This window comes from Dendrobates tinctorius, unplaced genomic scaffold (assembly GCF_039654945.1).
Source record: "Dendrobates tinctorius isolate UK_male_01 unplaced genomic scaffold, ASM3965494v1 ptg000162l, whole genome shotgun sequence".
NCBI classification, from domain to species: Eukaryota; Metazoa; Chordata; class Amphibia; order Anura; family Dendrobatidae; genus Dendrobates; species Dendrobates tinctorius.
In genome coordinates this window covers 43,162,681-43,306,859 of record NW_027361829.1, presented here as the reverse complement: position 1 = coordinate 43,306,859, position 144,179 = coordinate 43,162,681, and the positions used below count along the sequence as shown (strand labels likewise).

The 144,179-nt window shown below is 45.8% G+C and overlaps 1 protein-coding gene across 1 annotated transcript; it reads left to right on the top strand.

Moving 5' to 3' along the window:
* The first annotated feature begins 28,625 nt into the window (after positions 1–28,625).
* LOC141052583 (probable G-protein coupled receptor 141) lies at positions 28,626–86,079 on the top strand. Its single transcript, XM_073549820.1, has 2 exons — positions 28,626–28,684; positions 84,493–86,079. The coding sequence occupies exons 1-2, from the start codon at positions 28,660–28,662 to the stop codon at positions 85,401–85,403; spliced, it is 936 nt and encodes a 311-aa protein (XP_073405921.1). The 5' UTR covers positions 28,626–28,659; the 3' UTR covers positions 85,404–86,079.
* Positions 86,080–144,179: the final 58,100 nt, after the last annotated feature.

Here is a 144,179-nt window from a genome sequence, read left to right as displayed (position 1 = left end):
CATGATGAGTTGTGGTATGTGTTAAAGGGGCGCTCTTTCGCCCAGGGCACATGAAAACCTGGAGCCAGCCCTCCCCCCCACAACTGTAGCCAAATAACCCCCATTTTTCAGTGCGTAACTTGTATTAATGAAGTTAATTAAGGTTGACAAGCTTAAGTAAGAAGAATTGATGCTTTTGGCATTCAAATGGGCACTGTTGGTGTGTTTCCTGTCCTCCTCTCACTGCCGACTTTTATTCCCCATTGACTTACATTGGGTTTCGTGTTTCGGGACGACCCCGACTTTTCCCTATAATCGGACGATCTTGCTCGACCCGACTTTTGGAAAAGTCGGGTTTCACGAAACGAAACGCGACCCTAAAAAAACAAAAGTCGCTCAACTCTAGCCAGGGGAATTGTTGATGTTAAAAGGGGCAAGGGTCCCGGTACGTGTTCTGAACTGTGGAGAGGAGGAAGCTCGCTTGCCCCGTTATGCAACCGTAGCCAAACTATTCATAGTCAACAACAATGATTTTCAGGCTGTAGAACCCTTGACTCTGTAAGAAGCGACGGATGGCAATGGCTCTTCTGTTCAGACGGAGGAATGGTTCCAAAAGATACATGTTGGCACCTACTCCACTCCTGTACATCAGAAAAATGGAGTGCAGCTGGTGGTATAAGAATATGAGAGGGTTTTCACTAAGCGTCCCTTGGATTTTGGGCAGGTAAAAGGGTTTCAACATAACATCCCAACTGTAAATCACCCACCTATCAAAGAAAGGTATCGTCCCGTACCTCCAGCTCATTATCAGTGTGCAAAAGTTATGTTAAGAGAAATGAAATAAGCAGGGGTAATCAGGGATAGCTACAGTCCTTGGGCAGCTCCCCTGGTGTTAGTCAAAAAGAAAGATGGTACCATGCGCATGTGTGTAGATTACAGACAACTTAACAAAATTACTCACAAAGATGCATACCCCTTATCGCGTATAGAGGAGTCTCTAGCAGAGTTAAAATCAGCTAGGTACTTCTCCACTTTGGACTTAACCAGCGGATACTGGCAGGTTCCTGTTGCTGAGGCAGACAAATAAAAAACAGCATTCACTTCCCGTATGGGGCTATGTGAATATAATTACATGCCGTTCGGATTGAGCAGTGCTCCTGGGACCTTTCATTGAATTATGGAATGTTGCCTGGGACATATGAACTTTGAGACTGTGCTATTGTACTTGGATGATGTGATTGTATATTCCAGTACCTATGAGGAACATCTGCAACACCTGGCAGAGGTCTTGGAGGCATTGTCCAACTTCGGCTTAAAGGTAAAACCATCTAAGTGCCATCTCCTAAAGAACAAAGTGCAGTATTTAGGCCATGTCGCGAGTACAGAAGGAGTAGCACCTGACCCAGACAAAGTGACTGTCATGAGAGACTGGCAGGTACCCACCAACATCCAAGAGGTCAGACAATTCCTAGGCCTAGTGGGGTACTACAGACGCTTTATTAAAGACTTTACTAAATTGGCAGCCACCCTTCAAGACCTCCTAGTTGGCCAACCCAAAAAGGCCAGAGGCAAGAGTCGCTTGATTGAGTGGAATGCTAGGTTGGATGAGTCATTCAACAGCCTTAAGCAAGGAACTTATCTAGATGTGTGGTGAGCACTTTGAACCCCCAAGTGCTTCACAGAAGTTTATAACGCAAAGCAGTGAAAATAAAATAATCACTTTTTTTCCTCAAAAATGATAATTTAGCCCGTTATGCTTTATTTTCTCAAGGGTAAAGCCCCCGTTACACACTGCGATATCGCTAGCAATATCGCTGTAAATTCACTGATTTTGTGACGTTGCAGCGATATTGCTAGCGATATCGCTGCATGTTATACTTACCTCCGACCGGCTCACCCGCTGCTCATCGTTGGTCGCGCGAGAAGCTCCTGGACCATTTCTCGTCGGGCGCTTCCTGCTGGGCTTCCTGTGGCGCTGACGAGCGAGGCGTGGACGCGGGCGGGAGGACGTCAGGATCGCTGCGTCTGACAGGTAAGTAATAACCCCCATCCCCAGCGATGTCGCTGGTGAGATCTGCCTGTGTGGCAGCTCACTAGCGACCACTTAGCGATGCACCAGCGATCCATATCGTTGTCGGGATCGCTGGTGCATCGCCAAGTGTAACTGTACCCTAACAGGAGAAATTGGACCACAAAAGTTGTGCAATTTGTCCTGAGTACGCTGATACCCCATATGTGGGGGGGAACCACTGTTTGGGCGCATGGGAGAGCTTGGAAGGGAAGGAGTGCCATTTTGGAATTCAGACTTTGATGGAATGGTCTGCGGGCATCATGTTGCATTTGCAGAGCTCATGATGTGCCTAAACAGTATAAACCCCCCACAAGTGACCCCATCTTGGAAACTAGACCCCCGAAGGAGCTTATCTAGATATGTGGTGAGCACTTTGAACCCCCAAGTGCTTCACAGAAGTTTATAAGCGCAGAGCCGTGAAAATAAAAAATCATTTTTTTTCCTCAAAAATGATTTTTTTAGCCCGCTCTTTTTTATTTTTCAAAGGGTAACAGGAGAAAAAGTTGTTGTGCAATTTGTCCTGAATACGCTGATAACCCATTTGGGGGGGGGAACCACCGTTTGGGTGCATGGGAGAACTCGGAAGAGAAGGAGTGCCATTTTGGAATGCAGACTTTGATGGAATGGTCTGCAGGCGTCATGTTGCGTTTGCAGAACCCCTGATGTGCCTAAACAGTATAAACCTCCCCACAAGTGACCCCATTTTGGAAACTAGATCCCCCCAAGGAGCTTATCTAGATGTGTGGTGAGCACTTTGAAGCCCCAAGTGCTTTGCAGAAGTTTATAATGCAGAGCCGTGAAAATAAAAAAGTCTTTTTGTTTTCCACAAAAGTGATTTTTTTAGCCCCCAATTTTTTTATTTTCCCAAGGGTAACAGGAGAAATTACACCCCCAAAGTTGGTAAATAGTGGAAACCCCTCAATTCTTGCTCCAACCCTAATCCCAACACACCCCTAACCCTAATCCCAACCCTAATCCCTAATCCTAATTCTAACCCTAATCCTAATTCGCCCTAACCCTAATACTAACCCTAATCCTAATTCTAACCCTAACCTTAACCGTAGCCCTAGCCTTAATTCCAACCCTAACCCTAATTCCAACTCTAACACTAATTCTAGCCCTAACCCTAGCCCTAGCCCTAACCCTAACTCTAATGGAAAAATGAAAAAAAAATATTTTCTTTATTTCATTATGTTTGCCTAACTAAGGGGGTGATAAATGGGGGGGGTTATTTACTATTTTTTTTATTTTGATCACTATGATAGTTTATCATAGTGATCAAAATGAATTAATGGAATCTGCCCGCCGGCAGATTTGCGGCGGGCGCACTGCGCATGCGCCCACCATTTTCTTTCGGATCCGAGATGGCGGCGCCCAACGGAGGACGCCGGCGGGACATAGGACCACCAGGATGGAATCCAGGACCACCTGGAATTAACGGCGCTGTGGTTTAAGTACCCTTAATTACCGTAGTTAAAAGGCGTATCGGCGGTCGTTAAGGGGTTAATGTAGATAAATGTAGAGTAATGCACCTAGGACAGAGTAATCCTATTGCTGCATATACATTAAAAGGGAGTATACTTGGACTACAGAACAGGAGAAGCTCTTGGGTAAGCTAGGCAACAGTACTCAATGTCAAGCAGCAGTCACAAAAGCAAACAAGAGTTTAGGATGTATAAAAAGAGAGATAAAATGCCACGATCCCAACATATTGTTACCACTTTATAAATCACTGGTGAGGCCAAATCTAGAATATGGGATCCAGTTTTGGGCTCCACATTTTAAAAAGGATATTCAGAAGTTAGAGTCAGTTCAAAGGTGGGCAACGAGAATTTTACAAGGGATGGAAGGCCTCTCATAAGATGTTAAAAAAGTTAGGCTTGTTTAGCTTAGAAAAAAGGCACCTCAGAGGAGATCTCATATACATGTATAAATATATCAGTACAGAGGATTTGCACATAACTTATCCCTTCTAGAGATCACACTAAGGACTAGGAGGCACTCATTACAGGTGGAAGAAAGGTAATTCCGGAATCTAAATAGGAAAGGGTTCTTTATAGTTAGAGCAGTCAGACTGTGGAATGCCCTACCACAAGAAGTAGTAATAGCAGACACTATAACAGCTTTTAAAAAAGGCCTGGATGATTTCTTCGATACATATAACATTGTGGGTTAGGCCGGGGTCACACTTGCTAGTGCGATGAGAGAAACTCTCGCCTCAAAACCTGGGTCTGCCGCCGGCGGCTCGGACCGGAGGGTTCAGCTGCATAGAAAGACATGCAGCTGCATACTCTGATACTGAGTGCCGGCGGCAGTGTCGGGTATTGAGGCGCGAGTTTCTCGCATTCCACTCGCAAGTGTGACCCCGGCCTTATAGCTAAATTAGTGACAAAATGTACACTTGGTGGAGAAAAGTTGAACTTGATGGACCTGGATATTTTTATAACCTATCTACTATGTAACATCTAAATCTCCAAATGGCGTAATTCAGATGAAAGCGCTGAGAGATCAATTCACTCTAAGGCAGCAGAGTTAGGCCGGAGTCACCATAGAGAGAAATACGGATGAGTGCTATGCGAGAAAAAATCGCATAACACTCGGACCAATGGTAATCTATGGGGCAGCTCCCATCATCCTTTTTTTTTTCTCGCCAGTATGAGGCTGTGTGCCCACGTAACCATTTTTTTTACATTTTGTATGCGTTTTTACCGTCAAAAACTCTTCAAAATCGCTTAAAAGAAGCATCCCATTCATTTTAATGCATTTTGCACTTTTTGTACATATTGATGCTTTTTTCCCGCGAAAAAAACGCTTTGAGGTAAAAAATGCAGCATGCTCATTAATTTTGCGGAAAAGTTCGCATTTTTAGCTATTTTCTATGTGTCTGGGGATGCGCGGAAAAAACGCATCAAAAACGTGAAAAAAACGCACGTTTTCTGGGAAGGAGTCCGGTTTTCATGCAGAAATTTTCTGCATACGTGGGCACATAGCCTTATATGTGTGGGTGAAATCGCTGCATGCGATTTGCACCTTATTATGCCTGAGACTCGCAAATGCAAGTCTATGGGTGCGAGGAAAAAATGGATTACACATGGACCAATGCGTGTGACCTGCGAGAAATACGCACTGGTGTCTTTTGGAAAATCAGGCAATTCAGTGCGCTATACTGTAAATTCACACTGACAAGTTAAAATAGGATAGAATACATGTATACACATAGTATAGGTATATATACAGTATAAAAGGAAAAAAAAATAGGCAGCACTCAAATTAAATGTGAAAACAGTGGATACTTTACTGATCCTCAGGTGGCAACGTTTCAACGGTGACCCATCTTTGTCAAGCCAAGTCTTGACAAAGTATTTTTTTTCCTTTTGTTAATTTGGCTGTTTGGACACTGCTGAATAGGTTTTGCACCTACTATATTATTTTGGTAGTGCTGCCCTTTTTTCTTGATTTATATATACAATATATATATATATATAATATATAAAGCTCAATGTTGGTGTGTATGTAGGTATGTACAGTATGTCCGGGATTGGCATCCGCACCATCGCAGCTACAGCCACAAAATTTGGAACAGTCACACGTCTGGACCCCGAGAGCGTCATAGGCTATGTTGTGAGGCAAAATTTTAACCCCATGCGTTCCAATTCACCAAACAATTTTGCCCCTATCTACATAATGGGGAAAAAGTGAAAGGAAAAGTGTTGGAGGCAAATTGACAGCTGCCAGATGTGAACAAGGGGGACTTAAAGAATGAGAGCGATGGCGCCAAAGAGTATATACCGTACAGTTACTAAGGTGGGGCCCTGATATGGGATACTCACCACACACGGGGATATGAACACACACAAAATGCGCCACACACTACCACGTGCTTCAACATATATACCACCCTCAACACACATTTCACCACGCATACACCAACCTTGCCACATAAAAGTTGAAACACAAAAGTCGCCACTCAAAACTCGCCACGCTGTCCCAGAGCTGTTTAAAAGATGAAAAATGAGCTGTGATTGGTTGCTCTCAGCAACAGTTTTCTTTGTAGACAGTTGTGGTAACTGAGGCCTATTATTCTTATCATTTCTATAGTGTTATCGTCCTTCTGTAAAGCTGGAAATAACACAATCTATTACTGTGCCAACACAGACCACCCTCTGACACAGACTGCAGGGGGAGCCCAGTATCACACAGGATAGGATTAGATACATGGCTCAGCAGTCAGTATCACACAGGATAGGAATAGACACACAGCTCAGCAGTCAGTATCACACAGGATAGGATTAGATACGCAGCTCAGCACACAGTATCACACAGAATAGTATTAGATACACGGCTCAGCAGTCAGTATCACACAGGAGAGGATTAGACACACGGCTCAGCAGTCAGTATCACACAGGATACGATTAGATACACGGTTTGTATGTGCAATATATTCATTATAATTTGTTATAACTAACCACAGTTGGTTACTATGCCCAGGCAACGCTGGGCTCTTCAGCTAGTATATATATATCATTGACACACATACAGTATATACAGTATATATATATATTTCATAGAGATATAGATAGCAGAATAGGTGAAAATTCAATTGTCGGCATCTGTAAAATCATTACAGAACCCGACAGGATATGAGACATGGTTTACATACAGTAAACCATTGCATATCCGTTAGATTTATATATGTCCCTCACTAATAATGTTAGTAGTGTGTGTGCTTGTGTGTAAAATTTTGGAGCTCTAGGTGTTAAATTAAAGGATTAATTCACAGAAAAAACTTGCGTGGGCTCTCGCGCAATTTTCTCCAACAGAGAGGGCAAGCCAGTGACTGAGGGCAGAATCTGCCCCCAGCCACTCCAGAAAAGGCACATCTGTAAGATGCGCCAATTCTGGCACTTGACCTCTCTCTTTCCATTGGCCTGTAGCAGGTGGCATAAGGTGTAATAAGGGATTAATGTCACCTTGCTATTGTAAGGTGACATTAAGCCTGGTTAATAATGGAGAGATGTCAATTAGACACCTATCCATTATTAATCCAGTAGTCTGAAAGGGTTAAAAAAAACACACACGCTTTAAGACCAAAGACTTTTAATGAAATATATAAACACACATTTTTCCATGCTTATTTACAGTTGTGGCCAAAAGTATTGACACCCCTGCAATTTCTTCCTGAAAATGATTGCAAACACAAATTCTTTGGTATTATTATGTTCACTTAACTTGTCTTAAATCAAAAAACACAAAAGAGAATGAAGCAAAAAGCAAAACATTGATCATTTCACACAAAACTCCAAAAATGGGCCAGACAAAAGTATTGGCACCCTCAGCCTTATACTTGGTTGCACAACCTTTAGCCAAAATAACTGCGACCAACCGCTTCCGGTAACCATCAATGAGTTTCTTACAATGCTCTGCTGGAATTTTAGACCATTCTTCTTTGGCAAAGTGCTCCAGGTCCCTGATATTAGAAGGGTGCCTTCTCCAAACTGCCATTTTTAGATCTCTCCACAGGTGTTCTATGGGATTCAGGTCTGGACTCATTGCTGGCCACCTTAGAAGTCTCCAGTGCTTTCTCTCAAACCATTTTCTAGTGCTTTTTGAAGTGTGTTTTGGTCATTGTCCTGCTGGAAGACCCATGACCTCTGAGGGAGACCCAGCTTTCTCACACTGGGCCCTACATTATGCTGCAAAATTTGTTGGTAGTCTTCTGACTTCATAATGCCATGCACATGGTCAAGCAGTCCAGTGCCAGAGGCAGCAAAGCAACCCCAAAACATCAGGGAACCTCCACCATGTTTGACTGTAGGGACCGTGTTCTTTTCTTTGAATGCCTCTTTTTTCTCCTGTAAACTCTATGTTGATGCCTTTGCCCATAAAGCTCTACTTTTGTCTCATCTGACCAGAGAACATTCTTCCAAAACGTTTTAGGCTTTTTCAGGTAAGTTTTAGCAAACTCCAGCCTGGCTTTTTTATGTTTCGGGGTAAGAAGTGGGGTCTTCCTGGGTCTCCTACCATACAGTCCCTTTTCATTCAGGCGCCGACGGATAGTACGGGTTGACACTGTTGTACCCTCGGACTGCAGGGCAGCTTGAACTTGTTTGGATGTTAGTCGAGGTTCTTTATCCAACATCCGCACAACCTTGCGTTGAAATCTCTTGTCAATTTTTCTTTTCCATCCACATCTAGGGAGGTTAGCCACAGTGCCATGGGCTTTAAACTTCTTGATGACACTGCGCACGGTAGACACAGGAACATTCAGGTCTTTGGAGATGGACTTGTAGCCTTGAGATTGCTCATGCTTCCTCACAATTTGGTTTCTCAAGTCCTCAGACAGTTCTTTGGTATTCTTTCTTTTCTCCATAATCAATGTGGAAAACACAAGGACACAGGACAGAGGTTGAGTCAACTTTAATCCATGTTTACTGGCTGCAAGTGTAATTTAGTTATTGCCAACACCTGTTAGGTGCCACAGGTAAGTTACAGGTGCTGTTAATTACACAAATTAGAGAAGCATCACATGATTTTTCGAACAGTGCCAATACTTTTGTCCACCCTCTTTTTTATGTTTGGTGTGGAATTATATCCAATTTGGCTTTAGGACAATTCTTTTTGTGTTTTTTCATTTAAGACAAATTAAATGAAGATAATAATACCAAAGAATTTGTGTCTGCAATCATTTTCAGGAAGAAACTGAGTATTATCTGACAGAATTGCAGGGGTGTCAATAATTTTGGCCACAACTGTAACGCCCAATCCAATCGAAGCTATCGTTCTCCTGTAAAAAAATGCAAAATAAAAAAGCAACAATATCCCTTACCTGTCCGCCATACAGTCAAGTCCCACGTCGCAATCCATCTCAATGGTTAACTAGTTCACAACCGGGAGCAGTGCTAATGCGATCGGCCTGGCTGTAAACCACGGAAAAGTTGCCTGCGCAGCTGCCCCGCTTGACCGGAGATAAACTCATTAGTGTGAGAAAGTTTCTGAACATTTTCCCACGCTGTCAGTTCACCACGGGTCAGGCAGGGAGTTTGCGCAGCCTCAGTGACTAAAAAATTGATTTTGCATCTCTATATTCTGAAATGAAAGGCTTACAATTGGAGCCGAAATGTCACCGTTATGAGCTATTAAATAGCACTTTTTTCACTTTTACGAGCTGCCTCAATTTTTTTTACTATATTGAATGTTTGGTATTTGTCTAGGGGGCATGGAACCCGGATACATTGCTGTTGCTTCTTCTTTTCTGTATAGTACACTAATCGAAAATATTTCCTTTTGAGTGAGCTATGAGGCTCAGTTACCTCTGTTTAGCATATACACCAGGATATATATAGGCAAAGTTCACTCATTGAGTTTTTGCTGCATTTCTTTTCTGCAGGTTACCTGCTCTCTTTGTAGTAAAGAAGCTACTTACAAAAAGCAAGCTTTGCTGCGTGTTTTGCTGTGTTTTTGTTGTCTCTTGTACATTCTGATAAAGTTTAGTGCCCCCAAAAAATCATAATGAAACTTCCTTAAGTACAAGTATATGGAAAATACTGTATACGGCACTCCTATTCTTTTTAGTAGTGGCCAAGTAGGGTTTCAACCTATAAATTATGTAGACAAATACTTGGCACTCAGAAGGGCTGCAGTAAGTAAAAGGGTTTGTTTATTCAGTAATCTTTATAATTAATGTTTTGGTCCTAAACTTGCACCTTCATCAGAACTGTACAACATAAAATAACAGTGAATAAACAGAAAATGAATGCATGTTTTTTAACATGCATATAGTTTATCAACAATGTTAAAAAAAATAAAAATTAGATGTATTGTGGCCAAGTAGTTTTTTATACAACTTCTTTAAGGTTGTGGCACCAAAAACCAGTAAAACCTGATACCTGCATTTTTTGCTGCATTTGTGCAGAAAAACATTGAAAAAAATGTTAAAAGAATTGACATGCTGCAGTTTTCAAAAACACAGCAGTTTTCCAAATCAGTCAGGCAAAAACCCTATGTGTATGCATGATATTTCTGAAATTTCATAGCCTTTGCTGGTACTGTAAAACATAGCTTAAAATTTTCATTAAAAAAAGCAGACGTGTGATATGCATATTTCCAGCCAGATTCCGACTACACTGTTTCCAGTGCAGTCGATGCCAGAGGTGTATCTGGGGGGGGCAGCCAGGGCATTTGTCCTGGGCGAGGCCAGTAGGGGGGCGCAGTCGGGCTGCATAATGTGGTGGTCCGCAGTGTCTCCCCTGGCGGCTGCATTCTGCCGCCCTCTAGACTGGGAGTCGGCTGTTCTCTGTGCTGGCTGGCAAGCTGACAGCCGGCGCAGAGAAGCTGCATGCGCTGGCTCCCAGGGATCAATTGTACTGGCGTCTTTACAGACGCCAGTACAATTGAAGCTCTGGCTGCCGGGTCAGAGTGACGTCAATAGCGTGATCAGGTCATGTGATCACGCTGTGACGTCACTCCCCGGCGCCCAGAGCGAACACTGGTGGAAAGTGTGCTCCAATGTGGAGCTGAAGAACCAATGAAGATTAAGCAGGGGTGGAAGGGGGGATACATAATGTGTGGGGGGATTTGGAGGGTGAAATGGGGGGATACTTTGTGTGGGGGATTTTGAGGGTGGAATGGAGGGATACTTTATGTGTGGGGGATTTTGAGGGTGGAATGGGGATATTTTATGTGTGGGGAGATTTTGAGGGTGGATGGGGGAAGCTTTATGTGTGGGGGATTTTGAGGGTGGATGGTCAGGATACTTTATGTGTGGGGAGATTTTGAGGGTGGAATGGGGGGATACTTTATGTGTGGGGAGATTTTGAGGGTGGATACTTTATGTGTGGGGAGATTTTGAGGGTGGATGGGGGATACTTTATGTGTGGGGAGATTTTGAGGGTGGATGGGGATACTTTATGTGTGGGGAGATTTTGAAGGTGGATGGGGGATACTTTATCTGTGGGGAGATTTGGAGTGGGGATGGGGGGATTTAATGTATGTGGGGGGATATGGAGAGGGGATGGGGGAGATTTAATGTATGTGGGGGGATTTGACGACACAATGAAGAGTATGTATACATGAGGGCTTGTATGAGGAAACAGTATGGGGGATGGGTGAAGACAGTATGGGGAGCGAATGGGTAAATGTATGTGGACACAGTATGAGCAGCGATGGAAAAATGTATGTGGACACAGTATGCGGAGTGAGGATGATGGGATGTGTGCAGACACAGTATGGGGAGTCGGGGGTATGTGTGAGCAGACAGTATAGAGAGTGAGGGGGTAAATATATGAGGAGACAGTATGGTGAACAGGTGGGATGTTAGAGGAGACAATATGAGGAGGGAGGGGAATAGTGTGAGGCGACAGTATACTGCAGATATTTTTATTAAGGAGCATTATAATGACATGTCAATCTTTAAGGGCATTGTGTGGAGATTTGCTGCTGAAGACCAGAGAAGATGGAAGTCTGCAGAGACGAGATGTGGATGAGAAAACTCATCATGGGGTCTGGACAAGAATTAAAAACACATGTGACATGCACAAATGTGAACAAGTCGGTCAGACAGTGTTCACACCACCCACTGACTGAAACACAAAAAGAAAGCACAGTATAACAAATGTGCAAAAATACCCTGCAGTAAAAAATATGACAATAATCAGCAAGTGCTGGTAAAAAGATGACAACAAATGCAGGGTATTTAGTCGATACATTTTTTTGCAAAAAAGTTTATACCAAGCCACTCCACCTCGTCAAGGTAACCCTTAATGGAGCAGTCCCTATCTAATGTATTTAAAACCTGAACATATGAACAGTGTCTAAATGAACAGGATTAAGACAGGCGCTTCCTAGTATGGGCACGTGGTGTAAGGCTGGTTTCACATTTGCGTTTTTTAGCGCTGGAAAAAAACGCACATGTGCGCATGCGTTTTTTCCCCTATATTTAACATGGGTGCGCATACCTGCGCGCTTGTAAGCGCATGTATGCGATTTTCATGCGCTGCGTTTTTTTGGGGTGTGCGTTTGTATTTTCCAGACGCAGCATGTTGCATTTTTTGGCCCTGCAAAAAAGCGCATGCGCACATATGCGCACGTTTTGCGCTAAAAATGGCCATTATAGCCTATGGATGCGCATATGTGCGCACTGGCATGCTCATGTATGCGTTTTTTTGCATATGCGTTTTTTTTTTAACCATGGAATTTAGGGGTTTGGGTTAGAGTTAGGGTTAGTTAAGGGGGTTTAGGGTTAGGGTTAGGGTCAGGGTCAGGGTTAGGGTTGGGGTTTGGGTCAGGGTTAGGGTTAAGTATGGTTTGGTTAAGGGTTAGGGTCAGGGTTAGGGTCAGGATTAGGGTTAAGTATGGTTTTGTTAAGGGTTAGGGTCAGGGTTAGGGTTAGGGTTAGGGTTAGGGTCAGGGTTAGGGTTAGGGTTAGGGTCAGGGTTAGGGTTAAGTATGGTTTTGTTAAGGATTAGGGTCAGGGTTAGGGTCAGGATTAGGGTTAAGTATGGTTTGGTTAAGGGTTAGGGTCAGGGTTAGGGTTAGGGTTAGGGTTAGGGTCAGGGTTAGGGTTAGGGTTAGGGTCAGGGTTAGGGTTAGGGTCAGGGTTAGGGTTAAGTATGGTTTTGTTAAGGGTTAGGGTCAGGGTTAGGGTCAGGATTAGGGTTAAGTATGGTTTTGTTAAGGGTTAGGGTCAGGGTTAGGGTTAGGGTTAGGGTCAGGGTTAGGGTCAGGATTAGGGTTAAGTATGGTTTTGTTAAGGGTTAGGGTCAGGGTTAGGGTTAGGGTTAGGGTCAGGGTTAGGGTCAGGATTAGGGTTAAGTATGGTTTGGTTAAGGGTTAGGGTCAGGGTTAGGGTTAGGGTTAGGGTCAGGGTTAGGGTTAAGTATGGTTTTGTTAAGGGTTAGGGTCAGGGTTAGGGTTAGGGTTAGGGTCAGGGTTAGGGTTAGGGTTAGGGTTAGGGTCAGGGTTAGGGTTAGGGTTAGGGTCAGGGTTAGGGTTAGGGTTAGGGTTAGTTAGGGTTTAGGGTTTGGGTTAGGGTTAAGTATGATTTGGTTAAGGGTTAGGGTCAGGGTTAGGGTTAGGGTCAGGGTTAGGGTTAGGGTTAGGGTCAGGGTTAGGGTTAGTAAAGTCATGGTTTGGGTAGTGTGAGGGGCCACCTAAAAATGTTGGAAAAAACGCAAACGCGGTAAAAACGCACTAAAAACGCATACAAACGCATAAAAACGCTGCGTTTTTTTCATGCATGCTCATAAAAATGCTTGAAAAAAACGCAGCAGTTGTATGCTTTTGTATGCGTTTTTTCAATGCGTTTTTTTGCGGGAAAAACGCGCTGCAAAAAAAAGCAAGTGTGAAACTAGCCTAAGACGGCTCTTTATGTGCATGTCACACAAGAGAGGGGTGGGGTCTCTCAAACCATGCAAAAGAAAGGAAAAAAATGGATTAAAAACACATGTGACATGCACAAATGTGAACAAGTCGGTCAGACAGTGTTCACACCACCCACTGACCGAAACACAAAAAGAAAGCACAGAATAACAAATGTGCAAAAATGCCCTGCAGTAAAAAATATGACAATAATCAGCAAGTGCTGGTAAAAAGATGACAACAAATACAGGGTATTTAGTCGATACATTTTTTTGCAAAAAAGTGCATACCAAGCCACTCCACCTCGTCAAGGTAACCCTTATTGGAGCAGTCCCTATCTAATGTATTTAAAACCTGAACATATGAACAGTGTCTAAATGAACAGGATTAAGACAGGCGCTTCCTAGTATGGGCACGAGGTGTAAGATGGCTCTTTATGTGCATGTCACACAAGAGAGGGGTGGGATCTCTCAAACCATGCAAAAGCAAGGAAAAAAATGGATTAAAAACACATGTGACATGCACAAATGTGAGCAAGTCAGTCAGACAGTGTTCACACCACCCACTGACTGAAACACAAAAAGAAAGCACAGAATAACAAATGTGCAAAAATACCCTGCAGTAAAAAATATGACAATAATCAGCAAGTGCTGGTAAAAAGATGACAACAAATACAGGGTATTTAGTCGATACTATTTTAGCAAAAAAGTGTATACCAAGCTACACCACGTGCCCATACTAGGAAGCGCCTGTCTTAATCCTGTTCATTTAGACACTGTTCATATGTTCAGGTTTTAAAAACATTAGATAGGGACTGCTCCATTAAGGGTTAACTTGACGAGGTGGAGTGGCTTGGTATTCACTTTTTTGCAAAAAAATGTATCAACTAAATACCCTGTATTTGTTGTCATCTTTTTACCAGCACTTGCTGATTATTGTCATATTTTTTACTGCAGGGTATTTTTGCACATTTGTTATTCTGTGCTTTCTTTTTGTGTTTCGGTCTGGACAAGAAGAAGAAAAGAAAGAGAATGACTCCAGAGACGACGTCATCTATAAGGTACCTGGATGTAAATATTATTTGTGATGCTGACTTACTCTCATGTTTTTATTTATGTTAGGAATATTAAAGGGGTTGTTCAGGTTTGTGCTGAGTCTGCAGTCATTCTATGTGACTAAAAACAACGAAAACACCGAAAAAATGTCCAAAATTTATTTATTGATAATTATCATACATATGAATAAATAAAAATAAAATATATATATATATATATATATCTAATATATAAAGCTCAAAGTGTGTATGTATGCGTGAATGTATGTGTGTATGTGTGTGTGTGTATGTGTGTATGTCCGGGATAGGCATCCGCACCGTCGCAGCTACAGCCACAAAATTTGGCACAGTCACACGTCTGGACCCCGAGAGCATCCTAAGCTATGTTGTGAGGCGAAATTTTAACCCCGCGCGTTCCAATTCACCAAACTATTTTGCATCTATCTACATACTGGGGGAAAAAGTGTGTGCACGTCAAGCCCCGCCCCTCATTATGATGTTATAATGCCCCTATTTGCATACTGGGGAAGCAGTGTGTGCGTATCAGGCCCCGCCCCTCATTATGATGTCACAATGGTTGCCATGGCGACGCTGATGTCATCATAGGTTGCAAGCCCTGCCGCCGCTCATTATGATGTCATAATGGTTGACTATGGGATGGAGGATATGTGATGAGTATATGGGCACCGGATTATGGGATGGAGGATATGTATGACGGGTATATGGGAACGGGACTATGGGATGGAGGATGTGTGATGGGTATATGGGCACTGGACTATGGGATGGAGGATATGTATGACAGGTATATGGGCACGGAACTATGGGATGGCGGATATGTATATGGCACGGGACTATGGGATGGAGGATGTGTGATGGGTATATGGGCACTGGACTATGGGATGGAGGATATGTTTGACGGGTATATGGGCACGGGACTATGCGATGGCGGATATGTATATGTGCACGGGACTATGGGATGGAGGACGTGTGATGTGTATATGGGCACTGGACTATGGGGTGGAGGATATGTATGACGGGTATATGGGCACGGGACTATGGGATGGCGGATATGTATATGGGCACGGGACTATGGGATGGAGGATGTGTGATGGGTACATGGGCACTGGACTATGGGATGGAGGATATGTTTGATGGGTATATGGGCATGGGACTATGGGATGGCGGATATGTATATGGGCATGGGACTATGGGATGGAGGATGTGTGATGGGTATATGGGCACTGGACTATAGGATGGTGAATATGTATGATGGGTATATGGGCACGGGACTATGGGATGGAGGATATATATGATGAGTATATGGGCATGGGACTATGAGATGAAGGATGTGTGATGGGTATATGGGCACTCGACTATGGGATGGCGAATATGTATGATGGGTACATGGGCACTGGACTATGGGATGGAGGATATGTTTGATGGGTATATGGGCATGGGACTATGGGATGGCGGATATGTATATGGGTACGGGACTATGGGATGGAGGATGTGTGATGGGTATATGGGCACTGGACTATGGGATGGAGGATATGTATGATGGGTATATAGGCACGGGACTATGGGTCACCAAACAATTTTGCCCCTATCTACATAATGGGGAAAAAGTGTGTGTGTATCAAGCCCCACCCCTCATTATGATGTCATAATGGTTGCCATGGTGATGCTGATGTCATCATAGGTTGCAAGCCCCACCGCTCATTATGATGTCATAATGGTTGACTATGGGATGGAGGATGTGTGATGGGTATATGGGCACTGGACTATGGGATGGAGGATATGTATGATGGGTATATGGGCACGGGACTATGGAATGGAGGATATGTATGATGGGCATATGGGCACGGGCCTATGGGATGGAGAATATGTATGATGGATATATGGGCATGGGACTATGAGATGAAAGATGTATGATGGGTATATGGACACTCGACTATGGGATGGAGTATATGTATGATGGGTATATAGGCATGGGACTATGGGATGGAGGATGTGTGATGGGTATATGGGCACGGGCCTATGGGATGGAGGATATGCATGACGGGTATATGGGCACGGGACTATGGGATGGCGGATATGTATGATGGGTATATGGGCATGGGACTATGGGATGGAGGACATGTATGATGGGTATATGGGCACGGGCCTATGGGATCGTGGATATGTATGATGGGTATATGGGCACGGGACTATGGGATGGAGGATAATTATAATTTGTTATAACTAACCACAGTTAGTTACTATGCCCGGGCAGCGCCGGGCTCTTCAGCTAGTAATATATATCTATACATATACATGTCATTGAGGCACACATATATATATATATTTATATTTCACAGAGTTCTTCATAGCAGAATAGCTGCTAATTCAATTGCCGGCTTCTGTCAAATCATTCCCCAACCCGACATGAAATGATAGATGGTTTACATACAGTAAACCATTTAATTTCATGTTTTTTTTTATATGTCCCTGACTAATAATTAGATGAGGGTTTGTGTGCAAAATTTGGGAGGTGTAGGTGTTAATTTAAGGGGTTAATTCGTTGTCAAAAAATGTGTGGGCTCCCGCTGTAATTTGTCGACCAGAGAGGTAAAGCAGGTGAGTGAGGGCAGATTTTAATAGCCATGAGAGAGACCATTGTTTTTGGCCCCCCCCCGGCTACAAAAATCTGCTCCCTGACTCCCCAGAAATGGCGCATCTATAAGATGTGCCAATTCTGGCACTTATCCTCTCTATTCCCATAGCCCTGTAGAGGTGGCGAATGGGTTAATATAACAAAGGGTTAATGTCACCATTCGATTGTAAGGTGACATTAAGCCGATTAATAATGGAGAGGTGTCAATAAGACACTGATCCATTATTAACCCTATACTAAGAAAGGGTTACAAACCACACACAGACATTAATTAAAAAGTCTTTTAATGAAATAAATACACCAAGGTTTTGACAATTTTTTATTAGTCTGGTAATCCAAAATAAAACCATGACCTGCAACAAAAATAAATTAAAAAATCACCAATATCCTTACCTCTCCGCTGTTCAGTCATTTCCCACACTGGAATCCATCAGAAGGGGTTAAATAGTTTACAATGAGGACCGGTGCTAATGCAACCAGCCTCACTGTAATCTGCTACAAAATGAATTGATTCAGCTCTGCGCAGCTTCAATGGCTGCCTGTAGATGATCTAATTACCGTGGGAAAGTTTCTGACTTTTTTCCCACGGTCATTAGTTCATTCACAGATCAGCCGAGGACTCCTGCTGATGTCACTGAGGCTGCGGGGAGTCCCCGGCTGATCTGTGAATGAACTAATGACCGTGGGAAAAAAGTCAGAAACTTTAGGGGCTGGCACATCCCGGGGACCCTTGCAGCATAGAGGTACAGCACTTAGCTTTTATTGATTATTTTTTTCACAGCTTATTTTAGGCAGTTTTTTACACTTTGAGTCACCTCTATTGTGTTTAGTTGAGCTTCAGGTTGCTCTCTTATTTACCACACATATATATTTTTTTGCTGCACTATATATATAATTTTTTGCTGCACAATTTTTTTAGCTGCACTGTTTTTGCATCAAGCACTTTAAATTACTAATTTGGAAGTACATTTTTGCATGGTCACTTTATATATGTATTCATTTATTTATCCATTCATATAATGTACCCTTGCACGTATATTTGCATTTTATTGTAAAATTTTTGTCCCCGGTAGTGCCTTATCCATGGCATTGGCCCTTTCCCTTTTTTTTTTTATATATATATATATATATATATATATACAGTATATATATATATATATATACTAGCTGAAGTTTCTCTCTCAAACCATTTTCTAGTGCAGTCCAGTGTCAGAGGCAGCAAAGCAACCCCAAAACATCAGGGAACCTCCGCCATGTTTGACTGTAGGGACCGTGTTCTTTTCTTTGAATGCCTCTTTTTTTCTCCTGTAAACTCTATGTTGATGCCTTTGCCCATAAAGCTCTACTTTTGTCTCATCTGATCAGAGAACATTCTTCCAAAACGTTTTAGGCTTTTTCAGGTAAGTTTTGTCAGACTCCAGCCTGGCTTTTTTATGTCTCGGGGTAAGAAGTGAGGTCTTCCTGGGTCTCCTACCATGCAGTCCCTTTTCATTCAGATGCCGACGGATAGTACGGGTTGACACTGTTGTACCCTCGGACTGCAGGGCAACTTGAACTTGTTAGGATGTTAGTTGAGGTTCTTTATCCAACATCCACACAATCTTGCGTTGAAATCTCTTGTCAATTTTTCTTTTCCATCCACATCTAGGGAGGTTAGCCACAGTGCTTTCCTGATGACACTGCGCACGGTATACACAGGAACATTCAGGTCTTTGGAGATAGACTTGTAGCCTTGAGATTGCGCATGCTTCCTCACAATTTGGTTTCTCAAGTCCTCAGACAGTTCTTTGGTCTTCTTTCTTTTCTCCATGCTCAATGTGGTACACACAAGGACACAGGACAGAGGTTGAGTCAACTTTAATCCATGTCAACTGGCTGCAAGTATGATTTAGTTATTGCCAACACCTGTTAGGTGCCACAGGTAAGTTACAGGTGCTGTTAATTACACAAATTAGAGAAGCATCACATGATTTTTCGAACAGCGCCAATACTTTTGTCCACCCTCTTTTTTATGTTTGGTGTGGAATTATATCCAATTTGGCTTTAGGACAATTCTTTTTGTGTTTTTTTCATTTAAGACAAATTAAATGAAGATAATAATAGCAAAGAATTTGTGTTTGCAATCATTTTCAGGAAGAAACTGAGTATTATCTGACAGAATTGCAGGGGTGTCAACACTTTTGGCCACAACTGTATAACTAATCATATATTCAAATAAAGAATATATAATCATAGTGTAAGCCCACTTTACAGGTGGGTTGCATGCTTTTGTAGTTGGAAATGGAAGGGGGGCCGCCATTTGGCTATTTGGCCTAGGGCACCAAAATACCTCGTCTCGGACCTGTTTACAATGTTGATGGTGAGGAGTGTGTAAACTTTGTGTCCTTTCAAGGCAATAATAAATTGTGGCTTTTATTTGGCATTCTTGTTAAAAATGAAAGGAAATACACAAATAAAGCTGCAGCAGTGTGCTCTGTGTATACTCCAAATATAGCACTACAAGCATAGAGCATGTGCATCCAGATTGTCAGATGTCGTGGCACCCACTCATGTCTGCAAATAAGATCTTTACACTGTACATGTGGGTCGCCCTCCCAGGGCTGTGAGGTACTCGGTACCGGCCGGTCTCTCAGAGAGGAATATCACAGCAGTGGTGACCCGGTCCGTGTAAAAGGGATTAAGTGATGGAATAAAGTTTATGAGTGAATGATTTGTGACGCCACCTGTGGTGTTCGGCAATGAAGATGTTAAGCCGACGCTGCAGACAGATCCCCTGGGACAGATGGTGTGGTGCAGCTATGATGTTGTGGCCCTCCACAGGTAGGGCAGTAATCCCAGGGCAGTGAGGATATGTGTTGAGGAAGAGGGTGCAGTGCCTGGCACAGGGATGAAGCAGTGCTGACGGGGTTGCAGGAAGAAGGCAAGGACACAACAGGGTGCAGTTTCTTTACCTTTACTTTGCTTAGCAAATGCAGTCAAGGATCCAGATTACAGATGGCACAGGAGCTGGCTAGCCTGGAAGCAACTTAGGAATCTCTCTATGCAGATGGGTTGTGTAGTCTCCTTCCTAGCGCTTATGTTTAGGTACTTGCAGTACGGTGTTACACTGAAGTTCCACTTGCTTATTCTCTTTAGAACTCCCTCGTATGGGAGCCAGATGTAGCCTTCCTCTTCTGGCTCACACGTCGCTGTTGTGCCTCCGAGTCTTATGTGGGAATAGAGCATTTACAGCTTCCTATTCCTCCGGTTTCTGTTGCAGGACCATCAGTGTCCTACAGCCTTGGAGACCGGGCTCCAGATCATGCGCTATAGCTGAGAATGAGCCTGAGCTCTCTGCTCAATCTCCCAGCTCTTCTCCTCCACGTTCACACACATTGCCCTCCTTACACGAACTCCTCATTTCCCCTTCCTGGCCCCCAGAGAGCAGCTCTTCCCCCAGTTTTGGGTTCAGAGCTCCCTCTGCTGGCCTGGAGTGGGAGCTGTGTTGTGTGTTGTGGTTAACTGCCAGAGAGATCCTTTATTGCTTCCAAGCATGACCTCACACTCCCTAGGAGGAAGGCAATGTGTTATGAGCTCATTTTCTGCTCCACCAGTTGAGAGTTCCCTTCTGTTCTACCTCTGGTGGTGACAGGAAGTAGTGAGGTTGGTTTGAGTGGTAGTGATCAGCCACCTGGTGAGAAAGATAATGATTGGATCTCTGGAATATCAGACTGGATATAAGACAGCCGACACCCTATCCAGGTGCTGGTGATTCAGTCTTCTTCTCAGGGCTAGGACTCAGCTCTGTTCCAGTCTTCTCAAAGATAAGTTTGTTTTTTGCTAATGTTCACACTTTCTCTTGTTTGTCTTTTCAGTTTTTTTGTGTGGTCAGCCAGCCAGGCTGGGCTGTGCTGAATTTCCACTCTTATTTGCCAAATTACCTTTTTTTTGTCCCTTATTAGATTGGCCTCTTTTTGCTCTGTCTCAGAATATTTCAGAGTGCTGATATAGTGGGAGAAGTCTAGTGACTTCAGGGTTAATTTTGCTATCAGTTGTGTTGGACATTTTGTAGGGTTTTTTGGCTGACTGCAGACAGTGTCTTTCCTTTCCTGTCCTTTCTAGTTAGTCGGGCCCCATCGTTTGCTCAGCCTATTTTCCTGCCTTTGTTTGTGTTTTCATCTTTTTTCACCGTCAATACATGTGGGGGGCTGTCTCTCCTTTGGGGTCTGCTCTGGGGTGGTTAGTTTTCCTCTTTTCCTGCTTTAGGCTTATCTAGTTCTCCGGTTGTGACAAGGTGTCTAGGACCACCATAGGAACGCTCCACGACTGCTGCTAGCTGCGTGTTAGGATCAGGGGTCTGCATAGTTACCAACCTCTTTGGTTTTCTGAGACTTAGCTTGTATTGTTTTTTATTTCCTCCTCGGCTACCTGTTCATAACAGCAATGCCACTGTGGAGACCATATTCCTGGGGGCACCACATTCCCCCTAGTGCAATTCAGTACTCCCGGACTGAAGAAAAAACATGTAAACATATAAACAATTATAAATATAACAAGATTTAAAAAAAAATGAAAAATACAAAAACCAAAGCTCAAAAATAGTCCTGATGATGATTAGTCCAAGCGTCAATGTCCATGGTCCAATTCCAGAGCAAGTTGGTAAACTATTTACAAGTACAGTTTTGACCACACATAGTCCTGTGGTCCAACTGTCCATTGAAACAAAAGAAAATATCCAAAAAGTCTTACAGAGTCTCTGTAGGCACAAAACTTGAAACGTTGCATATTTACAGATTAACATTTACAAAACTTATCTATATGCGGAACCTTAGGGGTGGAATACCTTGGGTACTATGGACAGACCTACGTAGCACTGTTGTGGGTAAACTGGTTAGTAACCGTCTGTGAACTCTTAGACTCACCATGGGCATGACAGATTCACCACTGGCAGGGCAAAGGTTCTCTGGCTCCACTGCTGGTGTAACATCCGCTGCCTGAACTTCCAGATTTTCAGAGTTGTCTTGAGTCTCTGCTACTTCAGTCACAGTAGGCTGAGGAAAGATTAGGACAGGGAATATGATGGCTTGATCCATTCTTGTCCAGTTTGCAGGAAATTCTCCAAGTACAGTGCTGACCTTTTCTTCTTCTTCTTCTATGGGTGGAAGGTTGTTTTGTTCTTCCATCCTTTCCTTTAGCTGGTCAGGGCACAGTTTCAGATGATCTCTCGACACTGCTGATGAGGTTTCTCCTCCATCCTTACTGATAAGGCACACTTTGGTGTTGTCGAAGTTTGATGGTAAGACGGTGTAGGGTTCAGCTTCCCATTGGTCATCCAATTTATGCATCCTTCTTTTCCTCTTTAGGACTTGTTCTCCTGGCGACAAGGGAACTGCAGGTGCATGTTGATTGTAGTTCTCCTGCTTTTGTCTCGCTTGAGCTAGACTCTTTTCTACGCACTCTTGTACTCTACGGTATTGTTGCTGCCGCTCCGTATCCCAGTCAGCATCTGGTGATGTTACCTCAGGTGTCAGGACTCCCATATCCAAATAGGCAGCTTGCCAGGCCTCACTGTCATTAGGTAGGCTGGAGCGCAGTTGGTGGAATTCACAAGAATGTGATTGTAGATGTCAACCAGATCTGGCAACTTCTCTGGCCACAGATTCCTCTCTTCCAAAGGCAAGGTCTTCAGTAGATCGATTACCACCTGATTCATCTTTTCACACATGCCATTGGTCTGTGGATGGTATGGTGTTGTTCTGAACTTCTTGCAACCGTACAAGTTACAGAATTCCTGGAACCCTTCTGCCTCAAAGGCTGGACCTTGATCTGTAAGCACTCGCTCGAGATATCAGTGTGTTCTACAAAAGTGCTGTTGGAATGCTCTGGCTGCTGTCCTGGCTGTTTGATCCTTGACAGGCACGACTACCAGGAATCTCGAGTAGTGGTCAATGATGGTAAGAGCATATAAGTAGCCTGAACAGCTTGGAACCAGCTTCACATGGTCCTGGGCGACCAAGTCAAGTGGTTGTTTGGTTATTATTGGCTGCAAAGGAGCTCGTTGGCTGTTACGGTCCTTCCTGCGCACGTTACATTGTCCACACTCGTGACACCAATTTTCAATGGCCTTCCTGATACCAGCCCAGTAGAATCTCTCCCGGAGCCAAGCCTCCAACTTCTTCCATCCGAAGTGTCCAGCTCGTGGTATGCTTCCAAGACCATTGATGCCTCCCTCTTTGCAACTACCACTTGCCAGACCAACTCATGAGTACGGGCATTGATACTCCTCCGGCACAGCTTTCCCTCATAGATGAACAGCCGGCCTCTTTCCTTCCACAACTGCTGGGTTTCTTCAGGAGCATCTGGATCTGGGCGTGAGTCAGCTTGTGACAGTAGCTCCTTTACCAGGTGGACTGCGGGATCGCTATCCTGTGTTTCTGCCCAGTCATGATGAGGCAATGGATTTAGAGTGGCTTCTTTCACGATAGGTCGTTTCTCACTCCTTGGGCACGTTGGGCCGCAATTGGCCGGTGGAAGGTAACTCTATTTCTTCGAGTGCCTCAGGGTTTTCTCCTGCATCTGGCAGTTTGGGCATTCTGGACAGCGCATCAGCATTTGCATTCTTGTGCCCTGCTTGGTACTTGATAGTAAATTCATAGTTAGACAGCCGGGCCATCCATCGCTGCTCCAGTGCACCTAGTTTTGCAGTTTTCAAGTGAGTCAACGGGTTGTTGTCCGTGAAGATGTTAAACTTGACTGAAGCTAGGTAATGCTTGAATCGTTCAGTCACAGCCCAGACTATGGCGAGGAACTCCAGTTTGAAGGAATTGTAGTTGTCAGGGTTCCTTTCAGTGGGACGAAGTTTCCTGCTGGCATAGGAGATCACTCTTTCTTTGCCATTCTGTACCTGTGACAGTACTGCTCCCAGTCCCACGTTGCTGGCATCAGTATACAGAACAAATGGTTGGTCATAATCTGGGTAGGCCAGAACTTCATCTCCTGTGAGAGCCATCTTCAGTTTCTTCCTGGCTTTCTTGGGCTGGCCCACCAGAAGATTTTGCATAGGCATGGTTATTTCAGTGAAGCCTTTGATGAACCTTCGGTAGTAGCCTACCAACCCGAGGAATTGACGTACTTCATGGAGGTTGCTGGGCTTCTGCCAGTCTCGGATGACAGTGACTTTGTCTGGATCCGGTGCCACACCTTCTGCACTCACTACATGACCGAGGTACTGTACCTTGGGCTTCAGGAGGTGGCATTTGGAAGGCTTCACTTTCAGGCCAAAGTTGGACAAGGCTTCAAACACCTCAGCCGGGTGCTTCAGATGGTCTTCATAAGTCTTGGAGAAAACAATGACATCATCAAGGTATAACAGAACTGTCTCAAAGTTCTTGTGTCCAAGACAGCACTCCATTAGCCGTTGAAATGTCCCAGGGGTGTTGCAGAGCCCAAACGGCATGTAGTTGAACTCGCAGAGACCCATTGGTGTGGTAAATTCTGTTTTCTCCTTGTCTGCCTCTGCCACGGGAACCTGCCAATACCCACCAGTGAGATCTAAGGTGGAAAATAGTTAGCAGTTTTAAGTGCGGCTAATGACTCTTCAATTCTGGGCAATGGGTAGGCAGCCTTATGTGTAATGCTGTTAATTTTTCTGTAATCAACACACATTCTCATGGTACCATCTTTCTTTTTCACAAAGACTATTGGGGCTGCCCAGGGGCTACAACTGTCTCTGATCACCCCAGCTTCCTTCATTTCCCGCAACATACTTTTGGCACATTGATATTACGTTGGGGGTATAGGCCGGTACCTTTCTTTAATGGGTGGATGATCTCCAGTGTGGATATGGTGTTGAACCCCTTTTGCCTTCCCAAAGTCTAGAGGTTGTTTACAGAGTACACTGGCTCTGCCAATGCTTGGTAATCTTTTCCTCTGAGGCCGATGGCTGCCCGACACCAAATTAACAGTTCACATCTGGGGGGTATCGCAATGGGGAAAGAATCACTCACTCTGACGCTGCCAATTTCTCTGCCAGACAGTTCTACCTGCTGTCTTTGCATCAGGGCCTTGATCGCCTTCTGCAGGACTCGTTCACTGGAACCAGCAGTCTCGGCTACCTGTTGCAACAAAACAATAACCTCGGCAAGACACTTTTCAATCACATTAGTACCAAGGGTACTTGCTTGTAAAGGATATATGGCATAGTTGTCACCTGAGAGCCAGTGTCTAGCAAAGCGTTCATGGGGATGCCGTCAATCACCACTGGGAGGACCGGTCGCCCTCCAACATACTTGGCTCGCCAGTTCCTTGGGCCTTGTCGTCCTACTCCTGGGGGTTGGCCTTCTGCCCCAGGGGTTGCTCGTTTAAATAACAGAACCTTGCAATGTGGCCTGCCTTGTGGCAGTGACGACAGATGGGACGTCCATCCAGGTCATAGCGATCGTCGTCTCTCCCTCGGCGTGGCGGGATTCTCTTCTTCCATAGCCATGGGACATCCTCTGGACTGGAGGCCAGCTGGATCTTCTCCTTTGATGACACCTGCAGGGACTGCACAGTTTTGGCAAGTGCTGCCATATTTTTGGTCAGCTCCTGGACCTGAAGACGCAGTTCGGCAGAAGGGTCTTTGTCCAGAGTCTGTGCATCAGCCTCCACCAGGCTGAGAGGGAAAGATGCTGCTTCTTGATGGTATGTGATCGCTGGGTGCCTAGGGGGCGCTGGATGGCTAACATTTGGTTCATGCAGCACCCGAATAGCCCTGTCTTTGAAGTCTGCAAAGTCTAGGTGAGGGTTTTGTAGTGCTATGATGCGCAGCTATGCTCTGTGGGTACTGGATAGGAGGCCCGCAATAAATTGCTCCTTTAACAGTCTGTCTCCATCTTTCACACTGTCTGGATCAATCTGCTTGATGGCTCGCAGCGCCTCCTGCAGGTTAAGAGCATAGTCCTGTTTACTGTCCTGCGCTCTTTGCTTACACCCAAAGAATCTCATGTTTATTTCAGCTGCAGGGCGGGTGTCAAAGGTGCTTCTTAGCTTAGCCAGGATCTTTTTAACAGTCTCTTTATCAGTGTCCTGCCAGGCTTTTACTTCCCTTTGTGCTGCACCAGTTAGCTGCCCAATAAGGATGTTCACTTTCTGGCTTTCAGACAGAGGGTATACTTTAAGCAAACTGCACAGTCTCTCTTTAAATTCACTCAGGGTATGCGACTCCCCTGAGTACTGCGGTAGCCAGGCCGCTCCCGGTATATAGGGCATGGACAGCGGCATTAAGGGGACTGCTGCGGTGGGCGCTGATTCTTGCGGTGCTCTGGAGGCAGTGCTGGCTGCTGGATGCAGCGGTGCTATTGGAGCTGCAGCTGCGCTGAGCCCTGCAGCTTGTGGCACTGTGGGGTTTGCAGTGGCGTCTGCCGCTGCGTTTGCTCTTGCTTCAGACATTCTCTTCCCCCCCTTGTTAACTCCAAAGACATACTGATAGGGAATTCAGATTGTGAGCCCCATTGGGGACAGTGATGAAAAATGTGTGCAAACTGTAAAGCGCTGCGGAATATGTTAGCGCTATATAAAAATAAAGATTATTATTATTATTAACGTTTAGCCAGGCCCTGGGTTGCGCTGGCTTACGGGCTGCCGCTCTGCAGGCTGGATGATCGGGGACGCCGGGACTGCAGGTCTCTGCTTCTCACTTCCCGCGCGCTGACTTCTTCCCGTGGCCAGCACTTTACTTTTTCCGTGCTTTTTAGCTGGTTCCGCCCACGACAGCCCGCCCCTTTAGTTTCCCATGCGCGCCAAGCAGCGGGGTAATGGCGGCGATGGCACCGACAGTCTGTGGCACACAACACAGACTCTGGCACACAGGACCCGGGGACACCGGGCTCCGTTTATCCTGTTCGTGACGCCAAAATGGGTCACCCTCCCAGGGCTGTGGGGTACTCAGTACCGGGCCGGTCTCTCAGATGGGAATGTCACAGCAGCGGTGACCCGGTCCATGGCTCTGGGCGCCCATGTAAAAGGGATTAAGTGATGGAATAAAGTTTATGAGTGAATGATTCGTGACGCCACCTGTGGTGTTCGGCAATGAAGATGTTAAGCCGACGCTGTGGACAGATCCCCTTGGACAGATGGTGTGGTGCAGCTGTGATGTTGTGGCCCTCCACAGGTAGGGCAGTAATCCCAGGGCAGTGAGGATAGGTGTTGAGGAAGAGGGTGCAGTGCCTGGCACAGGGATGAAGCAGTGCTGACGGGGTTGCAGGAAGAAGGCAAGGACACAACAGGGTGTAGTTTCTTTACCTTTACTTTGCTTGGCAAATGCAGTCCAGGGTCCAGATTACAGATGGCACAGGAGCTGGCTAGCCTGGAAGCAACTTAGGAATCTCTCTATGCAGATGGGTTGTGTAGTCTCCTTCCTAGCGCTTATTTTTAGGTACTTGCAGTACTGTGTTACACTGAAATTCCACTTGCTTATTCTCTTTAGAACTCCCTCGTATGGCAGACAGCTGTAGCCTTCCTCTTCTGGCTCACACATCGCTGTTGTGCCGCCGAGTCTTATGTGGGAATAGAGCATTTACAGCTTCCTATTCCTCTGGTTTCTCGTGCAGGACCATCAGTGTCTGTACAGCCTTGGAGACCGGGCTCCAGATCATGCGCGATAGCTGGGAATTAGCCTGAACTCTCTGCTCAATCTCACAGCTCTTCTCCTCCACGTCCACACACGTTGCCCTCCTCACACGAACTCCTCATTTCCCCTTCCTGGCCCCCAGAGAGCAGCTCTTCCCCCAGTTTTGGGTTCAGAACTCCCTCTGCTGGCCTGGAGGGGGAGCTGTGTTGTGTGTTGTGGTTAACTGCCAGAGAGATCCTTTATTGCTTCCAAGCATGACATCACACTCCCTAGGAGGAAGGCAATGCCACTGTGGCGACCATACTCCTAGGGGCGCCACACATGCTTAACGCATCCATTGCAGTCAGGGGCAGCAAGATCTGTCGTTTTTAAAGTAAGGATGGCAAAATGATTTTAGCATTAACTCCATCACAGATACATCAGTAGACTAATGGCATGCCTCCCAATATTTCTAACTCTTATTGTAGGACTCTTTTACTCCCATCCACTATCCACCCACAAAAGATCTCAGGAGTGCCAAATGTCATGGAAATTCTATAATCTGCGCCTGCCTTGTGACTATCTTAAATGGGCGATAAGGCGACTGTGACTAACAGTACAATCCTGTGCCATAGCCTGTTCAATTCATTCTATCTACAGCATGTGAACAGGATAGAATGAATCAGTAAAAGCCTTTTCAAAAAAAGTTTGGGAAATAATATAATATTTCAGGCAATGTAATAAAACCCGTACACAGAAAATATAAATAAAGTGGTCACAGAAAATGGTTTTCCTCTGAAAATGTCCTCATTAAGCTTGCAGTCACGCAATAGTTTTTGGAGAAGTAAAGCAGCGTGTTCTCATTTGTGTTCCATCTTCACACGTAATTACAGGAGTGGTCATCGTGGTAAATTGAAAGTTTTAAGGAAGTAGCAGAAACAGTTCATGAAAACTTTGCTGTTGTCTGCCTGTTCTTGTGAATGGCTGGGACCATTGATCAAAAGAGTGAGTATTTTTCATTGCTTTTACTGGTCTTTTATCATTACACTTCTTTGGCATCTATTGGTACGCCTTTACAAATATTCCAGGCAATTTCTGTAAGACAAATCTTAGTCTGTGTATGGTTATTAGATCACATAACTTAAGGCTACAACACAGGATAAGTGGCATATGCCTCAGCAAAGCAGCTGATTTCAGAAGAGGGAATGATGAAAGGGGCACATGGCCAGCAAAGGAAGACTGGGTTATCTAGTCACTAGTGCCATTACAGGACCCACAATGCAAAGGGAGGCATTATGATTTCCTCATAACTCCCATGAGTCAGGTAGGAGAAATGCATGTACACAATGTACATATACTTTGCTATGGTAAAATACTGTATAACTGCTGTATTCTGAGAAATTGAGATTATTCCAGACTGACAGCATGAGGGATGAAATTTTTTTTAGCTAGTTATGTGCATAAATCCTTTTTGTTTGCTGCATGGCCTTCTGTAGGCTTCGATTTGCTTCAGATCCTAATTTGGTTTTGGGGTTACTAATTTTTCAAGTGGAGAACATAAAAAAGATTTTTGTGGGTGCATGTTGCTCATTTATTACTATTTTACATTATTTTACACAATGTTCTTCAATAACAACATACATAGTTGTGGGGAAGGTGACTTGACGGACAGACTTGACTGGGAGTAGGAGGGGACGATTTGTGCACTATAGACGGAAATGGGCAATGACAGAAAGGTAACAGCAGGGAAAGACAGAAAAGGGAGTGAGAGTACCGAAATTTGACCACATGATGGCAGGGGGAGTGTAGTTCAGGACTTGACATCAGCTTACGGCTATAGAAACTGCTTAGTCATTGGGACGGGGAGATAGGAACCCAGGAGGGAAATTCCCAGTGAGAGAGGGGATAAATAGGACAGGTTGGGGTTCCAGGAGAGGTTAGTCCCGGGAGGAGCTCAGGTGGAGAGACTCACTATACAAGACCTAAGACGGTGGAGAGCTCAACCAAGGGACTGATAGGAGAAGACAGTCAGGGGGGTGGTCCTGACACAACATACCGCAGGACAGACGAGGCCCCGGGGGTACCGATTGGACGACGTTGTTGGGCAGGTGAAGCACTGTCTAGGACAGCCCCAGCGAAAGATCCGCGAGGAACGTCACCATGACTGAAGGAAAGGTGAAGGTACCCGGGCCTGGATACGGAGAGCTGTAAAGGTGCTGCGGTGTGTGGCTACGGTCATCAGGAGGACGGCTAATAAACTCGGACCTGTTACAATTGTAATCTGCCTCCGTCTTGCCTTTGCATTGTCTGGTCGCGGTAAGCAGTGGACCACCCCCTAATCCAGCCCCCTACCAAATTGTCTAAAGTCTGAATTAGCAATGAAGAGACTAAGCGTACCATATATAAAAGTGTATACATTCTCTCTCTCTCTATATATATATATATGCAGTATATATATTTATATACAGTATATAAAGTAAAAGAGCAGGAGGTAAGGTCCTGAATGGCAGATATGTGTCACCAAGGTGGCTGGCCTTGGTGATGTAAGTCCCGGTAGAAAGTACCCCAGTAACAATAAGTTTATTTCGACTGGATTCTGGGTCCAGGGTTTAGGAGCGAAGAAAAGAGACTAGGTGGGATAGATTGCTCCCATTCTCCAGTCCGGGTCTGGGTATAGCTCAGCAGATGGTGCTGTGCTGGAGCTGGAAAAAGACAGTTCATGGTGAATGTTAGAGACTGAGAACTGCCTGTGACAGCATGTTGATGAGACCGTTATTTGTTTTGCCTTACCCAAAAGAAAGGACTGTTTTTTTATTCATTTGTGCTAAAGAAAGGTTGTTTTCCTTTAGGCGCTACAAAGTTTATGAAGGACAATAATCTTTATTTTAATATTAAACCCTGTGCCTTTGCGTGTCTAAGTGGCTACTAGAGAGCTGAAACTCCTACAATATATGTAGGTTTGGACTAACCCACAGGGAAATAGGTGAATTTCTCAGTGAACCCCCTTGCAGAAGTGGGCCCACCACATAATATAAGCAGTGGTTGGAACATTATACTTGATTCACTATGTACAAAGGCAGCATCTCATCATTCATTAAACAAACTGCCAGGTTTATTATTATATAGAAACATAGGTAAATTTGTGAATGAGTGTAATATAATATTTGCAAGTACAGATGTAGCCAAATTTAAAGGGAACCTACCATGTCCCCAAACACTAATGACCGAGTTAATCTGCAGGTTAGCAGCATTCTAAAACCGTGTAGCCGACACACTGAAAGCCCAGCTGCCATGAGGAAATGAACTTTATTCCTCTCATCAGTTTCTGGCTTTCAATCATAGAGGTGCAGCTGGAATAGCCACAGTCACTGCTCAGTATATAGTGAACAGTGGCTGTAAACTCACCTTGACACATTGACTGAAAGTTATCTCTGCAGTATTTCAGTTTAGTCAGCTGTCAATGTGAATGCTCACAGCTGCTGCTCACTGTATACTGAGCAATGACTGTAGCTGCGCCTCTAGACTGTCAGGAGAAATAAAGTACACTTCCTCCCAGTAGCCAGGCCCTGAGTGCCATGGACGGACATATCATTGTTGCAACATGTACAGCCACACGGGGATCCAAGAGGTAAAGGGGACCACTTCCAGCTCCAAAGCTGGTCGAATTGTGCATTATGATGAGCTATTGCACTGCAAAAGGCTCATATATTGTTCTTGAACAGGTGCCCTTTTCTGTGTCTGCAAATGCCAGTATCTCAGGGGCGGACATACTGCCGATGCAGCTGCACTGGGGCCCGGATGTAGAGGGCGACCCTTGCAGGGTGTTGGGGAGAGATCATTCCTGTGGCTCTGCCGCCTACGGTCAAAAATGGCAGCAGAGATGCAAGAACATGTTCTAGGCTTCCTACCCGTCCCTTTCTTTGTGACACAAGTGTGTGCAGAGTGTCAGTTAGAAAGTTCCCGGTAAGAAGAAGGAAACAATGCTGTGGCTGGAGAACGGACGATGAGGTGAGTAAGTGAGTGAATGAATGTCTATGTTTTGCTTTTTTACTATACAGTGGGGAGCAATAAACTGGGGAGGCAGTATATTGGGGAGTAATAAACTGGGGTCAATACACTGGGGTAGCAATAAACTGGGGAGGCAATAAATTGGGGGAGCAATAAACTGGGGAGGCAATACACTGGGGGAGCAATACACCAGGAGGCAATACACTAGAGGGAGCAATACAGTGTGGAGGTGATACATTAGCAGGCACAATGAAGTGAAGAGGCAATACACTGGGGGGAGCAATAGACTAGAGGGAGCAATACACTTGGGGAGCAATACAGTGGAGAGGCAATATATTGGTGGATCAATACACTGGGGAAAGGATGATGAGAGGGGGTTTGTGGAGCGTAGGGTGGGAGTAAGACACTGATTCATTTATATTTATTGGGTGCTGGAAATTATAGTTAATGAGAGACAGAGCTAGGTCATCACTTTACATTTTTAATGGTGTGTGGTTGATTGTATATAAATCGTGGGTTACATATCTGTAGTCAGGGGTGCAATATGGGGGAGACAAATGTATATACACAATACAGTATATGTGACTATGTTATTTTCAGGGCTGTGGTGACCATTGTGATAAGACGAGTCGTGGCTGGGAGATGTTGACATGAAGGTCTGACCGATGTAGAAGAAACAAAAGAAAATAGCTAACCAGACGAGACATCAGTGGTCACTGGATGTAAGTATTTATTCTGTATTTGCACTATATGACTTGGAGTAAGTTGTGTTATTTGTAAAATCCATTCAGCCACATTCTCACATTCACGTGAAATATCCATAGGTCCACTCACATATCTGTGAAGATCACGCATCCAAGAATTACTGTATATACTCGTGTATAAGCAGAGATTTTCAGCACTTTTTTTGTGCTGAAAATGCCCCCTCGGCTTATACATGAATCATTGTGCAGGAACCAGCGGGGGAGGGGAGCAGCGGCAGGAGCCGTTGGCTGGGACATCATACTCACCCTCCTGTGCAATTGCTGAACGTCCCCTGCATCCTCCATTGTCTCAGGGCTGCAGCTTCTTCCTGTGTTGAGCGGTCACATGGTACTGCTCATTAAGGTCATGAATATGGACGCAACTCCACTCCCATAGGCGTTGCGTCAATATTCTTGACCTTAATGAGCGGTACCACACGACCGCTCAGCACAGGAGAGCTGCTGCAGGAAGCCGGAACAACGGAGGATGCAGGGGACGTTCAGCAATTGCACAGGAGGGTCAGTATGACAGAGGAGGATGGGGTAAGCACGGAGGAGGATGGGGAAAGCACAGAGGAGGACGGGGGAGCACAGAGTGGGATGGGGGAGCACAGAGTGGGATGGGGAGCACAGAGTGGGATGGGGGAACACAGAGGAGGAGGGGGAAGCATGGAGCAGGACGGAGGAGCACAGAGCAGGATGGAGGAGCACGGAACAGGATGGGGAGCACTGAGGAGGACAGGGGAGCACAGAGCAGGATGGGGGCGCACGGAGCAGGATGGGGGAGCACTGAGGAGGATGGGGGAGCACAGAGCAGGATGGGGGAGCACAGAGGAGGATGGGGGAGCACAGAATAGGATGGGGGAGCACTGAGGAGGACAGGGGTGCACTGAGGAGCTTGGAGGAGGACAGGGGAGCAAGGGGGAGGACAGGGAGCTGAGCCATACATAGAAGGATGGGACGGGGCTAGCCGAGCCATGCATACTGGGAGGGGGGAGAGCCACACAGAGCAGGATAGGGATGAGGGGACAATGCATACCCAGCTTATACTCAAGTCAATAAGTTTACCCAGTTTTCCATGACAAAATTAGGGGCTTCTCTTATACTCGAGTCAGCTTATACTCGAGTATATACGGTACATGTGCGAGACTCATAGCCTGTCCTGTTCTAATCTGATTTTGAAGATCATAATAGGACTTACTTAGTGGGCCTGTGCACTGTCTGAGAGAAAAAATCAAGCGGCACATGGATACAGAAATGTAACCTTATTATACTGTATGTAGGGCCGTCCCTTACATAGTGCATTCTCATTATTTTTGTTATTCACAGCGCCTTCTCTCTACCACAGTCCTCTCTTGTTACATATAAAATTACTGTTGATGGAACTGCATCTGACCAGAAGACCAGTCCATCAGCTCCTCCATCAGAAAAGAAGCTTTCCCATGCTCCATAAGAAGTCACTGCATTATATCTCTAACAAGAGAGGCCGGTATGTAATAAAGAATAGGGCACTTTTAACAACAAAAATAACAAGAGAATCCAATATGCATAGGACAAGAGAGCTCGCTATGTAAAATTATATTACATATATAGTTGAAACGAGAAATTTGCATACACCAAATAAAAATTCACATCTGCATGTTTTTCTCAATATCTAGCATGAAATCAGAATAAACCATTCCCATTTTAGGTCATTTAGGATTACCATAATTATTAATATTTGCCAAATGCCAGAATAAAGAGAGAGAAAGAATGTTTTAAGGCTAGTTTCACACTTGCTTTTTTTTGCAGCGCGTTTTTCCCGCAAAAAAACGCATTAAAAAAACGCATACAAATGCATACAAACGCTGCGTTTTTTTCCAGCATTTTAATGCGCATGCAGGAAAAAAACGCAGCGTTTTTGCGCGTTTGTATGCGTTTTTTGTGCGTTTGCGTTTTTTTACAGATTTTGGAAAAACCCCACAAAAAAGAAAAAACAACCATTCAACAACACACAAGACCAATGGGACTTCATTGTGGGTGTGGTATGTTAATATATATAGACCCTGTCTACAGTATTCTTCACATTTGCTTGATTCTTCTCGTGACCATGGATCTGCGCTGGAAGAGTTTTCACTTCAACTTGGATTTGGACATCGCGATGGCTCAGGCGTATGCAGTTGCTTGCCATGAACAAAGGAAGAGAGAGAGGCAGCGAAGACGGCGGCGTATGTGGATACATCCGATTGTTGAACTCCGGGAGAGCCGTGGGGCATACCACACCCTCTACAGCGAGCTACAGGCAAACCCGGAGAAATTTACAGATTATATCCGGATGTCCCACGAAAGTTTCTTGGATTTGCTTGCTCATGTCCAACAATCCATCCGGAGACAGGACACACAGCTCCGTCGTGCGATTCCTCCTGAGGAACGGCTACTGGTGACATTACGGTATGTTTTAAAATCCAAGGGGTGCGGTCTGATGGGTTTTTTTTAAATTTAGTATTCAAAACCTTGGGTAATTAGTTTTCGTGAATGTACTAATATTTTATTTTATAGTTTTTTAAAATAATATACATAAATATTAATTTTACTTCTTTGTCTGTTCACAGATTCCTGGCGACTGGAGAAACCCTATCTTCACTACACTTCCAGTACCGTATTGGAATCTCTACCTTGTCTGGAATTGTTGCTGACACCTGCCGGGCTCTCTGGAATGTTCTTTGCCCAGAATTTATGCCCCTGCCCACCGCTGAAAAGTGGATGGAAATTGCTGACAAATTCTGGACAGTATGCAATTTTCCCAACTGTTTGGGAGCTGTTGATGGGAAACACATACGGATCATCAAACCCCAAAGAACGGGATCTGAGTACTATAATTACAAAAAGTACTTTTCAATAGTACTCATTGCGATTGCGGATGCCGGATGTATGTTTGTAGCAGTGGACATTGGAGCATTTGGCCGTGGTAATGACTCACAGGCTTTTAAAAACTCAGACATGGGCCGGAGGTTGTATGGCAACCAATTTAATTTCCCTATGCCACGGCCTCTTTCTCACACCGAAGCTCCGCCACTGCCCTTTGTAATGGTTGGCGATGAGGCTTTTCAAATGTGCGGAAACTTACTGAAACCCTACTCCAGCCGGGACTTGGACCACACCAAAAAAATATTTAATTACAGGCTGACCAGGGCCAGAAGAACTGTCGAGTGTGCTTTTGGGATTCTTGTTTCCAGATGGCGAATTCTGGGCACGGCCATTAATCTTAAACTTGAAACAGTCGATGAGGTGGTGAAGGCCTGTGTGGTTCTACATAACTTTGTGATGGCTAAAGAGCACCCGACCTTTGAACTGGACGATGATGCTCCTAACCCATTGCCTGAATTCACTCAGCACACTCTCAGGTCATCCGTTGAAGTTGGCCAAATGAGGGACCAATTTGCAGCCTACTTTATTTCTGATGTAGGACGGGTGCACTGGCAAGATGAAATGGTGTAATGTTTTTGTTTGTTTATGGTAATAAAAAACCTTATTTGATACCATTACTGAGTGCACTATATTTTTTAAACTCAAATTTAATAAAAAACTTCCCATGTATAACTGAATTTTTTGATGTTCACACACCTGGGCAGGTAAATACACATATGAGTTAAAATGCAGCATTGCTAGTCTGCGTGAAATATATTGGAACGAGCAAAGCTGCAGGCCATGAATCAGGAAACCATTTTTTTTCAAGAGAAAGTTGTGCAACTAGTTGAAAACAAAGTATGTGATTTTCTCAAAACACAACCCTCAAAACCCAACCCCAATGAAAGTCCATGGGGAATACAAGTCAGCATTGAGTGGATGAATGTAATCTGCTCCATTCCAACTTACAAGTTATTACACTAGGCCTTGGAATGACTATACTAGTCCGTGGTATTTCAAATATGAGTATAGTAGGCCTTGGGCCTACTAGTATAGTCATATGTGAAATACCACGGCCTAGTATAGTCATAACAAGGCCTACTCGATTTTTACCAACTAGGATCTTGTTTCACAAAAAACAAACGGGTGAAACTTGACAAGTTTCAACAGTTTGTTTTTCATGAAACCAGATTCTAGTTGGTAAAACTAGAGTTATTACACTAGGCCTTGGAATGACTATACTAGGCCGTGGTATTTCAAATATGAGTATAGTAGGCCTTGGGGCTAGTAGTATAGTAATATGTGAAATGCCACGGCCTAGTATAGTCATACCAAGGCCTACTGTAATAACTCGATTTTTAACAATCTTGTTTCACAAAAAACAAACTGGTGAAACTAGAAAGATAATTATTTTTAAGACAAGTTTCAACAGTTTGTTTTTCATGAAACCAGATTCTAGTTGGTAAAACTAGAGTTATTACACTAGGCCTTGGAATGACTATACTAGGCCGTGGTATTTCAAATATGAGTATAGTAGGCCTTGGGGCTAGTAGTATAGTAATATGTGAAATGCCACGGCCTAGTATAGTCATACCAAGGCCTACTGTAATAACTCGATTTTTAACAATCTTGTTTCACAAAAAACAAACTGGTGAAACTAGAAAGATAATTATTTTTAAGACAAGTTTCAACAGTTTGTTTTTCATGAAACCAGATTCTAGTTGGTAAAACTAGAGTTATTACACTAGGCCTTGGAATGACTATACTAGGCCGTGGTATTTCAAATATGAGTATAGTAGGCCTTGGGGCTAGTAGTATAGTAATATGTGAAATACCACGGCCTAGTATAGTCATACCAAGGCCTACTGTAATAACTCGATTTTTAACAACTAGCATCTTGTTTCACAAAAAACAAACTTGTGAAACGAGAAAGAAACTTATTTTTTAGACAAGTTTCAACAGTTTGTTTTTCATGAAACCAGATTCTAGTTGGTAAAACTAGAGTTATTACACTAGGCCTTGGAATGACTATACTAGTCCATGTTATTTCACATATGACTATACTAGGCCTTGGGTTGGTTTTTAACATGTATTTACCCATCAGTGTGTGTGAGCGGCGCAAACAACATTAATGAAACTTAGTAATGGTGAACCACAAATGTAAATTTATTTTTTATCACAAAAATAAACCTAAAAATTATTTTTTACGGCGTTTGGGGGCAGATGGTTTCAATTTGGGGGTGTGCAGGGAATATGCAACACTTGCAGTTGAAGACGGTGTTTGAGGGGAAGGGGCAACAAAACTTGTGGGGGAAGGTAGTCCAGTTAAGGGAATTAAACTAGGAACACTTGTAGGAGAGGAAATCTGTTCAGGTACATTAGTTGTAATGGCATGTCGCCGTAGGCTTGTGTGCCTGGACCGACTTTGGCCCAATGCCCGCCTTGATTGATTTCGCCTTGAACTAGGGGCAAATATGGAATGTAGGTCCCCCGTCTGCTGGTATGGCTGCTGCTGCTGAGGTGGCGGCTGCTGCTGCTGAGGTGGCGGCTGCTGCTGAGGTGGCGGCTGCTGCTGAGGTGGCTGCTGCTGCTGAGGTGGCGGCTGCTGCTGAGGTGGCTGCTGCTGAGGTGGTTGCTGCTGCTGCTGAGGTGGCGGCTGCTGCTGAGGTGGCTGCTGCTGAGGTGGCTGCTGCTGCTGAGGTGGCTGCTGCTGCTCTTCGTTGTCAGTGCTCGTCCTTGCAGGAGGACTGGTGGCGGCAGTGATGGTCCAGGTTTGCAGAGTGGTGGTGGCAGGGCTACTACATGTTGTTGTAGCGGCAGGGCTGTTCCATGTTTGCCTAGTGGTGGCTGAGCTCCACGCATGCATGGGATTGGCGGTGGTGCTCCAGACAGGAGCAGCGCTTGCCATGGTGGTGTCGGTGAAGTGACCAGCTGCACTCAGACTTGTGGTGGTGTAACGGTGGGTGTCCTGGCTTTGAATAGAGGTGTCCGTGCAGTGGTATGCAGCACAAGTAGGTAGTGAGGTGAAGCGAGTCAATGGTGGCACAGGTGGAAAGGACACCACTGACTGCTGACCGTACCGATTATGCTGCATAGCCTGCAAGAAAGCATTGTTGCAGGCCTGCAGCACATTCAGCTGTTGATCAGGACTAAGGTGTTCCGCCATGCCCTTTTCAATCTTACTAAAAAAATGGTGTGCTGGTCTGTTGAGGTCGGCCTCCAGACGATCAAGGCGCTGTTCTACAGAATTGAAGCGGTGTTCAAAGTGGTTAAAACCACGTTCCATGAGTGCAAAACCGCTTTCAACTTTGTCGGACAGTGACTTGAGGCTGGAATTAAATGTCTCGCTCAAATGCATAAACTCGGGCAAGACATTCCTGTCCAAGGCCCTCTGCCGCTGGCGGGTAGTGCCCGCATAACCAGTGGCAGAGACCTGGGACAGGGGAACACCTGATGGCCCAGCTTCCTGGTCACCAGCTGTGTGTGTGGTTGACCTGCAAGGTGCTTCCTGGCTGTCGGATGGCTGGGACGGGTCAGAGGACGTCCGAGGAAGGACCGCTCCAGGGCCAGGTTGCAGGGTGCTGCTCCAGGTGCTGTGGAAGAAAGGAAAATCATTACTACCATGCCTTTACAAGAAGCATCAGCTGTGGATTAGAAAAACACAGATTAATAAAAATAAAAACCCAAAATGTATAATACTTACGATCTTGTGGCAAGGACCGGTCTTAGGAACTGCAACGCGTGATAGTGACGGTATCTAGTTCTGGTCCTTGACGCAGATCCACTGCGAACCTGGCCCTCAGCACGAACATCACTGTTGAAGCGGTCCTTGATCGAACGCCAACGTGTTCGGACTTTGTCCACTGTTGAAAAAAAAAAACAGTGCCGTCAAGGACAACAGTCACTGCGGCACAATGTAGCAATACAATACTCAAAGCAGTCACTGTAGACCCCGATGACACTGTTGGGTTTCCTGCTAGAATACACCTAGCACGAAACCCAACAGTGCCGTCAAGGACAACAGTCACTGCGGCACAATGTAGCAATACAATACTCAAAGCAGTCACTGTAGACCCCGATGACACTGTTGGGTTTCCTGCTAGAATACACCTAGCACGAAACCCAACAGTGCCGTCAAGGACAACAGTCACTGCGGCACAATGTAGCAATACAATACTCAAAGCAGTCACTGTAGACCCCAATGACACTGTTGGGTTTCCTGCTAGAATACACCTAGCACGAAACCCAACAGTGCCGTCAAGGACAACAGTCACTGCGGCACAATGTAGCAATACAATACTCAAAGCAGTCACTGTAGACCCCGATGACACTGTTGGGTTTCCTGCTAGAATACACCTAGCACGAAACCCAACAGTGCCGTCAAGGACAACAGTCACTGCGGCACAATGTAGCAATACAATACTCAAAGCAGTCACTGTAGACCCCGATGACACTGTTGGGTTTCCTGCTAGAATACACCTAGCACGAAACCCAACAGTGCCGTCAAGGACAACAGTCACTGCGGCACAATGTAGCAATACAATACTCAAAGCAGTCACTGTAGACCCCGATGACACTGTTGGGTTTCCTGCTAGAATACGCCTAGCACGAAACCCAACAGTGCCGTCAAGGACAACAGTCACTGCGGCACAATGTAGCAATACAATACTCAAAGCAGTCACTGTAGACCCCGATGACACTGTTGGGTTTCCTGCTAGAATACACCTAGCACGAAACCCAACAGTGCCATCAAGGACAACAGTCACTGCGGCACAATGTAGCAATACAATACTCAAAGCAGTCACTGTAGACCCCGATGACACTGTTGGGTTTCCTGCTAGAATACGCCTAGCACGAAACCCAACAGTGCCGTCAAGGACAACAGTCACTGCGGCACAATACAGAGCAGGGAAATACTCACTAAACGCCTTTTTGGAGGATGCTGTGGCGCTGTCCCAGCCATCCATCAACGCTGCGGCCACCTCATTCCATAGCCGCCGGGTCACCACATTGTCCTTGTACAGCCGGTCACGGCTGTCCCACAACGGCGAACGCTCCTGGACCAGGCTGATGAGCTGCTCATTATCCAGGTAGACGTCTTCATCCCGTTGTGGAACCTAGACAAAACACATTCATTAGAATAATCAAATTTAAATTGAATAAAAAGTTACAAAAAAAGAAACAAAAAAAAGAGTAAAAATAGAAGATAAAAAATAAAGAACATTACAAATCATTTGATACTTACATTCCGTATCACCACCGGGACTTGGCTTCGCTGCTCCTGCTCTTCGCCCTCACTAGTCCCGTCCGCAGATGATGATGACGATGTCTTAAGAAAGTTGAAAAAAACGTAAGAGATTTGGAGAAGCAGCAGATATACTTACCAGATGCACGAAAATAATCACCTCACGGTCTGCTTGCGCCAATTCCTGCCGCGATGGGGAATACTCGGATTCTGAAGACATACTGCATGTAAAAATAATAAAAATCATTAGTACATACATAATTTAAAAGGACAGGCATATAATGTAATATACTCACATTCTTCGCTGATATAATGGGTTCTTGGTTGACTGTCTGCTCTTCAATCTGTCAGTGTAGTAGTGGCAGAGTTTTGGCAGGCACCTCCTTTATATAGACTTTTTTTTTTTGACTTTAGAAGATTCTAACTAGGATAAAAAGTGGACACCACCCAAAAAACGCAGCGCTAAAAAAACGCATACCTGCGCATGCCAGTGCGCACGTATGCGCATCCATAGGCTATAATGGCCATTTTTAGCGCAAAACGTGCGCATACGTGTGCATGCGATTTTTTCCAGGGCCAAAAAATGCAACATGCTGCGTCTGGAAAATACCAACGCACACCCCAAAAAAACGCAGCGCATGAAAATCGCATACATGCGCTTACAAGCGCGCAGGTATGCGCACCCATGTTAAATATAGGGGAAAAATCGCATGCGCACGTATGCGTTTTTTTCCAGCGCTAAAAAACGCAAATGTGAAACCAGCCTAAGGCATATTTATTTCTGCAAAGTCAAAAATTTACATCAATTTCATTAGTATTTGGTACCATTTCCTTAAACTGAATGACTTGGGTCAAACGTTTGGGATATCCTTCCACAAGCTTCTCACATAGTTGGTGGGAATTTGGGCCCATTTCTCTTGACAAAACTGGTGTAATTGATCAGCATTATTTCAGCATTGAACATAAATTTTCAATAGGATTGAGATCATGGCTTTTATGATGACTACTCCAAAACATTGATTTTGTTATCCTTAAGCCACTTTGCTACCATTTTGGCAGTATGTTTTGGGTCATTGTCCATTTGGAAGAGTCATTTCCGCCCAAACTTTAACTTCCTAGCTGATATCTTGAGATGTTGCTTCATTATTGCCACATAATCTTCTAGTCTCATGATGCCATCTATTTTGTGCAGTGCACCAGTCCCTCCTACAGCAAAACAATCCAACAACATGATGCTGCCACCCCTGTGTTTCACAGTTAGGATGGTGTTCTTAGGCTTCCAAGCTTCTTCCTTTTTCCTCCAAACGTAACAATGGTCATTATGCCCAAAAAGTTCAATTTTAGTTTCATCAGACCACAGGATATGTCTTCAAAAATTAAGGTCTTTGTTCCTGTGTGCATTTGCAAACATTAATCTGACTTTTTATGTTTCTTTTGGAGCAATGGCTTCTTTCTGACAGAGTGGCCTGTCAGCATATGTTGATACAGTGCTCATTTCACTGTGGATATTGACACAAACGTACCAGCTTCTGCCATCATCTTCACAAGGTCTTTTGCTTTTGTCCTTGGGTTGATATGCACATGTCAGACCAAAGCACATTCATCTCTGGGACACAGAACCCGCCTCCTTCCTGAGCGGTATGATGGCTGGACATTCCCATCTTGTATGTACTTGTGTATAATTGCTTATACAGCAGAACCAGGCACCTTCAGGTATCTTGAAATTGTACCCAAGGATGAGCCAGACTTGTGCAAATCCATAGTTCTCTTCCTGATATCTTGGCTGATTTTTTTAAACTTTCCCATGAAGCTACACAAAGAAGCAGTGTGTTTCAGGTGTGCATTAAAATACATTCACAGGTGTGTCTCTTATTAATTCAGATGTTGCAAAAAAAACCTATTAGAAGTTTCCAAACACATGTCATCATCATATGGGCAGTCCAGAATTGTTTAAAGGCATAGTAATCTTAGTGTATGTAAAGTTAAGACTTTGCAGTAAGTAATAAAAATGCCTTAAAACATTCTCTCTCATTATTCTGGCATTTGACAAATATTAATAATTATGGTAATCCTAACTGACCTGAAATGGGAAAGGTTTATGCTCATTTCATGTCAGATATTGGTAAAAACATGCATATTTGTCTTTTTATATAGTGTACGCAAACTTCTGGTTTCAACTGTATATAGCTTTGTCTCCAAAAATGAAGAGCAGAAAAATGTAATCTATCATCTAACCATCAGAGGTCATTTGCGCAATGCATCCCTGGGAACGGAAGTTGCCGCCAGCGCCAATGAGGACCGGAAGGACTCCGGGTGCCGACAGAGGGTAAGTATATCCCCATTTTTTATTTTAATTCTATTTTTTACATGAATATGGTACCCAGGGTATGGAGGAGAGTCACATGCATAAACTGAGTGTTTCAATGCAATCCTATGGCGGCGGAATCGCCGCGATTCAGCAGAATTATTGGCCATGCTGCGGATTTTACCGCTATGCGATTCCGCAGCAGAAAAATCTGCAGCATTGGCACAGCAACTGCAGAATCCCATAGGATTGCATGGGAATGTGATTTTTAAGAGTTTTTTAAGTGTTTCCGCTGCTGCAAAAACACGGCGGATATGCTTAAAAATGCAACGTGGGCACATAGCCTTACTTGTTTAATATGTACAGGGATAACCTCGCAAGGAGCCACAGGGGATAAACTCGGTGTAGGCTGAGGGGTGTAAAGGGAAAATAACTCAAGGCGACAATTTATAATGTCAAGTTCACTTAGCGTAACTCAGATGTCTTTCTCTATTCCTGGTTTGGATGGCTGGCTGCCGGCTGAGGCCAGTGCTGAGTTTTTCTGGCTTCCCCGCCTAACAAGTCAGTCTCTCTCCTGGCGGCAGCAGGCAGTCACCAGTCTGACCCGCTGAGCCCCTAGTCCGTTATGCTGCAGTGCAGCAAAGAGTAACCCGCTGCGATCCTCCACTCGGCGTACATTCCTCAGCATGCCCAATGAGGTTTGAGAGTCTCTGCTGCACCCAACCATAATCGCTGCTGTGCAGCCTATCTCTGCCCACGGCCCAGTGCCGGTCCTCCCTGACTCCTCTCTCTGGCGGGAAGCCCCTCTCTTTTCCTGTGCAAACCCTCTTATACCTCCCTGACTCACCACATCCCCTCTACACAGGTCAACAGTGTGCTCAATCCTCAATCTCCTTCCCCTCTGTAACACTAGACCCGGCCCCAGCAGTTCCGGACCTGTTGCCTTGTCAGCACCCACAGCCCGGTCTTCTCCTCTACAATATCACAGCAGTGTGTTATCTGCATTCTTTTCGTCATGACTACAACTGTAGCTGAACAATGGACCCTCAGTTTCAGTGTTACTGGTAGGCTCTGGGCACCCCTGTCCAACACTAAACCAAATACTACCACTATGCCATCTTTGAGTGATACTTCTATATAGTGTTAAATAATATCTATTTCCCAGTGCCTCAATGATGCTACCATATGTACGTGGATAATCTCATTATTGAGTGACTTATTTTTCCTACTTTATAGGGATTGCAGAAAAATCGCTATATAATGAATCATGCCACTGTAGAATTAAGGGAAATGGTGTCATGTAAAACAATGTAAAAACAATACTCCTATAGAGTGACTGATAAATACTGCCGTAGAGTTACTGAATAGTAGTACTGTAAAGTGGCAAGGGTGGTAGTCGTGGCAACCGGCTGGTCTGTTCCCACCCGCTGGCGTCCCACAGATGAAATGAAAAGTCCTTTCTGCTGCATGTACGGCCTGCGCCACAGCACACGTACAGGTTCTGTCAAATTCCCCTCAGCTGCTGTCATATCAGATCCGCATCCACGAGCTCTACAAATCACTTCAGAGACGAGGTCTTTTTCAAACAACTTAACTTTACTAGACAGCAGCATATTCATCACTTGGGCTGCACAATTCACACAGAGCCACGTATTCTGTACTTTTCCTGCCTTCCAGGCAGACTCTATTCTTTTTGTAATCTCTTTCTCTCTTTCCTCCCGGCATTGGATGCCATACCTCTAGTCAAACTCTGTTCTGTCTATGCCTTCCTTTTCCTGGCAATGCGTGCCGCATCTCTGGACAGTCCGCGTCCCATCTGTGCCTTTCACGTCACCAGCTCCCTGTCAGCCTCTTGTCCGGTTCCAAATGCAGAAATGTGCTGGGAACGTCATTTCAGCTGCTCCCGCCCCAGTCTTAGACCCCGGATCCTTCTTGGGGATGTTCCTGTTGAGATGGTGCCTGACTGCACTATTCTTCAACTGGGGCCCCTTACTGCCATCGCAACTCTATCCCTATGGCCAGAAATCCATCAGGACTCACTACTGTATGCACCCTGCCTTGGACAAGGCTGCCTGGGCTTTGTTGCCTTATCAGTAAGTGCCCGTTCTATACCTCCCTGCTCTGTGCTGCTCTGTTCTGTGATCCCCCCAATTTGCTTAACCCCTATGCTGCCTGTATCCAAATAACACTCCTGACTATTCTAGTCTCTATCTGTAATGTGCCCCCTTTATTCTATTCCCCCTAGGGTTCTCATATTATCTAAGATGCTATCCTAGCCCTAAGCCTATACAAAATATCTGACAGACACATGTCGTTACAGTACATAAACATTAGTAACACACTAGATACAAAGAAATCTGGACTGCTGTAGCACCTAAGGCAAAATATCCAACTTGCGGGGGCCACTTCGCTGCAGGCATTTATACAAGGACCTCCGGGTGCCAGCCCACAGAAAATAGCAACATCAGTAGTCCATATGAAGATAAAGAAATGGATGGCACCTCCTGTAGAAGCGCAAGTTCTTTCACTCCACTTGTTACCCTCCCTGCTGAAGATGTTTTAATTTTTGCAATAAACTCTGGATTTTAGGAATGGCGAGTGCCAACGATTTCTTTATCTTCATATGGACAATAAACATTAGTAAACTGCACAGTAGATCAACATTAATGAAAAATCAGGGTGCCGCATGTGAACAGCATTCAGGAGAGAGAAGGCTTTTGAGGGTCCCCGACATCTCCTTACACTCCTCCCTCCTAAAATATTGTTCGTCCCCGACTATGGTGGCAATGTAAAAACGTTAGAAATTTTTTACAAAAACATGTGTACAATTTAAGACAGTCTTTATCTGGCACTTTTTGTGGGCCAATTGTGACCCCGGCTCCACTTGGTAGGAACCCTAGAACAAAAGAGTTCAAATTCCTTTTGTGTGGGTCTGACTGACCCCGGTCCTCTGGCTCCTGTTACCCATACACATACTTTGTGAAACAACAGCAGTTTAGGCCTATGGGCCAGTGTTTTCCTGCTCCAGGTAGCCAAACACAGGAAGTCACTTTAAACACATGGCCCGACAGCCAACTTATCAACAGTCCATTTAGTCCATTCAGGCCTGACCCAGCTCGCTTCTCGGGTTCTCCTGCACAGGCTTTCCTCCCTCCTCAAGTGGAGTGTGGTCCCTTAAACACAAGTACACTGCTTTTATCAGGGGACAGTTCAGGGTTAAAACCTGTAAAGCTCAGGGTAAAAACAGTTCAATAGTTAAAGCAGTTGCACACAGTCCTTTTTCAAGAGTGATTATGATTAACCCTTTCGGGGTTTCAGTCCCGTAATTCAGCAGGGGGTGTGCAAACGTGCGCATATAAAACTTGGATAGGGGAAACAAAAGTCACTCAACTGTGACCATACTGGCCATCACTGGCACCCAGTCCTGGTGCCGTCCAAGGTCCCTTGCCCTTCCAGAGACGCGGAACAGTTTCTCTCTCTTACTGTAATTCCGTGCAACTAGCACATCACAGTAAAAGGGGTCACTCTATTCAATGCACAGCCGTAGACCAGTGTAGTGGACCGCATTCTGGCCCTGAACAATAATAAAAGTATGGTCTGAAGACCCGCTGGAGGAGGACTCTCCACTGTTTCTTCTGCACCTCTCCTCCTTCAGCGGCAAATTCAGTGTACCTGGAGCATCCTGCTCCCGTGACCCGACTGCAGCCACCATGTCCATTAATGGTGCCTCTGCCCCCTGGCTGACTGCAGGGGCTGTGACCATTGCAGGCGGCCGTACACAATACTGCTCTCGCACCTGTCTCTCCTCAATGCTGGAGACCATCTTTACTGCCATTGCATATGGTCCCCGGGGCCCTTGCTCCTTTATGAATGTCACTCGGTCCCACTCCTGAAACGGACTGTTAAAATGAATGGACCCGATGTTCACATATGTTCCTGGTCTTGGCCTCGTGAATGAATCCATACCCCCGGGTGGGATTAAAGTACTTGATGAAGCCGCGTGTCATCCGGCCAGACATGCAACTGGGCAAGGCTGCCTGGGCTCTGCTGCCTAATCAGGAAGTGCCCATCCTATACCTCCCTGCTCTGTGCTGCTCTGTTCTGTGATCCCTCCCATTTGCTTAACCCCTATGCTGCCTGTATCCAACTAGCACTTCTGTCTATTCTAGTCTCTATCTCTAATGTGCCCTCCTTTATTCTAATCCCCCTACTGTCCTTATCAGTCCTTATACTATCTAAGATCCTATCCTATCCCTAAGCCTATACATAGTACGTGACAGACACATGACATTACAGTGCATAAACATTAGTAAACCGCACAGTAGATCAACATTAAGGCTATGTGCCCACGTAGCAATTCTGAAGCAGAATAAACCTGAGCAGAATCGCACACCCTGCTCCCGGGAAAACGCATGCGTTTTGACGCGCTTTTGTAAGTGTTTGTCAAGCGTTTTTGCATGTGTTTTCCTAAGCATTTTTGCCCATATAATTGATGGTATGCGGAATCGCGTGCGATTCAGCAAAGTTAATGAACATGCTGCGTTTTTAATCGCTAAGCGTTTCCGCAGCGGTTAAAAACGCACCATTGGCACAACATGTGCGTTTTTCATTAAAAATCAATTGGATTCTTAAGAGTTTCTGCAGCAGAATCGCTTGTCTAAAAGCGCTGCAGAAACGCTTAAAAAACGCTACGTGGGCACACAGCCTAATAAAACATCAGGGTGCCACACGTGACTTATGTGAACAGCGTTCAGGAGAGAGAAGGCATGTGAGGGTCCCCACCACCTCTATACAGTACCATAGTGTAAACAAATCATGAAACTTAATAGTGACTAAATACATTTACAATACTTCCATAAAGTGATGACTTTAAAGTGTTTGATTTGTGAAACTGAAACCTTGCACAGTTCCTATTTAAAAATCTGCTTGTAAAAAATAAAATACACAGATTTCATCGGTCCAGAGAAAGAGATGATAGCTGCTCTCCACTTAAGATTGCAGATGAAGATTAAAGTTGAGCAAAAATATCAGTAGAATCCTGGTCCAGCGGCCACATCTGATTAATAGTCCCGGCTTGATGTCATGCATGTGTCACGCTACAATGATGACATTGCACCAAACCTGCTACTCAGAAGAGGTTCTTGTGATGCTGGCCAATAGGTAGAAGGAGGTCATGAACTACTGACTTGCCTGTTGCACCATGGTCCTGCAAATTCTTGTTACTCAATTTTAATAAAATCCTAAATGGAGAACCCTCATTCACTTAGCATTTACTTTAACATAGAAAAAACATGCCAATTTTATAATTAAATAAACTAATTTATAAAATACTCCTGTGTCTAGTGCTACTGCAAACTTGTTAAGAGCCTTCTTGCATTCTTAGTCTCAAAATGTCCATTTGATGTGTCTAATGCTAATCATTACTTCTACTAAGCATTGTACCTCAACCCTGATGTGTAATCGCAGGGCTATGCACATTTATTCTGTTTTTATTTAACAGTTAAAGCGGTTGTCAACTTTTTGGACAACCCTTTCTCAATTATTATATTTTGCACAAAAACACCTATACTGTATTTAGCTTGGTGCTATTTCAGCAATATTGGCACTTGCCCTCCCTATGCTTGTGTGACATTATGTTACACTATCCCTGAGGCCAATCAGTGGCCGCTTCACTGTCCCCTCCTTTGAACAAATAAGACATTCGGAGAAAGTGACAGTGACAGAAAGTGACAGCAGCTGCTCTCTCATGCCTACTGGATTGTCCATTTCACTTCTTTGGATTGAATCTTGGCACAATTTTATTGTAGCCCAGAGCTGAGCTCTGAACTAAAATTTTCCACTATAACAGATCGCTAATGAACAGTGTGTAAGGTCTGGGTAGGGAGCGTTGAGAAGAGTGCTTGGGCATTAGCAGTGAGCACAGGTCAGCAACCAGACATTGTACTACTAATGCCAGGCTACCGAGCTTTTCTCACCTGTGAAAGGAGTCATGTAGCCATGCCCTGGATAGTGAGAGCAGGGCTGCGGTGATGATTTCTTCTTGCAGTAAGAACAGCTTAGTACCTGGTAATAATAGTACAATGTAGGACTGCTCACCTGTGCTCAACACCGCTGTAACCACTAGTGTTCAAAGCACAGTAGTGTAATCATCATGTTGCTGTGCTCTGAACACTGAATCAGTTCTGCTCAGTGTAAAACCTCATTCAGAAGTCTGTAATTCAGTGGCATCTAAATAACACTTTATTGCTGTCTCTGCAAAACGCATCAGAAGTCTGAGTGCTTTGCGGACATTGTAGTAAAGCCTCATTCAGATGTCCCTGCATTACAGACATCTGAATGAGGCTTTATACGGACTAAGGCCAGGCTCACATTATCGTTCGGGGGCTCTGCGGAGGGCTGCGTACTTCCTCTGTTAAGCCCGCCTACTTCCGCATACTTCTGCATGCGTTCTGCGTACCTATCTTTAACATTGGGTATGCGGGACATGCGGATGTATGCGGATGCGTCGTTTTGATGCGCCCACCGTCCACACAAAACGCAACTTGTTGCATTCCCGTGTGGTCAGCAGGCACGTCAAAGCGATGCATCCGCATACATCCCATCCGCATACATCCATATGTCCTGCGTGCCCAATGTAAAAGATAGGTACGCAGGATGCATGCAGAAGTATGCGGAAGTAGGCGGGGCTTAACGGAGGAAGTACGCAGCCCTCCGCAGAGCCCCCGAATGCTAATGTGAACTTAGCCTTTGGAGAACCATGTATTTAATACTGTCATGTGTTTTACTATCCGCTAAGCCATGCATCTGATCCCATCATGTGTCATGTGATATAGTCTGTGGAGCCTTGAATCTACTCGTATCATGTGTGATACAGTATGCTGGGCATTGGATCTAATCCAACCATGTGTGATGTAGTCTGCAGAGCCATGTATCTAATTATATCAAAAATTACAACTTATTAAGGTGTTTTATACAAGAATTCTGGTGTAAACATATTAATTGACCCTTAAGAGTTTGTCCTTGTTTTGATTTTTGTTTACATTGACATGTAAACGTTTGGGCACCCCTGGTCAAAAAACTGTCATTGTGAACAGTTAAGCAAGTTGAAGATGACACATGTCCTTTGTATTTTACACAAATAAAAAAAAAAATCATTTTTTACATTTAAAGATTACAAAAAGGAGAATGGGTAAAAATTGGGCCATCCTACATTATTAGTACCTGGTAGCACCCCATTTTGAAAGTATCACAGCTTGTAAACATTTTTGGCAGCCAAAAGTCTTTCAATTCTTGTTTGAGGGATTTTAATCCATTCTTCCTTGGAAAATTCTTCCAGTTCTGTGAGGCTCCTGGTTTGTCTTGTAGGCATTAATATTTTGAGGTCTAGCCATAGATTTTCAGTTAAGTTTAGATCACAGACTGTGAAGGCTATTTTAAAACCTTCAGCTTGCGCCTTTTGAGGTGGTCTATTGTAGATTTTGACATCTGTTTAGGATCATTATGCATTTGTAGAAGCCATTTTATTTTCAACTTCAACTTTTTTTTACATATGGTGTTATGTTTGCATCAAGAATTTGTTGAAATTTCATTGAATCCAATCTTCCCTCTACCCTTGAAATGTTCACCATGCCATTGGCTGCAACACAACCCGAAAACATGATTGATCCACCCCATGCTTAATGGTTGGTGAGATGTTCTTTCTTGAAATTCTGTGCCCTTTTTTGTCTTTACACACACCTTTGATCATTGTGGCCAAAGAGTTTGAACTAAGGAAAGGGCAACTTGAAAACGCTTTGCTATCTTCTTATTGCCTTCTCTCGCTTTGTAGGTCTCCACCAATTTCATTGTCAGAGGGCTAGACATCTGCTTAGAAGCACTCATGGATGCTGTTTTATGGCACTAGGTTAGAGGAGGCAGGGTTTTCATAAAGCTGGCAAATTTGCATCATCTGGCCTGTCCTAATGATGATTGTGAATAATCCATAATCCTTACAAGCTAATTAAGGACTGAAACCTTGGTTAAAGTTAGATGAGCAAACATGTCTTTATAAGCGTGCCCAAACATTTGCATATGACCATTTTGCTTTTTGTAACTTTTAAAATGTAAAAAATGACAATATATTTTTTTTGCCTAAAATACAAATGAAATGTGTCATCTTAACTTTAGCCCTTTTAGGCTGGTTTCACATTTGTGTCTGTGCGTGCAGCGTTTGATCTGCAAGTGTCATGCATACATATATTTAACATGGTGTACGCAGGGACATGCATTTGCATGCGTTCACTTGCGGCTGCGTACGCATGTGTCATTTCGCGGTTAAAGGCGGTGTTCGGCAAATGCAACATGTTGCATTTTTTGAGGCGTCACAAATCCATCAAATATCATGCGGATGAGTGTGTCAAAAAAACGCACTACTGTCTATGGGAACGCATGCGTACGCAAGGACATGCGTTTTTCAAAATACATATAGAAATCCCATGAGACATGCCCATTTTTGTCTGATGTCATATCAAACGCATGCGTATAAACAATGCAAATGCATGCAAAACGCATACAAATGCATACGCATGTAGCGTTTTTTTCAGTTATGCGTATGATGATGTGCATAAAAAACATGCGTTTTGTATGCGTTTTTGCTTGCATTTGCGGATGATATGCTGCGGACTCAAACGCTAATGTGAACCTAGCCTAAGAAATCATTTCATTTTCAACTTGCTTAACTGTTAACAAATAACAATAACAGTAATTTTTAACCAGTGGTGCCCAAACTTTTACATAATATATAATGTGCAAAAATATAATGTATTTGCACATACAGCGTGTGAAATAAGTATTAATTATGTCACCAGTTTTCTAATTATATATTTTTCCAAAAGTGCTATTGACATGAAATTCTCAACAAATGTCGGTAACAACACATTCAGTCCACAGAAACCATAAATGTCCATAAATTAAGTTATGTGTAATAAGGAGAAATAACACAGGAGAAAAGTACTGACACTGGTATTGGTGAATTCTTCCGGGGATAACAAAATGCCCCAACTACCCAGACCAAACCCTCCAATAAAGCAGACTGAACACGAATTTATCTTTAGAATAATTTTGGCCATAGCAGCCTTTTATTTGTTTAAATAATAACATAATAACAGAACTCTCAATAAATAACGTTTCCTTTAAACTAGAGGAGGAGGAGTCCTTGAAGCTCCGAAAATCTGGTGAATACCACAAGTGAAGTGAACAACCACCAAATTGTATTACCCCCAGCCATTACCCCACTGGCTCGGGAGCGCCATAATCACAAGTACAGCAATGTTCACTCCACGCATCCTGGGGGATTCAACCACTTAGCCAACTTCCCCCACCCCACTTTACCAGATCCAAAATAGATTTGATTCCGAATGTAGGAAGCCATAAAGCCTATGGATCCCCCCAACCACCACAAGCCACCATGACCCGATATAGTAAACCAAAGTGCAAAGTAAGAACGGCGGGCAGACGGGACCGATTTCTTCCAAGGAGAGCGGGAACTGGTAAGTCCCACCCCCCAACACCAGCTTAAAAACGGCCCCCCACAGCACCGCCCCCCTAAACAATATCCCCTATCATCACCACCCATTGTCATGCCGGCCTCCGCCCACACCTGGGTGGTAGGGAGGACCCGGCTCTTGATCCGGCCTTCACTTGACACTGGTATTGGTGAATTCTTCCAGGGATAACAAAGTGCCCCAACCACCCAGAACAAACCCTCCAATAAAGCAGACTGAACACGAATTTATCTTTGGAATAATTTTGGCCATAGTAGCCTTTTATTTATTTAAATAACAACATAATAACAGAACTCTCAATAAATAACGTTTCCTTTAAACTAAAGGAGGAGGAGTCGTTGAAGCTCCAAAAATCTAGTGAATACCACAAATGAAGTGAACAACCACCAAATTGTATTACCCCACTGGCTCGGGAGCACCATAATCACAAGTACACCAATGTTCACTCCACCTATCCTGGGGATTCGACCACTTAGCCAACTTCCCCCACCTCACTTCACCAGATCCAAAATAGATTTGATTCCGAATGTAGGAAACCATAAAGCCTATGGATTCACGTACCAATTTTTAAACCAACTCCAAGGACTCCCCCCAACCGCCACAATACGGGCCTTTGAACACCTCAAAGGCCCGAGACCCCACCACAACGAAAAGCCATGGCCCTTTCAATGCCTTCCTGTAAACCAAGTGCCCAAATATCACTACCCACTCCATTTAGATGCACACCATCGGCCAACCAATACTCATCCACCCCTTTCTCCAAATAAAAATGTCTGACCACCAGGCCTCCATTCCTAACAACAAATGCAGAAACCATTCTGTTAACGTTGATCCTAGCCTTGTTAAGTTTTTCCACGGACCTAGCATAATGCCAACTTTTCCGAGGCACAATCTCCGACCAAACAATGGTCATTCCGGGATAAGACACCCACAACTGTAATAAATCATGTTTTACATCCCTGACCAATTCCCTAAAAGGCCTGACCCCCAAGTCATTTCCACCCACATGAAGAACCAAGATGTCGGGAGCCTTATCCAACTGAGCGCTGTTGTGGAACTCACGCAGCACTCTGCACCAAGGCATACCCCGAAAACCAAGCCACCTGACGACCGCCATGCTCCTAGGCAAACCGAGCTGCCTGCCTTCCTTCCTCATATCAGCCCGCAACGCTCCCCGGTGAACTTAAGAGTGGCCGAATATCCAAACAAGCAATGGGGTTGAACCTATAATCAGAAAAAACACAACCACATCAAAAAGCAATCAAAAATTAATCAACCCAACTTTACTGACCCGCGTTATAACTCGCCTCCTCAGGCCGAACATAAGCAGGAAAACACCTCGACCGCCATCTGCCAATACGGTGAACTGCTTCAGCTCCCAGCCCACCTACCGCTGCCTCAGTTGCCGCCCCAATACAAAAGGAATGAGCAGCAAAACGCGATTCATCCAAACCCAACTCTCGCAAAACCTGCCTGAAAATGGCAGTAAACTGGTACCTGGACAAATAGGAACCATCGTTGTGACAAAGTAATGGATCTTCTGAGCTGGGCTGCAAAGAACGAAAACGCACAAAACAGGCCACCAGACACATAAACGAATCCTGAACCGGACCCAAATGAACCAACGTGCCCCTGCCCTCTTGATCCGTTTTTGACCTTCATAACCAAAATTCCACCCCACGCTCAGTGTGAACCACGTCCTTGGCCTAAAGACCCCCACCCAAGAATTTACTAGGTGAAACCAATTACCCCACCCTAAGCGCCCCAAAGAATGCCAATGAAAAAAGCCAACCTAAAAAGACATACCTCAAAGAAGGGATTACAAAAATAAACCAAAACCTCCCCCAACCTATCCAACAGGCCAAACTTAACTGGGCGCCTCGTATCACCCCCGCTCCTATTTCTTCGAAAACCTTTAACTGCCTAAGAATACTTTTGTCAAATCCTGTTGGCCCCGCAATCTAAAACCAAAAGCAAGGGCGGCCATCATTCGCCAGACTTTTGCCAAAGACCAACCATCCAAGGACCCACATCCCAACCATGAAAGCAAGGTGCCCACTTGATGTTCAGGTGGCACTGTACCAGCATTGCCCCCCAGCAAACCCTCCCATGAGTCCCAAACCGACTGGTACATAGCCCAAGTCTTGGGGGCTAGCAAAGACCTAGTTAAGGAATCAGCAGCACGGATACCACACTCCAGAGTGCTTCTGGGCATTCCAAACCCTCGGAGTCCGTCCGAGAGAGAGAGTCAGCTATCTCTTTCTTAACCCCAGGAACTTGAATCGCTGTTATCTGAGAGTTTACATTCAAACAGGACAAAACCAACTGGCGAAGCACCTGAACCACCGGAGGCGAGGACGCCGAAATGCTGTTGCTGGCACACACCACCCCTTTATTGTCACAATTGAAACAGACCTTCCTATTCCGAAACTCCTCTTTCCACAGCCACCAAGATTGGAAACATCTCCAACAGAGCGACATTCCGGACTAAACCAGACGAAACCCAATCAGCAGGCCACCGCGCCGAACACCATTGACCTTTGAAATAAGCACCAAAACCGATCCGACCAGCCGCATCTGAGAGCAACTCCAAAACATCATTGCCCACCGTCTCCTCCATGATCAAGGAATGACCGTTGTAATGCTCCTGGAATGAATGCCAAACTGCCAAGTCCGTCCTGTGATTCGCAGAAAGCTGTACAAAATGATGTGGTGCCCGAACGCCTGCTGTAGCACCAGCCAAACGTTGAGAAAAAACTCTCCCCATCGGGATGACGCGACGGGCAAAGTTTAATTTTCCGAGCAATGACTGTAAATCCTTCAAGGACAATTTCTTCAAACGCCTCGCCCTCACCACCTCGTGTCGTAAAGCACCTTGTCTTCAGGTAAATGAAATTCCCAATTCACGGAGTCAATAACAATACCTAAGAAACGCAGACAAGTACTCGGGCCTTCCGTCTTCTCTGGTGCCAAGGGCATGCCAAACTTACCCATTACTCACTCCAACGTTCTCAAAATGCTCCAACAGTGGGAAGACTCACCTGGGCCTGCGCATAAAAAATCATCCAAATAGTGGATGACCGAATCAAAGCCAGAGACATCATGCACTACCCATTCCAAAAAAGAACTAAACGCTTCGAAGTATGCGCACGACAGGGAACAGCCCATCGGCAAACAGCGATCAACATAAAACTCCCCATTCCAAAAGCATCCTAACAATTTTGAGCTCTCTGGGTGAACCGGCAGCAAACGAAAAGCAGATTCAATGTCCGTTTTTGCCATAAGCCTTTTTCCTTTTTACATGCCCTAACCCACCTTGCCGCCACGTCAAAAGACGTGTAAACCACCGAACAAAGCTCTGGGTCGATACCATCATTCACTGACATTCCCCAAGGGAAAGATAAATGATGAATGAGCCAAAACTTATTCGGCTCCTTTTTGGGCACCACACCCAATGGCGACACCACTAGGTCTTCGAACGGAGGGGAACTAAACGGACCCGCCATGCAGCCCATGGCAACTTCTTTTCCAAATTTCTCCGACAACACATCCCCATGAACCAAATCCGAATGTAAATTTTTCAGAACCAGAGGAATAGCAAAAGGCGGAGGGGGAATTTTGAAACCGACTGTAAAACCCCAAATCAACAATGCCGCTTTATCCTTAAACGGGTATCTATTTAGATAGGGGACCATCTTTGCTAACTTCACTGGAGTCTCCCCCTTGAGAATTAGCCCCCCCTGAATTGGGCTTTCCTTTTTTAAAGCATTTCGCAGCCCCGTGTGAGGCCTCATTGCCATGGGAGCAGAGGTGCTTGAACTTGCAACTTGACCCAAACTTACACTGACCGTCATTAAACTGCCAGCACAAACCTGACTTGTGACCCCCCCGCCTGACCCCCAGACCCCGGAGTGGACGATTGACTGCTGGTGTGGCCAGAATATCTGGCCCCAACCTGAAAGGAATTGCTGGGTCTATACGCTGCAGTGATCTTTAACCACAGGCCTATATCCTTCTGATCCCACTGGATTGCCGGACTTATTGCCTTACTTTGCTGAAACTGCTCGTCGTAACAGAGCCAAGCCTGACTGCCATAACACCTATGAGCTTCCTCGATGGAATCCATGTAGCAGAAAAGGGAGGTACAACACTCTGGCATCCTTTCCCCAATAACGCTCACCAATATTGCAAAAGCCTGCAGCCAGTTAACAAACGTTTGAGGGATCAGGCGCCACCTGCATTTCTCCTCTTCGTCCTTCTTACTCTCGTCCTTTTTTACCTTATCTAGATTGAATTTTTCCAAAGGAAGCAAGGAAAAGATTTCTACATACTCATCCTTCCATATCTTTTCCCGCACTTCCTTCTTTAAGTGTGCCCCCCTATGGACCCTCAAAACAGTCATACACCTCCCCATGAGCCCGATCGTCCAAATGGATGCGGCACTCTTTCTCTTTTTCTGTCTGTACGGACACGGACACCGGTGCCGGAAGGCTAACCGGACCCACCTCTGACCTGTGCGGACCAAACGCCCCCCGGATACAGGAGCCATCCATGCTGACAAATGTCCTGGCACTACCCCCCCTTTCCAACCAACCCAGCAGCTCCCGCACACTAGACAAAAGTTCCCCCACCGACGCATTCACATCAGACCCAGAATCACTCAAACCCCTGCCCCCTGACCCTGCACTCTGACTTACAGATGGGATAGGGGACACCTGAAACTGTTGAGATGCACAAAACATGGACCCATACTCACCGGGCTGCAAGGGGGCTGTGACCCCCTCCAGCCGGAAGAACAGACTCCTGACGACCCTCTGTCCCGGCATCCGTGGGCCTCGAACCAGGAGACAGCACCCCAATGCTTGCGATGTCCCCGTGCGAGTGGATGAAATGGGTAGGGGAAGCCACTGCAAGCTGCACTGGACTGACAGGCAGAGTCTGTGCTGAGCCGACCGCAGCACTCAGCCCGGCATCCGCGGCCGCCTGCTCTCCGGTCTCCTGAGCCCTTCCTGTCCCACTTGAAGTGGGAAGGCTGCCCACTGAAGCTGAACCCAGGGCTGACACCACCCCGTCCGATCGCGATGTCCCTGCGGTAGATGTGCGTTTCCAGCTCCCTCCTGATCCTGCCGGCGTCGCAGCAGATGCTGGAGCCATGCGGCGGTGTCTCCCGCTGACGTCAGGGGTCCCATGTTGCACAGCGTGTGTAGGCTCTGCCCTCCAGCCACCGCGCGCCGAAGGCCTAACCAGCGCCGATGATAGACCCGGCCCTGCCATAGGATTCCTCCCAGGCCAGAGCCGGCTGGTGCGGGAAGTGACCGGCGCCCGGCCAGGAGGGTCCTCGGAGGGGCTCCTGCGCCTCCGCCGTGTCTGAGGGGTGACGTTGGGTGACAGCCTCTCTGAGGCCTTGTGCAGTGAGAAGGCCGCTCACGTCCAGGGGGTTCACCCACCGGACCCGACGTCCTTAATATGGCCGCGATCTGCTCCTCCTGCCATCCCTGAGGCTGCGATGTGGCAGCAGCCCTCAGATCCTCCAGCAGCCGGTCCACCTCTGACATCACGACGTGGAGTGACCGATTTCTTCCAAGGAGAGCGGGAACTGGTAAGTCCCACCCCCCAACACAAGCTTAAAAACGGCCCCCCACAGCACCGCCCCCCCTAAACAATATCCCCTATCATCACCACCCATTGTCATGCCGGCTTCCGCCCACGCCTGGGTGGTGGGGAGGACCCGGCTCTTGCTCCGGCCTTCACTTGAACACGGTTACTGAAATTTAATTAATACTTTGTTTAGAAGCCTTTGTTGATCATGACTGCTTTAAAACGCCTCCTGTATGTAGTAACTAGTAGCATGCATTCCTCAGGTATGATTTTCACCCATTCTTCAACACAAACATTCCCCAAATCCTGAATTTTCCGTGAGCCCATTCTATGAATTCTCAGATTTAGTTCCTTCCGTGCATTTTCTATTGGATTCGCGTCAGGTGATTGTCTGGGCCATTCTAGCAATTTTATTTTCTTTCTCTGAAACCAATTGTTAGTGTTATCATTGTGTAGCAACTCATTTGGGAAAATGGGTAATGCACTAAAAACTGCAACTAACCCATACCAGTTCCTGTACAGACTAGAGATCCTGAACCCACAGTGGCTTCTTCCTAATTTGAGATAGCACTAACCACAGTCTAGAAGATGGCAACTCGGGCCAATGCTGCCTGAATGACTGTTAAGCTCTTCGCATACCTTCTATAGAACTGGAGGGCAGTACAGAGTGCAAGTTACCTGCAGAAGGGAGAGGGTGCTAAAAAGAATTGGTACAAAAGAGTGAATAAAACAAACCATGAAATACTAAGAACATTAATATGTGCTGTTACAAAATAAGCTGCATACTTCCCAAGGAAACCAGAGATAGGTGCAGAGTAAAGAACATAAACAGCAAATAGATAAAACCCTAGCTGATATTTCACTGACTGGCTTAAACTACAGCAGTATGGCTGTACATCCAAAAGAGACTATCAACTATCAATTTTACTAATAATAATTAATAATTTGGAACAGTGCATTTTGAGTTTTTATTCATTTTGGAGATTATACTGTTATCATTGGGAGGTTTCTTCAATAAAATTCGATGTATACTCTAACGGGTGATGACTTTTATTAGACTGACTGTCATTTGCACCGACCATTTAGGAAAATCAGAGAAAAATATCATTTGCATAATAATTTGGAATATGGTGTAGATGCAGCAGATTTTTATCAAGAATGTCTTGGAACATTTGTCCATTCATCCTTACTTCAATTATATAACATTTGCCAGTGTTGAATGCTGAAAAACAACCCCACACCATGATGTTCCCACTCCCAAACTCCACTGCTGATATAGTGTTTTTTTGGGGTGATATGCAGTGCCTTTTTGGCCTCCAAACATGGTGTCTATTATGGCATCTAAAGAGTTCAATTTTGGTCTCATCTGACCGGACTAAATTCTCTCAGTATTTCACAGGTTTGTCTAAATGTTGTTGAGGAAACTTTAAATGTGCTTGGACATGCTTTTTGTTCAGCAATGGAATCTTGCGTGGTGAGGCTATGGAGGTTGAGTGCATTACTTGTTATTTTCTTTGAAACAATTGTACATGCTGATACTGTAGCTTTCTTTGGCTCTTGGACAACTCATAATTATTTTCACTCCTCTGTATGAAAACTTGCGTCGAGCACCAGACCGTGGCCAGTATATGGATAATGGACCTAAAAGTGCTCACTGAAACTTTCAGCAGTTTAGAAATTGTTCTTTAACCAATGCCATCAATATGTTTTGCAACAATAAGGTTGCTTGCAAAGGTTTGAGACTAGGGATGAGCGAGTAGTGAAATACTCGGACTCACTGTACTTGTTACGAGTAGCTCCAAATACTTGGGTACGCGTAACGAATAGCGAGTCCAATGTATGTCTATGGGAAATGCGAGTAATCGTTGGTGACTATGTGTGCGGTCGGAGAATGTGTGCGGGGGTCTGTGGGGCTATGTGTGTACGGGCTCTGCCGGGCTGATCGGGGGTCTGTGCGGGCTCTGCTGGGCTGATCGGGGGTCTGTGTGCAGACCCCCCGATCAGCCCGGCGGAACCCGCACACATACAGTATATGATGCTGTGCGGCCAGACATTCATAGTAATGCTACAACAAAGAAGGCGGTGGCTTTACTGTGATTGGCTGACACATGCCGGGTGGGAGATCCGAATATTGCGAGGCGAGTAGTGAAATTTACTCGCTAGGATTCAAGTACCGCAAGTACAGCATTACTCGCCAAGTACCGAATCCTAACGAGTATACTCGCTCATCCCTATTTGAGACAGCTCACTGGTTTTATCTACAATGAGATATTTCTCTGTGTGGCACATTGGTAATGAGACATATTATTATAGGCGGACATCAGGCCATTGCTACCGACATCTGGTGAGAATTTCATCTCAATAGGCACCTTCATCTCAATATATTTACTTTGAAAATTGGTGACATGTTCAATAGTTATTTCACCCACTATATATTTAAGTATAATTCAGAACTGCTGATTTTTTGTTCACGCTAAAAGACAATTATAAAGTGATAACAAGTGATATGTACCAATTTTACCAATCAAGATTACAGTTTGTACAAAATAATAAACCATAAATAAAGCTATATATTTTAGTATCAATTGTGGTACATAGTAACATAGTAACATAGTAACATAGTAATTAAGGTTGAAGGGAGACTTTAAGTCCATCTAGTTCAACCCATATCCTATCCTAACTTGCCCTAACATGTTGATCCAGAGGAAGGCAAAAAAACCCCATGTGGCAACAGTAAGCTTCACATTGGGGAAAAAAATTCCTTCCCGACTCCACATACGGCAATCAGACTAGCTCCCTGGATCAACGCAATATTAAGGAGACTAGTGTATATACCCTGTAATATTATACTTTTCAAGAAAGGCATCCAGTCCCTTCTTAAATTTTAGTAGTGAATCACTCATTACAACATCACATGGCAGAGAGTTCCATAGTCTCACTGCTCTTACAGTAAAGAATCCGCGTCTGTGAGTATGCTTAAACCTTCTTTCCTCCAGACGTAGAGGATGCCCCCTTGTCCCCGTCACAGGTCTAAGAGTAAAAAGATCATTAGAAAGGTCTTTGTACAGTAAAGGGGTTTTACTGGATGGGAGATACATTTCTCCCAGAAGGTTAATGTTTGGCCTGGTTTTTCCCTGAAGACAGGACCTGCGATGATGTCATGGTCACGTGATCAGCCCATGTGACGTTTACCTCACTTGTAGGAGGGGTTATGGGCTATGTAATGGTGGTTGGTGTTTGGCACAGGGTGAGTGTGTCTGGAAGTTACAGGAACTTGGCTGGACTTAGCCTGAACTTGTATACAGGATCCCCATGCTGCAGGATTATAGCAGCAAGACTCTCAACAACCCTGGGAATGGCACCTGGCGGATGCCGCGGACCTGGCAGACGCTTAGTTAAGTCCGCCCCATGCAAGGGGTGAGTCTGGGACCAGTGGTTCTCCAAGCTGGAGTATATTTATTTTTTCCTTACTTTCTGTTAATCTGCTGTTTGCAACGTGACATTAAACCACTGAAATTGGACTTTAAGCCTGTGTGTTGCCTCGTTACTGCAGCCCTGCCATTACCTACCAGAGCGAATCCCTACACAATGTAAGCACCATAATTTGTGTAGCATAGTGAATAATGTGATGTTTAACATATAAAAACACATTAGCAATATTTCTGCTGGGTTTTTTCATTTATACCAAAAAGAGTTAGGATAAATTAGTTAATTATCTTTGTATATACTCTAAAATAATGGCGCTAACAACTCCTGCAAAAAACAAGCCCTCATACAGCTATGTTAACCCCTTAACGACCAGGGGAAGTTTTGCATTTTCATTTTTCCCTCCCCTTCTTTCCAGAGCCATAACTTTTTTATTTTTCCATCAATATGGCCATGTGAGGGCTTGTTTTTTGCGGGACAAGTTGTGCTTTTTAAAGACACCATTGGTTTTATCATGACATGTACTAAAAAACAGGAAAAAAATCCAAGTGACGTGAAATTGTATAAAAAAGTACAATCCCACACTTGTTTTTTGCTTGGCTTTTTTGCTAAGTTCACTAAATGCTAAAAGTGACCTGCCATTATGATTATTCAGGTCACTACGAGTTCATAGTATAGGTAATGGGGTGCTCACCACAATAAAGTGGGTGCTCAGGGGTAAGGAAGATACTAATAGAAAAGATAACCCCGGCACACTCGTTTGAATTACGAGAAAACAATGCACATAGCTGCTCTTAATTTTTATTTAAAGCGGACCAAAAATGAGAAATACAGACAAAATTATCCAACGTTTCGGCTCGCAGGCCTTTATCAAGGAATTATCTGTAATGATAAACAAATCTTTCAAAACCATGCAAATATTCTTATGCACTCAAAAAAATGATAAAAAATAATAATAAAAGGTCCATATAGTACATTCAAGTATCAAAATCAATTACACATTATAACATAAAAATTGTCAAAATACAGTGAAACATTTCCACAAGAGAAGGTGTACATATACAAATATATTTTTCTCCACCCCAATATATAAGTATCTCATAAGACAAGATTAATGCAAATTGTATTCAATACCTGTAAATAGATAGAAGACAAACGGGTCCTAAATGCTGACTGGATCAACGTTCAATAGTGACCCATAAGAGTCACCTACTATAAAGCAAAAAAAACATAGAGAAAGTAGAGAAAGTATATATACCTGTGCCACAAAAAAAGGACAAAACGATCCAAGATTGTAACATACCTATTCCATAAGTGCATATCTCAAACGTCAGGAGAAAGTGCGGTAGCGTGGTGCGCTGTGGACGCCCTGTGCTAACACCGTCCCTTAAATACACACACAAACAAAATACTTCCGGGTGGAGAGCGGCGTTACCCGCTGTGTACTGCGCACGCGCCACCAAGCCGTCCATCACCAGACGGAAAAGAGACCGGGCAGAAGAGGGCAGTGAAGAGCGGCGTTACCCGCAATGTACTGCGCACGCGCCACCAAGCCGTCCATCATCAGACGGAAAAGAGACAGGGCAGAAGAGGGCAGTGTGGCCTTATAAACTGCGCACGCGCCGCCCACAGACAGCATGAGCAGCCAAAAGGAATGAATCCTCCCAGAAGTGCAGTGACGTGATGAACAGTGTTGGAACCTTTTGCACCAAAACGCTGTGACCGGATACTATTATTAGGTTATCTGAAAGATAAAAATAGATGTGTATAAAATAAAATAACAATCTTTGATAAAAGACTAATTAGTATATAGAGTTTACCAAACAAAGAAATAGAAGGATAAAAAATAAACCAAAATACAAAAAACAAAAAATACCTGCACCTACAAAAAAATACCTGCACCTACAAAAAAATATATATAAAATCCCTATTATTAGATTTTAAATTTATAAATGTTAATAAATGTTAATAAATGTTAATACATACTAATACAGAGAGAAGAGGGACAATATTAACCTGAAAAATAATCATTGATAAGAGACCTCATATTCTCTATTTAGACCTAATGGTGCTAATGTTTGAAGCGTATAAATCCAAAAGGATTCACGCTCCTTCAATCTCTTTAACCTATCGCCACCCCTTCTTGATATTTGAACTTGGTCAATAACCTGGTACCTCAGCTGGGCAACAGAGTGGCCACATGATAAGAAATGAAACGGAATGGGTAATAAAGTACGTCCGCACCTGATAGTAGACTTATGCTGTGAAATGCGGTCCCGGACATGCTGGGTAGTTTCCCCAACATATCCGAGACCGCACGGGCACTTAATGAGATAGACTACATATGATGAATCACACGTGAAATATCCCTTAATGGGATAGTGTCGTCCTGTCCTAGGGTGAGTAAAAGAATTCCCTTTAACAACATTAGAGCACTGCAAACACCCCAAACACGGAAAGGTCCCGTTACGGGGTGTGGTCAATGTCCTTTGAATGGGTTCCTTCCTACTCGAACCTATATCGGCCCTTACCAGGAAATTTTTTATATTATTAGGACGTCTGTAGCACATTATAGGTTGCATAGAAAATTCTGAAACATTAGGATATGATTCCCCAAGCAAATGCCAATGCTTCAAGATGCATTGATTAATCAAATGATTGAATGGATGGAATGTGCTTACAAATGCTAATCTGCGTCCTTTCTCCCTAGATTGGGTTGGTCCATGCCCACGTTTGAGTACAGAATTGGGATAACCTCTATTCCGGAAACGTTCCTCAGTTTCCTTTAATCTCATATTCCGGACCGATGGATCCGAGACTATCCTTTCAATTCTAACAAATTGTGACCTAGGTAATGCTTGTTTAATATGTTTAGGGTGACAACTATCAAAGTGCAACAGGCTGTTCCTATCGGTAGACTTAACATATAAATCAGTATCAATGGAGCCATCGGACATTATTATGATCAAAGTATCCAGAAAATTAATGGAGTGACAATCATGGTGAAGAGAAAAAGATAAGCCGGTAATACACCCATTTAAATAATCAAAAAATTGAAAAAGAGTTTCCTCATTACCTGTCCAAATTAAAAAAACGTCATCAATATATCTTTTCCAATATATTCCAAAAGATGTAAATAAATGATAATTATAGACAAATGAATCTTCAAAATGTGCCATAAAGATGTTGGCATAAGGGGGTGCCACATTGGACCCCATGGCTGTCCCCCTCTTCTGTATGAAAAATTGATCCTCAAATAGAAAAAAATTTTTGGTCAAAATAAGTGAAAGTAAATCCCTACAGAATTCAATCTGATCTCCTGAAAAGGTCGTATTTTTAGATAAAAAATCAATCATAGCGTGTATGCCTTCCTGATGTCCAATACTAGTATACAGGCTATTCACATCTAATGTTACCAATCTGCTCCCAGATGGAATGGGCCCAATGGCTTTAATACTCTCCAAAAAAATCAGAGGTATCCTTAATAAAAGATTTAATTAGAGGTACATAGGGGGTCAAAATCTTCTCTAACGTAATTGACAAGGGGGAAAGGATAGAGTTAGTAGAGGCGACTATCGGTCGTCCAGGCGGTTTTAACAGATTTTTATGTATCTTTGGAAGGGTGTAAAACACCGGTACAGTGGGATTAGTGTTGACAAGATACTCGCTGAGCTTAAGATCAATAATGCCTGACTGGCAATAGAAATCAACAAATCTCTTAATACACCTTGCTATATCATATGTAGGATTATATGAGATTGGAATATATGTGTCAGTATCATTCAATTGAGAAAGAATCTCAGCTACATAATATGACCGATCCATGACAACCAATGCCCCGCCTTTATCGGCTGGTTTTATAACCAATTTCTTATTCTCTTTTAGATCATTTAATGATCTTTTCTCTTCCAATGTCAAATTATTTTTAATACGTAAATGACCCCTACTAATCACCTGTAATGCCTCGTTAATATCACGCTGTACCTGACTGACAAAGGTTTCTACCGGATGATAAATCCGTGGTGGCATAAAATTACTCACAGACCTCAATTTCAATGAAGATAATGTAAATTTAGTAAACATATCAGTGGTGTCCAAACTCGTAGCAGGACCTCGATCGGAAAAATGTGCCCTAAGGCGCAACGTTCTATAAAACCTATGTAAGTCCTGATCCACCTGGAATGAATTAAATGATGAAGTAGGACAGAAACTTAAACCTTTTTCTAATAAAGTCATTTCCGAAGGGGAAAGGTTTTCAGACGAGATGTTGTATACGATGTTATCTCTTTGTCTCCTACCTGTGATCTCGTTGTCATTCTCGATTGGTCGGTTACACCGTCGTTTACCCCTCCGCGTCTTCCTCTGTATTGACGTTCCCGTCGTGCTCCTAAAAAAGAAGTTGTAGCCGGACGCGACGTTCCATGATCGCTGTCTGAACTGGTGGATAAAGAACTGTATCCTCTCCGAAATGATCGAGTATTCCTGTAAGAACTGGAAAAACACCATCGATACACTTGATTATTATGATAATCGTCCGTGTCCCGCAGGAATTTATTTTTCTTCTTCAACTGAAGACTATTACGAAAATCAAGAATTGTTTGATCCAATTTAGTCTTGATTGATTTGAAATCCTCTGTAGAAGCCGTATTAACCAATTGTTGTTCTGTTGCCGTTATCTTGGTTTCCAAAACAGTAATTTCTTTCTCTAAGAAATCAATAGTTAATAAAATAATGTCCATAGAACATTTATTTAAGATAGATTCGAATTTGGTGCAGTATTCAGTATTATCTTGAAACAGTGTGGGTCTCAAAGAGACCCTTAGACCACGTGGAATACGGTTAACCCTATGATACTCCGCCAATGTGGCACAATGTAAATCAAGCGCAGTCAGTCTCCGTAAGTCTTTCTCCAAATCTCTAGTACGTAACTCTTCCGAGGGAGTATGCAAAAAATTACCAGGAGTTTTGACCTTAGAGAGGATATTGGAGGCCTCTTCCGAATTAAATGAAAAAGTAGAAAAAGACATTGATATATTTGTTTTTTAATATGGGAGCTACACCAAAAAAATTATCAATAGTATAGGTAATGGGGTGCTCACCACAATAAAGTGGGTGCTCAGGGGTAAGGAAGATACTAATAGAAAAGATAACCCCGGCACACTCGTTTGAATTACGAGAAAACAATGCACATAGCTGCTCTTAATTTTTATTTAAAGCGGACCAAAAATGAAAAATACAGACAAAATTATCCAACGTTTCGGCTCGCAGGCCTTTATCAAGGAATTATCTGTAATGATAAACAAATCTTTCAAAACCATGCAAATATTCTTATGCACTCAAAAAAATTATAAAAAATAATAATAAAAGGTCCATATAGTACATTCAAGTATCAAAATCTCATGAGATACTTATATATTGGGGTGGAGAAAAATATATTTGTATATGTACACCTTCTCTTGTGGAAATGTTTCACTGTATTTTGACAATTTTTATGTTATAATGTGTAATTGATTTTGATACTTGAATGTACTATATGGACCTTTTATTATTATTTTTTATCATTTTTTTGAGTGCATAAGAATATTTGCATGGTTTTGAAAGATTTGTTTATCATTACAGATAATTCCTTGATAAAGGCCTGCGAGCCGAAACGTTGGATAATTTTGTCTGTATTTTTCATTTTTGGTCCGCTTTAAATAAAAATTAAGAGCAGCTATGTGCATTGTTTTCTCGTAATTCAAACGAGTGTTGCGGGGTTATCTTTTCTATTAGTATCTTCCTTACCCCTGAGCACCCACTTTATTGTGGTGAGCACCCCATTACCTATACTATTGATAATTTTTTTGGTGTAGCTCCCATATTAAAAAACAAATATATCAATGTCTTTTTCTACTTTTTCATTTAATTCGGAAGAGGCCTCCAATATCCTCTCTAAGGTCAAAACTCCTGGTAATTTTTTGCATACTCCCTCGGAAGAGTTACGTACTAGAGATTTGGAGAAAGACTTACGGAGACTGACTGCGCTTGATTTACATTGTGCCACATTGGCGGAGTATCATAGGGTTAACCGTATTCCACGTGGTCTAAGGGTCTCTTTGAGACCCACACTGTTTCAAGATAATACTGAATACTGCACCAAATTCGAATCTATCTTAAATAAATGTTCTATGGACATTATTTTATTAACTATTGATTTCTTAGAGAAAGAAATTACTGTTTTGGAAACCAAGATAACGGCAACAGAACAACAATTGGTTAATACGGCTTCTACAGAGGATTTCAAATCAATCAAGACTAAATTGGATCAAACAATTCTTGATTTTCGTAATAGTCTTCAGTTGAAGAAGAAAAATAAATTCCTGCGGGACACGGACGATTATCATAATAATCAAGTGTATCAATGGCGTTTTTCCAGTTCTTACAGGAATACTCGATCATTTCGGAGAGGATACAGTTCTTTATCCACCAGTTCAGACAGCGATCATGGAACGTCGCGTCCGGCTACAACTTCTTTTTTAGGAGCACGACGGGAACGTCAATACAGAGGAAGACGCGGAGGGGTAAACGACGGTGTAACCGACCAATCGAGAATGACAACGAGATCACAGGTAGGAGACAAAGAGATAACATCGTATACAACATCTCGTTTGAAAACCTTTCCCCTTCGGAAATGACTTTATTAGAAAAAGGTTTAAGTTTCTGTCCTACTTCATCATTTAATTCATTCCAGGTGGATCAGGACTTACATAGGTTTTATAGAACGTTGCGCCTTAGGGCACATTTTTCCGATCGAGGTCCTGCTACGAGTTTGGACACCACTGATATGTTTACTAAATTTACATTATCTTCATTGAAATTGAGGTCTGTGAGTAATTTTATGCCACCACGGATTTATCATCCGGTAGAAACCTTTGTCAGTCTGGTACAGCGTGATATTAACGAGGCATTACAGGTGATTAGTAGGGGTCATTTACGTATTAAAAATAATTTGACATTGGAAGAGAAAAGATCATTAAATGATCTAAAAGAGAATAAGAAATTGGTTATAAAACCAGCCGATAAAGGCGGGGCATTGGTTGTCATGGATCGGTCATATTATGTAGCTGAGATTCTTTCTCAATTGAATGATACTGACACATATATTCCAATCTCATATAATCCTACATATGATATAGCAAGGTGTATTAAGAGATTTGTTGATTTCTATTGCCAGTCAGGCATTATTGATCTTAAGCTCAGCGAGTATCTTGTCAACACTAATCCCACTGTACCGGTGTTTTACACCCTTCCAAAGATACATAAAAATCTGTTAAAACCGCCTGGACGACCGATAGTCGCCTCTACTAACTCTATCCTTTCCCCCTTGTCAATTACGTTAGAGAAGATTTTGACCCCCTATGTACCTCTAATTAAATCTTTTATTAAGGATACCTCTGATTTTTTGGAGAGTATTAAAGCCATTGGGCCCATTCCATCTGGGAGCAGATTGGTAACATTAGATGTGAATAGCCTGTATACTAGTATTGGACATCAGGAAGGCATACACGCTATGATTGATTTTTTATCTAAAAATACGACCTTTTCAGGAGATCAGATTGAATTCTGTAGGGATTTACTTTCACTTATTTTGACCAAATTTTTTTTTCTATTTGAGGATCAATTTTTCATACAGAAGAGGGGGACAGCCATGGGGTCCAATGTGGCACCCCCTTATGCCAACATCTTTATGGCACATTTTGAAGATTCATTTGTCTATAATTATTATTTATTTACATCTTTTGGAATATATTGGAAAAGATATATTGATGACGTTTTTTTAATTTGGACAGGTAATGAGGAAACTCTTTTTCAATTTTTTGATTATTTAAATGGGTGTATTACCGGCTTATCTTTTTCTCTTCACCATGATTGTCACTCCATTAATTTTCTGGATACTTTGATCATAATAAGGTCCGATGGCTCCATTGATACTGATTTATATGTTAAGTCTACCGATAGGAACAGCCTGTTGCACTTTGATAGTTGTCACCCTAAACATATTAAACAAGCATTACCTAGGTCACAATTTGTTAGAATTGAAAGGATAGTCTCGGATCCATCGGTCCGGAATATGAGATTAAAGGAAACTGAGGAACGTTTCCGGAATAGAGGTTATCCCAATTCTGTACTCAAACGTGGGCATGGACCAACCCAATCTAGGGAGAAAGGACGCAGATTAGCATTTGTAAGCACATTCCATCCATTCAATCATTTGATTAATCAATGCATCTTGAAGCATTGGCATTTGCTTGGGGAATCATATCCTAATGTTTCAGAATTTTCTATGCAACCTATAATGTGCTACAGACGTCCTAATAATATAAAAAATTTCCTGGTAAGGGCCGATATAGGTTCGAGTAGGAAGGAACCCATTCAAAGGACATTGACCACACCCCGTAACGGGACCTTTCCGTGTTTGGGGTGTTTGCAGTGCTCTAATGTTGTTAAAGGGAATTCTTTTACTCACCCTAGGACAGGACGACACTATCCCATTAAGGGATATTTCACGTGTGATTCATCATATGTAGTCTATCTCATTAAGTGCCCGTGCGGTCTCGGATATGTTGGGGAAACTACCCAGCATGTCCGGGACCGCATTTCACAGCATAAGTCTACTATCAGGTGCGGACGTACTTTATTACCCATTCCGTTTCATTTCTTATCATGTGGCCACTCTGTTGCCCAGCTGAGGTACCAGGTTATTGACCAAGTTCAAATATCAAGAAGGGGTGGCGATAGGTTAAAGAGATTGAAGGAGCGTGAATCCTTTTGGATTTATACGCTTCAAACATTAGCACCATTAGGTCTAAATAGAGAATATGAGGTCTCTTATCAATGATTATTTTTCAGGTTAATATTGTCCCTCTTCTCTCTGTATTAGTATGTATTAACATTTATTAACATTTATTAACATTTATAAATTTAAAATCTAATAATAGGGATTTTATATATATTTTTTTGTAGGTGCAGGTATTTTTTTGTAGGTGCAGGTATTTTTTGTTTTTTGTATTTTGGTTTATTTTTTATCCTTCTATTTCTTTGTTTGGTAAACTCTATATACTAATTAGTCTTTTATCAAAGATTGTTATTTTATTTTATACACATCTATTTTTATCTTTCAGATAACCTAATAATAGTATCCGGTTACTGCGTTTTGGTGCAAAAGGTTCCAACACTGTTCATCACGTCACTGCACTTCTGGGAGCATTCATTCCTTTTGGCTGCTCATGCTGTCTGTGGGCGGCGCGTGCGCAGTTTATAAGGCCACACTACCCTCTTCTGCCCTGTCTCTTTTCCGTCTGGTGATGGACGGCTTGGTGGCGCGTGCGCAGTACATTGCGGGTAACGCCGCTCTTCACTGCCCTCTTCTGCCCGGTCTCTTTTCCGTCTGGTGATGGACGGCTTGGTGGCGCGTGCGCAGTACACAGCGGGTAACGCCGCTCTCCACCCGGAAGTATTTTGTTTGTGTGTGTATTTAAGGGACGGTGTTAGCACAGGGCGTCCACAGTGCACCACGCTACCGCACTTTCTCCTGACGTTTGAGATATGCACTTATGGAATAGGTATGTTACAATCTTGGATCGTTTTGTCCTTTTTTTGTGGCACAGGTATATATACTTTCTCTACTTTCTCTATGTTTTTTTTGCTTTATAGTAGGTGACTCTTATGGGTCACTATTGAATGTTGATCCAGTCAGCATTTAGGACCCGTTTGTCTTCTATCTATTTACAGGTATTGAATACAATTTGCATTAATCTTGTCTTATGAGATACTTATATATTGGGGTGGAGAAAAATATATTTGTATATGTACACCTTCTCTTGCGGAAATGTTTCACTGTATTTTGACAATTTTTATGTTATAATGTGTAATTGATTTTGATACTTGAATGTACTATATGGACCTTTTATTATTATTTTTTATCATTTTTTTGAGTGCATAAGAATATTTGCATGGTTTTGAAAGATTTGTTTATCATTACAGATAATTCCTTGATAAAGGCCTGCGAGCCGAAACGTTGGATAATTTTGTCTGTATTTTTCATTTTTGGTCCGCTTTAAATAAAAATTAAGAGCAGCTATGTGCATTGTTTTCTCGTAATTCAAACGAGTGTGCCGGGGTTATCTTTTCTATTACTACGAGTTCATAAACACCAAACATGTCTAGGTTCTTTTTTATCTAAGTGGTGAAAAAAAATTCCAAAATTTGTTAAAAAAAAAATTGCGCCACAGACTGCTGTAGACAAGTCCCTGATGGCAGTGGCCTCAGCTGATAAGGCTAAAATGGGGTGACAGACTCCCTATAAAGATATAATACTCAGCCCTATTGGCAGTATTTCACAATATACAACTGCAATGGTATGATTCCCAATATTGAACACACTTCTGGATCCAAGGTGTATCTTTCATATAATCAGTAATTAATCACTAATGTTGGCTGAACCCACCTATAATAATGTTTTTAAAAAAAAAAAAATAATAATATACAGCTCTGGCAAAAATTAAGAGACCACTGCTCAGTTTTATAAAAATTAGCTTCTCTCCATGTCTGACAGCCATTTCATTCCAGTGTCAGTTGAATTCCAACAAGAGTACACCTCATTCTACTTAATGTGCTTCTGACTAGGTGATGACCTGAACCAAATCTTATTCAACCCCTTCACGACCAATGACGCCACATGGGCGTCATGAAGACTGGTACCAGTCTGACCAGTGACGCCTATGTGGCGTCATGACTTTAAAGTCCTCCTGCGGGTCGGGTGACCTAGGTCACTGAAAGGTCACCCGACCGGCAGATACAGGGGGCTTTGTACTTCTCCACGGGGGGCGTGGCTTCACCCCCACTTGGCTACGATCACTCTGATTGGCTGTTTAAAGTGAAACAGCCAATCAGAGCGATAGTAATATTTCATCAATGAAAATTGATGAAATATTACAATCCAGCCATGTCCGACGCTGTCATCATCTGCAACCCCCAGCCTTCCCTTTGCTCCCCCGCCTTCCGATCGCCCCCCTCCCACCCCCCGGTACTCACCGAGTGCCGCTATGGCTCCCGGTGTCCCGCGGTCCCAGACCATGGGCGCCGCCAACTTGGAACATGGTGGGCGCATGTACAGTGCGCCCGCCGGCTGCAATTTCCTTTCATTCATTTTGATCACTGTGATAAACTCTCACAGTGATCAAAATAGAATGAAAAGTAAATAAACTACTTGTTTATCACCCCCATAGGCAAGAACAACTAATAAAATAAAGAAATTATTATTTTTTTTATTTTTCCATTAGGGTTAGGGTTGGAAAGAGGGTTAGGGTTAGGGTTGGAACGAGAGTTAGGGTTGGAAAGAGGGTTAGGGTTGGAAAGAGGGTTAGGATTAGGGTTGGAAAGAGGGTTAGGGTTGGAAATAGGGTTAGGGTTGGAATTAGGGTTAGGGTTGGAATTAGGGTTAGGGTGGAATTAGGGTTAGGGTTGGAATTAGGGTTAGGGTTGGAATTAGAGTTAGAATTAGGGTTAGGGTTGGAATTAGGGTTAGGGTTGGCATTAGGGTTAGGCTTGTGGTTAGGGCTATAGTTAGGGTTGGGATTAGGGTTAGGGAAGTGTTGGGGTTAGGACTGTGGTTAGGGGTGTGTTGGGGTTAGGGTTGAAGTTAGAATTGAGGGGTTTCCACTGTTTAGGCACATCAGCGGATCTCCAAACGCGACATGTTGCAACCATTGATTCCAGCCAATTTTGCATTCAAAAAGTCAAACGGTGCTCCCTCCTTTCCAAGCCCCGACGTGTGCCCAAACAGTGGTTTACCCCAAACATATGGGGTATCAGCGTACTCAGGAAAAATTGCACAATAACTTTGGGGGTCTAATTTCTCCTCGTACCCGTGGGAAAATAAAAAATTGGGTGCTAAAAAATTATTTTTGTGGAAATTTTTTTTTTTATTATTTTCACGTCTCTGAGTTATAAACTTCTGTGAAGCACTTGGGGGTTCAAAGTGCTCACCAAGGCATCTAGATAAGTTCCTTGGGGGTTCTAGTTTCCAAAATTGAGTCACTTGTGGGTGGTTTCTATTGTTTAAGCACATCAGGGTCTCTGCAAACGTAACGACGACCGCAGACCATTCCATCAAAGTCTGCATATCAAAACGTCACTACTTCCATTCCGAGCCCTTACGTGTGCCCAAACAATGGTTCCCCCCAATATATGGGGTACCAGCGTACTCAGGACAAACTGGACAACAACTTTTGGGGTCCAATTTATCCTAGCACCCTTGTGAAAAAAAAATTGCTAGCTAAACATCTTTTTGAGGAAAAAAAAAATATTTTTTATTTTCACGGCTCTGCGTTATAAACTTCTGTGAAGCACTTGGGGGTTCAAGGTGCTCACCACACATCTAGATAAGTTCCTTGGGGTGTCTAGTTTCCAAAATGGGGTAACTTGTGGGGGGGATCCACAGTTTAGGTACATTAGGGGCTGTGCAAATGTAACATGATGCCCGCAGACCATTCCATCAAAGTCAGCATTTCATAATGTCACTACTTCCCTTCCGAGCCCCGACGTGTACCCAAACAGTGGTCACCTCCCACATATGGGGTACCAGCGTACTCAGGACAAACTGGACAACAACTTTTGGGGTCCAATTTATCCTGCTACCCTTGTGAAAAAAAAATTGCTGGCTAAAAATAATTTTTTTGAGGAAAAAAAATTATTTTTTATTTTCACGACTCTGAGTTATAAACTTCTGTGAAGCGCTTTGGGGTTCAAGGTGCTCACCACACATCTAGATAAGTTCCTTGGGGGGTCTAGTTTCCAAAATGGGGTCATTTGTGGGGGAGCTCCAATGTTTAGGTACACAGGGGTTCTCCAAACACAACATGGTGTCCGCTAACGATTAGAAGTAATTTGCATTTCAAAAAGTCAAATGGCGCTCCTTCCCTTCTGAGCCCTGCCGTGCGCCCAAACAGTGGTTCCCCCCCACATATGGGGTACCAGTGTACTCAGGACAAACTGGACTACAACTTTTGTGGTCCAATTTCTCCTGTTAGCCTTGTGAAAATTAAAAATAGCGTGCTAAAAATTCATTTTTGAGGAAAAAAAAATATTTTTTATTTTCACTGCTCTGTGTTATAAACTTTTGTGAAGCACTTGGGCTGATGTAAAGTAGACATGTGGGAAATGTTATTTATCAACTATTTTGTGTTACATAACTATCTGCTTTAACAATAAAAATTAAAAATGTGAAAATTGCAAAATTTTCTATATTTTCACCAAATTTCTGATTTTTTCACAAATAACCGCAAAAATTATCGACCTAAGTTTACCACTGCCATGAAGCCCAATATGTCCCGAAAAAACATTCTCAGAATCGCTAGGATCCGTTGAAGCGTTCCTGAGTTATTACCTCATAAAGGGACACTGGTCAGAATTGCCAAAAATGGCATGGTCATTAAGGTCAAAATAGTCTTGTCATGAAGGGGTTAATGAAGGAAAGTATAAAAAAAGCCTGCTGTCCTGTTCACAGTCCTCTTGCAATAGGACAAGCTGGATGGCAAAACAAGTGCTAGTAATATCCCAAACGTAATATGAGTGAAAAAAATAGCTTTTAACCATGCCAAAGGAGTTGAAAAGAACAGTCTTAAGTGAGGAAAACAACGGCTCAATTCTGGCTTTACTAGTAGAGGGATACAGTGAGCATCATGCTGCCTCCATCCTTAAAATTTCTAATACTGCAATCCATTACAACAAGGTCAAGCAGCAGACATTGGGGACAACAAAGCTACAGACCGGCAGAGGGCGAAAACGACTCTCCACTGACCGGGATGACTGCCATCTTATTCGAATGTCACTCAGCAAATGCAGAATGACATCAAGTGACCTACAAAAGGAATGGCAATTGGCAGCTGGGGTGAAGTGCACGGCAAGAAGAGTTCGTAACAGGCTTCTAGAGGCAGGGCTCAAGTAATGTAAAGCTAGAAAAAAACCTTTCATCAATGAGAAGAAGAGGAGAGCCAGGCTGAAGTTTGCCAAAGACCATAAGGATTGGACCATCGAGGACTGGAGTAAGGTAATCTTCTCTGATTAGTCTAATTTTAAGCTTTGCCCAACACCTGGTCATCTAATGGTTAGACGGAGACCTGGAGAGGTGTACAAGCCACAGTGTCTTGCACCCATTGTGAAATTTGATGGAGGATTGGTGATGATCTGGGGATGCTTCAGCAAGGCTGGAATTGGTCAGGTTAATCTTTGCAAAGCTGCATACAAGATTATCCTGGAAAAACAGTTGATTCCTTCTGCTCAGGCAATGTTCCCCAGCTCTGAGGACTGGATTTTTCAACAGGACAATGCACCATGCCACACAGCTAGGTAAATCAATGTGTGGATGAAGGACCACCATATCAAATCCCTGTCATGGCCAGCCCAATCTCCAGACCTGAACCCCATTGAAAACCTCTGGAATGTAATCAAGAGGAAGATGGATAGTCACAAGCCATCAAACAAAGAACTGCGTAATTTTTGTACCAGGACTGGCATAAGGTCACCAAAAAGCAGTGTAACAGACTGGTGGAAAGCATGCCAAGACGCATGAAAGATGTGATTAAAAATCATGGTTATTCCACAAAATATTGATTCCTGAACTCTTTGTTTCTAAATGATTATGAACTTGTTCTCTTAGCATTATTTCTAATCTGCAAGCACTGCATTTTTTGTTATTTTGACCATTTCTCGATTTCTGAAAATAAATGCAAAATTGTTCTCTGCCTTGCCTGTTTCACCATGTCTGGCCTTTGCATTCTGAGCCTTGTAGTACTTCCACGTTCTCTGTCTCTGCCTGGTTTTCCGTACTCTGTCCTATGGTGCTCTCTTGCACATTTCCATGTCTAGTCTCAAGGTGCTCCCTTGACCCAGCTCTGGGCTTCGGCCTACGCTCCGCTGCTAGACTCTGTCCTATTGTGCTCTCTTGCACATTTCCACGCTAGTCTCAAAGTGCTCCCTTGACCCGGCTCTGGGCTTCGGTCTACGCACCGCTGCTAGCTCTGTTCTCGCTCTCACCTGGCTCTGTTTCTGCCTATATTCCGCTCCGTGTTCCGTACCCTGTCTTGCCTTGTTTCTCACCTAGCCTTGCCTTGTTTCTTGCTTTGCCTTGCCTTGTTTCTTCGTGTGCCCTTTGCATGTGCCTGGCCTTCCTAGCCTCCTGCTTGTGCCTCAGCCGTGCCCGCCCTAGCAGTGACCGCCTACTTGTGCCTCATCCGTGCTAGTCGGTCAGTGACAGCTGTGTCGCCTGCTATGCCCCAGTCGGGTTCGCTGGAGTCTTACCCACCTGTTTGTGCTGCAGCCCGTTCAGCTAGCCAGTGACCAGCCATGCTCTCTGTGCTTCCTTTCACCTACGCTGTCTCTGCACTGTGCTCTCCGTGCTTCTTTTAGCACGCGCAGGCCCTCGCCTGCCCTGTGGCATACCTCCCCGTGCTTCTGTAAAAGTACGCGCAGGTCTTGCCATGTACCCTGTCATGCCCGCTCGCACGCACAGGTCCTAGCCTGTACTCTGTCCCTGGCGTGTCTCTCTGCATGCGCAGGACTCTGCCTTGAACCCTGACCCTGGCGTGCCCCTCTGCACACGCAGGACTCTGCCTTGCACCCTGACCCTGGCGTGCCCCTCTGCATGCGCAGGACTCTGCCTTGAACTATGACCCTGGCGTGCCCTCTGCATGCGCAGGACTCTGCCTTGTCCCTTGTGCCTTGGCGTGTCTCTATACACGCATCCAGTCTTGTATGTTGAACTTTGAACCCTGGTGTGTCCCCTACACACGCACCTTGCCTTGCACCTTGCCCTGGACCCTGGTGTGCCTCTAGCATGCACCCTGCCTGGAATCTTGCCTTGGACCTCGGAGTGTTCCCTAACACGCACCATGCCTGGAGATCCGTCGTGCCTCCTTGCTTGTACCATGGTTTGCCTGCTGGATTCCCGGAGCCTGCCATCCCTGCCAGAGATTGTACGCAGGAAGTCTACAACCTGATGCCCTGATCCCTGCCAGCTGTCTGGAGTCCGATATCATCGTGTCGTTGCCGGTAACCAGGCTTGCCTTCTAGCACGCACTATTCCATGGACCTTGGCGTGCCACGCATGCACCTTGCCGTGTTTGCTCGTTGTCACGTTTTGCACTGAATGTTATCCTGAATTTGTCTTAATGAAGATACCTTGAACTTACGTCTTGTCCTGTCTTGTTTCCTGCATGTCCTTGTTGTCAGACACTCGTACCTAGTGTCTATCTGAGCCGGCCGTCTGGTGCCAGCAGTCGTGGTGGCTCACCCCCTTGGTCTTGCCCCTGACATTCCCTGTATATGGGGTGGTTTCTCACAAGGTCAGCTCGCCATAGGTTTGTGGGTGCCACGACCCAGAGGGTCCACTCTAAAGAAAAAGTCGACTCAGCGTAAGCTGACCTCGTCACACATACCCTGTGGACAGGGCTTGATTGGAGCCAATTTCATCCTACAACAGGACAATGCACACCTCCAATTTATGCAAAAACTATTTAGGGAAGAAGCAGGCAGCTGGTATTCTATCTGTAATAGAGTGGCCAGCGCAGTCACCAGATATCAATCCCATTGAGCTGTTGTGGGAGCAGCTTGACCGTATGGTACGCAAAAAGTGGCCATCAAGCCAAACCAACCTGTGGGAGGGTCTTCTGGAAGCATGGGGTGAAAAATCTTCAGATTACCTCAGCAAATTAACTGCTAGAATGCCAAACATCTACAATGCTGTAATTGCTGCAAGGGGAGCATTCTTTGACGAAAGCAAAGTTTGAAGGAGAAAATTATTATTTCAAGCAAAAATCTTTTTTCGAACCTTGTCAATGTCTGGACTAGATTTTTAATTCATTCGGTAACTCATTTGATTAATAAAAGTATGAGTTTTCATGGAAAACACAAAATTGTCTGAGTGACCCCAAACTTTTGAACTGTAGTGTGTGTGTGTATATACATATATATATATATATATATATATATACTGTATAGATAGGAACTCCAAATTATTAATTGCTTGGGAACATAAGGATCCAGCGCATGTCTGATTTCAAAGTATAATATTTTTGATCTCCCAGAGATAAGCCTGGCAGCAGTTCTCTCGCCATGAATATAGGAATGCTTGGCTGAATGAGCTTTCCTGTATATGGGAGAGACGGCCAAGATGGCTCTTGGCTAAGCAATTGGCCAAACCATTATTCAACCATCGTTCAACAGCCATTTAATATGCATAGGGGATTTAAAACTCTCATTTTTCTTACATATCTGTGTCACATCTGTTTGCATCATATAATACAATAGCATAAAGAAACATTCATATGGCATTGCTGAACGTAACTGAATAAAAGTCATAAAACTACCTAGCAATAACACTGGATATATGTCAAACATAATATCGTATCACATGACATAAAAGGGCACTTATTTGGAGTAGAAAAGTGTGATGATACAGCATTTAATCATAATTATCCAAACGTCTATTTTCAGTAGACCATGAGGCATAGACTGTTATCTTTACATTGACTCTTCTTGTAGGTTGAATTGATATTTGTAAATTGATGAATGGTTGTTATTTACCGCTTATATCAGCTCCTATAGTTTATTGTACAGTTATCCTTGCAAAACAGGGAAGCATGCTCACTGAACAATGATGTTTGCTGATATGTTGATTAAACATTATACCAGGCCATGCAGTTTGTTGACTTGCAAACATTGAAGGTTAAACTATAAATAATCAAACAATATGGGTTAACCTCATCATCTCTTCCCCTTGACCTGTGGATTATGGCTTGAAGGACAATAGTTGTGAACTTCAAAAAGGGATATGCTTCTGTAACCAGACATTCAAGAGATCCAAAGAACCAGAGACTCTTTACAAAACTGCAGCCAGAAACACTCTACAAGACAGCTGCCAGAGCATCATAGCTCCAACACGAGGGACACAGATTTGACATTCTACAGGATGCCATTTTAGAGGACCAGGGACTTGGTTGAAAGAATACAAATTTGCTCCATTCACCAACACCGTACCCATGGATACATTTGAAGTAGTCAGGATTGGGACCTACCGGTCACCTGGCTACATGGATACGGTCAAAGAAGCTAGGTTGTGACCCTCCAGTCACCAGGTTTTGTACCTCAATGAAATGTCAGCTTCCTAAACTTGTCACTACCTCCTATCTGTGTCACAGCTGCCGTTTTCCCGGCGAGTCAGCGAAAGGGTGAAACTCTGTAATTTTGCACCATCTTGGGTATTTTACTGGGACTGTTCTATGTAAAAATAGAAAGAAATAGCCAACTCACCAGAGATCAAGCGCAGAAACTCGGAGCTCCGTGCGGACCAACGTCATAGACCATAGAAGGAAAGTTCTGCTCCAGCTGCTATTAAAATCTTCTTTAATGAAAACAGCCTGTCATCTCTGTTGTGGTGAGGTTATATGGAGAGTCTTCACCATTGTATGTTTTAATGGTTTTTCATTAAAGAAGATTTTAATAGCAGCTGGAGCAGAACTTTCCTTCTACTGTTCTATGTATTATTTTCCAGTTTTGTGGTTTAGTGAACTATTGCCACACTGTTTTACCCTCACCCTGTGTCGTCTGAATAGTATTATGTCCATGGCAAAAGGAGAGCGGGCGTTCAGTGGTATGAGGTCTGGTCCATGCAGTTTTGCAAAGTGGACTAGGGCACCTGCTGACCCCCTTGTCTCCATATTTTCGTGGCAGCAGTGGGATACTACTCAACCAGGTGGGTCTGGGGACCTACAGGGGACTGGTGTTCTCAGACACCATCCAGAGTTTCACAAGCAGGGAGGTACAGTATATAAAAAGACCAAACAGACCATAGGTGAGGCATACACAGCAGATTTCGAACGCTATTATGTCCAACCCCACCAACTCTGCCTTGGGAAGAAGAACAGAGTGGATGTATAATCGCAACAATAAACAACAATTGTGCCAGCTTCAAATGATTGAATATCAGACCATCAACACTCAATCAGATTTAGTCCGGGAACCATGGGGTGAAGAGGATGCCATGTGTTGACACAATGGATACGAGTAGGTTCCCTTCAATTACATGTGGAACTTATTCACAAGGAAGACATTGAATATGCTCTGAGGAAGCTGGAAGATACAAAGTTTTGTTCTCATGAAGGTGAGACCTCTTACATTTGTGTCTGTGCTTAAAGACATGCTGGTGGACTGTCCCCGATAAGTGGAAAAGGATGATCTTAATTCTATCATGTCTGGATAATTAAGAAGGGGGGGGCTATGTGATGACACAGCATTTAACTTTAATTATCCAGATGTCTATTTTCAATAAGCCAGGAGTCATAGACTGTTATTTTTATATTGACTCTTATTGTAGGTGGAATTGATATTTGTAAATTGATGAATGGTTGTTATTTACCTCTTATATCAGCTCCTACAGTTTATTGCACCACTATCTTTGCAAAACAGTGATGCAAGGTCACTGAACAATGATGTTTGCTGACTGATATATTGATTACACATTATACAAGATCATGCAGTTTGTTGTCTTGCAAACATTGAAGGATAAACCATAAATATTCAAACAATGCAGGTTAAGCTCATCATCCTTTCCTCTTGATTAATGAATTATGGCTTGAAGTGCAATAGTTTTGAACTATAAAAAGGGATATGCCTCTATAACAAGACATTCAAGAGATCCAGAGATCCAAAGAACCAGAGACACTTTACAAAACCACAGCCAGAAACATTCTTCAAGAAAACTGCCAGAACATCATGGCTCCATCATGAAGGACTGCCATGCCCGCCATGTCCATTATGCTTGTCATGTCTGTCATGTCCGCCATGTCTGGTATGCCGCATGACTCCTAGAGTGGTGTGCACGTGCACTGAATTCTCATGCCCGTTATGTCTCGTGCTGCAAGATGCCTGGAGCGGTGTGCATGCACGCCTTACCTCATGGCTGCACGCCGTTGCTAGGTAACCATCCGTCTCTGATTTGATTCTGCAATCCTCTGTATTCCTGGAACCCCTGATCATGTGACCTTTCCTATGTTCCAGTACTGTCTGATTCTGCAATCCTCTATGTATTCCTGGAACCCCTGATCATGTGACCTTCTCTATGGTTCAGCCTAGTCTGATCTAGCAACGCTCTCTATGATCCTGGAGGATCTGAACCGGAAGTCCTTCCCTGATCCTGATCCGGAACTGCAGGTGCTATGGTGCAATATCAGACCGCCCCATCCTATGGTCAGGGCCTGAGTATCATGTTGCTTCCCTGCATGGCTACTTGGTCTGTTCGGTCGCTCCCTGTATTCTGTGCCCCTGCACTCTGCCTTGTCGTGCGTCTCTGCACACGCTCTGTGCTTGTACTCTGTCTCTTGTCTCGTGCCATGCCTTGTGTCATCTCTCGTGCCATGTTTGTCCTTGCTTTGCTTTGCCTTGTAGTACTTCTGCTGTTCTTCTTTCCGAGCCTGTTTCGATATGTCTTGCCTAAGCTCTTCTTTGCCTTGTTGTTCATCCTCTGTTCCATGTCTAGTCTCAAGGTTCTGCCTTGACCCGGCTCTGGGCTTCGGCCTACGCTCCGCTGTTAGCTGTTTTCCCTCTGACCTGGCTCTGTGTTTCTGTCTACATTCCGCTCATTGTTCCATACCCTGCCTAGCTTTGCCTTGTTTCTTGTTTTGCCTTGCCTTGTTTCTTCGTGTGCCCTTTGCATGTGCCTGCCCTTCCTAGCCTCCTGCTTGTGCCTCAGCCGTGCCCACCCTAGCCGTGCCCGCCTGCTTGTGCCTCAGCCATGCTCGTCTGTCAGTGACAGCTGTGTCGCCTGCTATGCCCCAGTCGGGTTCGCTGGAGTCTTACCCGCCTGTTTGTGCTGCAGTCCGTCCAGCAAGCCAGTGCCCCAGCTGTGCTCTCTGTGCTTCCTTGCACCCACGCTGTCTCTGCACTGTGCTCTCCGTGCTTCTCTTAGCATGCGCAGGCCCTCGCCTGCCCCGTGGCACACCTCCCCGTGCTTCTGTAAAAGCACCCGCAGGTCTAGCCATGTACCCTGTCGTGCCCTCTAGCACGTACAGGTCCTAGTCTGTACCCTGACTCTGGCGTGCCTCTCTGCACGCGCAGGACTCTGCCTTGAACCCTGACCCTGGCGTGCCCTCTGCACACGCAGGACCCTGCCTCTCACCCTGGCGTGCCCTCTGCATGCGCACGACTCTGCCTTGAACCTTGACCCTGGTGTGCCCCTGTGCACGCGCATGACTCTGCCTTTAACCTGACCCTTGCGTGTCCCTCTGCATGCGCAGGACTCTGCCTTGTACCCTGTGCCTTGGCGTGTTTCTACACGCGCACCCTGTCTTGTATGTTGAACTTTGAACCCTGGCATGTCCCCTACACACGCACCTTGCCTTGCACCTTGCTCTGGACACTGGTGTGCCCCTAGCACGCACCCTGCTTGGAATCTTGCCTTGGACCTCGGCATGTTCCCTAACACGCACCATGCCTGGAGATCTGTCACGCCTCCTGGCCTAAACCCTGGTTTGCCTGCCGGATGCCCGGAACCTGACGATCGCTGCCAGAGATCGTAAGCCTGATGACTGCGGTCTGATGTCCGCAGCCAGATGCCCTGTCCCAGTTGATTGTTGCCAGTTGTCCGGAGTCCGATGCCATTGAGCCCTTGCCTGTACCCAGGCGTGCCACCTGGCACATACCATGCCATGGACCTTGGCGTGCCACGCACGCACCTTGCCGTGTTTGCTTGTTATCACGTTTTTGCACTGTATGTTATCCTGAATTTGCCTTAGTAAAGATACCCTGAACTTACATCTTGTCTTGTCCTGTTTCCTGCACTCGTATCTAGTGTCTACTTGAGCTGGCCGTCTGGTGCCAGCAGTCATGGTGGCTCACCCCCTTGGTCTTGCCCTTGACACTCCCTGTATAGGGTGTGGTTCCTCACAAGGTCAGCTCACCCTAGGTGGGTGGGTGCCACGACCCAGAGGGTCCACTCTACAGAAAAAGTCGACTCAGCGTAAGCTGACAGCGTCACAGGGACACAGATTTGACATTTTACAGGATGCCAGCTTAAGGGACCATGGCTTTAAGAAACAGATTTGCTCCATTGATCATCACTGAACCCATGAATACATTTTGGGTAGTCAAGATTTAGACCCACCGGTTACCTGAGCCCCATGGAAATGTTTGGGAAAGCCAGGATTGGGACCTACCAGTCCCCTGGCTCCATGGAAGTGTTTGAAGAAGCCAGGTTATGACACGTTGGTCACCTGGCCTTTTACGTCAATAGACTGTCAGCTTCCTACGCTTGTCGTTACCTCCTTGCATTTCATGCCACATTCAGTAAAGTATTGCCACACTGTTTTGCCTTCAACCTGTGTTTTCTGAGTAGTATTATGCCATGTTAAGAGGAGCTTGGGCATTTGGTGGAATGATCCCTGGTCTTTGCGGTTTCAGCTAGCAGACTAGGGAACCCACTGCCCCGTGTCTCCACAAATAGCATTTGCATAGCAGTAGCATACATTAGGTTATGAAGAGATAGCTCAATAGTAACCCTTAGTAATCACTAAAAGATATGTAAGTCTTGAATATAAGAGTGGGGTTTGTTTTGTCTTGGTCTCATTTTTATAAGATTGTACTGTTTACATTTTTTTAGCATACATTAGGTTATGAAGAGATAGCTCAATAGTAACCCTTAGTAATCACTAAAAGATATGTAAGTCTTGAATATAAGAGGGGGGTTTGTTTTGTCTGAGTCTCATTTTATAAGATTGTACTGTTTACATTTTTTTAGCATACATTAGGTTATGAAGAGATAGCTCAATAGTAACCCTTAGTAATCACTGAAAGATATGTAAGCCTTGAATATAAGAGTGGGGTTTGTGTTGTCTGAGTCTCATTTTTATAAGATTGTACTGTTTACTTTTTTTTATCTCTCTTTTCCTGTAATATCTAACATGAGTACACTATTCTTGTTGGACATTTTAACAAACATTTATATTGATAATACTTTGTTTTTCTTATAGACATGATGATGAACACGGTAAATGCAACCAACGAGACACTCTGTTTCATACCACGTGATGTTGCGACTGGCATCCTGATTGGTCTCTACAGTGCAGTAATTATTGGTGGGACAATTGGAATTATTATAATGGTGTTACTCTTATGTAGAACAAACACTCGTTCTGTGACCATCACTGCAATCATCAACCTGCTGGTAATCCATGGCATCTTTATTCTGACTGTTCCCTTTCGGATAACCTATTACATTCAAAATCAATGGATATTTTCATTTGAGTTTTGCCGGTTCATAAGCTCTATGATACATATTCACATGTATCTCTCATTTATTTTTTATGTTGCTTTGCTCTTAATCAGATATATAAGTTACTTCAAACAGAGAGACAAGATTGAGTTCTACAGAAAAATGCACTCTGTGGTGGCCAGTGCCACTATATGGGTTATTGTATTGTTAGTTGTTTTGCCTGTGTTTATCCTCCAATATGGCACAGATAAAAACAAATATAAACCTGACCAGTGTTTCTCCTTCCATAAAGAAATTGAGAGACGTTTTGTGTTTGCCTTAAACTATGTTGTAGTTGCGGTTATTTTCCTTGTTGTATGTATTCTTCTAATTGTGCAAATTTTCATCATTGTGAAGATCATGAGAAAACTGAAACGTTCAGCATTAGATCATCAAGAATTCTGGGTTCAGCTAAAAAGTTTATTTTTCATTTTGGTCATGATCACTTGCTTCTTTCCTTACCACATGTTCCGGATTTATTACTTAAAACATGCCACTGAATGTTTCTATTATAATGAGATTTTTCTAGGTATAACAGCACTTAGCTGTTTGGATCTACTGTCATTTGCGGTACAAACCTATTTCCAAAAAGTGTGTAAGCACATGACATGCTCAATAAAATGTCCGTGAAAGATTCTATGTTGATGTTACATCAGTGCAATCAGTTGATAACATCACCTTGGCCAATTTCCTGTTTTCTTGAAAACTGAGTTTCTTGTAAGCATTTGACGTTTTAGAATTTTATATAGTAAAAAATGAAGACAATAAGTAAAATGCAGAGCGTTATACACCTTTATTATAACAAGTACTGCTAAATCTAAGCTTTCATATTAGATGAAAAGTTCCATTAGGCTGGAATCATTCATGTCGCTTTTGTGGAAAATTTTCATGCCATTTTGTTAATGCAAACACAGTAGATACAGAAAAGGAGCATCAATCTTTTCTTTATACGTTTCACCTTTTGGATCTTTTCCTGGTTGTGTTGACAAATCACCATGAAAACTGTTATAAAAGCTAGATATGTGTTTCCAACTTCGGGGCTCCACCACAAGCACTAATTTTCTACTTGTAAAAACTACAATCAATTTAAAATGTACATTTTTTCATAGTGTTTTTTTACAAGCATTTTATAGTGTTTTTTGTAAGATCTGAAATATTGCTCTTTGGGTGATTTTTTAGTCTAGAGAAATGGGTAGTTCATAGAGCCAACAAAAAAATGCAAAAAATGACTATATATAGCAAGTACACTGAATTTTATGCACTAAACACATTAAAAACATATGTAATCCGCACATTACTATATCATGAAAAAAAACCACAAAAATTGAGCTTGGTTTGAGTTGGTACACATGCAGCACATAAACGCATGTTCACATTGGCCATAAAGCATACAAAATCTACAAGAGACAAAATGAGCAAAAACCCTGCTGTAACTAAATAAGTAATTAGCAAAAGTGCATTTAAATAATACAGAGTTCTTAGTAATACTGTTTTTGATCAAAAATAGCACTATCGCTGAATGGTGTCGACTGGTGTCCACTGATTGGGACCCAGTCCTTTTGTCTGCCCTTATTCACACACTGAGGTCAACTTTGACACATGGTAAGGTTTTTAATATTAGACAATATAGAACCGCCCTGATCAGAGTCACCTTTTCGATGGTGGGATGGATTATATTCTACTTTTGATAAAAAACAGTATTATTAAGAACTCTATTATTTAAATGCACTTTTGCTTTATACTTAGTTAGTTACAGCTGGGTTTTTGCTCATTTTGTCTCTTGTAGGTCTTGCATGTTTTATGGCCAATGTGAACATGCGTTTATGTGCTGCATGTATATCAACTCAAACCAAGCTCAATTTTTGTGTTTTTTCTTTGTATTTTTTGCATTTTGTGCAAGCCGTGGTGTAGCCTCCCTCACCTGAGCTGGAAATAGTATTTAAAGGCTTCCCCTGACTGGTGTCGACTGGTGTCCACTGGTTGGGACCCGGTCCTTTTGTCTGCCCTTATTCACCCACTGAGGTCAACTTTGACACATGGTAAGGTTTTTAATATTAGACAATGTAGGACTGCCCCTTTTTGAAATTGGGCATACAACGCTTGTCAATAGATTGAAGATCATCTATAATTTACTTTTATACTGTTATCAAATAGCTAAACCATCTGTAGATATAAAATGTGGACCTTATGCGTATGGACCTTAGGCCTATGATTTCATACAGATTTTTTTTTGGTTAAATTTCATATGAATTCAGTAATAAAAAAATCCTATCATTTGATGTTGCAAGCTGTATTACAAAGATTTTCTTTCCCAGAAGCATTCATTGCCGCCACATTTTGTACCTCTCCAAATGTTATTAATAATGTTGAACTTCTTGTACAGGCTCAAATGTGCTGGCTTCTAGTTGTAAATGTGTTAACTCATGGTTGTAAAGCAACATGTTAATTATAATTGTATATTTATTTTTTTATTAAACTGTATGGATTTTTTCAAATATTTTATTTATTAGTCTAAGTTTACAACTGTATTTTTTTTTGGTAAATAAAAATTGCATTAAAACAAAAGGCCCGAGTTATTATTTTTGTTTTGTTTTTTCTTTTGTGTTTTTTTGCTGATGTTTTATTTCCCAAATTCTTCAAAATGGCACATGTGGTTCATGACGTTTGCACAAAATAAAAAAAATTATAATGTGAGCCTTGTTAGTGTACAAAAACATATGAACTAACAGCATCACTATCTGCAGGCAAACTATTTCAGTGTTACTAGGACCAAATGTGGTTTCTTAGGAAATATTGTGTAAGACCTTCTGCTCATAAGCACATAAGTGTACAAGAGCTCAGAAATAGAAAGTGCAGAGGAAGAACACAAACAAGCCCTGGTGCCTAAAGGGGTCTAAGGGGCCCCTGCTACATTATAAGGTACTCGTGCTATAAATATTAGGTAAGGGGTCCTGTTACTTATTTTGCAGGAGGGCTACAACCTTACAAGTTTGAATTTACACCTCTTTGAGCATACACTTTAGCTTATAATTCAGTAACATAGTAACAAAATAACACGTTTTAATTTACACCTCTTTGAGCAAACACTTTAGCTTATAATACAGTATGCAATATGATTCTATATTTTACTGTACTGTATTATAGGCGCAAGTTTAACCCTAATAGCATTAAACATGGTTCTTTTAGGGCTATGCCATAGAGCAAGATGCAGTTTTTACAAACTCCATATTAAAAAATTGTATGCCACCATACAGGGGCGGATATACTGCTCGTGCAGCTGATGCAGCTGCACCAGGTCAGAGATGGAGGGGGGCACTCACAGGCAGCCATAGGCCCCACCCCCATGCTTTAAACTGTTTGAAAGACTTAAGACCCCGTTACACACAGCGATATCGCTGGCTAGATCGCTGATTTTGTGACACATCAGCGATCTCTCCAGCGATATCGCTGTGTGTGACATCCAGCAGCGACTGATCATGCTGGATCGTCTGGGCCATTTTTTCATCGCTGGTCTCCCGCTGGCCAGCGCGCATCGCTGCGTGTGGCACGGGAGCAAGCGATCAGCGACGATGCACGCTGGTATCCAACGTAAACATCGGGTTTCGGTCTTAGAAACCCGCTGTTTACGTTGGATACCAGCTTGCTCATTGGTCCTGATCGCTGGAGGGGCTGTCTAACATGTCCCAGCGATCCCATCCATGTCGGATCGTTGGTGGGATCGCTGGCACATCGTTATGTGTAATGGGGCCTTTATTTCTCCTTCTTCCTCCAGAGGTTCCTCTCTTGTCTGACTCTGTGACTCTCAGCTATTGCAAAGAAAAGGAGACACAAAAGCGCAATAGGGTCTTATCCACGTTACAAGGAGAGATTACAACAAGAAATTTGCTCACCTGTTTAGGATGAGAAAAAGTCATAAAGGCTGGCGGCTGCTGCAGATCCATAGGTCACCAGGTCATCAACGACCAGAAGAACTCACGCATTCAGGGAAATTTGTAGTTATATTCCGTGCTGTGGCAAGGAAAGATTCCAAGAGATAGATGTCAAAGATTCACAGTTTATCCTGGAGGGTTTTCTAAGAGATACTATACTGGAGTATCTGGAGAAGAATAACCTTATGACCCAATATCAACATGGGTTTACAAGAGACCGTTCCTGTCAGACTAATCTGATAAGCTTTTATGAAGAGGTAAGTTCCGGACTGGACCAAGGGAATGCAGTGGACGTGGTGTACATGGACTTTTCAAAAGCTTTTGATACGGTGCCACACAAAAGGTTGATACATAAAATGAGAACAATGGGGATAGGGGAAAATATGTGTAGGTGGGTTAAGAGCTGGCTCAGGGATAGGAAACAAAGGGTGGTTATTAATGGAGCACACTCGGACTGGGTCACGGTTAGCAGTGGGGTACCACAGGGGTCAGTTTTGGGCCCGCTTCTTTTTAACATATTTATTAATGACCTTGTAGGGGGCTTAGAGAGTAGAATTTCAATATTTGCAGATGACACTAAACTCTGCAGGGTAATTAATACAGAGGAGGACAATTTTATATTACAGGAGGATTTATGTAAACTAGAAGCTTGGGCTGATAAATGGCAAATGAGCTTTAATGGGGATAAATGTAAGGTCATGCACTTGGGTGGAACGAACAAGTTGTATAATTATGTGCTTAATTGTAAAACACTGGGCAAAACAGTCACTGAAAAAGACCTGGGTGTATGGGTGGACGACAAACTCACATTTAGTGGCCAGAGTCAAGCAGCTGCTGCAAAGGCAAATAAAATAATGGGATGCATTAAAAGAGGCATAGATGTTCATGAGGAGAACATAATTTTACCTCTATATAAGTCACTAGTGCGACCACACTTAGAATACTGTGTACAGTTCTGGTCTCCGGTGTATAAGAAAGACATAGCTGAACTGGAGCGGGTGCAGAGAAGAGCGACCAAGGTTATTAGGGAACTAGGGGGTCTGCAATACCAAGACAGGTTATTACACTTGGGGTTATTTAGTTTGGAGAATCGAAGGCTTAGGGGTGATCTTATTACAATGTATAAATATATGTGGGGACAATACAAAGACCTTTCTAATGATCTTTTTACTCTTAGACCTGTGACGGGGACAAGGGGGCATCCTCTACGTCTGGAGGAAAGAAGGTTTAAGCATACTCACAGACGCGGATTCTTTACTGTAAGAGCAGTGAGACTATGGAACTCTCTGCCATATGATGTTGTAATGAGTGATTCCCTACTAAAATTTAAGAAGGGACTGGATGCCTTTCTTGAAAAGTATAATATTACAGGGTATATACACTAGTCTCCTTAATATTGCGTTGATCCAGGGAGCTAGTCTGATTGCCGTATGTGGAGTCGGGAAGGAATTTTTTTCCCCAATGTGAAGCTTACTGTTGCAACATGGGTTTTTTTTGCCTTCCTCTGGATCAACATGTTAGGGCAAGTTAGGATAGGATATGGGTTGAACTAGATGGACTTAAAGTCTCCCTTCAACCTTAATAACTATGTTACTATGTTACAAATTCCCCTGAATGCGTGATTTCTGTGACTCTCAGGGCAGAGGGCTCAATGACATCACTACCATGCACTCTCTGTCCTGAGCACTGCAGAGAGATAGAAGTCGCTGAGGAGACCGAACCTGCGGCGTGAAAAGAGAGAGGCAAGTATTTGAATATTTTTTTATATGTATGGAGCATTATATGGGGCCCATTCTCTATGGAGCATTACATGGGGCTCATTCTGTGTGGAGAATTATATGGGGCTGAAGTTCCTGCTGGTTAAGGGAGCAGCAAAAGCCTTCTTAGCTGAGAGACCTCATACCTCCTTGTGTTATCAGTGTGCACTTGCGCTGGACATTTTGTGGCCCATGCTGCTGTTAAAAAACTGACTTGTCACCGTGTTTTGCCCACGGACACATGGTCTGTGGAAAAACACTGACTCATTCACTTGCATGGCTAAGTGTGAAAATTGTCACCACACCTACCGGACACATTGACATGTAAAAGAGTGCTTACTTCTGATTCAGAATATTTTTACTGAACGAGATCTCCTTGCTGAGATCTGAATCTGAGCATGCGCCGCCCCCTGCAGTCATTTTCCTGAAGGCCACCGCATCACAGCAATGGATCTGTGGGGGGCCTCCGGGCTATCACCAAATGACGGCAGAGCCCCGCCACACCACAGAGCATCACCGCCGCACCTGTTGCATAATGTCGGTGGAGCCCTGCTGCACCACAGAGCACCACCACCAAAGATGTTGCAAAATGCTGGCTGAGCCCATCCGCACAACCGCCGAGCCTGCTGCAAAATACCGGCGGAATCCCAGAGCACCACTGCCGCACCAACCTGGGATGGGATTTACCGGAGGCCACCGCTCCAGCCTGGACCACCGAACAACACCTGTGACCATGCTCCCCTGTAACCACTCTTCCACCTGTGCCTATCCCCCCGGTAAGCTGAATTCGGACTGTAAAATGGACCCCATTTGACACATTTTTTCCCCTACTTTCCTTCTGAAAATTTGGGTGCGTCTTATGGTCCGGGGTGTCTTATAGTCCAAAAAATACGGTATATTGGGTAGATCATCTGTGATTTTTAACCCCTTTACTCCCAAGGGTTGTTTGCACGTCAATGCCCGGGCCAATTTTTGCAATTCTGACCACTGTCCCTTTATGAGGTAATAATTTTGGATCGCTTCAACGGATCTCGGCGATTCTGAGATGGTTTTCTCGTGACATATTGTCCTTCACTTTAGTGGTAAAATTTCTACGCTATAACTTGCGATTAATTATGAAAGAACGGAAATATGGCGAAAATATTGAAAATTTTGCAATTTTCAAACTTTGAATTTTTATGCTCTTAACCCAGAGAGTTAAGTGACACAAAATAGTTAATAAATAACATTTCCCACATGTCTACTTTACAACAGCACGATTTTGGAAACAAAATTTTTTTTTTAGGAAGTTATAAGGATTAAAAGTTGACCAGCGATTTCTCATTTTTACAACAAAATATACAAACCATTTTTTTTAGGGACCACCTCACATTTTGAAGTCACTTTGAGGGGTCTATAAGGCAGAAAATACCCAAAAGTGATGCCATTCTAAAAACTGCAACCCTCAAACTACTCAAAATTAGTGTTGAGCGACTTTTGTTTTTTTAGGGTCGAGTTTAGTTTCATGAAACCCGACTTTTCCAAAAGTCGGGTCGAGCAAAATCGGCCGACTATAGGGAAAAGTCAGGGTCGTCCCGAAACACGAAACCCAATGTAAGTCAATGGAGAATTAAAGTCGGCAGTGAGAGGAGGACAGGAAACACATCAACAGTGCCCATTTGAATGCCAAAAGCATAAATTCTTGTTACTGAAGCTAGTCAACCTTAATTAACTTCATAATACTAGTTATGCACTGAAAAATGGGGGTTATTTGGCTACAGTTGTGGGGGGGGAGGGCTGGCTCCAGGATTTCGTGGGCCCAGGGCCCAAGAGCGCCCCTTTAACACATACCACAACTCATGATGCTCCGATACGGCAGAGAAATAGCAGTATAGTACAATGAAAAATACTTCACTTCTTACATCTCATGACTGATATCCATTTTAAATTCTCCAATACCTCCAAAAACGGACAGTATATAACTCCATACAGTATTATGGCCAGCGCTTAGTGCGCTATACAGAGTAATGAGGCCCATATATTTTTCCATATGGAATCATTGATCCCATATAATGTTTCAAACCGTATATGATGAGCTCCACATAATGCTATAGTATATGTTGGTCCCAATGGATGAAGCTCCACTGTCTTATGGGCCCAAATAATGCTCCATATAAAATGGGCCCCATTTCTACTGCTCTAGTGTATAATGGGCCCTGTAAATGCTGCTCCAGTGTCTGATGTCCACCTTTGGAATGCTCCAGTGTATGGTGGGCCCCATATATCATTCACCAGAGTATAGTGCTCCCCAAAAATTGCTGTCCCAACATTGAAAACAATTACATTAGTCTCCTTGCTAGGGAATCCCTGCACTACTCTGAACTCCTTGTCGTCCCCATCTTCCATCTCACTGCACTTGACTGTTTAGGCCCTCCCACCGGCAGAGACACTTTTGCGTACTATGTGGTGCCCTGTGCCAGTGCCATCGCCCATGAGTATGCCCCCCCACCTGCTCAAGGAACCTGCACTTTCATCTGCACCTTCCTCTTTGTCACTGTGTAAGTTGGTATAGTATGCGGGAAGGGGAACCTGAGTTTCCTCTGGGTCAGATTCTGGCTGTGTAGAGTGTGAGGGGAATGCAGTGGTCTGGGTCAATGTACCAGCAGCATCATCCAGCAGTGGCTGGGCCTCAGTGCACTTGCGGTGTCCCCAAGAGTACGGTTGCCATTGTGGCATTGCCTTCCTCCTAGGGAGTGTGTTGTCAAGCTGGGGAGCAATGAAGGATCTCTCTAGCAGTGAAACCAACACACAACACATTTCCCACTCCAGGCCAGCAGTTAGACCTCTGAACCTGACTGCTGAGCAGCTGCTCTCTGTGATCGGGAGGAGGTAAGTTAGGGCACTCTGTGCAGGGAAGGGGAAGTGTGTGGACGTGAGAAGGGGAGCTGGAGGATGAGCAGAGTTAAGGCTCACTCCTAGCTGGAGCGCATGGTCCGGATTCCGGTCTCCGAGTTTGTAGGGACACTGACGTTCCTGCAGCAGAAACCGGGGGAAGTAGCAGCTATAAATGCTCTGTACGCAACTAAGGCTCGGAGGCCCCAGCATCGACATGTGCGAGGCAGAAGGAAAAGGCTACAGCTCTCTGTCATACAAGTAAAGTCTGAGGAACATCTGTTAGACAGGAGGCGTTTCAGTGAACCACGGTCCTGTGAGTGCTTCCCCCACAAGCGCTAGAAAGGAGACGTTCAGGAAGGTACATGTTGGCGGAGTGTTGGAAGGGAGCTTTCCATTCTGGTCCCGGAGGTTGGCAGAGGTCCTGACCCTGAGGACACAGCACGGAGGCAGGCATCTGTGTAACCTGCAGACTGTGAGTAAAGCTTTGGAACTGCACGCTCTGGTGTCCTACAGTTATTCCAGCACCTCTACATCTGGGTACCAGCACCTACACCGCCTGTGCCTTTTCCCCATCACTACATCTACACTTCCCTGGGACTCCAGCTCCACCTGTGGGGAGCTTCATCATCTTTGCTGCACAACCCCATCAGTCCCAGAGGATCTGCATGCAGCGTCGGCCTAACATCTATGTTGCCGAACACCACAGGTGGCATCAAACTATCTATATAAACTCTTTACCATTATACCACGCCATTTATATGGGCGCCCAGGGCCACCGTCCAGGTCACCGCTGCTGTGACACATCCCACTGACACCGGCCCGGTACCGAGTACCCCACAGCCCTGGGAGGGCGACCCATATGCCGACTGCTGATCGGGCGGCGTTATTCCCCCGAACCTCCAAACAGCGTCCCTGAAGGCAAAGTTTTTGGTTTCCGGGGGCAGTATGATTGCAAAGCTGAACCTTAAAGGAATGTCCAAAAGGGCACCACCAGGAGTGGAGCCTGTGGCTTAATTGGACTGCACCCGGGAAACCACTACCATACAAGCTACAGAAAAGATGGACAGATTGCAAGCTTTGTCGATTTTCTGTGTGGTGTGGTATGTCCGTTTGTAGTTGTGCTAGCGATTTCTCAGCTATATTCTGTTAACGACCGAGACTCAGGCATGGCCCCGCGGTACGCGTCAAGCTTACTAGAGGGATACGCGAGGCTGTGGCACGTGAGATCGAGCAATAACAGGTCTAGCATTCCAGTACATGTCCGGGGCTGCATGCACGCTACACTGAAAGGACCAGCTTTTGTCGCTTACAGGTGCAGATAACCTGCTGAACTCCGTTAGTGATGGGGATCTGGGATTCAGATTATTCCCCGCGAACGATGATTTCCCAGTAAGTTAGGCCTAACCGTCATTCCTGAAAAAATTACGTGTCCAAACCACAGGTGCTGTAGCTTGTTTAACAGCTCGGCAGCCGTTCTCAGGCCCAGTATGGATTCAACAACATTGTAGAAAGTTGATAAAGGGTACAGTTTCACCGGATAACACGTATATATGTAGCCTAATTTACACATTAAAAATATATGTCTATGGATCAGGAGGCAGACTCAGATGTTCTCAGGCCCAGTATCGATTTGACCAGATTGTATAAAGTTGAGAAAGGGTACTTTATCACTGGATAGCAGGTATATATAGCATAGTTTAAACATGTAAAATCTCCGTGTTCTCAGTATGGATTACACAGCAATCTAAAAAGTGGAAAAAAGGAAATGCATTTGAGGCGTACACAACTATATACTTTTGGTGTTATTTTTAAATCTTCATATATATTTCTGTCTCAGTAATACAGTCCAGCCTCTCCGCAATAGGAAATGAGATGCATACAATTAGTGACATAAAGGCTATTGATTGCAGAAATCTAGGAATTATTATTCACGGGAAAAACTTCCGTCACAATTCTCATAGGCGATGCTGACCCTCAATTGATTTGTGTGTTGAGACAGTGAAAACACTTTTTTGTGAATAAAGTCTTGCTGTATCGCACTTCCGTTGATTCCATCACTGTTACTCATCTCAATCCAATTTTTATCACAGGGAGCGATGTAAACATGGTGCTCACTGGCTATCATGATCTGTCATGTAACTTTGGAGTGCAAAAGACAGAAGCCACAGGCCGTAGGCGATTCTATTTGATTGGCATGAGAGGGCACATTTTGAAATGTGCGCCGGAATGTCACACGTTTGTGAGTAGGAAAACTGTCAAAGCTGATGATAAACCACCACTGCATGTAATTGTAAGTCGACGTCCATAAGAAAAGGAAGCCACTGATCATCTGGAGCTAGAGCCCGGCCAGCAGGACAGGGCATAGCTACATCTTAACCATCATCTTTCAGTTCAATCAATTTGTAGTGGCAGTCCCAGTGAAGGATTTGACAGGCCAGACTACACAGCGGAGGAGCAGGGAGAGGTAAACATTGCAAATGCTGGGGCCCTGCCCAAGCAAGGGGGGCACACTCGTGGGCGTCGGTACTGGCACTGGGCCCCTCATAGTACGGCGGTGTGTCTGACGGCGGGTGTGCACCACCACTTTCACAGACACTTGATTGCACTATGAGGGACCCTATGCCAGTGCCTGCGCCCAAGAGTCGGCCTACCCACCTGTCCAGGGCAACGGCACTCGCACGGTTTTGTGCGCTAGTTGGTGACCCCGGCCATGGGGGGGGCTGCCCACTTAGGGAGGTTTGCAAAGTGGCATATGTAGATGTGGGTCATTCAGCAGCTGCAAAAGGCGAAATAGGTCAAGTTCGCGGAATAGGAGGAGGACCAAAGCAAGCCATTTTCTGGCAACCTATGTGTCATCAAGGGAAGGTGGGACAACATCCTTGGAAACCCATGCGTGGTTCATTTTAATGAAGGTTAGATCATCCACATTTTGGGTTGACAGACGGGTCCTTTTTTCTGTCAGGATTGATCCAGCTGCACTGAAGACTCTTTCCGATAGCACACTTGCAGCTGGGCAAGCGAGCTCCTGTAAGGCATATTGTGCCAATTCAGGCCAGGTGTCCAGTTTAGCGGCCCAATAGTCAAAGGGGAATGACCTGTGCGGGAGAACATTGATAAGGGAGGAAAAGTAGTTGTTAACCATAGTTGACAACTGCTGTCTCCTGTCACTTTCCATCGATGCAGTATTACCAGTTGTGTGAGCAGTCCGTGAAAAATCAGTCCACAACATTGTCATGAAACCCCTGTCTCCAACGCCACTTCTGCTGTGTGCACCACGAACACCTCTGCCAAGCTGCCCCTGGCCCGTACGACTCGTGTGAGAACCATCACCGCTGCTGTGTGCTGGGAATGCCTCAACCAACCGGTTAACCAGAGTTGCTTGTTTAGTAGCCAATATTAGGTCAAGGTTCTCGTGTGGCATGATGTTTTGTAATTTGCCTTTATAGCGTGGATCCAGGATGCTGGCCAACCAGTAGTCGTCAATAGAGTTGAGCGAAACGGGTCGAAAAAATTCAAAAGTCGCCGACTTTTGGCAAAGTCGGGTTTCATGAAACGAAACCCGACCCTAGGATGAGGTCGGCCACGAGGTCGGCGACTTACGCTCCAAAGTCGCGTTTCAAAAGTTTGTTTTGCGCTCTTTTTCAGCCAATCAGGATCCACGGACACTGTGGGCAACGTGATGACATAGGCACGGGTCACCACCATCTTTCAGAAGGGCATGCAAGTGATTGGCTTGCTTTGGTGGGCGTCACAGGGGGTATAAAAGGGCGTGCACGCCGACCGCCATCTTACTTCTGCCGATCTTAGTATAGGGAGAGGTTGCTGCTGATTCTGTAGGGAGAGCGTTAGGCAGGGAAGAAGACAAAAAAACTGCTTCTGCTGCTAGCGATTTGGCCTGCACAACACACCAGTCACTGTGTGTGCAGTGCAAAGGGAGGCTATATAGTGGTGTATCAGTGGTGTTGGTTGTTGGGCTGCCTTCTAAGGCTTCCTGACATTCTTGCATTGCTGTTTACCCACTGCTCCGCAAACTGCTTTTTTAAAAGCAATCCAATCTCCCTTATCCTCTAGTCACTTTTGTCACAGCTGTGCCATCGAGCCTGTCACATAGCGCTCAGATATTCATTGGGCCTCACACAATCCAAAAGTGTCCATCCAGTGTCCAAAAGTGTGTGCAGAGATTCAAAATCTCCCTTATCCTCTAGTCACTTTGGTCACAGCTGTGCCATCGAGCCTGTCACATAGCGCTCAGATATCAGTGGGCCTCACACAATCCAAAAGTGTCCATCCAGTGTCCAAAAGTGTGTGCAGAGATTCAAAATCTCCCTTATCCTCTAGTCACTTTGGTCACAGCTGTGCCATCGAGCCTGTCACATAGCGCTCAGATATCAGTGGGCCTCACACAATCCAAAAGTGTCCATCCAGTGTCCAAAAGTGTGTGCAGAGATTCAAAATCTCCCTTATCCTCTAGTCACTTTTGTCACAGCTGTGCCATCGAGCCTGTCACATAGCACTCAGATATTCATTGGGCCTCACACAATCCAAAAGTGTCCAGTGTCCAAAAGTGTGTGCAGAGATTCAAAATCTCCCTTATCCTCTAGTCACGTTGGTCACAGCTGTGCCATCGAGCCTGTCACATAGCGCTCAGATATCAGTGGGCCTCACACAATCCAAAAGTGTCCATCCAGTGTCCAAAAGTGTGTGCAGAGATTCAAAATCTCCCTTATCCTCTAGTCACTTTGGTCACAGCTGTGCCATCGAGCCTGTCACATAGCGCTCAGATATCAGTGGGCCTCACACAATCCAAAAGTGTCCATCCAGTGTCCAAAAGTGTGTGCAGAGATTCAATATCTCCCTTATCCTCTAGTCACTTTGGTCACAGCTGTGCCATCGAGCCTGTCACATAGCGCTCAGATATCAGTGGGCCTCACACAATCCAAAAGTGTCCAGTGTCCAAAAGTGTGTGCAGAGATTCAAAATCTCCCTTATCCTCTAGTCACTTTTGTCACAGCTGTGCCATCGAGCCTGTCACATAGCGCTCAGATATTCATTCAGTGGGCCTCACACAATCCAAAAGTGTCCATCCAGTGTCCAAAAGTGTGTGCAGAGATTCAAAATCTCCCTTATCCTCTAGTCACTTTGGTCACAGCTGTGCCATCGAGCCTGTCACATAGCGCTCAGATATCAGTGGGCCTCACACAATCCAAAAGTGTCCAGTGTCCACAAGTGTCTGCAGAAATTCAAAATCTCCCCTGTCCTATAGACACCTTGTACCTTGTTTTACATTACTATATAGTTTGTTGGATTTTGTCTACATTTCTACCAAAAATGAGGAAGGCTGGTGGAAGAGGCCGTGGAATTGGGCGGGGGTTGGTAGCTGGTAATGATGGTGTTGGTGGTGGATCTGATGGTAGTGGCAAGAGCAAAATAGGACCGAATGCAGAAGGTGCTGACCCTGCGTCATCGTCTGGCTACATAAGGCCTCGAACGCTTAGTTTTCTAGGAGTTGGCAAACCGCTTTTAAAGGCAGAGCATCAGGAAAAAGTTTTGTCTTACATTGCTGACTCAGCCTCCAGCTCTATCGCCTCCTCTTCTTCAGTTGAAAAAAGTAAAAGCACTGAGTCGTCATTGGAGGCTCATGTTCATGAACCACACCTTTCCTTGTGTCCTTCACCCCAACCAAGATTGAAGGATGACGCAGGCCATACTACTCATTACTCCATGGAGCTGTTTTCACATACCATGCCTGGATTATCAAGTCAAATGGTGAATTACCCAGGCCAAGATGAATCTGACATGGAGTGCACTGATGCACAGCCACTGATGGATGATTCTGCTGGTACATTCACTCAGAGCACTACATTGTCCTCGCAGTGTACAGAGCCAGATTCTGACCCTGATGAGACTCAGGTGCCCCTTCCCGCACACTATACCACCATACACGGTGACACAGAGGAAGGTGCACATGACATAGAAGAGGAGGTGATGGATGACCCAGTTGTTGACCCAGATTGGCATCCATTGGGGGAAGAGGGTGCTGCTTCCAATAGCTCAGATGAGGAGCATCCACAGCAGACATCGACATCGCAACAGCTGTTATCTGGCAGGCCCGGAGCACTCCAAAGACAGGTTCCAAACATCAAAAGAGTTGCTGGACAGCTTGTCCAGAGGGTCAAAAGATCACAGCGTGCTAGGCCGCAAAATGTCTGCCAAAGTAGGAAGAGTGCAGTGTGGCACTTTTTTGAACAAAATCCTCATGATCAGGCCAAGGTTATCTGTAAGAAGTGCGCAAAGACCTTTAGCCGAGGGAAAAATCTGAAAAATTTGAATACCAGTTGCATGCTTAGACATTTAACCAGCATGCACTTGCAAGCGTGGACACAACACCAAACCTCAAGTGCCACATGTGCAACTGATCACAACGAAGGTAGTCAGCAATGCTACATTGTTTCCCCCACTGTAAGCCCACCAGTTAGCACAGCAGCAAATGTTGAGGTGTCGTTGCAAGACCACAGCAGTCAGGGAATCCCACTGTTATATCAAAGAAAGACTGATTCTAGGCCATCAGAAAGAACAACAACTCCATCACCATCATCAACCCTCTCTCAGTCCGCCCTGTCCACAGTTACTTCCACCATATGCAGCTCTCAAGTCCAGCTCACCCTCCCAGACACTATGAGTAGGTCAAGAAAGTACTCAGTCTCTCATCCGCGTACACTGGGTTTGAACGCCCACATTGCCAAACTAATCTCGTTTGAGATGATGACCTTTCGGTTGGTGGAAAGCACAGCTTTCCGTGAACTCATGGCCTATGCAGTACCACGCTATGACCTACCCAGTCGCCACTTCTTCTCTCGCAAAGCCATCCCAGCCCTCCACCATCATGTGAAAGACCGCATTGTCCATGCACTCAAGCAGTCAGTGAGCGGAAAGGTGCACCTCACAACTGATGCATGGTCCAGTCGGCATGGCCAGGGCCGTTACGTGTCCATCACTGCACACTGGGTTAATGTGGTGGATGCAGGGTCCACAGGGGACAGCGGTGGTGGGACAGTGCTGCCTAGCCCACGGTATAGGAAACAGTTGGCTGTAGGCGTTCGACCCTCCTCCTCCTCCTCCAGAAGCGAAAGCTCGTCCACAGAGCGCAGTCGTACGAGCACTCCATCTGCAGCTGCCACTGTTGCACACGATGTGTCCCCCTATCGAGCAGCTAGTGGAAAGCGTCAGCAGGCTGTGTTGCAGATGATGTGTTTGGGCGACAGACACACCGCCGAGGTGCTGGCCGAGTACTTGAAGCGACAAACTGAGTCATGGCTGGGCAGTGAACATCTTGAGGCAGGCAAGGTAGTTAGTGATAACGGCCGTAATTTTGTGGCAGCCATAGCCCTTTCAAAACTCAGCCACATACCTTGCTTGGCTCACACCTTGAACCAGGTGGTGCAGTGCTTCCTCAAAAATTATCCGGAGTTAACAGCCCTGCTCCAGAAGGTGCGAAGACTGTGCGCGCACATCCGCCGGTCGCCTGTACACTCCGTTCGTATGCAGAAGCTGCAGCGATTGCTCCACCTTCCCAACCACCGCCTCATTATCGATATTGCAACAAGGTGGAACTCCACCCTGCACATGGTGGAGCGGCTGTGCGAGCAGAGGCAGGCCATAATGCATTTGTGGGAGGATACACGGCCAGGCACTTTGATAGCAGACATGGAGTTGACAGGCGTGCAGTGGTCGAAGCTGAAAGACCTTTGTAAAGTCCTTCAGTGTTTTGAGGAATGCACACGGCTGGTAAGCGCAGACGACGCCATCCTAAGCATGAGCATCCCACTTATGCGTCTGCTCATGCAAACTTTGACGCACCTTAAGGAGCAGACGTCTGCAGCCAATGTTGATGAGGAGGAAGAGGAGGAGGGAATCCTTGATGACATTCAGCCATTGTCTGCTCAGGGACCTCTCCTGGACGAGGTGGAGGAAGAAGAGGAGGAGGAGGATGATGATGGGGATGATTACTTAGGTGAGGAGGATGTATCTCGTGGGGCAAGTGAAAATGTTGGCGTGGCAAGGTCTGGTACAGGGTTTGTGCGTGACTGGAGGGATGTGGATTTGCCAGAAAGTGCTCCTCCACCCAGCACTCGCAGTGCATCATTGACACCGGGAACATTGGCCCACATGTCAGATTATGCCTTGCGGATCCTAAAAAGGGACCCCCGCATTGCCAAAATGATGAACGATGACGAATACTGGTTGGCCAGCATCCTGGATCCACGCTATAAAGGCAAATTACAAAACATCATGCCACAGGAGAACCTTGACCTAATATTGGCTAATAAACAAGCAACTCTGGTAAATCGGTTGCTTGAGGCATTCCCAGCACACAGCAGCGGTGATGGTTCTCACACGAGCCGTACGGGCCGGGGGCAGCTTGGCAGAGGTGTTCGTGGTGCACACAGCAGAAGTGGCGTTGGAGACAGGGGTTTCATGACAATGTTGTGGACTGATTTTTCAAATACCGCTCACACAACTGGTAATACTGCATCGATGGAAAGTGACAGGAGACAGCAGTTGTCAACTATGGTTACAAACTACTTTTCCTCCCATATCGATGTTCTCCCACACAGGTCATTCCCCTTTGACTATTGGGCCGCTAAACTGGACACCTGGCCTGAATTGGCCCAATATGCCTTACAGGAGCTCGCTTGCCCAGCTGCAAGTGTGCTATCGGAAAGAGTCTTCAGTGCAGCTGGATCAATCCTGACAGAAAAAAGGACCCGTCTGTCAACCCAAAATGTGGATGATCAAACCTTCATTAAAATGAACCACGCATGGGTTTCCAAGGATTTTGTCCCACCTTCCCGTGATGACACATAGGGTGACAGAAAAATGGCTTGCTTTGGTCCACCTCTTCCTGGTACTTCACCTATTTCGCCTTTTGCATCAGCTGAATGTCCAACATCAACATATGCCACTTTCTAAAACTCCCTAACTGTGCTGCCTCCCCCCCATGGCCGGGGTCACCACCTAGCGCACGACACCGTGCGAGTGCCATTGCCCTGGACAGGTGGGTAGGCTGACTCTTGGGCGCGGGCACTGGCACAGGGTCCCTCATAGTGCAATCAAGTGTCTCTGATGGTGGTGGTGCACACCCGCCGTCAGACACACCGCTGTACTATGAGGGGCCCAGTGCCAGTACCGACGCCCACGAGTGGGCCCCCTTTGCTTGGCCAGGGCCCCAGCATTTGCAATCTTTACCTCTCCCTGCTCCTCCGCTGTGTAATCTGGGCCGTCAAATCCATACTGTGCCTGACACCGTTTGAGCCTGCCTCCTGATGTATAGACATATATTTTGAATGTGTACGCTATCCATACATGTTATCCGGGGATACGGTACCCTTTCTAACCTTTGTGCAATCACGTGCAATCCATACTGGGCCTAACACCGTCTGAGCCTGCCTCCTGAGACATATATTTTGAATGTGTACGCTATCCATACATGTTATCCGGGGATACGGTACCCTTTCTAACCTTTGTGCAATCACGTGCAATCCATACTGGGCCTAACACCGTCTGAGCCTGCCTCCTGAGACATATATTTTGAATGTGTACGCTATCCATACATGTTATCTGGGGATACGGTACCCTTTCTAACCTTTGTGCAATCACGTGCAATCCATACTGGGCCTAACACCGTCTGAGCCTGCCTCCTGAGACATATATTTTGAATGTGTATGCTATCCATACATGTTATCTGGGGATACGGTACCCTTTCTAACCTTTGTGCAATCACGTGCAATCCATACTGGGCCTAACACAGTCTGAGCCTGCCTCCTGAGACATATATTTTGAATGTGTACGCTATCCATACATGTTATCCGGGGATACGGTACCCTTTCTAACCTTTGTGCAATCACGTGCAATCCATACTGGGCCTAACACCGTCTGAGCCTGCCTCCTGAGACATATATTTTGAATGTGTACGCTATCCATACATGTTATCCGGGGATACGGTACCCTTTCTAACCTTTGTGCAATCACGTGCAATCCATACTGGGCCTAACACCGTCTGAGCCTGCCTCCTGAGACATATATTTTGAATGTGTACGCTATCCATACATGTTATCCGGGGATACGGTACCCTTTCTAACCTTTGTGCAATCACGTGCAATCCATACTGGGCCTAACACCGTCTGAGCCTGCCTCCTGAGACATATATTTTGAATGTGTACGCTATCCATACATGTTATCCGGGGATACGGTACCCTTTCTAACCTTTGTGCAATCACGTGCAATTAGAGTTGAGCGAAACGGGTCGAAAAAATTCAAAAGTCGCCGACTTTTCGCAAAGTCGGGTTTCATGAAACGAAACCCGACCCTAGGATGAGGTCGGCCACGAGGTTGGCGACTTACGCGTCAAAGTCGCGTTTCAAAAGTTTGTTTTGCGCTCTTTTTCAGCCAATCAGGATCCACGGACACTGTGGGCAACGTGATGACATAGGCACGGGTCACCACCATCTTTCAGAAGGGCATGCAAGTGATTGGCTTGCTTTGGTGGGCATCACAGGGGGTATAAAAGGGCGTGCACGCCGACCGCCATCTTACTTCTGCCGATCTTAGTATAGGGAGAGGTTGCTGCTGATTCTGTAGGGAGAGCGTTAGGCAGGGAAGAAGACAAAAAAACTGCTTCTGCTGCTAGCGATTTGGCCTGCACAACACACAAGTCACTGTGTGTGCAGTGCAAGGGGAGGCTATATTGTGGTGTATCAGTGGTGTTGGTTGTTGGGCTGCCTTTTAAGGCTTCCTGACACGCTGGCATTGCTGTTTACCCACTGCTCCGCAAACTGCTTTTTTAAAAGCAATCCAATCTCCCTTATCCTCTCGTCACTTTGGTCACAGGCAGCTGTGCCATCGAGCGTGTCACATAGCGCTCAGATATCAGTGGGCCGCACACAATCCACAAGTGTCCAGTGTCCAAAAGTGTACGCAGAGATTCAAAATCTCCATTATCCTCTCGTCACTTTGGTCACAGGCAGCTGTGCCATCGAGCGTGTCACATAGCGCTCAGATATCAGTGGGCCGCACACAATCCACAAGTGTCCAGTGTCCAAAAGTGTACGCAGAGATTCAAAATCTCCATTATCCTCTCGTCACTTTGGTCACAGGCAGCTGTGCCATCGAGCGTGTCACATAGCGCTCAGATATCAGTGGGCCGCACACAATCCACAAGTGTCCAGTGTCCAAAAAGTGTACGCAGAGATTCAAAATCTCCATTATCCTCTCGTCACTTTGGTCACAGGCAGCTGTGCCATCGAGCGTGTCACATAGCGCTCAGATATCAGTGGGCCGCACACAATCCACAAGTGTCCACTGTCCACAAGTGTACGCAGAGATTCAAAATCTCCATTATCCTCTCGTCACTTTGGTCACAGGCAGCTGTGCCATCGAGCGTGTCACATAGCGCTCAGATATCAGTGGGCCGCACACAATCCACAAGTGTCCACTGTCCACAAGTGTACGCAGAGATTCAAAATCTCCATTATCCTCTCGTCACTTTGGTCACAGGCAGCTGTGCCATCGAGCGTGTCACATAGCGCTCAGATATCAGTGGGCCGCACACAATCCACAAGTGTCCACTGTCCTCAAGTGTACGCAGAGATTCAAAATCTCCATTATCCTCTCGTCACTTTGGTCACAGGCAGCTGTGCCATCGAGCGTGTCACATAGCGCTCAGATATCAGTGGGCCGCACACAATCCACAAGTGTCCAGTGTCCAAAAGTGTACGCAGAGATTCAAAATCTCCATTATCCTCTCGTCACTTTGGTCACAGGCAGCTGTGCCATCGAGCGTGTCACATAGCGCTCAGATATCAGTGGGCCGCACACAATCCACAAGTGTCCAGTGTCCAAAAGTGTACGCAGAGATTCAAAATCTCCATTATCCTCTCGTCACTTTGGTCACAGGCAGCTGTGCCATCGAGAGTGTCACATAGCGCTCAGATATCAGTGGGCCGCACACAATCCACAAGTGTCCAGTGTCCAAAAGTGTACGCAGAGATTCAAAATCTCCATTATCCTCTCGTCACTTTGGTCACAGGCAGCTGTGCCATCGAGCGTGTCACATAGCGCTCAGATATCAGTGGGCCGCACACAATCCACAAGTGTCCACTGTCCACAAGTGTACGCAGAGATTCAAAATCTCCATTATCCTCTCGTCACTTTGGTCACAGGCAGCTGTGCCATCGAGCGTGTCACATAGCGCTCAGATATCAGTGGGCCGCACACAATCCACAAGTGTCGACTGTCCACAAGTGTACGCAGAGATTCAAAATCTCCATTATCCTCTCGTCACTTTGGTCACAGGCAGCTGTGCCATCGAGCGTGTCACATAACGCTCAGATATCAGTGGGCCGCACACAATCCACAAGTGTCCAGTGTCCAAAAGTGTACGCAGAGATTCAAAATCTCCATTATCCTCTCGTCACTTTTGGTCACAGGCAGCTGTGCCATCGAGCGTGTCACATAGCGCTCAGATATCAGTGGGCCGCACACAATCCATAAGTGTCCAGTGTCCAAAAGTGTACGCAGAGATTCAAAATCTCCATTATCCTCTCGTCACTTTGGTCACAGGCAGCTGTGCCATCGAGCGTGTCACATAGCGCTCAGATATCAGTGGGCCGCACACAATCCACAAGTTTCCACTGTCCACAAGTGTACGCAGAGATTCAAAATCTCCATTATCCTCTCGTCACTTTGGTCACAGGCAGCTGTGCCATCGAGCGTGTCACATAGCGCTCAGATATCAGTGGGCCGCACGCAATCCACAAGTGTCCAGTGTCCAAAAGTGTACGCAGAGATTCAAAATCTCCATTATCCTCTCGTCACTTTGGTCACAGGCAGCTGTGCCATCGAGCGTGTCACATAGCGCTCAGATATCAGTGGGCCGCACACAATCCACAAGTGTCCAGTGTCCAAAAGTGTACGCAGAGATTCAAAATCTCCATTATCCTCTCGTCACTTTGGTCACAGGCAGCTGTGCCATCGAGCGTGTCACATAGCGCTCAGATATCAGTGGGCCGCACACAATCCACAAGTGTCCACTGTCCACAAGTGTACGCAGAGATTCAAAATCTCCATTATCCTCTCGTCACTTTGGTCACAGGCAGCTGTGCCATCGAGCGTGTCACATAGCGTTCAGATATCAGTGGGCCGCACACAATCCACAAGTGTCCAGTGTCCAAAAGTGTACGCAGAGATTCAAAATCTCCATTATCCTCTCGTCACTTTGGTCACAGGCAGCTGTGCCATCAAGCGTGTCACATAGCGCTCAGATATCAGTGGGCCGCACACAATCCACAAGTGTCCAGTGTCCAAAAGTGTACGCAGAGATTCAAAATCTCCATTATCCTCTCGTCACTTTGGTCACAGGCAGCTGTGCCATCGAGCGTGTCACATAGCGCTCAGATATCAGTGGGCCGCACACAATCCACAAGTGTCCACTGTCCACAAGTGTACGCAGAGATTCAAAATCTCCATTATCCTCTCGTCACTTTGGTCACAGGCAGCTGTGCCATCGAGCGTGTCACATAGCGCTCAGATATCAGTGGGCCGCACACAATCCACAAGTGTCCAGTGTCCAAAAGTGTACGCAGAGATTCAAAATCTCCATTATCCTCTCGTCACTTTGGTCACAGGCAGCTGTGCCATCGAGCGTGTCACATAGCGCTCAGATATCAGTGGGCCGCACACAATCCACAAGTGTCCACTGTCCACAAGTGTACGCAGAGATTCAAAATCTCCATTATCCTCTCGTCACTTTGGTCACAGGCAGCTGTGCCATCGAGCGTGTCACATAGCGCTCAGATATCAGTGGGCCGCACACAATCCACAAGTGTCCAGTGTCCAAAAGTGTACGCAGAGATTCAGAATCTCCATTATCCTCTCGTCACTTTGGTCACAGGCAGCTGTGCCATCGAGCGTGTCACATAGCGCTCAGATATCAGTGGGCCGCACACAATCCACAAGTGTCCACTGTCCACAAGTGTATGCAGAGATTCAAAATCTCCATTATCCTCTCGTCACTTTGGTCACAGGCAGCTGTGCCATCGAGCGTGTCACATAGCGCTCAGATATCAGTGGGCCGCACACAATCCACAAGTGTCCACTGTCCACAAGTGTACGCAGAGATTCAAAATCTCCATTATCCTCTCGTCACTTTGGTCACAGGCAGCTGTGCCATCGAGCGTGTCACATAGCGCTCAGATATCAGTGGGCCGCACACAATCCACAAGTGTCCAGTGTCCAAAAGTGTACGCAGAGATTCAAAATCTCCATTATCCTCTCGTCACTTTGGTCACAGGCAGCTGTGCCATCGAGCGTGTCACATAGCGCTCAGATATCAGTGGGCCGCACACAATCCACAAGTGTCCACTGTCCACAAGTGTGTGCAGAAATTCTAAAACTCCCCTGTCCTATAGACACCTTGTACCTTGTTTTACATTACTATATAGTTTGTTGGATTTTGTCTACATTTCTACCAAAAATGAGGAAGGCTGGTGGAAGAGGCCGTGGAATTGGGCGGGGGTTGGCAGCTGGTAATGATGGTGTTGGTGGTGGATCTGATGGTAGTGGCAAGAGCAAAATAGGACCGAATGCAGGAGGTGCTGACCCTGCGTCATCGTCTGGCTACATAAGGACTCGAACGCTTAGTTTTCTAGGAGTTGGCAAACCGCTTTTAAAGGCAGAGCATCAGGAAAAAGTTTTGTCTTACATTGCTGACTCAGCCTCCAGCTCTATCGCCTCCTCTTCTTCAGTTGTAAAAAGTAAAAGCACTGAGTCGTCATTGGAGGCTCATGTTCATGAACCACACCTTTCCTTGTGTCCTTCACCCCAACCAAGATTGAAGGATGACGCAGGCCATACTACTGATTACTCCATGGAGCTGTTTTCACATACCATGCCTGGATTATCAAGTCAAATGGTGAATTACCCAGGCCAAGATGAATCTGACATGGAGTGCACTGATGCACAGCCGCTGATGGATGATTCTGCTGGTACATTCACTCAGAGCACTACATTGTCCTCGCAGTGTACAGAGACAGATTTTGACCCTGATGAGACTCAGGTGCCCCTTCCCGCACACTATACCACCATACACGGTGACACAGAGAAAGGTGCACATGACATAGAAGAGGAGGTGATGGATGACCCAGTTGTTGACCCAGATTGGCATCCATTGGGGGAAGAGGGTGCTGCTTCCAATAGCTCAGATGAGGAGCATCCACAGCAGACATCGACATCGCAACAGCTGTTATCTGGCAGGCCCGGAGCACTCCAAAGACAGGTTCCAAACATCAAAAGAGTTGCTGGACAGCTTGTCCAGAGGGTCAAAAGATCACAGCGTGCTAGGCCGCAAAATGTCTGCCAAAGTAGGAAGAGTGCAGTGTGGCACTTTTTTGAACAAAATCCTCATGATCAGGCCAAGGTTATCTGTAAGAAGTGCGCAAAGACCTTTAGCCGAGGGAAAAATCTGAAAAATTTGAATACCAGTTGCATGCTTAGACATTTAACCAGCATGCACTTGCAAGCGTGGACACAACACCAAACCTCAAGTGCCACATGTGCAACTGATCACAACGAAGGTAGTCAGCAACGCTACATTGTTTCCCCCACTGTAAGCCCACCGGTAAGCACAGCAGCAAATGTTGAGGTGTTGTTGCAAGGCCACAGCAGTCAGGGAATCCCACTGTTATATCAACGAAAGACTGATTCTAGGCCATCAGAAAGAACAACAACTCCATCACCATCATCAACCCTCTCTCAGTCCGCCCTGTCCACCGCTACTTCCACCATATGCAGCTCTCAAGTCCAGCTCACCCTCCCAGACACTATGAGTAGGTCAAGAAAGTACTCAGTCTCTCATCCGCGTACACTGGGTTTGAACGCCCACATTGCCAAACTAATCTCGTTTGAGATGATGCCCTTTCGGTTGGTGGAAAGCACAGCTTTCCGCGAACTCATGGCCTATGCAGTACCACGCTATGACCTACCCAGTCGCCACTTCTTCTCTCGCAAAGCCATCCCAGCCCTCCACCATCATGTGAAAGACCGCATTGTCCATGCACTCAAGCAGTCAGTGAGCGGAAAGGTGCACCTCACAACTGATGCATGGTCCAGTCGGCATGGCCAGGGCCGTTACGTGTCCATCACTGCGCACTGGGTTAATGTGGTGGATGCAGGGTCCACAGGGGACAGCGGTGGTGGGACAGTGCTGCCTAGCCCACGGTATAGGAAACACTTGGCTGTAGGCGTTCGACCCTCCTCCTCCTCCTCCTCCAGAAGCGACAGCTCGTCCACAGAGCGCAGTCGTACGAGCACTCCATCTGCAGCTGCCACTGTTGCACACGATGTGTCCCCCTATCGAGCAGCTAGTGGAAAGCGTCAGCAGGCTGTGTTGCAGATGATGTGTTTGGGCGACAGACACACCGCCGAGGTGCTGGCCGAGTACTTGAAGCGACAAACTGAGTCATGGCTGGGCAGTGTACATCTTGAGGCAGGCAAGGTAGTTAGTGATAACGGCCGTAATTTTGTGGCAGCCATAGCCCTTTCAAAACTCAGCCACATACCTTACTTGGCTCACACCTTGAACCTGGTGGTGCAGTGCTTCCTCAAAAATTATCCGGAGTTAACAGCCCTGCTCCAGAAGGTGCGAAGACTGTGCGCGCACATCCGCCGGTCGCCTGTACACTCCGTTCGTATGCAGAAGCTGCAGCGATTGCTCCACCTTCCCAACCACCGCCTCATTATCGTCATTGCAACAAGGTGGAACTCCACCCTGCACATGGTGGAGCGGCTGTGCGAGCAGAGGCAGGCCATAATGCATTTGTGGGAGGATACACGGCCAGGCACTTTGAGAGCAGACATGGAGTTGACAGGCGTGCAGTGGTCGAAGCTGAAAGACCTTTGTAAAGTCCTTCAGTGTTTTGAGGAATGCACACGGCTGGTAAGCGCAGACGACGCCATCCTAAGCATAAGCATCCCACTTATGCGTCTGCTCATGCAAACTTTGACGCACCTTAAGGAGCAGGCGTCTGCAGCCAATGTTGATGAGGAGGAAGAGGAGGAGGGAATCCTTGATGACATTCAGCCATTGTCTGCTCAGGGACCTCTCCTGGACGAGGTGGAGGAAGAAGAGGAGGAGGAGGATGATGATGGGGATGATTACTTAGGTGAGGAGGATGCATCTCGTGGGGCAAGTGAAAATGTTGGCGTGGCAAGGTCTGGTACAGGGTTTGTGCATGACTGGAGGGATGTGGATTTGCCAGAAAGTGCTCCTCCACCCAGCACTCGCAGTGCATCATTGACACCGGGAACATTGGCCCACATGTCAGATTATGCCTTGCGGATCCTAAAAAGGGACCCCCGCATTGCCAAAATGATGAACGATGACGACTACTGGTTGGCCAGCATCCTGGATCCACGCTATAAAGGCAAATTACAAAACATCATGCCACAGGAGAACCTTGACCTAATATTGGCTAATAAACAAGCAACTCTGGTAAATCGGTTGCTTGAGGCATTCCCAGCACACAGCAGCAGTGATGGTTCTCACACGAGCCGTACGGGCCGGGGGCAGCTTGGCAGAGGTGTTCGTGGTGCACACAGCAGAAGTGGCGTTGGAGACAGGGGTTTCATGACAATGTTGTGGACTGATTTTTCAAATACCGCTCACACAACTGGTAATACTGCATCGATGGAAAGTGACAGGAGACAGCAGTTGTCAACTATGGTTACAAACTACTTTTCCTCCCATATCGATGTTCTCCCACACAGGTCATTCCCCTTTGACTATTGGGCCGCTAAACTGGACACCTGGCCTGAATTGGCCCAATATGCCTTACAGGAGCTCGCTTGCCCAGCTGCAAGTGTGCTATCGGAAAGAGTCTTCAGTGCAGCTGGATCAATCCTGACAGAAAAAAGGACCCGTCTGTCAACCCAAAATGTGGATGATCTAACCTTCATTAAAATGAACCACGCATGGGTTTCCAAGGATTTTGTCCCACCTTCCCCTGATGACACATAGGGTGACAGAAAAATGGCTTGCTTTGGTCCACCTCTTCCTGGTACTTCACCTATTTCGCCTTTTGCATCAGCTGAATGTCCAACATCAACATATGCCACTTTCTAAAACTCCCTAACTGTGCTGCCTCCCCCCCCATGGCCGGAGTCACCACCTACCGCACGACACCGTGCGAGTGCCGTTGCCCTGGACAGGTGGGTAGGCCGACTCTTGGGTGCGGGCACTGGCACAGGGTCCCTCATAGTGCAATCAAGTGTCTCTGACGGTGGTGGTGCACACCCGCCGTCAGACACACCGCTGTACTATGAGGGGCCCAGTGCCAGTACCGACGCCCACGAGTGGGCCCCCCTTGTTTGGGCAGGGCCCCAGCATTTGCAATCTTTACCTCTCCCTGCTCCTCCGCTGTGTAATCTGGGCCGTCAAATCCATACTGTGCCTGACACCGTCTGAGCCTGCCTCCTGAGACATACAGTATATTTTGAATGTGTACGCTATCCATACATGTTATCCAGGGATACGGTACCCTTTCTAACCTTTGTGCAATGACGTGCAATCCATACTGGGCCTAACACCGTCTGAGCCTACCTCATGCTGTATAGACATATATTTTGAATGTGTACGCTATCCATACATGTGATCCGGGGATACGGTACCCCTTCTAACCTTTGTGCAATGACGTGCAATCCATACTGGGCCTAACACCGTCTGAGCCTGCCTCATGCTGTATAGACATATATTTTGAATGTGTACGCTATCCATACATGTTATCCGGGGATACGGTACCCCTTCTAACCTTTGTGCAATGACGTGCAATCCATACTGGGCCTAACACCGTCTGAGCCTGCCTCATGTTGTATAGACATATATTTTGAATGTGTACGCTATCCATACATGTTATCCGGGGATACGGTACCCCTTCTAACCTTTGTGCAATGACGTGCAATCCATACTGGGCCTAACACCGTCTGAGCCTGCCTCATGCTGTATAGACATATATTTTGAATGTGTACGCTATCCATACATGTTATCCAGGGATACGGTACCCTTTCTAACCTTTGTGCAATCACGTGCAATCCATACTGGGCCTAACACCGTCTGAGCCTGCCTCATGCTGTATAGACATATATTTTGAATGTGTACGCTATCCATACATGTTATCCGGGGATACGGTACCCTTTCTAACCTTTGTGCAATCACGTGCAATCCATACTGGGCCTAACACCGTCTGAGCCTGCCTCATGCTGTATAGACATATATTTTGAATGTGTACGCTATCCATACATGTTATCCGGGGATACGGTACCCCTTCTAACCTTTGTGCAATGACGTGCAATCCATACTGGGCCTAACACCGTCTGAGCCTGCCTCATGTTGTATAGACATATATTTTGAATGTGTACGCTATCCATACATGTTATCCGGGGATACGGTACCCCTTCTAACCTTTGTGCAATGACGTGCAATCCATACTGGGCCTAACACCGTCTGAGCCTGCCTCATGCTGTATAGACATATATTTTGAATGTGTACGCTATCCATACATGTTATCCAGGGATACGGTACCCTTTCTAACCTTTGTGCAATCACGTGCAATCCATACTGGGCCTAACACCGTCTGAGCCTGCCTCATGCTGTATAGACATATATTTTGAATGTGTACGCTATCCATACATGTTATCCGGGGATACGGTACCACTTCTAACCTTTGTGCAATGACGTGCAATCCATACTGGGCCTAACACCGTCTGAGCCTGCCTCATGCTGTATAGACATATATTTTGAATGTGTACGCTATCCATACATGTTATCCGGGGATACGGTACCCCTTCTAACCTTTGTGCAATGACGTGCAATCCATACTGGGCCTAACACCGTCTGAGCCTGCCTCATGCTGTATAGACATATATTTTGAATGTGTACGCTATCCATACATGTTATCCGGGGATACGGTACCCTTTCTAACCTTTGTGCAATCACGTGCAATCCATACTGGGCCTAACACCGTCTGAGCCTGCCTCATGCTGTATAGACATATATTTTGAATGTGTACGCTATCCATACATGTTATCCGGGGATACGGTACCCCTTCTAACCTTTGTGCAATGACGTGCAATCCATACTGGGCCTAACACCGTCTGAGCCTGCCTCATGCTGTATAGACATATATTTTGAATGTGTACGCTATCCATACATGTTATCCGGGGATACGATAGCCCTTCTAACCTTTGTGCAATGACGTGCAATCCATACTGGGCCTAACACCGTCTGAGCCTGCCTCATGCTGTATAGACATATATTTTGAATGTGTACGCTATCCATACATGTTATCCAGGGATACGGTACCCTTTCTAACCTTTGTGCAATCACGTGCAATCCATACTGGGCCTAACACCGTCTGAGCCTGCCTCATGCTGTATAGACATATATTTTGAATGTGTACGCTATCCATACATGTTATCCGGGGATACGGTACCCCTTCTAACCTTTGTGCAATGACGTACAATCCATACTGGGCCTAACACCGTCTGAGCCTGCCTCATGCTGTATAGACATATATTTTGAATGTGTACGCTATCCATACATGTTATCCGGGGATACGGTACCCCTTCTAACCTTTGTGCAATGACGTGCAATCCATACTGGGCCTAACACCGTCTGAGCCTGCCTCATGCTGTATAGACATATATTTTGAATGTGTACGCTATCCATACATGTTATCCGGGGATACGGTACCCCTTCTAACCTTTGTGCAATGACGTGCAATCCATACTGGGCCTAACACCGTCTGAGCCTGCCTCATGCTGTATAGACATATATTTTGAATGTGTACGCTATCCATACATGTTATCCAGGGATACGGTACCCTTTCTATCCTTTGTGCAATCACGTGCAATCCATACTGGGCCTAACACCGTCTGAGCCTGCCTCATGCTGTATAGACATATATTTTGAATGTGTACGCTATCCATACATGTTATCCGGGGATACGGTACCCCTTCTAACCTTTGTGCAATGACGTGCAATCCATACTGGGCCTAACACCGTCTGAGCCTGCCTCATGCTGTATAGACATATATTTTGAATGTGTACGCTATCCATACATGTTATCCGGGGATACGGTACCCCTTCTAACCTTTGTGCAATGACGTGCAATCCATACTGGGCCTAACACCGTCTGAGCCTGCCTCATGCTGTATAGACATATATTTTGAATGTGTACGCTATCCATACATGTTATCCGGGGATACGGTAGCCCTTCTAACCTTTGTGCAATGACGTGCAATCCATACTGGGCCTAACACCGTCTGAGCCTGCCTCATGCTGTATAGACATATATTTTGAATGTGTACGCTATCCATACATGTTATCCAGGGATACGGTACCCTTTCTATCCTTTGTGCAATCACGTGCAATCCATACTGGGCCTAACACCGTCTGAGCCTGCCTCATGCTGTATAGACATATATTTTGAATGTGTACGCTATCCATACATGTTATCCGGGGATACGGTACCCCTTCTAACCTTTGTGCAATGACGTGCAATCCATACTGGGCCTAACACCGTCTGAGCCTGCCTCATGCTGTATAGACATATATTTTGAATGTGTACGCTATCCATACATGTTATCCGGGGATACGGTACCCCTTCTAACCTTTGTGCAATGACGTGCAATCCATACTTGGCCTAACACCGTCTGAGCCTGCCTCATGCTGTATAGACATATATTTTGAATGTGTACGCTATCCATACATGTTATCCGGGGATACGGTACCCTTTCTAACCTTTGTGCAATCACGTGCAATCCATACTGGGCCTAACACCGTCTGAGCCTGCCTCATGCTGTATAGACATATATTTTGAATGTGTACGCTATCCATACATGTTATCCGGGGATACGGTACCCCTTTTAACCTTTGTGCAATGACGTGCAATCCATACTGGGCCTAACACCGTCTGAGCCTGCCTCATGCTGTATAGACATATATTTTGAATGTGTACGCTATCCATACATGTTATCCGGGGATACGGTACCCCTTCTAACCTTTGTGCAATGACGTGCAATCCATACTGGGCCTAACACCGTCTGAGCCTGCCTCATGCTGTATAGACATATATTTTGAATGTGTACGCTATCCATCCATGTTATCCGGGGATACGGTACCCCTTCTAACCTTTGTGCAATGACGTGCAATCCATACTGGGCCTAACACCGTCTGAGCCTGCCTCATGCTGTATAGACATATATTTTGAATGTGTACGCTATCCATACATGTTATCCGGGGATACGGTACCCCTTCTAACCTTTGTGCAATGACGTGCAATCCATACTGGGCCTAACACCGTCTGAGCCTGCCTCATGCTGTATAGACATATATTTTGAATGTGTACGCTATCCATACATGTTATCCGGGGATACGGTACCCCTTCTTACCTTTGTGCAATGACGTGCAATCCATACTGGGCCTAACACCGTCTGAGCCTGCCTCATGCTGTATAGACATATATTTTGAATGTGTACGCTATCCATACATGTTATCCGGGGATACGGTACCCCTTCTAACCTTTGTGCAATGACGTGCAATCTATACTGGGCCTAACACCGTCTGAGCCTGCCTCATGCTGTATAGACATATATTTTGAATGTGTACGCTATCCATACATGTTATCCGGGGATACGGTACCCTTTCTAACCTTTGTGCAATGACGTACAATCCATACTGGGCCTAACACCGTCTGAGCCTGCCTCATGCTGTATAGACATATATTTTGAATGTGTACGCTATCCATACATGTTATCCGGGGATACGGTACCCCTTCTAACCTTTGTGCAATGACGTGCAATCTATACTGGGCCTAACACCGTCTGAGCCTGCCTCATGCTGTATAGACATATATTTTGAATGTGTACGCTATCCATACATGTTATCCGGGGATACGGTACCCTTTCTAACCTTTGTGCAATGACGTACAATCCATACTGGGCCTAACACCGTCTGAGCCTGCCTCATGCTGTATAGACATATATTTTGAATGTGTACGCTATCCATACATGTTATCCGGGGATACGGTACCCCTTCTAACCTTTGTGCAATGACGTGCAATCCATACTGGGCCTAACACCGTCTGAGCCTGCCTCATGCTGTATAGACATATATTTTGAATGTGTACGCTATCCATACATGTTATCCAGGGATACGGTACCCTTTGTAACCTTTGTGCAATCACGTGCAATCCATACTGGGCATGAGAACGGCTGGCGAGCTGTTAAGCAAGCTATAGCACCTGTCCAGACAAGTACAGGGATTCCCTAGCGAGGAGACTTATTTGATTGTTTTCTATGTTGGGACAGCAATTTTTGGGGAGCACTATACTCTGGAGAATGATAGATGGGGCCCACCATACACTGGAACATTCCAAAGGTGGACATCAGACACTGGAGCAGCATTTACAGGGCCCATTATACACTAGAGCATTAGAAATGGGGCCCATTATGTTTGGAGCATTATTTGGGCCCATAAGACAGTGGAGCTTCATCCATGGGGACCAACATATACTGTAGCATTATGTGGAGCTCATCATATACTGTTTCAAACATTATATGGGACCAATGATTTTGTATGGAGAAATAGATGGGCCTCGTCATGAGATGTAAAAAGTGAGGTATTTTTCATTGTACTATACCGCTATTTCTCTGCCGTATCGGAGCATGATGAGTTGTGGTATGTGTTAAAGGGGCGCTCTTTCGCCCAGGGCACATGAAAACCTGCAGCCAGCCCTCCCCCCACAAATTTAGCCAAATAACCCCCATTTTTCAGTGCGTAACTTGTATTATGAAGTTAATTAAGGTTGACAAGCTTAAGTAAGAAGAATTGATGCTTTTGGCATTCAAATGGGCACTGTAGGTGTGTTTCCTGTCCTCCTCTCACTGCCGACTTTTATTCCCCATTGACTTACATTGGGTTTTGTGTTCCGGGACGACCCCGACTTTTCGCTATAATCGGACGATCTTGCTCGACCCGACTTTTGGAAAAGTCGGGTTTCACGAAACGAAACGCGACCCTAAAAAAACAAAAGTCGCTCAACTCTACGTGCAATCCATACTGGGCCTAACACCGTCTGAGCCTACCTCCTGAGACATATATTTTGAATGTGTACGCTATCCATACATGTTATCCGGGGATACGGTACCCTTTCTAACCTTTGTGCAATCACGTGCAATCCATACTGGGCCTAACACCGTCTGAGCCTGCCTCCTGAGACATATATTTTGAATGTGTACGCTATCCATACATGTTATCTGGGGATACGGTACCCTTTCTAACCTGAAACTGTTTGAAAAGCGGACAGCACTCTAAGGTGTAGGTCTGGAAAAACTCCTCGTCTTTTTTTTCCAGAGTCACACACAGATAGCTTCTATTTGTCCTTGATACAAGGCAGTACACGATAGTGTGTGAGGAGCGTACACCGCTATACGGTGTCTGTATGGAAAATTGTCAATCTCCATCTATTTTTATACGGAGTTACACATGCTGTCTCTGTATAGTTTTGACCGTTCTCAAACAGCAGATATATAAGAAACTGTTTGAAAAGCGGACAGCTCTATAAGGTGTAGGTCTGGAAAAATGGAAAATCTCCTTGGCTTGTTTTTCCAGAGTCACACACAGATAGCTTGTATTTGTCCGTGATACCAGCCGGTACATGGTAATGTGTGAGGAGCGTACACCGCTATACGGTGTCTGTACGGAAAATTGTCAATCTCCGTCTATTTTTATACGGAGTGACACATGCTGTCTCTGTATAGTTTTATGTCAAGGTCGGCGGAACGCACGAAATATAAATAATAGTAGGTGCGTTCGCCGCCAGGGGTCCACCGTGCGGTAGGTGACAAGACCGCTGCTGAACAATGGCAGATGCACCTAGTAGGTGCGGGACTGCGCTCAGGTTAACGTCACCCGAACGCTAAGGGCGACTCCGTACAAACACAGAGTCGCTTGGAGAACACTAAAGCAAAGGCACAGGCCCTGTTAGCGTCACAGAGGCCTGCGTGTGGCGTCGCAGCCGCGAACACCAATAGTTGCTGTTATTACAGCGCAGCGGCAGAGAAAAGCCGCAAGCGTCAGCGCCGAGGACCGGGCACCGACGGACGCTAGTATAGGTGTGGAGCAAGTGGCGTGTAGCTTGCCACAACCCTGGAGCTGACTATTCACACTCGGTCACCACTCGTAATATCAGAGGATAGGGGTTTCATAATGAGTCAGACACCAGTCCATACATCCATCACCATACACACACAGAATAATATGCTACACTAGCGCATGGCTGAGCCGCCATGCGGGCTTTTTATAGCCATGCGCTTCCGGGACCTTCCAGTACTTTGGGAAGGACCGATCAGATCCGACATAGGACCTGCACATGTGACCCCTGCTCTCCACTGAGAGGACAAATTGCAGGCATGCCCAGTAGCACAGCACGAAGACTTAGCCTCTGGAGAAGTTCCCTGCAAAGCAGGTTGCGCTACCATTGCTGCACCAGAGGTGGCAGCAACATCCAGGCTCACAGAACGAGTCTGAGGGAAATTCCTGGCTCGCCGTGATTGCTGAGCAGGTGTCTGAGCAGTCGGAGGAGAATGAGAGACCACAGGATGTCTGGCTCTGGATTCCCGCTGTGCAGTGCCAGGAAATCGATGCCTAACATTACCCCCCCCTCCTAGGGGCCCCCCCCACTGAGCCTCGCCGCGATCAGGAGCGGTGCATTAATGTTTTCCACCAGGTCCGAGCCTCGGGCCCATGACCCTTCCAGTCCACCCAATAAAATTTTTTGCCACGGACAAACCTGCGCCCCACGATGGCGTTAACCTCAAACTCATCAGACGATAAGTCTGATGACCTGGCAGATGACTCAGAAAACCGGACCATGTGAACTGGTTTGAGGAGGGACACATGGAACACGTCCGAAATGGCCAAATGTGGAGGAAGAGCCAGGCGGTAGACCACCGAGCTAAGTCGCTCGAGGACCTTGAATGGTCCAATGTATCGCGGTGCGAACTTGGGAGACTCGACCCGCAGTTTAATGTTTCGGGTGGAGAGCCATACCATGTCGCCAGGGGAGAAGCTTGGGGCGGGCCGCCGATGCGTGTCGGCGGACGCCCTCATCCTTTCTTTAGATGCCCGGATAGCATCCTGAGTGCGATCCCAAATGTCCCGGGCCTCCACTGCCCAGTCTGCCACCCTGGAGTCGGTGGAGGACACTGGCATCGGAACAGGGATGCATGGATGTTGACCATAGTTTAGGAGAAAGGGCGTCTGACCAGTGGAATCAGCCACCGCATTGTTTAGGGCAAATTCAGCCCAAGGTAGCAAGGATGCCCAGTCATCCTGCCTGGCAGAGACAAAATGCCGTAAATAGGTGACCAAGGTCTGATTGGCTCTCTCGACCAAGCCATTCGTCTCGGGATGGTAAGCGGAGGATAGATTTAGCTCGATGCTGAGTAAACTGCAGAGCTCCCTCCAAAACCGAGACGCAAACTGGGGACCGCGGTCACTCACGATTTTGTCCGGCATGCCATGTAAACGGAATACGTGCTTAATGAACAAGGTGGCCAGGCCTCGAGCGGAAGGCAGGCGTGCGAGTGGCACCAGATGCACCATTTTGGAAAAATGGTCGGTGACCACCCAGATGACCGTACTGCCACCAGACTTGGGCAGGCCAACTATGAAATCCATGCCAACCATCTCCCAAGGTCTATCCGCCACTGGCAGGGGAAACAACAGTCCCGCCGACCTCTGCCTAGAGGGTCTGTTCCGAGCACACGAAACACATGCTTGCACGTATTCCTTGACATCTCGAGCCATATGTGGCCACTAGAGTTGAGCGAAACGGGTCGAAAAAATTCAAAAGTCGCCGACTTTTGGCAAAGTCGGGTTTCATGAAACGAAACCCGACCCTAGGATGAGGTCGGCCAAGAGGTCGGCGACTTACGCGCCAAAGTCGCGTTTCAAAAGTTTGTTTTGCGCTCTTTTTCAGCCAATCAGGATCCACTGACACTGTGGGCAACGTGATGACATAGGCATGGGTCACCACCATCTTTCAGAAGGGCATGCAAGTGATTGGCTTGCTTTGGTGGGCGTCACAGGGGGTATAAAAGGGCGTGCACGCCGACCGCCATCTTACTTCTGCCGATCTCAGTATAGGGAGAGGTTGCTGCTGATTCTGTAGGGAGAGCGTTAGGCAGGGAAGAAGACCAAAAAACTGCTTCTGCTGCTAGCGATTTGGCCTGCACAACACACCAGTCACTGTGTGTGCAGTGCAAGGGGAGGCTATATAGTGGTGTATCAGTGGTGTTGGTTGTTGGGCTGCCTTCTAAGGCTTCCTGACAGGCTGGCATTGCTGTTTACCCACTGCTCCGCAAACTGCTTTTTTAAAAGCAATCCAATCTCCCTTAAGGCCCTTTTACATTTAGCGATGCACCAGCGATCCAACCAGCGATCCGACCCGGTCAGGATCGCTGGTGCATCGCTAAATGATCGCTAGTGAGCTTTCATACAGAAAGATCTCACAGCGATGCAGCAGCGACGCAGCGCACAATACTTACCTTTCACACACAGCGATCCTGCGTCCTCCCGCCCGCGTCCAGCGTCGCTCGTCTCACACAGCAGGAAGCCCAGCAGGAAGCAGACGACGAGAAATGGAGCCGGACATTCTCGCGCGATCAGCGATGGACAGCGGGGGAGCCGGTCGTTGGTAAGTATCACACATAGCGATATCGCTAGCAATATCGCTATAACGTCACAAAACCAGTGACGTTTTAGCGATATTGCTAGCGATATCGCTTAGTGTAAAACCCCCTTTATCCTCTAGTCACTTTGGTAACAGCTGTGCCATCGAGCCTGTCACATAGCGCTCAGATATTCATTGGGCCTCAAACTGCTTTTTTAAAAGCAATCCCAATTTTTTTTTTTGTCCTGCTGAGAAGAAAAAAAAACTGCTTCTGCTGCTGATAGCAATTTGGCCTGCACAACACACCAGTCACTGTGTGCAGTGCAAGGAGAGGCTATATAGTGGTGTATCAGTGGTGTTGGTTGTTGGGCTGCCTTTTAAGGCTTCCTGACAGGCTGGCATTGCTGTTTACCCACTGCTCCGCAAACTGCTTTTTTAAAAGCAATCCAATCTCCCTTATCCTCTAGTCACTTAGGTCACAGCTGTGCCATCGAGCTTGTCACATAGCGCTCAGATATTCATTGGGCCTCACACAATCCAAAAGTGTCCAGTGTCCAAAAGTGTGTGTAGAGATTCAAACTCTCACTTATCCTCTAGTCACTTAGGTCACAGCTGTGCCATCGAGCTTGTCACATAGCGCTCAGATATTCATTGGGCCTCACACAATCCAAAAGTGTCCAGTGTCCAAAAGTGTGTGCAGAGATTCAAAATCTCACTTATTCTCTAGTCACTTAGGTCACAGCTGTGCCATCGAGCCTGTCACATAGCGCTCAGATATTCATTGGGCCTCACACAATCCAAAAGTGTCCAGTGTCCAAAAGTGTGTGCAGAGATTCAAAATCTCACTTATTCTCTAGTCACTTAGGTCACAGCTGTGCCATCGAGCTTGTCACATAGCGCTCAGATATTCATTGGGCCTCACACAATCCAAAAGTGTCCAGTGTCCAAAAGTGTGTGCAGAGATTCAAACTCTCACTTATCCTCTAGTCACTTAGGTCACAGCTGTGCCATCGAGCTTGTCACATAGCGCTCAGATATTCATTGGGCCTCACACAATCCAAAAGTGTCCAGTGTCCAAAAGTGTGTGCAGAGATTCAAACTCTCACTTATCCTCTAGTCTCTTAGGTCACAGCTGTGCCATCGAGCTTGTCACATAGCGCTCAGATATTCATTGGGCCTCACACAATCCAAAAGTGTCCAGTGTCCAAAAGTGTGTGCAGAGATTCAAAATCTCACTTATTCTCTAGTCACTTAGGTCACAGCTGTGCCATCGAGCTTGTCACATAGCGCTCAGATATTCATTGGGCCTCACACAATCCAAAAGTGTCCAGTGTCCAAAAGTGTGTGCAGAGATTCAAACTCTCACTTATCCTCTAGTCACTTAGGTCACAGCTGTGCCATCGAGCTTGTCACATAGCGCTCAGATATTCATTGGGCCTCACACAATCCAAAAGTGTCCAGTGTCCAAAAGTGTGTGCAGAGATTCAAAATCTCACTTATTCTCTAGTCACTTAGGTCACAGCTGTGCCATCGAGCCTGTCACATAGCGCTCAGATATTCATTGGGCCTCACACAATCCAAAAGTGTCCAGTGTCCAAAAGTGTGTGCAGAGATTCAAAATCTCACTTATTCTCTAGTCACTTAGGTCACAGTTGTGCCATCGAGCCTGTCACATAGCGCTCAGATATTCATTGGGCCTCACACAATCCAAAAGTGTCCAGTGTCCAAAAGTGTGTGCAGAGATTCAAAATCTCACTTATTCTCTAGTCACTTAGGTCACAGCTGTGCCATCGAGCTTGTCACATAGCGCTCAGATATTCATTGGGCCTCACACAATCCAAAAGTGTCCAGTGTCCAAAAGTGTGTGCAGAGATTCAAACTCTCACTTATCCTCTAGTCACTTAGGTCACAGCTGTGCCATCGAGCTTGTCACATAGCGCTCAGATATTCATTGGGCCTCACACAATCCAAAAGTGTCCAGTGTCCAAAAGTGTGTGCAGAGATTCAAAATCTCACTTATTCTCTAGTCACTTAGGTCACAGCTGTGCCATCGAGCTTGTCACATAACGCTCAGATATTCATTGGGCCTCACACAATCCAAAAGTGTCCAGTGTCCAAAAGTGTGTGCAGAGATTCAAAATCTCACTTATTCTCTAGTCACTTAGGTCACAGCTGTGCCATCGAGCCTGTCACATAGCGCTCAGATATCAGTGGGCCTCACACAATCCAAAAGTGTCCAGTGTCCAAAAGTGTGTGCAGAAATTCAAAATCTCCCCTGTCCTATAGACACCTTGTTTTACATACTATATAGTTTGTTGGATTTTGTCTACATTTCTACCAAAAATGAGGAAGGCTGGTGGAAGAGGCCGTGGAATTGGGCGGGGGTTGGCAGCTGGTAATGATGGTGTTGGTGGTGGATCTGATGGTAGTGGCAAGAGCAAAATAGGACCGAATGCAGGAGGTGTTGAGCCTGCGTCATCGTCTGGCTACATAAGGCCTCGAACGCTTAGTTTTCTAGGAGTTGGCAAACCGCTTTTAAAGCCAGAGCATCAGGAAAAAGTTTTGTCTTACATTGCTGACTCAGCCTCCAGCTCTATCGCCTCCTCTTCTTCAGTTGTAAAAAGTAAAAGCACTGAGTCGTCATTGGAGGCTCATGTTCATGAACCACACCTTTCCTTGTGTCCTTCACCCCAACCAAGATTGAAGGATGACGCAGGCCATACTACTGATTACTCCATGGAGCTGTTTTCACATACCATGCCTGGATTATCAAGTGAAATGGTGAATTACCCAGGCCAAGATGAATCTGACATGGAGTGCACTGATGCACAGCCGCTGATGGATGATTCTGCTGGTACATTCACTCAGAGCACTACATTGTCCTCGCAGTGTACAGAGCCAGATTCTGACCCTGATGAGACTCAGGTGCCCCTTCCCGCACACTATACCACCATACACGGTGACACAGAGGAAGGTGCACATGACATAGAAGAGGAGGTGATGGATGACCCAGTTGTTGACCCAGATTGGCATCCATTGGGGGAAGAGGGTGCTGCTTCCAATAGCTCAGATGAGGAGCATCCACAGCAGACATCGACATCGCAACAGCTGTTATCTGGCAGGCCCGGAGCACTCCAAAGACAGGTTCCAAACATCAAAAGAGTTGCTGGACAGCTTGTCCAGAGGGTCAAAAGATCACAGCGTGCTAGGCCGCAAAATGTCTGCCAAAGTAGGAAGAGTGCAGTGTGGCACTTTTTTGAACAAAATCCTCATGATCAGGCCAAGGTTATCTGTAAGAAGTGCGCAAAGACCTTTAGCCGAGGGAAAAATCTGAAAAAATTTGAATACCAGTTGCATGCTTAGACATTTAACCAGCATGCACTTGCAAGCGTGGACACAACACCAAACCTCAAGTGCCACATGTGCAACTGATCACAACGAAGGTAGTCAGCAACGCTACATTGTTTCCCCCACTGTAAGCCCACCGGTTAGCACAGCAGCAAATGTTGAGGTGTCGTTGCAAGGCCACAGCAGTCAGGGAATCCCACTGTTATATCAACGAAAGACTGATTCTAGGCCATCAGAAAGAACACCAACTCCATCACCATCATCAACCCTCTCTCAGTCCGCCCTGTCCACCGCTACTTCCACCATATGCATCTCTCAAGTCCAGCTCACCCTCCCAGACACTATGAGTAGGTCAAGAAAGTACTCAGTCTCTCATCCGCGTACACTGGGTTTGAACGCCCACATTGCCAAACTAATCTCGTTTGAGATGATGCCCTTTCGGTTGGTGGAAAGCACAGCTTTCCGCGAACTCATGGCCTATGCAGTACCACGCTATGACCTACCCAGTCGCCACTTCTTCTCTCGCAAAGCCATCACAGCCCTCCACCATCATGTGAAAGACCGCATTGTCCATGCACTCAAGCAGTCAGTGAGCGGAAAGGTGCACCTCACAACTGATGCATGGTCCAGTCGGCATGGCCAGGGCCGTTACGTGTCCATCATTGCGCACTGGGTTAATGTGGTGGATGCAGGGTCCACAGGGGACAGCGGTGGTGGGACAGTGCTGCCTAGCCCACGGTATAGGAAACAGTTGGCTGTAGGCGTTCGACCCTCCTCCTCCTCCACCTCCTCCAGAAGCGAAAGCTCGTCCACAGAGCGCAGTCGTACGAGCACTCGATCTGCAGCTGCCACTGTTGCACACGATGTGTCCCCCTATCGAGCAGCTAGTGGAAAGCGTCAGCAGGCTGTGTTGCAGATGATGTGTTTGCGCGACAGACACACCGCCGAGCTGCTGGCCGAGTACTTGAAGCGACAAACTGAGTCATGGCTGGGCAGTGTACATCTTGAGGCAGGCAAGGTAGTTAGTGATAACGGCCGTAATTTTGTGGCAGCCATAGCCCTTTCAAAACTCAGCCACATACCTTGCTTGGCTCACACCTTGAACCTGGTGGTGCAGTGCTTCCTCAAAAATTATCCGGAGTTAACAGCCCTGCTCCAGAAGGTGCGAAGACTGTGCGCGCACATCCGCCGGTCGCCTGTACACTCCGTTCGTATGCAGAAGCTGCAGCGATTGCTCCACCTTCCCAACCACCGCCTCATTATCGACATTGCAACAAGGTGGAACTCCACCCTGCACATGGTGGAGCGGCTGTGCGAGCAGAGGCAGGCCATAATGCATTTGTGGGAGGATACACGGCCAGGCACTTTGAGAGCAGACATGGAGTTGACAGGTGTGCAGTGGTCGAAGCTGAAAGACCTTTGTAAAGTCCTTCAGTGTTTTGAGGAATGCACACGGCTGGTAAGTGCAGACGACGCCATCCTAAGCATGAGCATCCCACTTTTGCGTCTGCTCATGCAAACTTTGACGCACCTTAAGGAGCAGGCGTCTGCAGCCAATGTTGATGAGGAGGAAGAGGAGGGAATCCTTGATGACATTCAGCCATTGTCTGCTCAGGGACCTCTCCTGGACGAGGTGGAGGAAGAAGAGGAGGAGGAGGAGGATGATGGGGATGATTACTTAGGGGAGGAGGATGCATCTCGTGGGGCAAGTGAAAATGTTGGCGTGGCAAGGTCTGTTACAGGGTTTGTGCGTGACTGGAGGGATGTGGATTTGCCAGAAAGTGCTCCTCCACCCAGCACTCGCAGTGCATCATTGACACCGGGAACATTGGCCCACATGTCAGATTATGCCTTGCAGATCCTAAAAAGGGACCCCCGCATTGCCAAAATGATGAACGATGACGACTACTGGTTGGCCAGCATCCTGGATCCACGCTATAAAGGCAAATTACAAAACATCATGCCACAGGAGAACCTTGACCTAATATTGGCTAATAAACAAGCAACTCTGGTAAATCGGTTGCTTGAGGCATTCCCAGCACACAGCAGTGGTGATGGTTCTCACACGAGCCGTACGGGCCGGGGGCAGCTTGGCAGAGGTGTTCGTGGTGCACACAGCAGAAGTGGCGTTGGAGACAGGGGTTTCATGACAATGTTGTGGACTGATTTTTCAAATACCGCTCACACAACTGGTAATACTGCATCGATGGAAAGTGACAGGAGACAGCAGTTGTCAACTATGGTAACAAACTACTTTTCCTCCCATATCAATGTTCTCCCACACAGGTCATTCCCCTTTGACTATTGGGCCGCTAAACTGGACACCTGGCCTGAATTGGCACAATATGCCTTACAGGAGCTCGCTTCCCCAGCTGCAAGTGTGCTATCGGAAAGAGTCTTCAGTGCAGCTGGATCAATCCTGACAGAAAAAAGGACCCGTCTGTCAACCCAAAATGTGGATGATCTAACCTTCATTAAAATGAACCACGCATGGGTTTCCAAGGATTTTGTCCCACCTTCCCCTGATGACACATAGGGTGACAGAAAAATGGCTTGCTTTGGTCCACCTCTTCCTGGTACTTCACCTATTTCGCCTTTTGCATCAGCTGAATGTCCAACATCAACATATGCCACTTTCTAAAACTCCCTAACTGTGCTGCCTCCCCCCCCATGGCCGGGGTCACCACCTACCGCACGACACCGTGCGAGTGCCGTTGCCCTGGACAGGTGGGTAGGCCGACTCTTGGGCGCGGGCACTGGCACAGGGTCCCTCATAGTGCAATCAAGTGTCTCTGACGGTGGTGGTGCACAACCGCCATCAGACACACCGCTGTACTATGAGGGGCCCAGTGCCAGTACCGACGCCCACGAGTGGGCCCCCCTTGCTTGGGCAGGGCCCCAGCATTTGCAATCTTTACCTCTCCCTGCTCCTCCGCTGTGTAACCTGGGCCGTCAAATCCATACTGTGCCTGACACCGTCTGAGCCTGCCTCCTGAGACATATATTTTGAATGTGTACGCTATCCATACATGTTATCCAGGGATACGGTACCCTTTCTAACCTTTGTGCAATCACGTGCAATCCATACTGGGCCTAACACCGTCTGAGCCTGCCTCATGCTGCATAGACATATATTTTGAATGTGTACGCTATCCATACATGTTATCCAGGGATACGGTACCCTTTCTAACCTTTGTGCAATCACGTGCAATCCATACTGGGCCCAACACCGTCTGAGCCTGCCTCATGATGTATAGACATATATTTTGAATGTGTACGCTATCCATACATGTTATCCGGGGATACGGTACCCTTTCTAACCTTTGTGCAATCACGTGCAATCCATACTGTGCCTATCACCGTCTGAGCCTGCCTCCTGAGACATATATTTTGAATGTGTACCCTATCCATACATGTTATCTGGGGATACGGTACCCTTTTTCACCTTTGTGCAATCACGTGTAATCCATACTGGGCGTGAGAACGGCTGGCGAGCTGTTAAGCAAGCTACAGCACCTGTCCAGACAAGTACAGGGATTCCCTAGCGAGGAGACTTATTTGATTGTTTTCAATGTTGGGACAGCAATTTTTGGGGAGCACTTTACTCTGGAGAATGATAGATGGGGCCCACCATACACTGGAACATTCCAAAGGTGGACATCAGACACTGGAGCAGCATTTACAGGGCCCATTATACACTAGAGCATTAGAAATGGGGCCCATTATGTTTGGAGCATTATTTGGGCCCATAAGACAGTGGAGCTTCATCCATGGGGACCAACATATACTGTAGCATTATGTGGAGCTCATCATATACTGTTTCAAACATTATATGGGACCAATGATTCTGTATGGAGAAATAGATGGGCCTCGTCATGAGATGTAAAAAGTGAGGTATTTTTCATTGTACTATACCGCTATTTCTCTGCCGTATCGGAGCATGATGAGTTGTGGTATGTGTTAAAGGGGCGCTCTTTCGCCCAGGGCACATGAAAACCTTGAGCCAGCCTTCCCCCTCCACAGTTTGTAGCCAAATAACCCCCATTTTTCAGTGCGTAACTTGTATTATGAAGTTAATTAAGGTTGACAAGCTTAAGAAAGAAGAATTGATGCTTTTGGCATTCAAATGGGCACTGTAGGTGTGTTTCCTGTCCTCCTCTCACTGACGACTTTTATTCCCCATTGACTTACATTGGGTTTCGTGTTTCGGGACGACCCCGACTTTTCCCTATAATCGGACGATCTTGCTCGACCCGACTTTTGGAAAAGTCGGGTTTCACGAAACGAAACGCAACCCTAAAAAACCAAAAGTCGCTCAACTCTAGTGGCCACCAATATGACCTTGCCAGGAGTTCGGTCCATTTATTACCAAAATGGCCACCCACCCTGGAGGCATGTGCCCAGGCGAGGACCTCCGGCCGTAGCTGAGGAGGCACCAAGGTCTTGCCCGGTGGTACCGACTCGAGAGCAACTGGAGCCACGGTCGTAAAACTCTCCGGCGGGAGAATTAACCGAGGCTCAGCTTCTCCTTCTTCCGCTGAGACCACTGAACGTGAGAGAGCATCCGCACGGACGTTCTTCTCTCCAGAGAGGTAGTGGAGGGTGAAGCGGAATCGGGAAAAGAAGAACGACCACCTGGCCTGACGGGTATTCAGGCATTGGGCCGTCTGTAGATAGACCAGGTTTTTATGGTCCGTATATACCTGAAAGGAAACCGGGCTCCCTCCAGGAAATGTCTCCTCTCAGAAAAAGCCAACTTCATGGCTAGCAGCTCCCTGTCGCCGATGGAGTAATTTTTCTCTGCCGGTGAGAAGGTCTTGGAATAGAAGAAGCAGGGATGCTTCCGACCTTGAGCATCCTTTTGATAAAGGACTGCTCCTGCACCGACGGAAGAAGCGTCTACCTCAAGGATAAACGGCTTATCCACATCGGGACGATGTAATATGGGAGCGCCAGCAAAATGTGATTTTATAGCCGAGAAGGCCTTGGAGACATGTTCTGACCAAGCATTGGGGTTAGCTCCTTTCTTGGTGAGAGCAACCAAAGGAGCCACCAGTGTGGAAAAGTGTGGTATGAACTGGCGGTAGTAATTCACGAACCCCAAAAAGCGCTGCACCGCTTTGAGGGAATGGGGTTCCTGCCAGTCCATTACCGCTTGTAGTTTGGCAGGATCCATGGCCAGCCCCTGGGCCGAGATGATATAGCCCAGAAACGGCAAGGACTCCTGCCCAAACTGGCACTTCTCCAGCTTGGCAAATAGCGAGTTCGCCCGCAGATGGTTGAAGACCTTGCAGACGTCTCTCCGGTGGGTGGTCAAATCTGGCAAAAAGATGAGTATGTCATCCAGATAGACCACCACCGAGGTAGAGAGCATGTCGCGGAAGACGTCGTTGACAAAATCTTGGAAGACAGCTGGCGCATTACAAAGGCCAAAGGGCATAACCAGGTATTCGTAATGGCCATCCCTGGTATTAAAAGCTGTCTTCCATTCGTCTCCTTCGCGAATGCGGATCAGGTTGTATGCACCCCGCAGATCTAATTTAGTAAAGATCCGGGCCCCCCGCAACCTGTCAAATAACTCTGAGATCAACGGTAGGGGGTATTTGTTTTTAACCGTGATAGCATTGAGACCTCGGTAGTCAATGCAGGGGCGTAACTCTCCATTCTTCTTCTGTACGAAGAAGAACCCTGCACCAGCCGGTGACACAGATTTTCTGATGAAACCCCTAGCCAGGTTCTCCCGGATATATTGGGACATAGCCTCTGTCTCAGGGAGTGATAAGGGGTAAACACAGCCTCGGGGAGGCTCTGTGCCTGGCAGGAGATCAATCGGGCAATCATAGGAACGGTGCGGCGGGAGCGTCTCCGCAGACCTCTTAGAGAAGACGTCCGAGTACTGGTGGTAGGGTTTGGGGAGCGCGGAGAGATCTGCAGGCACTTCAGTGGAAGCCACCTGAATGCTGCCCCTCAGGCACCTTCCCTCACAGTCCTTGCCCCAGCCCAGTATCCTCCCCGAAGCCCAGTCAATATGAGGGGAGTGGCAACGAAGCCAGGGAACTCCGAGGAGCACCTAATCGATGCCATTGGGCATAATAAGCAGGGACAGAGTCTCCTGATGTGAGGTTGAAATAGAGAGTCCGAGTGGGGCTGTCTGATGGGTCACCTGAGATGGTAACGGTGCCCCATTTACCACCCTAATGGTCAGAGGTTGGGAGAGTAACACCAGAGGGATAGCGTGTCTCTGGGCAAAAGTCAAGGACATAAAGTTCCCCTCGGCCCCGGAATCCAGGGTGACCTCGGCCTCCCAGGTGGAGGACCCACTATCTAACGTACCCCGGAACACCGGTTTGGGTGAAAAGGGTCCCACCTTGGATTGACCACCACTTACGGCCACTGAACGTGGTCGTCTTTTCGGCCGCTGAGGGCATGTGCCAGCCGAGTGGCCAAACTGTCGGCACTGATAACAGCGCACAGAGCTTCGCATCGGACGCGACTTAGTGCCGGTGCGAGACACCTCCATAGGCTCAGAGGAAGGGAGCTCCTGTGCAGGATATATCAGCGGCTCGGTAAAGGTGGGAGCCAAATTAACCCTACGTCTGGATTGCGCTCGGTCCAACCCGCGCTCTGTGAAGCGGAGATCAATGCGAGTGGAAACGGCGATCAACTCCTCCAGACTTGTGGGAATTTCCCTAGTAGCTAGAGCATCTTTTACGTGCTCAGCCAGACCTCTCCAAAACACCGGGACCAACACTTTGTCCGGCCACTCTAACTCGGAAGCCAGTGTCCGAAACTGGACACCATGATGGCTAACCGAAAGTGACCCTTGTGCTAAGGATAACAGTTGGAGAGCTGTATCGTGTGTGACCCGTGGTCCCAAGAAGACTTGCTTCAGAGCCGCGAGGAACTGAGCAGCTCCCTGTACCACGGGATCATCACGTTCCCACAATGGCGTGACCCACTGTAATGCCTGGCCAGACAACAGGGAGACAATAAATCCCACCTTAGCCCGCTCTGTAGGAAACCGTGCAGCCAGCAACTCCAGCTGAATGGAGCACTGACTAATGAATCCCCTACAGGAGGCACTATCACCTGAAAACTTATCGGGGAGCGGGAGGCGAGACATTGTCGGCAAGGGCAAAAGTGTGGGCGCATGTGAGACAGCCTCAGCGACTGTCTGAGCAGCAGCTAGCGCAGCATTCGCAGCTGAGTTGGTGCTCTCAATAGCCGCCAACCTGCTCTCCAGCTGCCGAATGTAGCGCTGCAGCTGCTGCACGTCTGCCATTGCCAGCCAGACCCTGGCGCTAGTGTAATGTTAGGGTCGGCGGAACGCACCAAATATAAATAATAGTAGGTGCGTTCACCGCCCGGGGTCCACCGTGCTGTAGGTGACAAGACCGCTGCTGAACAATGGCAGATGCACCTAGTAGGTGCGGGACTGCGTTCGGGTTAACGTCACCCGAACGCTAAGGGCGACTCCGTACAAGCACAGAGTCGCTTGGAGAACACTAAAGCAAAGGCACAGGCCCTGTTAGAGTCACAGAGGCCTGCGTGTATCGTCGCAGCCGCGGACACCAATAGTTGCTGTTATTACAGCGCAGCGGCAGAGAAAAGCCGCAAGCGTCGGCGCCGAGGACCGGGCGCCGACGGACGCTAGTGTAGGTGTGGAGCAAGTGGCGTGTAGCTTGCCACAACCCTGGGGCTGACTATTCACACTCGGTCACCACTCGTAATATCAGAGGGTAGGGGTTTCATAATGAGTCAGACACCAGTCCATACATCCATCACTATACACACACACAGAATAATGTGTTACAGTAGCGCATGGCCGAGCCACCATGCGGGCTTTTTATAGCCATGCGCTTCCGGGACATTCCAGTACTTTGGGAAGGACCAATCAGATCCGACATAGGACCTGCACATGTGACCCCTGCTCTCCACTGAGAGGACAAGTTGCGGGCATGCCCAATAGCACGGCATGAGGACTTAGCCTCTGGAGCAGTTCCCTGCAAAGCAGGTTGCGCTACCATTGCTGCACCAGAGGTAGCAGCAACATCCAGGCTCACAGAATGAGTCTGAGGGAAATGCCTGGCTCGCCGTGATTGCTGAGCAGGAGTCTGAGCGGTCGGAGGAGAATAAGAGACCGCAGGATGTCTGGCTCTGGATTCCCGCTGTACAGTGCCAGGAATCCGACGCCTAACAGTTTTGACCGTTCTCAAACAGCAGATATACAAAATTGTTTGAAATGCGGACAGCTCTATAAGGTGTAGGTCTGGAAAATCTCCTTGGTTTGTTTTTCCAGAGTCACACACAGATAGCTTGTATTTGTCTGCAATACCAGCCGGTACACGGTAGTGTGTGAGGAGCGTACACTGCCTGTATGGAAAATTGTCAATTTCCATCTATTTTTATACAGAGTGACACATGCTGTCTCCATGTTAGGCATCGGGTTCCAGTTGCTGCACAGCAGGAATCCCGAGCCCTGCCCCCGGTGGTCTCCCATTCCTCCCCAGCCACAGAGGAGGGTGCTCAGCAAACTCGTCAGTCCCGGCACTCTCCCCAGACCACCTCCATGGGTTTGCTTACTGCTGATATCTCTTGCACAGCTATGGCAATGAAGGCTGCTCAGCAGCAAGATTCTCCAGGGACTAAGTCCTCATGTCAGGCCACTGAGCATGCCCGTGGAGTGATCTCCCATTGGAGATCGAAGGTCTCGTGCTCAGGTCCTGCTCCTGTTTGGATTGGCCCATCCGAGAAGCCAGGAAGGTCCCGGACGCTTGCGGCTATGAAAGGTTCGCATGGCCGCTCAGCCATGTGCTAGGATAATCTGTATTTTCAGACCATGAGGAGTGAGTGATGTATGCATGTATGAATGTCTCTGGTGACTGACTCATTATGAAACCCCTACCCTTGGTACGCATGTGTTGTGCAGCCTAGCCAGCTAGCGCCCAGGCTTAGGTGTAGGTAGGGCAGAGTCGGAGTCAGGCATTAGTCCCCATCAGTGACTCGGCATGCCACAGTGCACGTGCTCCACACTCCGTAGCCAGCGTCTATAGCGACGTGTGCTCAGAGGGCCTAGAGGAACTCTAACCCCGTGTCCTTGGGGTAGAGTTCTGTGGCTGCTTTCTGTGCGCTTTTTGGCCGGGCTCTGTGAGCTAAACAGGCTCCGATATTTGCGTTCAGCGGCTGTGCGGCTCTGTGAGTCAACAGAGTTTGCTTCTGTTCACACTGGGTGACATAACCCACGTGTGACTGTTTTCACGCCGCTCTATTCTTCCGCCATTACTTAGCAGCAGTGTACCACCTCTGCACGGTGGACGCAGGGCTGCGAACGCACCTACTATTATTTATAATTTGGTGCGTTCGCCAGCCCTTACACTCTGTATAGTTTTGACCGCCATCAAACAGCAGATATACGAAACTGTTTGAAAAGCGGACAGCTCTATAAGGTGTAGGTCTGGAAAAATGGAAAATCTCCTCAGTTTGCTTTTCCAGAGTCACACACAGATAGCTACTATTTGTCTGTGATACCAGCCAGTACACGGTAGTGTGTGAGGAGCGTACACCACTATACGGTGTGTGAAAAAATGAACCCTCGGTAACTCACCAGAACAAAATAATAAAAGTTGGAGTGCTTTGAAAAAAGCAGTTTGAACAGCAGTGTGCACACAGCAAAGCAGCTATCACGTAGCCTTAAAAGGCAGCCTAATCACCACCAGCGCTGCTGCACACAACAAAAATCCTCCCCTTTCACTGCACACTAAGGCCTCTTTCACACATCAGGTTTTCGCCTTCAGGCGCGATCCGGCGCTTTTGACAGAAACCGGATCCGGCGAAATGCAATGCCGGATCCGGTTTCCCCCCCATTGACTTGCATTTGCGCCGGATCGCGCCGGATGGCCATGCGTTTCATCCGGTTTGCGCCGGATCCGGCAATGTGTCGCAATGTGTCGCGATCCGGCGTCTGGAAAAAACGTCTACTGTAACGTTTTTTGTCTCCGGCGAAAAAGCCGGACACGCCGGATCCGGCGCGTCCGGCTTTTTCACACAATGAAAGCCTATGAGCGCCGCAATGCGCCGGATCCGGCGAAAGCCAGATCCGGCGGCCGGATCCGGTTTTTTGGTCTGAGCATGCTCAGTAGCTCTGCCCACAAGACATATATAAAAGCAAGACAGTGGGACCCACAGCCACTCCCAACATGCCACCCAAGACAGCAACCAGGCGCAGGAGAAGGCAGGAGACATCTGCAGCAGCACCATCAGCACCACCCCAATTGGAGCAGCATGCTGAACAACGGGAGGGGAGTCCAGCAGCAGATGAGAGATGGTAATTATCAAATCACCCATTCCTCCAAACTAGGGCTATTGAATATCAAGATATTCATTGGCCCTTTGTTTCTCTTTATTCAACAGCCGCCCAATAGATGCAGCAGCAGCAGCAGAAGCAATGGCAGCAGCTGGAACACCACCCACAGGCATGGAGTGTGGCCACCAGGAAGACAGCACATCATCTTCTGGGAGCCCTCCCTCGCATCGTCAGCGTTTGACGGTAAGTTTTTATTTCCAAAATCCATCTTCTCTGTAATATATGTCTATTCATGGCCTTTTATTTCAAAACAGGAATCACAAGATGAAGAGGAGCTCCCAGAAGAAGAAGGAAGGGGTGGACAGACACTTGGAGTGGGCTCACAATTGGTAAGTTTTTTGCATCAAACGCAGAAACACAACATCACACTACACACAACACATAGAAAACAATGTTCTGCAGACCACACACAGCAAACAAATGCCTACATCCAAAGACATAACTTTTTTTGTTTTCTTCTCTAGTCTTCCCAATCTGGTGCTTGGCCTAGAGGTCCTCGCAGTGCCTCCCAGGGTCGTCGGCGACAGCAACGCGGCGGTCACCAGCGTGTAAGTATAAATATTTTTGCTTTTTTTTTTTGCACTTTTTATTTCATTTCTTTTGTGGAGGCTAATTATGTTATTTTTGTCTTTTTCTTTAACAGCCTTCACAGCGTGCTCCCGACTCTGACGTTGAGGATGGAGGGATTGATGTGGACCGCCTCATCGATCTCGTCAGAGAAAGGGAGCCGCTCTGGAATATGGCTGACCGCCGCCACGCTGACCTGATCGTTACCCGACGACTCTGGGAGGAAATCTGTTCGCTCCTTGTGGGACGCTGGGAGGACCTCGATGTTCGGGCCCAGATTACAGAGCGTAAGTATATACAGTACCGGTTGCTTGATTTAAACCAGTGTTTCCCGAACTCCAGTCCTCGTGGTCCCCACGGATCATGTGTTCAGGATTTCTATTTACTATGGAAATCCTGAAAACATGACCCCTGGGGACCATGAGGACTGGAGTTTGGGAAACACTGATGTTGTATACTAACCACTCCTTTCTCGTTTCAGGGAACAGAATTGTGAATCGGTGGTGGTCTGTGAGAGATCGTTTCAAGAAGGCGTTCAATAAAGAGATGCGGGCCCCGAGTGGATCTGGAGGACGCAGGAGCAAGTACAAGTACGCAGAAGCCCTGTCGTTCCTCCGGGAAACAATGGTCACCAGAAGGTAAATATTACACACCACATGTGAAAAAAAATGTTAGATGTAAAAAATTTTTTCAGCCAGGGCCATACCATGTCAGTATTTTAATTGTTTTTTTTTCTCTTTATTCCACAGCATGGTGAGCAGCACTCGGGAGCCGGCACGATTGGACCCTTCTGAGGCGATCCCTGAGGAGACCGGCACCGAGGGACACTTCGACCGCCCCGGTACATCTGCACCTTCCCTGCCTTCCCACACATTCGACCCATCTGTCCCATCCACCAGCACAGGAGCATCGTGGCCGCCTACATTACATGAAGCTGCTGGTGAGGAGATCGCTTTCCCTTTACCCCACCCTTCTGCTCCTGCCACCTCTAGTACACCTGCGGGTACTGGGCGGCAGCGGCAGAGGGGTCAGGAAAAGACTTATGCACCAGAGTTCTTGCATCTGAATGCATCTTTCCAGAACTGTCTAAAAGTCTTGTCAGAGCAAATCTCCGCAGGCTATCAGCAGATCAACTCCAGCATTCTGGAGGTGAAGACACTTCTGCAAACCATGCATTCAGAAGCAAGATCTTCGCCAAACCACACCTTTTTCAGGTCTGTTGTGGAGCGCATGGAAACGCTCTCTCCTGCCCAGCAGATGCATGTAATGCATTCATGCCACGCTGCTCTCCAGCAAGTTACCTCCCAACCTCCTCCTTCCACCACAGTAGTTCCTCCACCTGCACCCCCTCCAGCCACTTTCCATCCTCCCCCTCCTATTACATCTACACCCCCTCCAGCCACTTTCCATCCTCCCCCTCCTATTACATCTACACCCCCTCCAGCCACTTTCCATCCTCCCCCTCCTATTACATCTACACCCCCTCCAGCCACTTTCCATCCTCCCCCTCCTATTACATACCATCCACCTCCAGCCACTTTCCATCCTCCCCCTCCTATTACATACCATCCACCTCCCCAGCACCATCCACCTCCCCAGCACCATCCACCTCCCCAGCACCATCCACCTCCCCAGCACCATCCACCTCCCCAGCACCATCCACCTCCCCAGCACCAGCAACCTCCCCAGCACCAGCAACCTCCCCAGTACCAGCAACCTCCACAGTACCTGCAAACTCCCCAGTACCAGCAACCTCCCCAGTACCAGACATCTCCCCACTTCCAGCAACCTGCCCCGTACCAGACATCTCCCCACTTCCAGCAACCTGCCCCGTACCAGACATCTCCCCACTTCCAGCAACCTGCCCCGTACCAGACATCTCCCCACTTCCAGCAACCTGCCCCGTACCAAACTCCTTCCCCATACAACTTGCCATCAACATCATCTGCTCCTACAGTCCCTGCCCAACCCTCCACTCCACCACCCACCACCTCTTCTGCTTCCCACATGTCCACCCATTCTGTAGTTTTTTCCACACCTTCACCTCTAACTGTTCCTTCCCCACCACGATCCCAGTCCTCTCTCCACACTCCCAGTGTCGAAGTGTCCCGCAGCCCCTACAGCAGTATTTCCACCACACACTACACAGAATTATAATGTGTGTATTTAAATAAAAATGACCAGTTTTATGGTTTCAGTTTTATAGTTTCAAATTTTTATTAAACATGTTTATTAACATTTTAAAAAAGTTTACTAAAAAAAACATTTTTCAATAAAAGTTAAATTATTTTACACTGGTTGTCTGTCATTTCTTTCTGCGGCGAAAAAGGTTAAATACAGGTTATTTAAAAGGTGAAATGGTATTCAAAACTAGGTATATAACTGTGGGTAAATTTTAGCTTTTTGCCACAGTTGTGTTCCTGGTTGTGTTTGAAGCAAAGTATTTCACCTAAAAAGTTGTGTTTATTGTTGGTGATTTCCTAACAATGTACACAACTTTTGTTAAAAGGTGAAATACTTTGCATAAAACACAACCAGGTACACTCCTGTGGCCTAAAGCTAAAAATAGAGACCATGACAAGATAGCCAACTTTGGTTGGCAAAGGTATATACTGTTGGTACAGAAGGTACACAAGTTTGGTTAGGGCACAAATCTTTCACACTCTGTCATCCTGCCAGTGTACTCTGCCTTGAGGTGACATAAAGTATAGTGCAAAATTGTCCCTCATTACTGAAACCGTCACAGAACTTCTAGTGGTAATGTCATGGTAATCTTGCAAGGTGGTTTCTTCAGAGGTGTCCTCAATGGAAATGGGTTCCTTGCAGATAACAAAATTGTGGAGTACCACGCACGCTTTGATCACCTCGTCCACAGTTTCTGTCTTGAGGTTGATCGCAGTCAATAGGACCCGCCATTTGGCTGTCAGAATACCAAAGGTACATTCAACCATTCTTCTTGCTCTTGTGAGGCGGTAATTAAAAATGCGTTTTGGTCTTGTCAATCCTCTGCTAGAGTACGGTTTCAAAAGGTGTTCTGACAGCTGGAAGGCTTCATCCCCTACACAGACAAATGGCATAGGTGGACCAGATGTTTGCGGCAGCGGTCTAGGTGGTGGGAACTGGAAGGTGTTTCCATACAGTTTACGCCCCATGGCAGACAGTTTGAAAACTTGAGAGTCATTGGAGCGGCCATAGGCCCCAATATCAACCGCAATAAATTTGTATTCCGCGTCAGCGATGGCCATGAGGACAATTGAAAAATATTTCTTGTAATTGAAATATTCCGATCCCGATCCAGCTGGCTTTACAATGCGGATATGTTTCCCGTCCACAGTGCCCAAGCAGTTGGGAAACTGACATATCTGTTGAAACTTGTCAGCAATTTCAATCCACCTCTCTGTTGTGGGCTCTGGTAAAAACTCTTCAGCTAAGGAGTCCCACAGTGCATGGCATGTGTACTTCACAATTCCAGATATGGTGGAAATCCCGAGTCTGTACTGGATATGCAGTGACGAAAGGGATTCTCCAGTTGCAAGAAATCTGTGGGGAATTAACAAACAATAAATTAGTTTTAAATCACAGCATTACATACCAAAACTGACCTATAACACTTGGAGATACAAATTACCACCAACAAGATTGCAGTGAAAGTGTGCTCTGATGCGATCACATCCAATAAATGTGGCTTACCTTAAAGTCACCATCAGACGCTCTGCGGGTGAAACAGAGAAGCGGCAATAGGTGTCCGCTTTTCTTATGCGGTGTGCAATGCGCTCCACCAAGTAATCAAAATTCTCCATTTTCATCCTAACATATCCAAAAAATTTATCCGGGTTTCGTCGAAGGTCCATGCAGAGTGTAGAATAGACCCCACGCGTCATTCTCTTGGCTGTGATGGGGTGGATCCACAAACGTCGTCTACGATGCCTGATGCGCTGCTGTCTCGCTCTCTCCTTCTCCAGAACAATCACCCTCAAACGATTTGCCTCCGCTATAAAATCCGCCAAATTCTTCAAAATATTTCCAATGACAACATCCATCTTCGCCAGTAACTTGCTCTTCTCTCCAACCTGCACTTTTTCCTCTACAACCTGTCAAAGAAGGGCTGTAGGAACATGCTATATATAGTTTTCCAGTAGCCAATCCCGTTCGGAAGGCCACAAGGGTCAATTTTAAAAACCGGATCCGGCGTAATCCGTCGAAAAACGGATAGAAAAACGGATGAACCGGATGAGACGGATCCGGTTTTGTCTGTCAAGAAAAAGACGGATCCGGCAGAAAACCGGATCCGGCACATCAGGTTTTACTAAACATTTGCCGGATCCGGCGTTCCGGCACGACGCCGGATCGCGCCTGACGCCGAAAACCTGATGTGTGAAAGTAGCCTAACTGTACAGTGAAAAGCGCTATCAGGAGAAGCAATTTTTTTTCTTCTTCCCTGCATAAGGGCCCCATCACACATAGCGACTCACCAGCAATCCCGACAACGATATCAACTTTTTTCACCCGGATTGGATGCTGCTTCTTTCTATTATTCATTTGGAATCTCTATGTCCATTTGGGTCTCTGGACTGGAAGCGTGCATCTCCTGAATAATACTGTTTGTGCTGTCGGCTGTCTTTCCTAATGTATTAACGATATCAACTTGTCATGGTCGCTGATGAGCTGTCAAACAGACAACTTCACCAGCGATCAGCCCCAGCGATGCCGAGCGCACGGCGTCACTGTGTACTTTAGTTACCAGCGCGCTGATGCAGGGAGCTGGTAACTAAGGTACACATCGGGTTTCTAAGGGGCGTGCGTCACTTAGATACCCGATGTGTACCTTGGTTACCAGCTCCCTGCATTAGCGCGCTGGTAACTAAGGTACCCAGAGGGTTTCTAAGCACAGCGCGCTGCTTGGAAACCCTGCGTTTACCTTAGTTACCAGCTGATCGCTGGTCTTCTGCCTGTCACACGCAGCGATGCGTGCTGGCCAGCGGGAGACCAGCAATCAAAAAAATATCCAGGGCTTTCCAACAATAATCAGCGATACCGGCAGGGGGGCCGGTCGCTGATAGGTGTCACACACAGCGATCTCGCTGGTGAGATCGCTGTTGCGTCACAAAAATTGTGACTCAGCAGCGATCTTGCTAGCGAGATCGCTATGTGTGACGGGGGCTTAACGCTCTCCCTTATTCAGAATCAGCAGCAGCACCTCTCCCTATTCTAAGATCGGCAGAATTAAGATGGCGGTCGGCGGTCACGGCCTTTTATAACCCGTGTGACGCCACACAAAGCCTGCCAATCACTTCAATGCCCTTCTCTAAGATGGCGTTGGCCGCTGCCCATGTCATTGCGTTGCCCACAGTGTGCGTCGTCCATCATTGGCTGAGAAAAAGTGCTGGAAGCATTATTTGAAACGCGACTTTGGCGCTCGGCGACCTCATGGCCGACCTCACTCTATGGGCGGGTTTCGATCGGCGATACCCAACTTTAGCTAAAATCGGCGATTTTTGAATTTGACCGACCCGTTTCGCTCAACTCTAGTGAATGGATAACTCGGGGGTTTCATCTGTCACGTCACTCGGAGATTTAAATGGAAGCCCTGAGGTACATGCTCAGCGTAGAGAAACAGATACACTGTGTTCCAAATTATTATGCAAAAAGAGTTTAGGAGTGATAAGGTTAGAATTTTGTTGTTTGTCATTTAAACTCATTGATGGTGATGTGTGTCAGGGCTCTTTATATCACTGAAAGCAATTGCAGATACCTGTGCAAATTAGTTTGGCAGATGTGCCCAAATAAAGGCAAGTCTACTTAAGAAGGCTGTTCCACATTATTAAGCAGCCTACATTTTTTGCCAAAATGGGAAAGAAAAAGGATGTGTCGGCTGCTGAGAAGCAACAAATTGTGGAGTATTTAGGTCAAGGCATGACTACAATCAACATTGCCAAGACACTTCTTCGTGATCATCGCACAATCAAGAAGTATGTAGCTGATTCCCAGCACACACGTGTGCGTGCTGATAAGGAAAAATTGAGGACTCTTTCCAACAGGCAATTGCGTCAGGTTAAAAGAGCAGCTGCAAAAATGCCTTGTCATAGCAGCAGACAAATTTTTGAAGCTGCTGGTGCCTCCAACGTCCCCCGAACAACAAGATGCAGGGTCCTTCAGAGGTTTGCAGCTGTGCGTAAGCCATCCTGTCGACCACCTCTATCCACTGCACACAAGCAGAAACAGCTCCAGTGGGCCAAACGATACATGAAGACTGAGTTCCAAACTGTTTTGTTCACCGATGAGTGACGTGCAACGCTTGATGGTCCAGATGGATGGAGTGGAGGTTGGCTGGTTGATGGACACCCCATGAAAACACGGCTAAGGCGCCAACAAGGAGGAGGTGGAGTAATGTTTTGGGCTGGAATCATGGGGAGAGAGATTGTCGGCCCCTTTAGGATCCCTGAAGGGGTAAAGATGAACTCCATAATCTATGTGGAGTTTCTAAAACAGCACTTCCTGCCATGGTTCAAGAGGATGAACCGTGCTTTCCGCAGCAAGATCCTTTTCATGCATGATAATGCACCGTCTCATGCTGCAAATAACACATCTGCATCTCTGGCTGCTATGGGTATAAAAGAGGACAAACTTATGGTGTGGCCACCATCTTCCCCTGACCTCAACCCCATTGAGAACCTCTGGAGCATCATCAAAAGGAGTGTCTATGATGGCGGAAGGCAGTTCACATCTAAGCAACAGCTCTGGGAGGGTATTCTGTCCACATGCAAAACAATTGAAGCACAAATCATCCAAAAACTGACAAATTCAATGGACGAGAGAGTTCAGAAGCTTCTATTGAACAAGGGGTCCTATGTGCAAATGTAACATCACCTAGAATAAAGTTTTGACTTGAAAACTGTTTGATTTCATTTTGTAATAAGCTGATAATGCTTATAATTTCACAATTGACCTTTTTTTGTTCAAAATAAAAATAAAAAGGTTGAAAACTCTGCTGTGCATAATAATTTGGAACATGCATTTTGAGTGTTTATTATTTTAAAAAATATACTGTTTTCATAGGCAGTTTGTTCAAAAACATTGCAATTATACTAGAATAGTAGATGACTGGAAAATAAGAATGACTGCAATTCATATAGGTAATTTAGAGAAAATATGAGGAAATATTTTTTGCATAATAATTTGGAACACAGTGTATATGTGATCACAAATTTTATGTAAAATGTTCCCAATAAAATCTTCAACTCAATCCACAAAAAAGCCCAAACTCAGGTCCCTCATCTGCTAACAGAAATATATGTGGCTTCCACGTTTCTGGTAGCACAAAGGCTCTGTTTAAGCGTGTCGGGTTGTGGAGATGCTAGACTGATTCCTCCTGACCTCACCAGCCTTTCGTACTCTTTCACTCATACTACACAGGTATTTATTGGGCTTTTCTCCTTTTTTCTCATGGTGTGGAATCATTATTGTATCTGTTAGGAATGGCGGAACGCACTAAATAAAGTAAATAATAAAGTGCGTTCGCAGCTCGGGGTCCACCGTGCAGAAGGTGTTATAACTGCTGCTGAGTAATGGCAGACACACAATATGGCGGTATAATGCGCACGGGGTTAAACATCACCCAGGTGCGCCGAGCAATCACTGTTTAATCACAGAGATGGCAGTAAGGGTAAACACAAAAGGCTGAGCCTCTTAGGGTCACAAGTCTCAGATATATGCACACACGGTATCAGGTCACAGGTGCAGGACCAAAGGCAGAAGGAACTGCGTCCGTCTAGACCTACCGTGTGTGCGGCGTCGCTACTGCGGGCGCCAAAGAGAGCTGCAACTGCAGCGCGGCGTAGGACACTGCCGCGAGACGATAGTGCCGTGAGGAGTAGCACAATCGGACGCTAGTGCAGAGGCACGGTGTGCACAGTGGTCTAAGGCTTGCCACTGACTGGCGCTGACTGCTAATCTAATTCCCTATCCACATGAGTAATATCAGAGGGAAGGGGTTTCAAATGAGTCAGTCACCAGAATCATACATCCGTCACCATTCACACATCTAGCAAGTAATGTCTATACTAGCTAGAAAAAAGTTGATTCAGCTCACGCTTATAGTGATGTCCACACCGCACATGAGTAGTTCTATCCGAGCAAGGAAGCATCTCTGCTTGACGTCAGGTACTTGTGAAAAAAGAAGGTATCCAGCTCCGGAGATAAAATCCAAAATCTTTATTGAAACAAATTAAAAGGTGAAATGCTGCTTGATAACCAGTGTATACTGGAGGAAGGAATGTCCTAGATAACTGGATGTGTTTCGAACACGTGTAGTGCTCTTAGTCCTCAGTACTGAGGACTAAGAGCACTACACGTGTTCAAAACGCGTCCAGTTATCTAGGACATTCCTTCCTCCAGTATACACTGGTTATCAAGCAGCATTTCACCTTTTAATTTGTTTCAATAAAGATTTTGGATTTTATCTCCGGAGCTGGATACCTTCTTTTTTCACAAATGTCTATACTAGCGCATGGTTGAACGGCCATGCAGTCCTTTTATAGCCGTGCGCTGCCGGGACCTTCCAGATCACTGAGATGGACCAATCAGATCAGAGGAAAGACCTGAGCACGTGACTCCCAAGCTCCAATGGGAGATCGTCTCATGAGCATGCTCAGTGGAGCGGCAGCGGGACTTAACCTCAGAAATGACTTGCTTCAAAGCAGTATGTAAGACTCTGGACTCCTGCTGTGTAGCTACAGGAATCCGACGCCTAACATGTATCTATCTGTACTTATGGAGTTGTATTG

Excerpts from the sequence above, each read along its gene's own strand:
- LOC141052583 (XM_073549820.1), top strand. The coding sequence starts at position 28,660 with ATGGCTGGGACCATTGATCAAAAGA. Across the intron at positions 28,685-84,492 it reads TGGGACCATTGATCAAAAGA|ACATGATGATGAACACGGTA; the intron begins GTGAGTATTTTT and ends TTTTTCTTATAG.